At 32.5% G+C, this 141,514-nt stretch overlaps 16 protein-coding genes across 33 annotated transcripts in view; 9 read left to right on the top strand and 7 right to left on the bottom strand.

The window, feature by feature from the left end:
* The window catches only part of LOC8273042 (uncharacterized), a 2,565-nt gene extending 2,151 nt beyond the window's left edge, over positions 1-414 (top strand). The window contains 1 exon segment of the mRNA NM_001323736.1: positions 136-414. Coding sequence (NP_001310665.1) covers positions 136-414 — 279 coding nt within the window.
* A 1,531-nt stretch (positions 415-1,945) lies between these two features.
* LOC8273043 (ATPase 10, plasma membrane-type) lies at positions 1,946-9,176 on the bottom strand. Its single transcript, XM_048378550.1, has 22 exons — positions 9,035-9,176; positions 8,444-8,526; positions 8,228-8,347; positions 7,963-8,061; positions 7,688-7,825; positions 7,287-7,421; positions 6,866-7,045; positions 6,485-6,691; positions 6,249-6,368; positions 5,765-5,884; positions 5,557-5,679; positions 5,317-5,421; positions 4,983-5,127; positions 4,677-4,838; positions 4,248-4,486; positions 3,900-3,932; positions 3,708-3,789; positions 3,351-3,511; positions 3,074-3,247; positions 2,798-2,980; positions 2,531-2,703; positions 1,946-2,423 (listed from the first exon to the last, which is right to left on the bottom strand). The coding sequence occupies exons 2-22, from the start codon at positions 8,507-8,509 to the stop codon at positions 2,327-2,329; spliced, it is 2,862 nt and encodes a 953-aa protein (XP_048234507.1). The 5' UTR covers positions 8,510-8,526; positions 9,035-9,176; the 3' UTR covers positions 1,946-2,326.
* Positions 9,177-21,043: 11,867 nt separating this feature from the next.
* LOC125370831 (small polypeptide DEVIL 22) lies at positions 21,044-22,265 on the top strand. The gene has a single exon (XM_048377696.1). It carries the CDS (start codon positions 21,301-21,303, stop codon positions 21,481-21,483), a length of 183 nt encoding a protein of 60 aa, XP_048233653.1. The 5' UTR covers positions 21,044-21,300; the 3' UTR covers positions 21,484-22,265.
* Positions 22,266-23,684: 1,419 nt separating this feature from the next.
* On the bottom strand, positions 23,685-28,924 carry LOC8276344 (uncharacterized protein C630.12). Its single transcript, XM_002525540.4, has 13 exons — positions 28,593-28,924; positions 28,140-28,190; positions 27,877-28,055; positions 27,267-27,402; positions 26,593-26,689; positions 25,828-25,887; positions 25,639-25,739; positions 25,440-25,474; positions 25,271-25,328; positions 24,838-24,912; positions 24,611-24,768; positions 24,237-24,497; positions 23,685-23,989 (listed from the first exon to the last, which is right to left on the bottom strand). The coding sequence occupies exons 1-13, from the start codon at positions 28,734-28,736 to the stop codon at positions 23,752-23,754; spliced, it is 1,593 nt and encodes a 530-aa protein (XP_002525586.1). The 5' UTR covers positions 28,737-28,924; the 3' UTR covers positions 23,685-23,751.
* A 5,391-nt stretch (positions 28,925-34,315) lies between these two features.
* Positions 34,316-37,313, top strand: LOC8276341. 2 transcript variants are annotated; one of them, XM_048377764.1, is made up of 2 exons: positions 34,316-34,642; positions 35,459-37,313. In XM_048377764.1, the coding sequence occupies exons 1-2, from the start codon at positions 34,423-34,425 to the stop codon at positions 37,096-37,098; spliced, it is 1,860 nt and encodes a 619-aa protein (XP_048233721.1). In that variant the 5' UTR covers positions 34,316-34,422; the 3' UTR covers positions 37,099-37,313. The 2 variants fall into 2 exon arrangements, with proteins under 2 accessions (XP_048233721.1, XP_002525583.2); XM_002525537.4 differs by having other exon boundaries at positions 34,316-34,888.
* A 164-nt stretch (positions 37,314-37,477) lies between these two features.
* LOC8276340 (co-chaperone protein p23-1) lies at positions 37,478-39,360 on the top strand. Of its 2 annotated transcripts, XM_002525536.4 has the most exons (6): positions 37,478-37,636; positions 37,739-37,919; positions 38,012-38,165; positions 38,257-38,294; positions 38,845-38,899; positions 39,074-39,360. In XM_002525536.4, the coding sequence occupies exons 1-6, from the start codon at positions 37,632-37,634 to the stop codon at positions 39,088-39,090; spliced, it is 450 nt and encodes a 149-aa protein (XP_002525582.1). In that variant the 5' UTR covers positions 37,478-37,631; the 3' UTR covers positions 39,091-39,360. The 2 variants fall into 2 exon arrangements, with proteins under 2 accessions (XP_002525582.1, XP_048233722.1); XM_048377765.1 differs by lacking the exon at positions 38,845-38,899.
* A 232-nt stretch (positions 39,361-39,592) lies between these two features.
* Positions 39,593-44,099, bottom strand: LOC8276339 (histone-lysine N-methyltransferase, H3 lysine-9 specific SUVH1). Of its 2 annotated transcripts, none has more exons than XM_015723251.3 (3): positions 43,951-44,099; positions 41,538-43,780; positions 39,593-39,973 (listed from the first exon to the last, which is right to left on the bottom strand). In XM_015723251.3, the coding sequence occupies exon 2, from the start codon at positions 43,619-43,621 to the stop codon at positions 41,576-41,578; it is 2,046 nt and encodes a 681-aa protein (XP_015578737.1). In that variant the 5' UTR covers positions 43,622-43,780; positions 43,951-44,099; the 3' UTR covers positions 39,593-39,973; positions 41,538-41,575. The 2 variants fall into 2 exon arrangements, with proteins under 2 accessions (XP_015578737.1, XP_002525581.1); XM_002525535.4 differs by having other exon boundaries at positions 43,876-44,090.
* Positions 44,100-59,053: 14,954 nt separating this feature from the next.
* Positions 59,054-64,741, bottom strand: LOC8276338 (CO(2)-response secreted protease). The gene is made up of 11 exons (XM_002525534.4): positions 64,474-64,741; positions 64,199-64,308; positions 64,011-64,108; positions 62,714-62,866; positions 62,116-62,227; positions 61,308-61,848; positions 61,073-61,173; positions 60,691-60,933; positions 60,481-60,595; positions 59,981-60,194; positions 59,054-59,885 (listed from the first exon to the last, which is right to left on the bottom strand). Exons 1-11 carry the CDS (start codon positions 64,636-64,638, stop codon positions 59,335-59,337), a joined length of 2,403 nt encoding a protein of 800 aa, XP_002525580.2. The 5' UTR covers positions 64,639-64,741; the 3' UTR covers positions 59,054-59,334.
* A 1,862-nt stretch (positions 64,742-66,603) lies between these two features.
* On the bottom strand, positions 66,604-71,048 carry LOC8276337 (protein NCA1). Its single transcript, XM_002525533.4, has 8 exons — positions 70,881-71,048; positions 70,312-70,674; positions 69,934-70,165; positions 69,534-69,679; positions 69,199-69,286; positions 68,961-69,107; positions 67,302-67,451; positions 66,604-67,219 (listed from the first exon to the last, which is right to left on the bottom strand). The coding sequence occupies exons 2-8, from the start codon at positions 70,659-70,661 to the stop codon at positions 67,154-67,156; spliced, it is 1,179 nt and encodes a 392-aa protein (XP_002525579.1). The 5' UTR covers positions 70,662-70,674; positions 70,881-71,048; the 3' UTR covers positions 66,604-67,153.
* Positions 71,049-77,285: 6,237 nt separating this feature from the next.
* LOC8276336 (SAC3 family protein C) lies at positions 77,286-82,339 on the top strand. The gene is made up of 8 exons (XM_002525532.4): positions 77,286-78,370; positions 79,166-79,266; positions 79,936-80,157; positions 80,647-80,868; positions 80,970-81,055; positions 81,195-81,291; positions 81,614-81,706; positions 81,794-82,339. Exons 1-8 carry the CDS (start codon positions 78,028-78,030, stop codon positions 81,950-81,952), a joined length of 1,323 nt encoding a protein of 440 aa, XP_002525578.2. The 5' UTR covers positions 77,286-78,027; the 3' UTR covers positions 81,953-82,339.
* On the bottom strand, positions 82,302-85,098 carry LOC8276335. Of its 2 annotated transcripts, none has more exons than XM_015723269.3 (10): positions 84,892-85,098; positions 84,653-84,781; positions 84,504-84,542; positions 84,340-84,410; positions 84,007-84,102; positions 83,448-83,501; positions 83,317-83,382; positions 82,876-82,954; positions 82,690-82,797; positions 82,302-82,563 (listed from the first exon to the last, which is right to left on the bottom strand). In XM_015723269.3, the coding sequence occupies exons 1-9, from the start codon at positions 84,940-84,942 to the stop codon at positions 82,720-82,722; spliced, it is 663 nt and encodes a 220-aa protein (XP_015578755.2). In that variant the 5' UTR covers positions 84,943-85,098; the 3' UTR covers positions 82,302-82,563; positions 82,690-82,719. The 2 variants fall into 2 exon arrangements, with proteins under 2 accessions (XP_015578755.2, XP_015578756.2); XM_015723270.3 differs by having other exon boundaries at positions 84,362-84,410; positions 84,504-84,537; positions 84,892-85,049.
* A 7,978-nt stretch (positions 85,099-93,076) lies between these two features.
* Positions 93,077-97,893, top strand: LOC8276333 (inactive protein kinase SELMODRAFT_444075). Of its 3 annotated transcripts, XR_001535672.3 has the most exons (10): positions 93,077-94,060; positions 94,236-94,378; positions 94,955-95,052; positions 95,322-95,530; positions 95,623-96,366; positions 96,483-96,631; positions 96,734-96,955; positions 97,073-97,222; positions 97,362-97,695; positions 97,780-97,893. XR_001535672.3 is itself a non-coding variant. In XM_015723246.3 (9 exons), exons 1-9 carry the CDS (start codon positions 93,871-93,873, stop codon positions 97,635-97,637), a joined length of 2,148 nt encoding a protein of 715 aa, XP_015578732.1. In that variant the 5' UTR covers positions 93,077-93,870; the 3' UTR covers positions 97,638-97,893. The 3 variants fall into 3 exon arrangements, 2 of the variants coding, with proteins under 2 accessions (XP_015578732.1, XP_002525575.1); XM_015723246.3 differs by having other exon boundaries at positions 93,077-94,027; positions 97,362-97,893; XM_002525529.4 differs by having other exon boundaries at positions 97,362-97,893.
* Positions 97,894-98,088: 195 nt separating this feature from the next.
* On the bottom strand, positions 98,089-103,049 carry LOC8276332 (transcription factor MYB33). 4 transcript variants are annotated; one of them, XM_048378045.1, is made up of 5 exons: positions 102,853-103,049; positions 101,944-102,071; positions 100,643-101,030; positions 99,071-100,070; positions 98,089-98,714 (listed from the first exon to the last, which is right to left on the bottom strand). In XM_048378045.1, the coding sequence occupies exons 3-5, from the start codon at positions 101,003-101,005 to the stop codon at positions 98,407-98,409; spliced, it is 1,671 nt and encodes a 556-aa protein (XP_048234002.1). In that variant the 5' UTR covers positions 101,006-101,030; positions 101,944-102,071; positions 102,853-103,049; the 3' UTR covers positions 98,089-98,406. The 4 variants fall into 4 exon arrangements, with proteins under 4 accessions (XP_048234002.1, XP_015578733.1, XP_015578735.1 ...); XM_015723247.3 differs by having other exon boundaries at positions 100,643-101,072; positions 102,853-103,048; XM_015723249.3 differs by having other exon boundaries at positions 100,643-101,072; positions 102,907-103,037.
* A 6,901-nt stretch (positions 103,050-109,950) lies between these two features.
* LOC8276331 (exportin-7) lies at positions 109,951-125,508 on the top strand. 6 transcript variants are annotated; one of them, XM_048377866.1, is made up of 28 exons: positions 109,951-110,225; positions 110,431-110,839; positions 111,765-111,833; positions 112,406-112,523; positions 112,671-112,780; positions 112,902-112,997; positions 113,859-113,982; positions 114,495-114,562; positions 115,355-115,441; positions 115,627-115,779; positions 115,860-115,955; positions 116,111-116,170; positions 116,288-116,406; positions 116,520-116,607; positions 117,362-117,466; positions 117,581-117,682; positions 117,778-117,830; positions 117,949-118,012; positions 118,130-118,264; positions 118,572-118,690; positions 118,766-118,859; positions 119,373-119,592; positions 121,055-121,185; positions 121,803-121,949; positions 122,094-122,222; positions 123,346-123,444; positions 123,952-123,990; positions 124,862-125,508. In XM_048377866.1, exons 2-28 carry the CDS (start codon positions 110,438-110,440, stop codon positions 124,997-124,999), a joined length of 3,165 nt encoding a protein of 1,054 aa, XP_048233823.1. In that variant the 5' UTR covers positions 109,951-110,225; positions 110,431-110,437; the 3' UTR covers positions 125,000-125,508. The 6 variants fall into 6 exon arrangements, with proteins under 6 accessions (XP_048233823.1, XP_048233822.1, XP_025014289.1 ...); XM_048377865.1 differs by having other exon boundaries at positions 109,954-110,225; positions 117,578-117,682; XM_025158521.2 differs by having other exon boundaries at positions 109,962-110,225; positions 111,768-111,833; positions 117,578-117,682.
* Positions 125,509-127,376: 1,868 nt separating this feature from the next.
* Positions 127,377-130,926, top strand: LOC8276330 (pentatricopeptide repeat-containing protein At2g19280). 4 transcript variants are annotated; one of them, XM_015723268.3, is made up of 5 exons: positions 127,377-127,516; positions 127,686-127,729; positions 127,820-130,036; positions 130,155-130,296; positions 130,536-130,926. In XM_015723268.3, the coding sequence occupies exon 3, from the start codon at positions 127,826-127,828 to the stop codon at positions 129,887-129,889; it is 2,064 nt and encodes a 687-aa protein (XP_015578754.2). In that variant the 5' UTR covers positions 127,377-127,516; positions 127,686-127,729; positions 127,820-127,825; the 3' UTR covers positions 129,890-130,036; positions 130,155-130,296; positions 130,536-130,926. The 4 variants fall into 4 exon arrangements, with proteins under 4 accessions (XP_015578754.2, XP_048234257.1, XP_025014294.2 ...); XM_048378300.1 differs by having other exon boundaries at positions 130,138-130,296; XM_025158526.2 differs by having other exon boundaries at positions 127,377-127,581.
* A 6,945-nt stretch (positions 130,927-137,871) lies between these two features.
* LOC8276328 (transcription termination factor MTERF8, chloroplastic) lies at positions 137,872-140,138 on the top strand. The gene is made up of 2 exons (XM_015723273.3): positions 137,872-139,141; positions 139,682-140,138. Exon 1 carries the CDS (start codon positions 137,954-137,956, stop codon positions 139,121-139,123), a length of 1,170 nt encoding a protein of 389 aa, XP_015578759.2. The 5' UTR covers positions 137,872-137,953; the 3' UTR covers positions 139,124-139,141; positions 139,682-140,138.
* The last annotated feature ends 1,376 nt before the right edge of the window (positions 140,139-141,514 follow it).

Raw genomic sequence — 141,514 nt, 5'->3', positions numbered from 1 at the left:
GGATGAACTCTTAACTTTCTGATTTACAGAGCAAGCACTTGCATATTGGACCCAATTATTTTATTTTTTGAACTTTTCGCTTTATTTACATGAATTAATTTTTCTTTTTCTTTTCTGTTGTTTTTGCGTTTGAAGCTTATGGATGAGGAGCCGAACAGAAATTACTTTGGATTGAGACATATAATCCCAATGCGCCTGAATGCGATATGGGAGGTGTTGAGAAGTTTTATAATAAGCCATACACATGGAGCAGATTACCAGGAGAGTTGGTTCTGCACATTTTTCAGGGTCATGGGACTGGTGCTTCCTGGTGTTGCTGCTCATAGTCCTATTGATTATGTTAATTCAGTAAGGCTTGGAAGGGAAAGGGTAGCTCCATTGGCGTCATTGAAAAGCTTTGCTCGCAAATTATAAGATGTGGTTACAGTCCTTTTCTTCATCAAGAGGTCAAAAGATCGTTGGTTGGAAATATTTGCCACCAAGGGAAAATAACAATATAGTACTAGTATAACATTGTCTAGCAAAGTTATTTATCTTACAACTTTTCATATGTAAGCTTGTTGCATAGAATAAAACTAATCACATTACTTCTTCAACAAAAAACTTATTATCACCACAAGCCTATCCAACGCAGAAAAGAATATGAAAAAAAGAATTATCAATTTATGATTTATGATTGATTATTTCAATTAATTTGTTATATTATCTTACTTTCTTAGCCAAAAATATTGAAAATGAATAAATTCTTTTTTTTAGGTACATTATTTTATTACTTTGAAATATCAAATTAATTATTGATTGATATATTCGAACACTATGATTAAATTGTGATAAATGAGAATTTGAATAAATTAAGAATACTAAGGTAATTATTTTTGTTAAAAACTAGAAAAAATAGTGTTAGCTTAAAAACTCGACAAAAATATTTATTTCTATTGAGCTTAATAATTAATATTAAATTTAAGAACTAAATTGGACTTTCTTTTACTGATTAAATCTTTTGACTAGATTGATTAAATGAAGAATCTAATGGAGTGACTTAATTGTAATCACAGTAAAAAATTTAGTGACAATTGAATTCAGTTTTTAAATAAAGGTATCAAAATGTAAATATACTAAAATGATGTATTAAGATGGGCACAAAAACTCTGCCAAAGATTTGTTTAGGAGGAAAACAGACTTACCTATTAATATTTTAAAATTCAATTTATTTAAATAAATAGCTTAATGCTACCTTTATAATCTTTTAAATATTTTTTATTTAATTTAATAAAATATATTTCATTTATTTTAAAATATTTAAGCACTCGAGCATTATATACAAAATAATGCTACACAACTCATTTTTGTTTATTTCAATTTTTATGCAGCTGTAAAACATATAATATTTTTGTTAGATTGTCTCTTATTGTTCTAAAGCTTAGTAAAAATATTATATATTACATCATGTGGATAAGAATTGGAATAAATAATATGATAGATTGTTTAAAAATTAAACATCCTAACATAAAGTTAAATTGTCCATCAAATTACTTTAAAAATTAAACTATTAAAATGACCAATAATTAAAGTTGACATATCCAAACATACATTCAGCCATTTGGCTATAAATTGGAGGGCAATTGTCAGGAATCTTATGCAATTTGGATTTTGTTTTAACCGTACCCAGATAATAAATCAAGCTAATGCGCAGATATGAGTACCTCATCTTACCACAATGCAGCAAGACACCAGAAATTGCTGTACATAAAGCGTCTGCTGTAATAATTGAAATTTTTTTGTCTAAATTTGATATAATGTCTTTATATATATTCTAAATTTATAAATAATTGACGTATATTTATTTATTTTAAATGATATGACAAATTCTCATGGCAGAACAAGTAATGCTTTGGACTTCCGCTCCAAACCATCTATTCATTTAACTTTGCAAAAATCAAATAAGTGAAAAATTAACTATGTCAAGTAATTTTATTACATTGGAATTTACCAAATTCTTACACGAAAATCTTTGCAACTTAAAAAGAACAAGAATCTCCAAATCTCGAAACAAATAGTCCCCCTATCCGGATGAGGAAAAAAGAAAAGCCAATTGCATGCAATACAAACTATGAAACACCATGAGTTTATACTCTCTTGAGAGTAACTCCTTTGACTCTTGAAGCTCAAAAGAATTTAATCACCAATGCCATTCCAAAGGACTGTCGAATAACAAATTTTAATTCTTTTGGCAGATTAAACTTGTAATTTATCTTCGAAGATGCTGCTGCCAGGTTTTGCTTCCACTAGAAAATTGGAAGATACAATGTTTATTTATGTTGTGGGTTTAGACTGTATGAGCCCCTTGGATCACATTCAAGTCCAAATTCTTAAGCCTCACTACTGATTCAACATGTCCTCTCAAGGTATGAATCTCGCCAAGCCTGCAGAGTTGGAAGGTCTTTTGCTTAGCATGAATCCGAATTGTGAAAGAAAATCGAGTAAGGAGTTACTGGAAAGAAGCAAAGAATGAATAAAAGGGTCCAAATACCTGGCGATTTCAGCGCGCCGCCTGGCCTGTTCAGCAATCAAAGTAGATCTGGATCTCTTATTGTTGGGTACTTCCTGGTGGGCATCCTCCAAGCCTTGTAGACTTCTCTGAGAACGAACCCACTTAGCTTCCCTATCTTCCTTTCCATAATCTTTCTTTGAAGTGAAAGCAGTCTGTTCGAAAACAGGAGGAAATCATCGAAGTGTCATTTCAAGAAAAGACATTATAATGATTGAGTACTGTAACCCCAATTGCAACAGCACTAACCTTTCTGTCAAATACAAGACTCCATGGCTGTCCGCTCAAGGCGTAACGAACTGCAAACTTGATAAAATCCAGGGGTACGTAGAAGATTAAACTGTACAACCATATAACACCAGCCCATCCCCACCCAATGCCACTAAAATCAGCAAACCCAATATGTGCATAGACTGCAATTATGGTTGCCACCTGCACATGGAGAAGAAGAGAACATAAGGTCAAAAACAATTAATCTCTTAGATCAAAGGCTTAATTAGCCAATCTCAGATAAAAAAGGTTTACCAGTTGAGCCACCACAAATGCACACATCAAGAGAACTCCAGGCCTCTCCAAGAACGAAAAACTCTGACTACGCGTAACGAAAATGAGAGCCTGGCTGATGATGCTGACATGCAGATATACAGCAGCAGCAACTTCTTCTTTGTTATCTGCTATATTTCTCACTTGGAAGGTTCTCTGCATTCGTTTGGATGATTGTTGAAGTAAGAAAATCCGTTGCAGGAACACAATTAATTTATATTGCAACATTTAAAGAGAGATTATAGTCTAAATTTTATACCTCAAAGAAATTAGTGCTAGTCACAGCCCAGTAGAACAGGACAGTAATTAAGGCTAAATATGTCCCAATGACAACTCCAGTTGCAAAGATTTCAGGTAGCTTCCAACTGTCTGGCATTGGCGATGGCTTAACTCGATCTTGGGAAATAGTCATGATAGTCCCTAATTTTAGAAACAGAAAAAAAAAAATCATCCAATGATCTTCGGAAATAGTCATGACAACTGAATATCAATCAGAAGTATGGCGGCTTGTACAGTATAGCTGTTTTCATCCAATAGTCTCTCACTTAGTTTTGATATTTGATCACTGTTAACTGGAAAAGAATAGGGTAAGGCTTCCCTGGTTTGGAAATCTTACCATCGTTAAGAATTGCTATAATCAGAACCATGAAAGGTGGGAAGTCGAATTCCCATATTAAGGCTAAAAGCATAAATCCAAGCTGCATAGAAATTAAAACTGAATCAAAACAAAAGCAAAAAGTCCTACATGTAGCTTCTGTTTCGTGAAATTAAACGTAGCGGTTCAAGTTTACAAGCAAGCTCAGCTTACCACAATACGAATGGTAATGGAGACGGCATATATCTGCACATTGCATACAGTATTATCAGTAGCCAACCACCAAAGAAAGAAAAGCCGGTAAGCTAGTGAATATGGAGGAGTGAGATTTTTCTACAAATTTCAAGATGATAATTATGGCTTTTTTGTAAATCTGTCAAGGAGTTGTGACAGGACTTGCTGTCAGACTTGTTCAAATCATCAAATATGTTCTTTATGTCCTATTTTTGTATTTTGTTCTGTTCATTGTAAAACTTCCATAGTAGGAAAGAAACTCTGGAAGGTACTAATGTATTTAGAGGAATTCCAAAATTTATTTATTGGAAAAGGTTGATACTTAACCGTATAGTTCTTCATTCTTTGGAATATAGCTCTGCTAGTTAAGACAGCACTGACGATCACACTTAAGCCAGGCTCAGTTAAGACTATATCAGAAGCACTTCTTGCAGCATCCGTAGAATCTGCCACTGCTATACCAATATCTGCTTTCTTCAAGGCAGGAGCATCATTCACACCATCCCCAGTCATCCCGACCACATGCTGCCTTTCTTGTAGGATTCTAACAATTTCGTATTTATGTTCTGAAAGTTTCAGAATAGTAATAAGTAGAAGAGCCTAGAGAAGGTGAGATGTAAGCAAAGGCACAAAAATCTACCAGTATAAACATTCAGGACAAAAAATAAAAGCTACATTTGACATTCTGTCATAATCTAGTCTATCTGAACTTGCTTAAGAATCAAGATAGAGGTATTGAGCTCATAATTCAATTACCAGGAAATACGCCAGCAAAGCCATCTGCCTTCTCAATGAGCTCATCCACTGGAAGAGCTTCAGTTTCACTCTTTTCCCGGCCTAACAGCGATGAAGAAGGATACATGTTTGTTCCCATTCCCAGTCGCCTTCCTGTTTCCTTTGCAATTGCAAGCTGATCACCTACATTAGCACATTAACATTTTAGTCTTTTTTTTTTTTCCTTTTTAATTTCTGCCAAGATCACCCATAGTAGCATCAAGAACAATATTAACGACTATTAAATGTGTACAAGCTCTTCGTGTATAACCAGAAATCTTCAAGTACCTGTAATCATCTTAACATTAACCCCAAGGTTAAGTGCGCGGCGGATGGTCTCAGCACTATCATGTCTTGGAGGATCAAACAAGGGCAACAACCCACAAAATGTCCAAGGACCTCCAGGACTTTCCTTACTCTTTTCAGGTACTTCCTGCAAGGATTGTTATATGAAATGAATTACATCAGAAAGATGCCTTCAGTCCCTGAAAGAAAAACTTCTTGATTTTCTTTTTTTTTTTTTTTTTTCTTTCTAAAAATGAGATCTCAAATCATGGTCATGTTTTCTTCTCACCAGGCCCAACCAGTATGAACTAGGGAAAGAGAGGTGCAAGCATTATACCTGCATTGCAACTCCAAGTGACCGCAAGCCTCTTTCTGCGAACTTGTCAATGACAGCATGAACCCTTTGAGCAATCCGATCTTTCTCTTTGGATAGATTTAGTATCTGGTATAATGGAAAAAGGCAAGAGAAACTTAAATTTTGGTACTCCAATAATAAATTGGACACTTAGGCTATTGCTTATCAAATGTAGAATGGATTTCATTGTTCTATGTGAGGATTCTGAAGTTCAGTAAATACCTGTTCAGGAGCTCCTTTGGTGGCACGATACCAGTTATTGTTAGAATCAATGTATGTAATTGCAGTACGTTTGTCCACTGGATTGAAAGGCAGAAAATGCACTTCCTTAATGTTCGCGCGTGCCTGTAGACAAGAAGGTGAAATCATTCTTTCTTCTTTTAAATTTATATTTCTAACAAAGGAACAATGACTTGTCTATTGTCTTTACCTCTTTTGGATCAGCAAGCATGTTAACAATGGCTGCATCAATAGCATCCTGATTCTCAAGTCTGGATGCTCTTGCTGCAAGCAATACTATCATTTCTTTGTCCATTTCCTTGTTAAAAACCTGATTTGAGATGTAAGTTCAATCATTAAACTTATCTAACAAATGAGGCAACAAAAGTAGCAGCGTGATCTTAGGGTCTAGAAGATATCTAATGGTATCAGAATGTAGAAACCCAGATTTTTAACATGTAAAATCTGATGAAGAAAAAACTGAGTTTGGGAACTAATGTACTCTTATAATCTGTTTTAGAATAAGACAATCTGTTTGTGACTAAATGCTCTGTTCAGAAACAGGGTACTCTGCTCAAAAGCAGGGTATTCATGCATGTAGTGTTGCTAGAAATGGTAAAAATATTGCAAGGTATCATATGATAAGGACTAAGATAAAACTGTTTTAAATGGAAAACGAAATATTTATTTTTTACCTCGATGAGGTTTCGATCAACAGTGAGGCGATTCAAGGTGAGAGTTCCAGTTTTGTCACTGCAAAGAACGTCCATTCCTGCCATTTCTTCAATTGCAGTCATCCTCTTCGTGATAGCACCCTTATAAATTTAAAAATAAAGAAAGGAGGTTCAAATATGGTAGCATTCAAACACTAGAATTACAAGCTATGAAACAATCAGTATTTTAAATGAATTTTAGCAGTAAGATATGCAACCTGTTGAGAAAGACGATGAGAACCAATGGCGAGTGTAACAGACAACACTGTTGGCATAGCTATAGGTATTCCTCCAATCAAGAGAACAAGGAGATTGTTGATCCCATCTCTATATGAACGACGCTGAACTGGGTACATGATAATAATTTCAAGAACCATGCCTACTGCTATAGAACAAATGCAGAAGTTCCCAATGGCAGTAAGAACCTGTCACAACAAAAATTAATCAAAGAAGTTCTGAAAACTGCAAATACTAAAGATTGTCATTATGCAATATTTGCAGAATTGTTTTTGCGTGTGTTACAATGGATTTAAAGTCATAATAGAATAAGGAATTAGTCTTATTCTCTGACTAAATGATGAATAATTCCGCATAATTACCTTCTGGAAATGTCCGACAACTTCGGTGGAATCCACTAGATGTGCTGCTTTTCCAAAGAAGGTGTTTACTCCAGTTGCTATGACTACAGCTTCAATTTCACCATGCTTACATGTTGAACCAGAAAATACTTCGTCACCTGTCTTTTTGGTGACAGGAAGGGATTCTCCAGTAAGAGCTGACTGCACAGGAAATTCATTACATCATTTTTATGGTCTGAGGTTACCTTGAATTACAGTAATGAACACTAGTAAGTAAATCAATAATGATGATATCCTACATTGATTACGAGTCAAGAGGACTTAAAACTTTATAGGGTTCATTCAATATCACCTCCTTTTCTTTTAGGGGCTTTTTTCTTATAAAGTCACGACTAAGGCTTGGTCCATTGACAGAAAATACTAGGAAAAGAAAAGCACTTGCCTGATCAATTTTTAAGGGATCTCCTTCGAGCAGTCTAGCATCAGCAGGGATGATATCCCCAAGTTTAATGCTAACAATATCTCCCGGTACCAAAACAGCTGCTTCTTGCTCTTTCCATTGTCCATCTCTGAGGACCTGCACAAAGAGATTTTTTCAAGTCAGAATAGCATTCCCACCTAATTTTGCAAGTTAGCTATCAAATAGGCAGCACCATTCCACTTCAGATTTGAATCCAAGAAACCTACTACAGTAAGTAAGCTTCTGCATTACTCATTAATTTTTAGGCACAATATGATTCTTTGGAGTAGGTTTGAACAACAAATTTATCCAAAAAGGTTATTCATGAATAAGCATGATATGATTAATTATAGTAATTGAGTCCGTCAATCAAAAGTACGCACCTTTGTTTTTGGAGCCAAACGTGCCATAAGTGCAGCTGCAGCATTCCCAGCATTATTTTCCTCTATAAAACTAATTGTTGAATTAATTATCAGCAGAATAACAATCCCTACAAAATCCTGCCAATCTGGACCTTGCCCCTGAAATATTATTCCATAGGAAAAGAGATATGAAAGATGCATACAGAATTCTACTCCACGCAGAAGCAGGTAAAGAAAAAAGGAGAAATGTAATGGACATAGTAGAGTAATAATGGTAGTAAGATAAAGTGACTTACACCACCATTAGCAAGGGCAATTGCCATTATAGCTGCAGCTTCCATAACCCATGATAAGGGATTCCACATAAAACCGAGAAACTTCAAGAACTTGTTTTCCTGCATCAGAGAGACTCAAAAACATGCTTATATTTTACTCCTTCTCAAATCCTAGTACACATTAGGCAAAATGCTTCATTCATGTAACGCAATTTCATGTTCAAATTGATTCTTCTACTTGCTTCAGAAGCTAACAAATTGGATATTCTAAAGCTGTACTACTTACAGGCTTCTCTTCAAGTTTGTTCGGGCCAAAAATAGTCAACCGAACTTCAGCATCTTCCGATGAAAGTCCTTGTGGCGAAGTTTTCAGCTGTTGAAACACTTCCTCAAGTGGCAAACGTTCCTATTAAACAGAGTTTCCAAAAGCTCTTAGCGCTACAAAATGGAATGCTTTTTAAAAGGATAATCACATGTTTATCTGATGCTTTCTCAGACTTACCAAGTCAATCCCATCTCGGTTGAAGTTTTCGGGAGCCAGCAATGGTTTATCCAGCTCCTCAGCCATGATTCAAGCCTCAGAATCTGGACCAAAGAACAACAAAGTGTTCCTCATTATATGACAAGGAGTTTGGGTTGCTAGACAATATCACAAATGGTGATAAATTGTACATTAATATAATGAGATCCAAATTTATCTGCCAAATTTTATAATTAAATCTCATCTATATAATTGAGTTGGAATATCTCCAAACACTGTAAGCTCTACCTAACCATTTGGCCTGCCAAATCAAAATTTGGTTGTAGAGAGTCTTCTCTAAGTAGTAATTTGCCTCTACCGAAAATATAACGAACTGTTTCTTTCTTACTACCTATACTAGTCATATCCATATTATCAGCATCGGCATCATGCATGTATGAATCACTCCACTTAAACCTAGTACTAATTAATAAGCATGCTATCATAAACAAGTAATTAACCCAAAAAGATTAAAGACAGATCATTACAAGAAATCCTGCGTTTGGACGGATTTAGTGATGTAAGAAACAAGAATTAACGTGTAAACGTTCATTCATTTATTGATCGACTTACTTTCCTGAAGATAGATGAGAAAGAGAGGAACCCAGAAAAAGAAGAACACTTAATTAAGCTCCCAGTTTCATGTGAGTGCAGTGAAGTGATCAGGAGAGAAAATAAGCTGAGAAGAGAGTAGTGAACTTTAAAATGCTTTAAAAAAGAGTGGTATTAAATACATATGGTGATGATTAGATAGCTGACTGTTTGTTGGCAGTTGATGACAAGCAGCTACTAACCCTAATCTTACTTGTCTCAATCTTGGTACTGCCATTTCTTCTTCAGAAATCTAAAAGGACTAATTTTAAACACCTTTTTGTGTCTTTCCTTATTTTGTTTGAAAGATTAAAGATTTTCTCTACAACTCACCAACAAAACCAAACCACCATACACGCTAGCTAGCTAAGGAAGCAAGAAATGAAGACCGTTTGCTTATAACTACCTTTCTTTAACTGACCCTTTGTAACCTAACGGTCTTCATATGTTTCCCTCCAAAATGTCCAATTGTTTCTTTTTGTTACAAAATTAAAAAAGAAAAATGCCAAATATGGCCCAATTATCTACAACACTTATACTATACTATCCTGGGTTTTTGTATTTACGAGAGGTCTGATCATAGACTGCATGATAAAATATTTATTTTCTTATACCCCTTATAAAGATAAAACCTCACGTAATGTATAAAAGAGATGACTCAAACTTTTCAAAAAAAAAAAAATTACCGCTTAAGTTAAACTTATATAATACCATATTAGTTTAAAATAAATTTAATTAAGCTTATTGTAATTAATGGTTTTTTTTTTTTAATAATAGACGGATGCCTATCATACATCATGAATGGCTGCTGCCATGCTTGTTATTTTCCTTTTGGCAGTATGCCCCATCGGCCGATCTGGGCCTTACCTGATTCCATCATTACATTCTTTTCAGGTATTATAGGGTAAGAAATTTAAGAAAAAATATATACATTACTTGTCAACAACTTGTTATTTGAATGGTTGAATAATGATACCAAAAATAATAAACCCATCAAAGAGGAAACTATATAAAACTTGGTATAGTAGGGTGGTACGGCTAATTAATTTACTTTGTTTTTGGAGCTAAATTGTTAGGTGGAATTTGTGTGTATTGGAGCATAACTGAGTACTGGATGACCCTTTGATCAGTCATCAGAGTTTTTATAATTAATTCTATTAAAATGGTTCGTTGCACTAGTTAATTAAATGTGAGAAATGAATAATTAAGTCAAAAAGATGATTTGATTTGATGCTTTGATAATTGGGATCTGAATTTCTTAGGCGAAATGGGCTTCTTTTAAATATTGGAATATCAGGTTATTTGAAATACTTGAAAATTTGCAATGATAAATGTTTAACATATTACATAGCTTAATTTAAAAAAAGAAAAAAGAAAAACAAAGAACGTATTACAGGGCTTATTTGACAGTTACTTTAATTGATGAATGAATTTTTTGTATTATTTAAATTTTCTAATAAGAAAGACTTCTTTTTCATTGGTAATACCCACTTTTGAAATAGTCCTAACTCATCACTAAGATATGATATTGGTAAACATAATAAAAAAACTACAATATATATATTTATATTGGCTAAGCTACCAATATATTCTTTTTATTTCCATAATATAGTTGATTTCCAACTTATATATGGATTAAGAACATAAACTTTTTTAGTTATGTCATTAAGTTTTAGGACTATTTTTTAAAATACCCTTATTTGATTTTCTATAAAATCTATATTCTTAAAATATAAGGCATGTGATAAAATTTATGTAATTTAATGAAGGGTATTTTTTTCTACAGTTATTTACTAAACTAATAATTATAAAAAATGAATTATAATGTAAGACAAATCCAAAAAGGAACAAAAAAACTATCTTTTTAAAACAGAGGGAAACATTATTTGAAGATTGAATTGTATAATTATTTCATAATAAATATACACTCGGTTTATTGAATTTTAATTTCTCAATCTCTAAAATCCTTCACACTTGAGAAGGGTCATGAAATGATTGCAAAAAATGCAATGAACAATTGCAGAGAGGTAAATATTTAGGAAAAGGCAGGCTTAAGTGCTTAATTATTTCATTGAATATGTAATTAGAAAAGGAAAAGGTGGACCAACTGATGGTGCCTGTAGATGTGGTCGTGTGGGTTTTTTATTTTTAAAATATTTTTTTCTTTTAATTAAATTGCCACATTAAAAATGGATGATTATTGCTCTTTTAGATATAATTATTATGTGTATGCTTTGAAGTTGTGGTTTGGTATGTCTTTGACCGTTTGTTGTTAGATTAAATAAAATAAATAATTTTTATTGGGATGTTGTTAGTCAAGGTCTAGTTGTTTTCCATCTCTAATTTTCCTGTGATTTTTTCACAAAAAAGAAAATTCCCTTTTTGCAAACTCAATTAATATGCACGTGAAGTTGCACCTTTGCTCCCCTTTTCTATAAAAGAAAAAACATGAATCCACATTAAAGATTGAGATTCATTTCTCACTAAAATTTACAGCTCAAACTTTATATATATTTATATTTCTTAAAATTTCAAATCATTAATTTCATAACAACTAATATTAAGAATAATATAATGAATTTATCAGTTATGGATAAAACCGATATTGATAAAATTGAATAAAAAATGACTAACTAATTTTATATACTATTTAATTTTAAAATATTTTAATATATCTTTTACACTTTATATATTTATATATATATATATATATAAACTAATATTTTTATTTAATATTTTAACTATATTTCGCTATAAATTTATGATCAAAGTTATTAATGTCTTGTACAGTTAATATAAAAACATTATAATATAGGATAGTAATCATATAATAATTTATGTGAAATTAATAAATATCAAACAACTAAATTAAAAAGTTCAACTAATCAATTAACCAGTGTAAAAACAATTAAAATTATAAAATTACTCCAGGGTTTAATTAATCGGAGCATGAGCAGCCATAGCTAGTATTTTATTTGCTAAAAAAATTATGAAAAAAGAAAAAGAAAAAGAAATTCTCATTTATATATAAATTTATAATATTTTTTATTAATTTATTGATTAATAAATTATATTTTCAATTAAACACTAATTTTAATTCTAAAAAATAATATATTAATTATATTTTAATATTATATTAACTAATAAATTAGTTTGTTAGTTAGATAATAATTCTAATTTTATAAAATAATATTTTTAATTATTTTTTTAATTTTATATTTAATAATAAATTAATTTCTTAATTATATAATAAATTTTAATTTTAAAAAATAATAATATTAATCATATCGATGGTATTAGTTTATATAATACTAAAATTAATTAATAAATAATTTTTATATTATTAATATTAATAAAATTTTAATTTTCTAAAGAAATTAAAATAAACATTTAAAATTAATTAGTTTTTTATTATTTTTTAAAATTATATAAATTAATGTTAGATTTTAAAATTTATATGAAAAATAAATTTAAAGAATTTTCTTTATACGATTTTTAATTTATCAGCTTTTTTCCTATTAAAAACTGTTATTTTCTTTCAAAACTCACAGCTGGATATTTTTTTATGTTATTTCCAAAGTTACGGCTGGACATTCTTTTATTGAAAACAATTCTTTCCTTACAAAATCATTGCTTTTATAAAATAAAAAATAAATGGAATAAATCAGACACAAAATCAACTTTATTACAACATTTAAACTAAAACAAAAATTAAAAATTAAAAAAAAAAACATATTAATCTAACAAAAGCATCATTGTGATTGCTGAATAGAACAATAAAAAAATAGGTTCAAATTAAAATATATAGTCAATTTTGAACATTCAAATCAAGCTATAAATCATAATTTAGTAACTAGACAGGTATTTTTAAAGCTCATACAATATATCAGTAGTAAAGTTCAGCAAGATCTATCAAAATCAAGATAAATATTAAAAAATTTCAATTAAAGTTCTTTACTTTTGAAAATAAAAATTATATGCTTTCTATTATTCAAAAACATCAGAAGCAACTACTATATGTGTAAATATATTGAAGAAATACCATGCAATACTATTTTATTTTGACTTTTAATTAAATTCTAAAAAACGGATGCATCGGTGTTTTTTCAAAATTATATATTATTATAGGTATACGAACAATATCTTTCTATTATTTATTGGTATCTTTTGCATATTCACAATAATAGGCATAAAATATATCAAAAATATCTCTCTAAAATCATAAATGTATTAACAAATAATTTTGCACATATGAAATTTTAATATAAAAATTTTAAATATGTAGTAAAATATATTTTAAATATCTTCATTTGTATCTTTTACACAACTGAGTAATTATTTCATATATTATAACTTTAACTAAAACAATCATAAATACACAACTAATAGTATATTATCAATATCTTGTTGATATACCACAATAATCTTACTTAAATTTATTTTTTATTTTAGAAATAGAAGAAACACTAGTATTGCTCCAACACAATGGACAATGGAATGAAAATATGAACTTTATTAACTTTAAAATTTGTAGTATTCTAATTCCAAAGAATTCAAGCTTCTAAATTGATATATATTTTGTTAAAGCAAATGGTAAAAAAAGATAGGTGAATGAAGTGCATATTTAGTATAAAGTGAAAAATAAATATCCACCACTGAAGATATAAAATAATTCAAATCTACAATTCTATTTGGAGCAAAAAAAAGAAGAAGCAAATTTCACAAATAATCCACTTTACATTATAATTTTTGCATCAAGTTCAAGATCGACAAATATGAAACTCACAATTGTTCTAGAATATGTAGTACTGTCAACATCAGTAGTCAAACAAATTTCAACAAACGAAGGAGAAAACTTTAGAAAAAATCAGAGGTAAAATAAACAAACAAAAAAAACTCTTACGATTTAGTAGCATTTCTTATACATATATACTGCTATATCATATCTTTTAGATATACCGTAAGTATCGTTTAGATTTCTTATTACTCAAAATCAAAATAAAATTTAAATTAAAAAATAATATTTAATACAGTTACATAGTATATTGATAAATAGAATCTTTGTAGTATCTAAAAAGTAGCTTTTTAAAATCTTCATATTTGCAAGTAAAACTATCTAATGACCAAGTTTATGATGTGATAGATAATGGATCAAATATTGAAGTTGATATAGCAAAGCAAATATGTAAATGCAACAGATTCCAAATTGATGATATACCATGTCTTTATGCATCATCTATCATAAAGAAATATAATATGGATCCATATAGATATTATTTACATTATTACACTATGTTGACTGCATATGAAGAAAATATTTTTTTAATTAGAAATAGAAAACACATGGAATATACCAGAAGAAATAAAAATAAAGTTGTTCTACCACCAGAAAGGAGGATTAAATCTGGTAGACAAAAAAAAAGCACCATAGAAGACTCTGAAGTAAAACAATTGTGAAAAATGTAGTCAACTTGGATATGATAGAATTCAAGCATCAAAATTCTTTGATTCACTAATTCCACAGACTTCTTTGAACCTTCCATCATAATAGAAAGTAACAACATATCAATTATAAAGATCATTAATATTAAATCTCATACATATCAACCTCAAATGCAAAACACTCAGCAAAAGTAAAAATAAAAAGACCACAATATCTAGAAACAAAAAAACCAAATAATTAAAATTATAAAAATATAAACAAAAAGTTATGAGTAATCATTAAAAAAAAATTCTCATTTTGGCATGAAAATATTCCTCTTGCTTTGATAATATATAGTTTCAGTATATCACCAGTATATTTTAAGTATCATGTTCTAAAAAATAAAAACAAAATAAACTTCAATCATTTTAACAATATATTGATTTATGATATCTTTAAAGTACATAATTAATATCTTTTAATATGAAATATTAAAATCATAGAACAATTAAATACTTCAACTAAAAATTGATGAAAATAGAAAGCATATATAGAAAAATCAAACCTTATCTAATGATAACTGCATCTTATACATGAAAATAAAGGTACGATTCAAATAATTATATTATTATAACATATTGTTTTAGTATATAAATAGTATACTTGAAGTATTATATTGTAGAAAAATTAAAAATAAAATACAATTCAATCATATTAACAACATACATATATAAGATCTTTTTAGTATATGAATAGTATTTCTTTGATAGAAGACCTCAATTACAATATGGATGAACTATAAAGCATATATAAAGTAATTAAACTTTATACAATCATTAACTACATCTTATTCATTAAAATACATGTATGATTTAAACTTATATACTATTACAATATATACTTATAATATATCATAAACATACTTAAGTATCATATGTTATAGAAAAATAAAAAATAAAAAATGCTTTAATCATTTTAATCGTATACTGATATATAATATATAAATAGTATTTTTTTGATATACAACATCAAGCAAATACAGACTTCAATTATAACATAGATAAACTAAAAATCATACATAAAGAAATCAAATCTTATTTAATGACAACTTCAACTTATCCATGAAAATGCATATACGATTCAAATAAATATACTGTTATAACAAATATTATTAGTAAATGAACAGTGTACTTTATATTTCATGATATATAAGAATCAGAAATAAAATTTACTTCAAATATTTTAACAATATCTTCCAAGTATATTTAAAATAAACAAACAATTAGTACAAAAGAATACAAACCAAAAATTTTAAAAAAAAACCTAGAAAAAATATATAAAACCTTCTCATAAATATCTTTTCAATTCTTAAAAAAAAAAAATACCTTCAAAGCTTGAACTACAGGTTCCTCAATCGAGATTTTGCTATGTTATTTAGATTGAGCTTTAGTTGAATCAACATCAGGTTTTCTAATAATTACTTTCCTTTCTTTTAAATGTCTCGATGGAGAATCATCACTAATATTTTCTCTTTTTCTTAATGATTCAAGAGAATCTTTTGCAGCATGTGTTTTTTTTTAATTGATTTTTCTTACTTCTTCATCAACATCATTCTCTTTTTAGATTGAACTTCTATTACTTCACTAATAACTTTTTTTTATCCATCTCAATTTTAAGAAAAGCTAGGTTTAACCAAATTTCTCATAATCTGACTATTTGAATTTACAGCAAAACTGAATTTATAGAATTATTATCTATTAAAATCTCATCATAACTACTAATTTTAAGCAACAAATTGAAAAGATTCAAATTTCATTTTCAAAAACAGATAAAAAGGTAAGGTTGTAATTTAAAAGATAGATATATTAAAAGAAAAGAAGAATAGTAGAAAGGAAAAAAGAGAAACACGTGCAAAACAAGGTGTTTAAATCAACAAAAAAAAAAAAGAAAAGGTGTAAATGAAAGATAAAGATAAAATTATAGTATAAAAAAAATCTTTTACACCGTATGAATATAAAAGTAAGAAAACAAACGTAAAAAAGAAAAAAAAATTTAAGAAAAAAATAGTGGACCATGAAATTTCTTCATTAATAAATTAAGATTTATGATTTCCAACAAATTCAATCCTGGACCCATTTCGCTCTATAGAAATTGGGCTCTCTACGCTATATTGGGCCTCCAGCCCAAATTATAGGTCTGACTTCTAGATATTACACGCCAATAACATTATATGGGTCATAATTTTCTGTAAACTCTTTTCACATCAATAACTAGTTTTTTTATTATATTGAAAATATGAATTTTCTGTAACTTTTATATGGCTCACAGAGCCATAACAACTGTGCCACGTAGTAACGCACCAAAATAAAAATAAATAAATAAATCAACAAATAAGTATTATCCCTTAATTTCCTGGTTAGATCATAGCTGAATGTTAATAAAAAATAATAATTAAAAAAAGCCTATCCTTAGAACAAAAAGGAAAATTTTAAATATTATTGGTAAATAAAAGTGTACTTATCGTAGTACGAAACCTATTGTTTGGTATAATTAAGGTGCTGAGTTTGACAACTTCAAAGTCACTCCAATGGAGATATACATTGGACATAGATCATCTCTTTTCACAGCCTTCAAAAGTGAGCAATTCCCCCCTGGAGATGAAGGCCATGTTCAATGAAGGAACAATAGAAAGGCCATCCTTTTTTCTTTTTTTTCTTTTTTTTGTATTTTTTCTTTAATTTTAGTTTATTTTTTATGGGAGATAATTAACCATTAAAGATAAATTATAAGGTGCGTGTTTAATTTAAAAATTTTATGCAACTGATAATTATTTATTTGTTAATATTTAAAAATTAATGGATAATTGTTGATTTAATCCCATGAATTACTGATTTTTTCAGGTCTGTTTTAGAATTTTATTTATTTATTTAGACAATATTATTTTTTATTAAAAGCTAGTAACAATATCTTATTTTAAATTAACCTCATACAAGTGAGTTTTTTATAATTCGCAATAAATAATATTTTAATATTATACTTAGTAGTTAAATAATTATGATATTTATGATTATAGTGTCTAAAATCGAAAGATATATTTATTCTTAGAATTTAAATCTCAATCCCTATTTTTGAAATAATTTTTGTAAATACTTTTAATAATAAATATATTGAGTTAAATAAGAATAATTTTAGAATTATTAATGTTATAATCTATATTATTAAAATTAATATTATAAAATAAAAATATATTTAAATATGAGTAATATCATTATGAGCCATGTATTGATGTTCTAAACCAAATATAACTAATAAAATTTAATCTTAGGGTTGAATTTATCAGCTATTAATTATTAGCTATCGATTACTAGTTATCAGCTACTAATTATCAGTTCCAAACTAAATAGGGCTATAATATTAATATAAAATTAAATATCAATATACATTAACTACTTAATTTTAATTTACTTGAGAACAACCATATCTATGGAGATCAAAGTTGTCTGCATTGACCGCCTTATGGAACGTGATATTTGGGAAGTTAAAAAAAGATTTTGTCAATCTTCTTTCTAGTTATGGTTAAAATTTTTGGGTTTGCTCAAATTAACCATCCATCCGGGAAGCAGCCATCATTACTACCACCAAATGTAACTTTGCATTTGAGTAAATATTCATTCTCAGATGCTTATGCATATGAACATTGAGATCATTAAATCATAAATATTATATATATATAATTTATTGTGTTGTTTTTGGACTCCCTTTTGCTTCGAGATGAAGACTCAGCTGCATAATGTGTGAATAAAGCAATTCACATAATCTGCCCTAAACTACCATACTATGTATACAACACCAAAGGATCATATCCCTAAATATCGTATCATATAAATTGAATCTTCTATGTAAAGGCGAGAGGCAAAAGGCGAGAACATATACTTTTCATTGTATAAACGTGCATATTCTATATACACACAAGCTAGCTTCACCTTTTTTTTAAAATAATATTTAATTTGGCCACAGGCAGCATTAAATAAATCTTTTTACCTTTTTAGGCCATTTAAATTCAATATTTAGCTTTTTTTATTCATTTAGTTACTTTTTTTAATAAATCAAAAGTGTGAAATAGAAATGCTTATTACATAATAAAAAATAATTATTATTAGTTATAGTTTCTCCTTTACTAAATTCTAGACTCTATCTCCTCCTTTTCTTTCTACATGGAATCAGAAAAAGAAATCATGCAAGAAATTCCCAAAATTCTTTCATAAAATCCAAAAAGAAATTAAAAGTAAAAAAAATTAATTCTAATAAAACAGATTAAATCAGTAAAGCGAAATAAATTGGGTAGTGAAGAAAAGAAATACCAAAAGACGAAGATGGACTTTTCAGGAACAAACCTAAAACTATCAATGTGTGAAATTGTCGATCATGAATCCCTCGCAGTATAAAGCGTTCAAAGAATCTAAGAGGCATTCCTTCAATTGTCGATCAATTCTTGTCTATCTTCGCCTCCTTTCTTTTGTTCCGACTGGCAACGTCCATAATATTTTTGTTACAGGAGGCGAAGTTAACGGTGGCTTTGTTGCTAGAAGCAACATTGACTGTGACTTTGTTTCTAAAGGTGTCATTGACGGTGGCTTTGTTGCTACAGGCGACGTTAATGACGGTGGTTAAGTTAATGTGTATTGTTTATTTATTTATAATGAAAAATATTAATTCATATTTATACTAAATTTATCTTTATTTATTTTCTCGCTTTTTTCTTAGAAGGGCAACTCGCATCTGTAATTTTTGACAAAAAACAGAAAGTTTTGGATTTAAATCGCTAACAAAGATAAAAAAATATTTATTTATTTATTTATAGCCATAAATATTTATATAAAAGAAATTAATATGTATTCCGCTTGTAGAAAGGAATAAAAGAAAATACCAAGTTGATTAAAGAAAAATAAAAAGTGGATCCTGTTATCTAATCGGATGTGCTGAAGTGGGTCTTGTATGATATAGATACATGGCAGGATCTGATTAGAGATTGGAGATATAGAATTCTTCTATCTATGTACCATTTAATTACCAAGAAATATAAATATATTATTAAAATTTCTCTATAATTATATATTTAGGATTAAATAAAATTTATACTTACGAAGATATTATATTTTAGTAAAAATTTAGAAATTAAAATATTTTTTTAGACCTAATACTTAATATTGTAAATAAAATGATATACATTAAAAATAAAATATGTTAATATCTTGTCATAGTATATAAAAAAGATCGGTGATACGTAATAATACTACAATAAAATAAAAATAATATTATATATATTTTCTAAAATTATATATATAAATATTGCTATATATAAAAATATTTCTTTTAAATAAAATTTAAAAATTTATAATTTATTACTATAGAAAATTTATTTCTATTTATAATTATTTTCAGTCAAAATTATAATTTTTAATTATTATATAGAAATTATTTTTATATAAAATATCTATACAGAGTGATTTTATTGTATTCAAATAAAGGAGATATTGTAGAGTGAGATAGGATATATGAGATCCATGGTGCTGTGTTGTTATAACTTGAATGACAGCTGGCTTGGCTTCTTCCTTCTTGCTTCCTTTGACTTGCAATCTTGAGTTAACATTGTCCTCCTCTAATAATATTCCTTCATTATTGCTGTACGCATAACCCTGAAGTTTGCTCAAATATTTCATGAGTAATTATAAAGTGCCATTGTTAACCTTCTCCAAATACTGGACTTCAGCTTCGAATATATATATATATTTTTTTACTAGTTATTGGTTGAAATAATTATATTTACGGTTTTTTTTGGTATTTATTTTGATTCCTTTTCGTTATTCAATTTTAATTTTATTATAATATAAATTATTTCTATTACTAAAAAACTATTATATTATAATTTTCTTTTTACGATAAATCAATTTTTCGATAGCCAACATAACTCATATGATATAATGAAAATAAATTACATCAAAATCTTTAATGATTAGATTATAATCAAGTGTAAAATTAATGAACATTAATACAATCATTCTTTATAATTACAACACGAAAATAAATAATAGAAGAAACATTTTATAAGTGTGCACACGTGAGAGTGAACTAATGCTTGGAAGCTAGAAAGAAAGATGAGGGAGTTTAGTTTTTTTTGTTTTTTTTTTTTTTTCTGTTTTCTTCTGAATCATGGAAAGGAGAATCCAACCAAAACGACTTCCTACCTCAAAACTGAGGCCAGCTTGCCGGAAGCCTGTTCCCATAACCTAAATCCTTTGCCTTGTCTTCATTAAACATTTTTCCACTTTTCATGCCCACCTTTTGCCACTTCTCTAATCTATCACTCTCTCAAAATTAAAATTATTGAACACATCTCTCTTCCCACTAATAATACAATACAATACAATCCCCACATCCAAGACTTCAATTCTTTTTCTTAAAAGAAAAAATATAAAAAGAATTCAAGAAATTAAAGCCATCTCTTTCTTTGTCTTCTTTTAACCTTGGTAATAGTACTATACTAATAAATGTTTGCACGTAAGTACCAATATTGAAGAAATAAAAAAATAGTTTGCTGTAATTTTCCATGCAAATCCCTCAGTTTTTGAACCTGACCATGTTCACTTCCCTTACTTAATTCCTTCAAAACTCAGTTAACCCTTCTTGGTTTTTGAGCTTTGACATTGTATATATACTTCCACTTCCCCTGCAGCATCTCTCAAGCTCCATCGAGCTTTTTTTTCTGGTAAAGCCTAGTGTTTTTTTTTTTTTTTTATATACAGTATAATCTTCAACACCAAAAACTATGGCTAACGAGCTTAAGCTCCAAGAATTCAACAAGTACGGAACCAAGCCCTCTTCAAAGAGAAAGGGTCATGGCTTCACAACCAAGTGTGCTTCCTTGATTAAAGAGCAACGTGCTCGTGTCTACATCTTGCGTCGTTGCGCTACCATGCTCCTCTGCTGGTATATCCATGGCGATGACTAGTCGATCCAACTTGTTCATCGATCTGAAAAGGGTGTCTCAGTATATTTTGTTTCTCAAATTAATGCTCTCGTAATTTTTCTTCCCTTACACTTTGTTATATATGCTGATCCAGTAAGGTTTCATGGGCTAAGGCGTGGCTTATTCTGCTATATGTGTGCATCATCATTCTCTCCTGGAGTGCAATTCCAACCTTTTTTTAAACCCAATTGAGAGGAATCCATCAATTGGGTTTTTGGTAACACAGGAGAGTTTGTTGATGATGGTGATGGTGACATATTTGCAAAGCTACACTCTTGCTTTTTCACCAACTGGGCATCAAGTGTATATATATATATATATATCTATAGATATTGTGTGCAAGTACTAAGAAACATGGAGCTGTTATTGAAATAAACGTGGAAGGTTGATTCATTATCTCCATGCTCTTATTATTTGTTTATCAAAGGTTGTTTCCCTGTGAATTTAAGGGTTAATTTCAGTTGTATTCGGGTTTCTGATGTACCCTAGCCGGGTAGCTGCTGCTGGCCTGCTGCACTTTTTTTTTTTTTTTTTTCTCTCAAAAGAGAAAATCTTCTCCCCGTCTTAATTAGTCTTTTCGGAAATAACATGAATTTCATGTTATTTACCTGCAGGAAAAAAGAGAAAAATGAAGGGAGAACCTGTAAGCTTGTAATTTCTTACTTGTAAGTTGTAACCATGTAATTTCTTACTTGTAAGTTGTAACCATGTAATTGAGTTATTTATGTTATAATAATTTGATCTCTATTTATGAGATTGTTGTATATCTTTTTTTTTTATCAAATTTAATTGATATTTACTTTATTTGAAAATTTTAAAACCGGCAATTAATCAATATAAGATTCATATATAATTTATTTAAAATTAAAAAATATTTTAAATAATTTATCTTAAATGATTTAAATGGTCACTGTATTTTACACTTAGTTTCACTTTAGTCACAAACTTTTAATTTATTTTGTTTCTATTACTCAATTTTATTTTCATTTCAATTTAATCACTTCATAAATAAAAAATTGGCATTTGACAAAAACAATCAATAAAAAAAAGTAATTAAGATGTCAAATTCTTATTGGCAAAATAATTTAATTGTAAACAAAAATTAAAGTTAAATGATTAAATATAATAAATTAAAGTTTTGTGACTAAAATAAAATTAATTATAAAGTTTAATTACCATTTATATTATTATCTCATCTTAACTAATTTAAGGTTATTAGATTAATTGAGTGTGTCTTTGGATAACGCAGCAAAAAGAGAAACAAATTTCTTTTGAATTCGAACAATAGAACCTTAAAAATAGAATGTCCTGTAGTAGTGATATAATTCAATAGAAGTACTTACTAGTGCATGAATTGGTATGTCAAAGTGAATGACAATTGATGGAATGAAGAGAATTGTATGACTAAAATTGAATAGAATATTTGCCCAAGTATAAATGGAACTCACCAAGTTAATCACACATGCAAATGATGTAATGTTGTCTAGGATAGAACTCAGCAAGTTGTCCCACCTATGATACATATCCTGGCCCATGTTTTGGAGTTGAAGACAGACCCTTCTGTTTCATGACAAAACATAATGGCAAGTTGCAACTAAGCATGGCCAAGGAATGTGGCAACTTTTGATGAACATATGCAGCTTTCTAAGTTATGCCTGTAATGTCAAGGTGGGAACAGCTAAGGTCTTCATTCTCTCAATCTACATGCTAAGATTTTAGACATAACTTAGTTCTGTGTGATCCAAAACTAATGTTGTTGATGGATCTTCTCAAGATTAAGATTCTCGAGACATTTAATATTGGCATTTTTCTTATAGGTTAAGTATTTAAGATTTGCATTTTTCAGTATTCAGGTCAACATATCATTTTCTTTCCCCCTAAAATATCTGCATGTTTAATTATTTTAAATTCTGTAGAAGGTTCATCGAAATTGGTTGCCCTGTGGGGTTCCAGGTTATCCTACAATAATGGTAACCATCTACATCCACAAGAAAATTGCAGGGCTAAAAGGTTGATCAAAGAACAATACTTTCCAAGAATTATAATTGAGACGATAGGTTCCATCGACCATCTGTTATGAAACATTGTGTTTGTCAAGTCATCAACTTCTGTTCTCTTAGTTTTGTTTGTAAGATCAATCGAGGGCATAATTTAAGAAATCAAATGGTAAAAAAGGCCTGAACTTCAACATCAATGGAATTTTTTATTTTATTTGATATGCATTATTCAAGGAGCTGAAGGAAGTAAAAATCACTGATCAATCCAGTCTTTGAAGAGCAACATCATGTATATAGGTATATTTATAGCAGCAATGACTACAACCATCCGGAAAGTCCTCATTAGTCTTCGGATAATGATCTTTGTCTTTGATTTGCTTGTTCTATGTGCTAGTTTAATGTTTGGATCTGTATTTCCATCAATGTTCACAGATATCTCCATCTCCTGAGAAATGTTTTTTCTTGCTGTTGGTCGCATCACAGCATTACCCCTGCCCTCATGTAAAGGGAAAAAATTAAAACCAGAATAAAAAAAAATAAACTATCATGTAGAACATAGTAATATAACAATTTCCCATGTATAATCGGTAAATATTAACAAGGTTCAGTCAACTATTTGAAGTTTGTATAATGCATCATATAGGCAGTGGATGGGAAAAGGGCCCAAAGGACATATAGCAGTGGGCGAGTCACAAAATGCATACTAAAAATTGCGAGATGCAGAGATAAAAACATCACCTCCCAACTGAGGCTTTATCACCATGACATGAAGTAGGAGTATTTACTGGTTTCTTTACAAGATGCATTGTTCCTTCTGCATCCCACATCTCTTCGTACTCAAAATTCTCATCTTCATTTTTCTCTTTTGTACCTCCCTTAAACATACTGCTGTACAGTCTGATATATCCCATTAGACCACTCAAGTAACGCTCAAAACTTATGCCACTTGCTGGCCAGAAGAGAAGAGTAAGAAGGGTCAGAATGTAGAGGGAAATATACCTGACATTTTAAGCAAATAGACGCAGTAGCTTAGTAACATTATATACCCACCCTCCTCAAAAACTCGTAAGGCAATTACTATTGATACTCTACTCATCTAGTGCGATAATTACCATATGTAAATATGTGTTTGCATTGGAAGAAAGCAAAGTTGAGAAATTAACGCATCTTCTGCAGCGGATCGATTTGCTTGTGCAGAGTTACTAACAGATAGTAGCATGAAGGATGGATATAAGTTCCCCTGCTGCCAGCTTATGGTCCCTACAGAATGCTGCATATAATTATCAACTAAAGTCATTACCTCAGAAAACCTAGAAATGACAAAATTTCATGCCATTACCTCTTTTATGGGGATAGAATTTGACTCATGTGTCACTGTACACTGGTCATGATCGTGTCCTGATAATATTAGGGCCTGTAGAAGACAGCTGTATTATTGCCAGCAAAAGCATCTTCCAAATCCAAAGAATGTATCAAAGCACAATTTTACATGTGCATGTAGCTTTAGATAAATGAGCACTACTAGAGATTTGGTTTTCTTTTCTCCTATGCTTTTTTTTTTTGAACCTATCACATGCTTCAAAACGCTAAGCGGAGTCTTACAAAAGGTCCTCCTTTGAGGTTCTTTATGATTGTGACTGACTACTAACTGCATGAACTACTCTATGATTTGAAATCAAGTTCAAGTTCAGCTTTTACAAAAAAATAATCTGCAAACCACATAAGCAGATAAGCACTGCAAAGACAATTCAAGGGCATAAAAAGTGATTTACCGGCTTGAGCAATTCCAGCAATTTGTTTGAGGATTCTTCAGTTACAAAATTCTGGTACCTGCAGCAATCAACCATCCCGCGAACTGTTAAATGGCAGCCATCAATTGAATTCTACAATTTCATGCAACTTCCCTGTGACCATTTTATCAGAAAAGAACAAGAAGCTTACGTAATTTCTTGACTATGAGCAGAACGTGAAATCCGCTGCATATGAAGAGAAATGCGAGTGAGTTCATGCATGGACAGAACATAAGCATTCATATAAATTATCCCAGCCAGGATAATGAATTCAATTCACTTGGAAAAAGAAAAGTATCAACAGAGATTATGAACAAAGGGAGGATTCTGCTGAATTGACAACAAAATACCTGATTTATGATTGGGGAACTACGGTGAGAGCCACAATCGGTGTTGTCCCGCCGATACAAAGGAATATGGGTCAATAAAACCCTTGGAGCTAACTGAATGTCTACATAAATGTTTTAAAAAATTTATTAATTTATAAGTTGTAAGCATAAACTCATAGGTGGAAAAAAAGAAGAAGGAATATCATATACCCTTAGAGACATTTTTTACAAACTCCCAAGTCATGGAAGCTAAATTTCCTTGTGGGTCACCTGGAGATGGCAAAATCAAAATATGCTCAGACTTACTTTCCCTTAAAACTCCCAACAAATTCAAGTTTTATTTTGAATACTTACTAATTACTATGCTGTGCACAAAACCACACAATCAATGAAGCTTACAACAAATATTTGTGATAATGCAAACCATTTACTTTATATGATTTTATCTAATCCAGTGAGAGATCAAGAATCCTCATTTTTTTAAAGCACTGCCGAGTACCTTAAAGGATTGAAACATAGAATTGGCTAAAGTGTAAACCAAAGTATGCAACTACTCTCCACCATAGAAAACTAGGTAACATATATTACTCGGCATCAACCCAACTCCCAGCAAAGATAGCACTGATGCCACAGTCATACAGTGCTAAAACAGAGAGTACCTTCCTTGGAAACACAATCCATGCACATTGATTCTACATTGGTTAAGAGGCCTATTTTAGTTGAACGTTAAAAGTAAATCTAAACTTGTAGATACGTTAACTAGGAAGGCCTATGCAAACCAAAAATATGGATTATAATTATATGGCTTGAGAGGGGCAAAGAGCAACTAAAATTACCAGGAGCAGACAGGAAATATTACAAACTAGTGTTCAAAGTTCAGAAGCAAATTTAGCACAAGATGACATGTAACTGTTACATTTTCCACGTTTTTAAATTGGACTTGTGAGTGTGTACATCTAGTGTTAACTGCTTTACCATCAAGAGTTTGAGCGTCAACAGCAATAAACTCCACTTTTCCAACTGTAAATTGGAAGTTTCTAATCCCAAACCCTTCCACATATCGTCTAACAACCTGTATGAATGTAAAAGTACTGCTTATTAAACAAATACAATCTATGATGTATATATAATTAATTTGAAGAAGTATTCTACTAAATTTCAAGTATAGGGAACAAAATACAGACAAGAAAAAGCACTCAACCTACAAATCCCTTAAAACAAAAACTTTGAACTTATCGTGAAGATATTCAGCAGTAGATATTATGTATAAACAGCAAGTTTCAGTACCCAATTTCAAGGTTAAAACTTTTTCTAGTGCAATTCTTCATACATTTTGGAATTTCTGTGGTATATTTAATTTTCAAGTTTTCCCTGAACAGGTTCCGTCATTTCAAAAGGCAAATGTTCAGGGGGCCGGGGGAGGAGGGTGTGCTATGGCCCCTGCCCCCCACCAAACATTTTTTTTTTAAATTTTAATTTATCCTGATAGCTTCTCTGCAATTTTCAGTTTGGTCCTTTCAAAAATTTCGGCTTGGGCCCCTTGAATTTCATCCTGGCACTGTCACTGGCAATGTTCATCAACTAAGACAGTAAAAGAAATGGCTAATAAACAATATGCAGTTCCAAGAACGTGATAAATTTCAAAATACCTCTGGTTTATGAGAATTGAGGCTTGCATAGCCAATGTCATGGTTTCCAGGAATGGAGTAAACCTGAAAATCTGAATATCTTCCTTCTGAATTCATAGCAAAGATATGCCTATACCGTTGTAATGATTCCTGCCATCTTATCAGTCAAAGAATGTCAAGTGCATTCTGCAGCAGAAACTAAACAAAGACATGTAAAGAGAAGAATTGGCATAGAAAACATCAAGAGAAAGAAGCTAATAGCAGGTCATATAACGAGATGTGTTGCGAAATATATCTGAAAGATATGTTGAAATTCCAAATTGAGAGAAGCAATATAAAAACTAAGTATATAGGATAGAAATTTCTGATCAGTATGTGAAAAGACAAAATAGAGAGAAGCAAAACAAGAGGTGGATATCATATATTCGAGGTGCAAAATAGATATCCAATCTAGCAAAGCTAACAGGAAAGTTCTAATTCTTTGGTATTGTAATAGTCTGAGAATGGAAAAGCTTATGTATTGACATCATTTTAAGTGGCAAATATTATCTACAACAACAATGTGTACGCTTTTAGGCTACTTTAATTACATAGCAGCTAATTAAAGTTCCCACAAATTTCCAAGCCTTACTCTTGATCTGACAGATGAGGTCCACCATCAAAATAATCACCCAAAAACAAAATGACATCAGGTTTGAAAGGCAGGATGGACAAAAGGAATGCCCTGCGCATGTATAAGTCAGTATAAAATTGTGCAGTCTCCAAAGCAAATGATTTTGGAGGTAGATGATGCGAGGTTCTGTCCATAATCTGTCAAGAATAATAAATCTATATCAATGCATAAGATCCCAAATTCAGAAAAGAAAAATGGCGCAGTAGATAAGCAAAGCTTACCTGTGGGTCTGCTATGACAGCAACTTTTACATAATTTCCTACACCATTTATCTGAAACAGAATTTGGAAGTAATCTTTTAGTTTTCGCTAACATGTCCATCTCCATATTCACTTGTTTGCCCAAATCTATGCATTAACTAGACATGTAAGTGAATCTCTTACAGCTAATCAAGATGGCCAAGAGCATAGTGATCTATAGGTTTCAGGGGAAAAAGGATTAGGAATAGTTCTAAAATGGGGATTAGTAATATTGATGGTAAAGGATACCATAAAAATAGGATCTAGCTATATACTAATTATAGAATAAGCACATTCGGAAAAGGGGGGAAAAAGTCAATGCAGCCAAAAGAAAACACAAAGAATATAACTTTCCAGTTTAAGCTATCTCATCTAATTGATTACTAAGTAAATCTTTAAGCTTGATTTGGTAAATGAGAGTGGAAACTGAATTACCGTGGAATTGGAAGATAACGATTGAAGATGAGGCCAAGAGCAAGACCAAAGAGAGGGTACCCAAAAGGAAAACATTTCACCGTAAAGAAGCGTCGCCGCCCATATCCCACAAAGCGCCACCGTCAGCTTGTGATGCTGCTTCATTTCCTACAATCTCGTACTCTCTTCGTAGAAGACTAGTTAGTTGGTCTCAAGTTATTGTGTTTTATCAGTCAGGTGCTTGTTATAATACCATGTGGACTAGCTCATCCTACAAGAACTCTAACCTTACATGTCCTTATAAACGACATGAATAGAATCCTCTGCCGTTTGAAATGTCATTTGCCTCTCAACGACTTTCGCTTATTATAATACATTTGGACTAGCTCCATTGATTGTGAAAGTTTAAAATTTTAACCAGAGCAGAGATGAGACATTTAAGATATGCCCGATTGCAATAAAGGTTCAACATTCATCCCCATCTCATCGATATTTCAATGACCATTATCTGAATCATATTTATTTGCATTTTATGTGCGTATAGTACTCTTTTTCCTCTGCATGTTTAATAGTTTGTTGTAACGATGCCCATATTGCAAGCGGTCTTTTGTTTCTCTATCTTGCTTCTTATATGTTACCCGTTATCGGTTCCTTCCATATTTTGGGTTTTGAATCTCAATCCACATTATATATAATTAACTATTTATTTTAATTTGTTAATAATATTTTTTATTTTACTTTCTAATTAATTTTTTATTAATAAAGTAAAGAAAAAGAGAAAAAAATAAATAAAGAGAAAGAATATGATTTAAAAAAAATAAAAAAATAAGAGCGATATAATAAAATATATTTAAAAATTAGTTTTTATCTTTCTAAATTTAAGAAAAAAAAATGACTCAGTAAGTCATTTTAGAGAAAAGAAATGAATTAAAAATCTTTTAAAAGTATAATTTTTATATATATTCTTTATTGGGGATGTTCTTATCGAAGAAAACTTTCGGTATTGCTCGTTTCTTTAGGCTAAAAATTTAGAGATTTTCAGGTGGAATTATTGGACAAGAAAAGATTCAAACTGGAGGCAATTGTGTTGCTTGGGCTTAAATATGATGTTGAACACTTGAATTTCATCAAAGTGTATGAATCTTTACTAGCTTAATTTTAATAAATCTTTATAACAAAATAATTTTGGTTTTAAAGTCTACAATATTTGGCTTTTCAGCCAATGCAGAGGCAGGTTACCCTTTTATTTTAGTAATCCATAATCAGTAGAACTGCATATATTACCATACTATGTGTGACTTTTCAGCTAATGCAAATGCAGTTTACCATTTACTTTAAGCAACCCACAAGTGAGTAGGATTGGATTTTGAGTTAATTAAGTAAGATATGATAAAACATGATATCCTACCAACTTAGGTAACCTTTTGAATGGCAGTGTTCAAAATGAAACCTTGGATGGATTATATTTTTTTAATATCATTTTCCAGCAGATTAAAGGCACAAGGTATTAAGAGGTTGAGAAAAGCTCTTATGGATTCTTTTTAATAAATCCTTGACAAAAATGATAAGAAGGCAAGTTCCTTGTACTATTGATGTAGGTACTATCTTAATTGCTTGGTCTAATCTTATTAATAAATTTTTGTTAGTGTTTATCTATTTGTTTGAAACATTTCTTTTGTAATTAGCAAATTGAATGAGTTTATTCCTTGGTTCAGTACCATTCACGAGAAAGATGAAATCTCAAGGAGGTACCATATTAGAATTAGTTGAGTTTTTGGTGGAAGCTTTTACTTTTAATTTTGTCAAGTTGATTGGTTAATAGTTTTTAATAACTAATATGAGATTTTCATTGTTTTAGTAAAGCTTCAACATAATAACTAAATTGATGTGATTGTAGTTTTTCCTTCTGTACATCTTTAAAGCATATGATATATGATAAATTTTGATTTACAATATCAAAATGACATAAACGTTTGCTTAAAAATACCCATATCTGGTGCAAATATACACACACACACACCAAATGGCATTTTTACTAACTCTTGTTTTGCTTTCTGTGTGAATTTACGTTCTTTAGCCAATCAACAACTTCCTTGATGGTTGGCCTCTTGAATAGTTCGTGGTTAACATATCTGCATGCTATATCTAACACTTACACTATCTTATCATCAAAGCCCTTTCCTTTCAGGTAAGGATCAAAGACTTGGTCTTGCTTTCCCTCGCTTCTCATTTATCGGACCTAGGCAACTAGTTCTTTTGATATCTTTAGCTTGAACACCTCTACAGGTCTCTTCCTAGTTAGCAGCTAACGACCCAAAGCTGTACATGTCTCCTCTTAATGTGGCTACCGATGCTTGTTCATACTATGGAGGGATGTAACCCAGGATACCAACATGCTAACTCGTAATATGAGTTTGATAAGGAAGAATTAACCTAGCCAATCCAAAATATGTTACATGTGCCTTGAACTTTTCATTAAGAAGGATATTACTAGATTTAATATCCCGATGCACAATGTGTGGCTCACATATATAGTGCATATAAAGTAGACCACAATTAGCTCCCCTAGCAATCTTCAGTCGAGATGGCCAATCTAGTTTCGATGCTCCATCAACCTTCTCATGCAACCAATAATCTAGACTTCCATTCTCCATGTAAAAATATGTAACCAGTACAAAACCCTCATGCACGCAATAACCTTGCAATAAAACCAGATTTTCATGTTGGGCTATGGAAAGAGCCTCCACCTCTACTTTGAATTCTCTTCTCATGAGACCCATTTCTCCTGAAAGTTTTTTGACAGCCAACTTGATCCCATTTGCTAGTTTTGCTTTATAAACCAAACAAAAGCCGACAAGGCTTGCTTGGTTGAAATGGTCAATGGTTTTTAAGAGTTCAGTTATGATTAGATCCTTAATTTACTAGGCTGGTATCCTTATCAGCTTCAAGAGAAAATCTAGGATAACGATTGTTGGATATTGCATTCATTTCTACGTCATCAGAGTCTAGTGCTAGTATAGTAATTAAGTAAACCAGTCTTAAAATAAATACTAACTACCAATCCAACAAGTTTCACATTTGTGCTGTTATGAGTGTTTTTATAAGGTGCAGTAGGATGGATGGGTCCTGATGGATTTGAGAAAGAATGTTGTACAACAGAACCACACAACTTAAGATTTTCTGAAAATCTAGAAACATGAAAAGTATCAAACTGACCTCATGATGGTATGGGTCCTTGAAGATTATTGTTTGCAATGTAAAATGAAGACAAAAAATATAGACCTCTTAATGATGTTGGGATTTCTCCAAAAGCTGGTTTTCAGAGAGATGCAATATCTCCAAGTTGGTGAAGTTTAATATTTGATTTGGAAGAGAAGTTATTCTTTCTAAGATCCAATGCATGAAGAAGCTTCAGTTGGTTAATTTCTATTAGGATATCACTAGTGAGGTTATTGTTCCCGAGTATATAGTTGGTGCCAGGCTGGAGACCTGATTGTACTGCTGATAGGTAGCATTATTGGATTGAGCAAATACAGGCAATGGCAAATAAATTCGGTCAATTAGTTGATTAGCCCCTTGCGATGCTAGTGTGTGCAGTTGCCCAAGTTCCTTAGGTACTCTTGAAAGAAGATTATTGGACATGTCTATGTAAATAGGCTTTCTAAACCATCCAACCAACTAGGAATAGAGCCTGTTATTTGATTAATAGACAGATCCAAGGATAGAACTTGGAGATTTTAGAATCTGTTTAGTCTCTTATGTTCTGGTCATCTGGTATCTTTTTATTGAAGAAATTGACTGAAAGGATCAAAGTAGTGAGGTTCTTGTAACCCATCATAATTTGGTAGCCCTAGTAAGGTTGGTTAAGTTGTTGTAAGAAACTAGGAGGAAAGATAAAGATTCTAATTGTTGTATTTCAGGTAAAAGTTTCCTTCCAACCGGTTATAGGCGAGTCTAACAACAATTAACTTGCTACATGAATAAAGGGTTGCATGCAAATTACCTGTGAAGTTTTTGTTACCAAGATCGAGGATGCTAAGTTGAAAGAACTTGGAGAGATTAAATTTAGAGAGCTTCCCTTCCAAGAAGTTGACCTTTAAATTCAATGTAACAAGTTTGGTAATAGTTCATGAAAGATGGCGATATTGTCCCAATGAGATTATTGGTATGAAGCTATAGCTAGACCAAGTTGGAGATCTTGCTAATATCCCGAGGTGTTGTGCCAATTAATTGATTAGTATATATAGGAGATCAAGATTAAGGTTGATAATTTTATTATTAATGGTACTAGAAAGGTGATTGGGAGGGAAGGTGAGTTTTTCAAGCAAGACAATACTGTAAATATCTTCAGGTTTTGTCCCTAAAAAATTATAAGAACCTGTAAAGAAATCCTCAGGTTTTGCAAGAGGAGGAGACAAAATTTTGCTAATGCCTCAAAAAGTAACCAAAGACTCAACACGTTTCCATGAGCAGAAATCAGTAGAAGAAGACCGATTCAATGGAGGAGAAGATGTTAATTTGACAAAAAGATTAAGAGAGAATTATGATCATCTCGATTACAGACAGCTGGAACATGACAAGGATGCTCAACAGGAACACGATCAAGACAAGAACACTCAAGACCATGATTAAGGATTCTAATTTCAAAATATCAAACATTGATCTATAACCAAAAAAAAAAGAGAAAATAAATTGGAACCTGAAATCTCCGATCAAAGATTACAACAATAGAACTTTGAATTGAGGATATAAAAATTTTAAAAGTGATGAATAATGCAAAAATTCAATCTAAAAAAACAATAACAAAAATGATATAATAATACTAAATAAGAAATTAATAAAAGAAAGGCTAAATACATATTGGCACATTTGGAATTTGTTCAAATAATTAATTTTAATATCTTAACTTTTGATATAATCTCATACACATCTTAATTTGTATTTTTTATCTTTTCTTTCTTTCCTTTCTCTTATACAAAGACTCTCTCTATTGTATCAAAGCTATGGATAAAAAAAAAAAAAAAAAAGAAAAAATTAGATAGAATATGTAATAATTAATAAACTCTTATAATAAAATATAAAATCCAAAAATTGCTTTAAGATGCCACCAAAGAAAGAAAAGATATCTCTCAAAATATTATTTTCACATATATAAAAATAAATTTTTTTTATAATCTTATATCTAACAAAATTTTCAATAAATACTACTGCATTAATGGAAAAATTAAAATATTTGGTTCGATGACTTAATTATTTTAATAAATATTAGATTTTTATTGACAATCACACACCTTAATGTTAAACTTACCCTTTTCCAACAATAGTTAAGAACTCTAAAAGAAAATATTTACAATAATTTGAGAGTAGATAAATTAATATTTTCATTTGTTGGAGAATTGGTAGTATGCGTCTATTGTTTTTATTGAATAAAACAAAAATTATTTTTATAAAAGTATAATTTTTATTATGCAGCACACCTTTATTAAAAATTTGATGAATTGAAAATAAATTACTATGTTTTAATATTTTAATTAGTACTTAAGAAATTAAGCTAAACTCTTTAATGTTGAAAACAAAGGAAAAAAAAAAAGGTGAAGTATTCGGATAAAGAATTTCCGAAGTGCATGTATAAAAAAAATAATATTTTGATGAAGATATCCAATAAATTACATTAATTATTAAAGGAGAGAAAAGAACTATAATTTTTAGTTTATCAATTATTATTATAAATTATATTAGCGGGAAATAAAAAATAAAACTCGCGGGAAAATGCAACTGTATGATTTAGCATAGAGTAAAGGAACAATTTAAGAAGAATTGTGAGATAAAAAATATAACCCCAAAATCAACAATGGGATTAAGGTTACGAAGAGGAAACATTGTATGGGCAAGAGTACAATACCCACGAAAATGGTGGCCTGGTCTTGTTTTAAGCATCAAAGGCCACTGGGTTGCCGTTTCTTTCTTTAACGACATCGAGGACGGTCCTTGCTATTTTCTAGAAACAGAGGTTTGTTCTTTCCAAGAGAACTTTGAATCTCTAGTTAAGACAATACAAAACTGTAGTAAAGGTGAGAAATTGTTGGATTTTGCTTTGAAATTGATTTCAAGAAGGGTGTATTCGAGCTTGAAATGTTCTTGCCATTTCTTTACGCCTAGGAAAAATAGGGATGTTTTGAAGAAAGATTTGTTTGAGAGCAATCTGGTGTTGGGTTTTGTTCTTGATGTTGCGGTCTCACCATTTATCGGAGTTTCAGATTTGGTCTATGCAGTCACTCTGGCTGCCAAGATTAATGCTTTTCGGAGTTATGTTGTAGGTGAGTCAGAAGTTTGTTACTAAAATTTAAATACCCAAATGGGTAATTGCTTGTTTTACATCATTTCACATTGAGTTAAAGAATGTTATGCGATGGCGTTGATTATTATTTGAGTGATTTGGGTAAAAAAAAAATAATTCATCACCTTGGATGAGGTTTAGGGGAACTTTGGCTGATATTTTGATGCTTGTTCTTGGCTGTTTGAATAGAGTGGAGTCTAGGTTGGTATGGATGTGACATGGACCAGCCAGCTAATGATGGTGCAGTCTATGCATATGATGTTATGCTGCTTTCAACAATGTCAGTCTCATTGTGTGGATTGAGGTTTTATCTGTGTTGGATTTTTCGTTTTGTTTAGGGGGAAACTTCTTTTTTGTTTCAAGCAATTTGGTATCTTTTTTTTCCTTCAATAGCATGTGTTGCATATCTTCTTAATTTCAACTATTCTATCATGTGCTTGATGGATCACATCTTAGCATTGTCTTTCTGGGCAGTTCTGACCCTGTTTAAAGTAGCTTTATAAATGGTGGATTTATTGTTCATAAGTTTCTCCTTTTGGATGTCTTTCAGGTGCTTGCTCAGTAGCTCGAAATTCTGATGTTTCAGAGCTCGAATTTGCACCCTTAAATGAGGATCAACCTAACCGCCGGTCATGGATAGAAATTAAGGAGACCAAGACACAATCAGTGTATGAGATGCTGATAATCTTGCGTTGTCTTGCTTTAGATGCAAAATATCTGAGCAGAGAATGCTTGAACACAGTGAAACAGAATGTTTTGAAGTTCAGAAATCTGGCATACCAAAATAGCTTGATTCCTATTGTAAAGAAATGCTCTTACAGCAGTATTTCACATCCTCGGTGTGAAAAAACTCAGACAATGGTCAAAGTTGATAAAAACTATTGTAAGGATGTTTTCGCCTCCCTTGAACCTTATGTGGCAAGCTCTATTAAATTCCTGGGTTGGAAGAGGCAAGTTAACCATCCTGCTGACTCCGGTTCTTCCCTTGAACCTTATGTGGCAAGCTCTATTAAATTCCTGGGGTGGAAGAGGCAAGTTGACCATCCTGCTGACTCTGGTTCTTCCCTTGAACCTTATGTGGCAAGCTCTATTAAATTCCTGGGGTGGAAGAGGCAAATTGACTGTCCTGATGATTCTGGTTCTTCCCTTGAACCTTATGTGGCAAGCTCTATTAAATTCCTAGGGTGGAAGAGGCAAATTGACCATCCTGTTGATTCTGGTTCTTCCCTTGAACCTTATGTGGCAAGCTCTATTAAATTCCTGGGGTGGAAGAGACAAGCTGAACATCCTGTTGATTCTGGTTATTCTTTTAAGTTGTGCAAGACTATGCGTCTATTCTCAACCAATGGAGCTGATGTTTCTCTTGACAAAGGGAAAACTGCCAGTGATTTATGGATATCCGATGCTTTGATCTCAAAGCCTGTTTTCTCAGATCTTTCTTTGAAGTTCCGCAACACCACGCCCTTTGCCTTCTGCAATGGCACAGATGCTTATCTACATGTAAAAAGAACAGGCTATGAGGCAAATACATTTGATGCTTTTTCCTCAGTCTCTAAATTAGAGCTCGTTATGATCCATGATGCAAATGCAGGGACAAGAAATTACTTGCCATCTCCTGATACTGCAGATCAAGTTCAGATGGAGCCTAGTAGTGGTGATTATAAGACATCTGTTGATACCAATGGACAAGTGAGCATCAATGCAGCTTTCAGAGACGGTTCTATGGGTATTAAGAAGCTTCATTCATTTGTTACTTCCGATGCATCATTCAAACTAAAAGTAGTGCAGCAATCAGCGATCGGTGCCCTTTCCGATTATCAATATTTGCACATGAAGTTCCCCAGGGATTTTAGTCTTCCATCCCAGAAGGATTTCATAAGGAAATTTAGTAGATTTGGCAAAGTAGACTCTTTGAGAACCAAAATCTTTACGCGTTTGGGCTCTGCCCAGGTAGTTTTTTTACACCATCTTGATGCAGTTACTGCTTATCAGTACTTAAAGAGGAAGAAAAATTTATTTGGTGAAGCAAAAATTCTGTTCTGGCTGGACCCATATGAGAAAAAAAGAAGAGGATCGAAGTTTGTAGTCTCCTTGCCAAACCTGAAGTCATGCCTTAAAAAATCAGATAGGAAGCATGGACAAGAAGATAAGAAGCACACCAAGAAGGTCAGGTTCTTAATGGAAACTTAGAATAGAGCAGTGTACAGGTTAATAGTTTTTTCTTTGAAATGTTTATGTATCCCTAGCAAGAATTCTGCTTGAAGGGTGAGCTGGACTTGTACAGGGAGCCCAGTTTCTGTTGCTATTAGTTGCTCGTATGTGATAATAGGAAACTGTCTGTTATGTTTTTGACCGAAACGTTGTAGTACTCTAGAAATGAAATGGATTTGGAATCTCTCTCTCTCTCTAACTGGGATCCTGTTCAAGCTCGTTTCTTTGAGCCTGGCCTGTTTTGCCAAATAAAATATGTTTGTCTAAGTTGGGACGGGCTTGGTCAATTCTTCTCATTTCTAGGTCATAAAGTTTCTTTATAAAATAAACATTCGAAACATAGTAGATGGACAGAAAGCACATGACTTCTCTGGAATGTTCGAGCTCTTTTCTGCTGCCCATAAAAGCTATTACCATCTGATCTCCACATTTATCACGCAAAAGCTATTACCAAAATCTATTTTCCTTTTCTATCTTTAAGCTTTCGCTCTTATCTCTTTCTCCTTTCAGCAATGAGGTAAGCCTTCAAGCTTTTTCCCCTTCACTTTTCTTTCCATGAAGCAGTTGTTCTTATGATTATATTAAAAGTAGAAGAACAAAAAATGTGTTTCTTATGCAGCCGCCACCCAATTGTGAAGTGGGCACAGAGAAGTGACAAAGTGTTCATAACTGTTGAGTTGCCTGATGCTAAAGATGTAAAGCTTAAGCTTGAACCTGAAGGGAGATTCATCTTTTCTGCTACTAAAGATGATGTTCCTTATGAAGTTGACATTGAACTGTTTGATAAGGTTAATGTAAAGGTAATGATACTGACCTTTTAAAAGTGGAACAGAATTTAATAGGTATTTTTATAAGTAAAAAGAACCCACCAAAGATGAGATCTCTTGTGCAGGAGAGTAAGTACAATATTGGTGTGAGAAGTATTGTTTATGACATAAAGAAAGTAGAGAAGAAATGGTGGGGCAGGTTGATTAAGCAGGAAGGAAAGACTCCTGTCTTTCTCAAAGTTGACTGGGATAAGTGGGTTGACGAAGATGATGAGAATGGTACGTATTGGTGTCAATTATCTGTGATGTTGGTGTTATTGTTGTTTATTAGGTTCATTAACTGGGAGCTTTCAACTTGTGATTTTAACAGATAAAGGTCACTTTGATGTGGATGACATGGATTTCTCGGTGAGTCAAACTGTGAAATTTTATTCGACCATTGATCTCTTGTTGCTTGACATGAATTGCTCTTGGTTATTGGCAAAATCTTTTGACATATGTTGTGGATTTTCTTGTAGTGACCCTAACATGTTGTTAATCATCCTAAAAGTGTTTATCCACCCAAATACAATGCAATTCCTAGAATAGTATCTTATTCATTCTTTATAATAGGTTGAACATTTTATGGAGTAGAGCTGTCTTCTCTTTGGGTTGTTTGTTCTTGATCAATTACATCGGAATAGCTCTAGGATGGAAGCTAGAGAGATAAACGTCCGAAATGATAATTACTTTAGTGTATCACATTGCCAAGGATGGTGTTCAGCTTTAACTTTAGTTGCAGAAGTTCTCCAATTAAGCATGGCCAATAAAAAACAACAAAAACTGAGATATCATATGGAAGTTTCCAAATGGAAAAACAATTCCTGAAGCACTGAATTTCAAGTGGCCAGAAACTTTCCTGACCACATAATTATTGCATTGTTCTTATTGCTGATAAGAGATTGATAATAAACTGCAGAAGTTAGACATGGGTGGGGACGATTTTGAAATGGACGAGTTGAAGGATAAAGAAGGTTAGAATTTCTTCTGTGAAATAATTGTCTTGACAGATTCATTTACAAATTGCTGTTTTAGTCAGTGCAAAAATACTTTTACCTTCTGTCTGGAGTGGAACAATTTGTATGATGAAATGCATACATTGGTAATTCTTGAATTCCATGTTATGTCATGTGTCTTGGAACTTTCAGGAGAAGGCGAAAACTAGGCGAAAACTAAAAAAAGGAAGGGAAAGAAGCGGAACCGAGTACATCAGCTACTATGGAGGCTAAGGCTTGATTGTCTTGGAAAGTGACCATAACGAATTTCAACTTGTTATAATATGTGCCTACAAATTTTACAAAGTGTACGTTTCATGGATGGACCCCTAAAATGTCATGAAAAATTATGTACTTCTTTTCTTTTTCTTTTGAAAGAAAATAACCTTCTATCTGTTGGAAATTAAAGGAAGAGTCTGCGCTTCCCAGAACAAGTTGCTGAATTTACTCTTGTAAGAGTTCTCTATTAGACTGCTTTAACACTTAACATTTCCTGCCTATGTCAAATACCATGTTTTAACAGGTACTAAAAATGTATATAGGTAATAAATAAATGGCAGCAATAGGGGCACCATTCTTTATTAATGTAGAGAAGGAAGTTTTTGACATAAGAAGACACGTCATTGGAAAGGAAAGTCTAAAGAAGAAAAATAAATAACTGGTGAGAAGAAGTTACAAATTGGATCATGCAAACATTTTTATAGCCTGCGGAAAGACGCTGGCTTTGCTACTATATAGATATAGTACAAGATACTAAAGTTACAGGCACAAATACAAAACAGCAATACTAACCTGAATCTTTCATTGCATTGCCTTGCACTACAAGCCCTAATACACTTCTACTAGTCTATGGTCCTTCATAAAAAATTAGATGGCTAGGACCTACCTCTTTTGGAGGCCATAAGCTGAGTCTGCCCTGAGAAGTGGATTTGTCCTACCTGGCTAGGATCGGTGGGGAAAAGAAGGATGGTAAGAAAAGCTGTGCCCATAACTGACTAATAACCTCCGCATTGGTCAAGACGAGTATGCACAGTTGAAGTCGCTAAAATTTGGCTGCCACATTGAGAAACCAAATAAAGGATATTACTAAGAAGGTTTGAAATGCTTGACCATATACTACAACCGACCATAAAAATATGATATTATGAGATGTTCTCTAGTTGAAGCTTAACCACAACAGGAAATCAAGCAGTCGAATTTAATTACAATCAGAATATGAGAGTTCACCCATATCTTGCAAACCTTCAACAAAATAAAGTGAAATTTGCTGCCCCATGAGAGAGATCCAGCAGTATTGTTGCTGCAGCAATGGCTACCAAGCCCTTAAAATAAAATTTATTTCATATTGCAATCTTATTTATCAGCATGCAGACTTCAGCAGACCAGCTGTCCCTAAATGAGTCTAAATAAAAATAAAAAAGGCCACTGCAAAAGGACGCCTCACCCTGTAACCATAGATCATTCATTGATCTAATAAATGACACCATTACTAGTTTCAAAGACAATTTATATTTAATCAGAAGTTAGTCTATAATCAGCTCTGTGAATATCTTGATCAGCATAACAACTTATCAAGCTCCTAAGGCCAATTCGACACCCTATCCTTCTCCAAAAGTTCTCTTGGTTCTTCAACTATTATTTTTGAAGTCCACAGAAAACCAAGCATTCGGATAAGTTTAAGACAACCAAGCATAGCCACCCGAGATATAGATAAGTTTATGCTAAGAGCCTAAATAACAGTAAATTAGTTGAGACAAACTTCCCAGTCTGACGGACTATATAAACCTCTATCCTAAATAGTTAAAGCCAGTTGTACAAATAATTTTCTAAATATTGTCCACCAAGTGAAATCTCTGGGAGCTGTTCTGTCACTTCAGGCCCAACAGAACGCAATCACCTGCTGCATCTAGGGATCTATGTTAGATATAGTCAAACCACTTGCTGTGGCCGTCCGTCCCTCTCCTAATATTTTCCTAAAACGCAACATGTAAATCCAGAACTAACAAATTTCTCATGCAGCCCCTTTCTCTGTTTAGAAAAACTTATATTACCCTCTACTTACCCTCACTTTTCTGTTTCCACACATCTTGGTAAAAGTATTTTCACCCCATGATAGACCAGGAATGATTAAGGTCTACTTATCTACCTACAATTTCTTTAGGCTTAACATCAAACTTTGCTGGTGATAAGTAGATGTTTCTTCAAAAAAAAAAAAAAACCATCTTACTATAGAAACAACAGTATTCAAATTTCCTGTGCGGCTAATCACATTACTATAACACGAACCATTTCCCTCAGGCACATTCATTCCTAACATGTAATATAAATTGGGCATAAGTTCGAAATCTCTTAGATCCTTTACATATAATACCTCTTCCCAACAAATCACTGACACAATTTGAGCACGAAAAGCTGTCTCGCATGCATTTATAAATCATCAGCATGAGTGCACGTGTGTGCCTGTGTCTACGCGTGTGTTTTCAGTGTACACATAAACAGACATACAATTATCTGATTTAAGGAATATCAGGCATGATTATAAATACCCAAAGACAAAAAGAATATATTTCCATCGTGACAAAATTTCACATAAGCAAACATGGGGAAGATTCCTGACCTTTTCAGCCATGCCTATGCCTCCAGGCCTTTTCAACTTCAACCAAATGAACCCCGGCACTTTTGGGATCCACATAAGCATTTCTTTCTTCCATGCTGTACGTTATTATTACCCTCAGCCTCATCTGAGCGAGAAATCCCATAGTCATAAGTCAGCTCTGTCATTGGGGGTATGTGTCTCACTGCAAAAAATGCAATATGGACATAGGATTCACTGTTGTGTTCATATGCAACTGGCTGCCAGAAAACATTGGGATTACAGCTATGATTCATAAATCGGGCCACATTTCCAACATTTCTGGCACTTATGATTAGGGGAGAAGGGATGTTGCATTCTTCAGTAATGTCATTATCACCCTCCTCTACTAGTCCAGGTTCGCAATTCCATTTGAATGGCTCATAAACACGGGTTGTATCGAACACATACTCATCTTCGCCTTCCCCGTCCTGCTTTCCCTTTACTTTTTCTATAACTTCACCTGCATATTCACAAATAAAAGTACCACTACGGATGGGATCCCATGATCGCAGGCCCCAACCTCTGTCCTTTGTTTTAAACACTTCCAAGCGAACCTTTAAACCAGTCTGAGACACTCGGTTCTTGCAGTTCGGAATGCATGGACATGTAGGACCACATTCATGAACCAATGGCCTCCTGCTTACAAGAACCCCATTGGCCGTATAAGGGAAGTCACCTCCATTTTTCCTAATGCAAGAGCAGTCTAGATCACCTGGGGAACATGCATTGCGGCAGTTGCATCCATATGAAGGCTCAGTTAGTTTAAATGATTTAATATACTTGACAGTGGGGAAATATGTGAAGTATGCAGGTCCCTTCTCTTCATCAACATCATTCACGAGTGAAACAGGTAGAGTTTCAGCCCCTGAAGTGAGGTCCGGAAGAATTAGTCCAACTCTTGTAGAAATCCCTTCCTTCCACTGCTGAATTGATTTCCAAACTGAAAAAGCACCTGGCTGCCCAGGCACTCTAACCAACTTGTACTTAAAAATATTGCAACCAGATTTGCCCTTGTCCACCCATGACTCCTGAATTCTATAGAGCCCATCATACATATAGACTTTTGCTGCTTGACTAAGAGTGTCCTTCATTCCCCGAATGACTCTCACTTCATTAGCTCGGTGCAAGCTCCTCTCCAATGCAAGGTTACCCCTCTCAAGCTTCTGATCAGCCGCTTCTTTCTTATTGCTGTTCGCATTGCCACCCTGCCCACTATAAATTAACACATCCCTATCTTCTGCCTCATCATCGTACCCACCAGACGAAACAATGCTGACAGCCAGAGGATCTTCATCTATATCACCTCTTACAATCATGTAATCAATCCCAGCCATGGACTGAGAATGCAACCCAATCACACACATTTCCATTCGAAAAAAGAAAATATCTCCAATTTCCACCCCAGGTACTGCTCCAATTCTCTTCCTCATGTTTGACCTCACCCCTTTGCTCATTAAAACATTGCCTGCTTTCAAATCTGCACGCTTAATCAACCCAGTGGGTGCCTCCTTAGAATCTTCTAATTGGCTAAGCCTTCTCCTAAGTGCATCAAATCTCATCATTATATTAATAACCACTCCCCTATCACCGTCCTCTCTCTGAGAGGGAGTAATCCCCGCAACAAAATTGTTATCAACAACGGACAGAGTAAAATCCAAATCTTTCTTAGCCCTCTTTTGCGAAGAGGATGTTGAGTTCCTTGGCCGCCCGACAGGGCGCTTTGGCCTTCCATCAGAGGTACCTTCTTCATTCCCACCTCTAGAAACGCCCCCATTAGACTGGGGTGCCCTGAAAGAACGAAGGGGTGCTGGAGTGTGAGTCTCCTGGTTAAGGTCAGGAGGGGTGCTGGCTGTGGTAGTGGCGGCGAGTTGTGGTCCATTAAAAGGGTAAAATGGCGAAAACCCAGATGGGAAAGGACCATTAGGAGGTGCACAAATGAATGGTGGAGTCTGAGGACTATTTGGAAACACAGGCACCAAAGTACGCAGTGGTTTCACATCCAAAACTCTAGATTTGTCAAAAGTAGATGAAGGAGGTACAGAATTATTACCAGACCCTCCTTCCATTCCAATACTTACTCAAACCCAAAATAAACAAGCAACTAATTTATATAAACCAACTCTCCGATACCTGACGAGGAATCCACTTCAACTTTCCCCGATTCACCACTTCATTTCAAAATATTCTTACCTAAAAACCGGAAGATCATTTCTCCATCCTTTTTCCTGCAACAATAAAACAAACTTAAGGTTTGCATGTCTACAACAATCAAAAGAACAATAAGAACTAGGAAAAGGGTAGTAAAGATCTGCATCCTTACGTGCCAAAAGTACAAAATGATCAACAGATCAAACCGAAAACTTGAAGGCCAAAAACAGAGAACAGAAAGATTGACCTTTTCTTAACGAATTGAGTTACTGTTAGGGCTTTGCAAGAAGAGAAACTGAGAGATTGGAAATGTTTCCTTTGTTTCTTATTCTCTCTTTGAAGTAATATGGAGAAATGTTCAGTTCAACCCGCTAACCTGAACCGAATAGACCGAAACAAATCAAACCAATTATAGATTGGACAAATGGTCAATTTGGCCCCTGAAATTGTGTCAATGAGTCAAATGAACCAAAGTGTAATTATACCAACAAAAAGGGACCAAATAGATCTAATATTTAATTTTACTTCATCCGTATTGCAAATGATGTTAAATGAAAGCGAGTCTAGCATTTTAACATATACATATTAAAACAGGTATTTTTTTATTTATTTTAAATTTTTTAAATTCTTATAACTCTTTATCTCAAATAAAAAAATTTAAAATAATCAATCAATTATCTTATATTTTATAAAAAAGGTTAACCACCTCTTCTTTTTTATATTACTTTTCTTTATTTATTAATCTCTTTTTTTTCTTTCTCTTTTTTCAATAATCTCATTACAATACCACTCATTACGATATTATTAATACAACAATTTCCATCGTCACGTTGTCAATCGCCACATCACTTCAATAATACATTTGAGAATTTCAGATTTTTTTAAATTATTTAATTTTTTTGTTAATTTTTATTTCTTCTTGTTGTTAGGTAAATCTTAGAAAATAGAGAATTCTAAATTTGAATGAAATATATGAGCTATTGATTGGTTTTGTATTTGTCAGATTTTCAACGGATTTATTATTGCGTGTCTGCAAGAATGATTTATTTTTTTATTTTCTTTTCTTTTTCTATTGTTAAATAATGAGAAAGTGATATTAGTAAATAATAACACTATTTTAGTTTTTATTCTTTTTCTCATATCCAATACTATTCTAATTTCTTGATTTTATTTCTTTTAAGCAAAAATTTTAAAAAATAGTAAGGGTGTTTTGTCGATAATAATAAATGAATTTAATATAATGTATTTTCTATTCTAGTGATAACGGATGAGTTTGATGTAATAATAGGCGTGTTTTAATGATAATGGTAATGGTAGTAATAGTTGTGGGTGGGTTTAGTGGTGATGAAAAAAATGATTTATGGTAGAAACTATGTTTGTTGACTAGTGGTAATAGAGTGATGGTGTGGTACAAATGGTGGGAGAGGTGGCGAGACAAGCAAAATTGAATTTCTTAAAAGATATATGAAAATAATATATATATATATATATATATATATATATATATATATATATATATATATTAAGAATTTTAAATTTTAATTTATTTAATTAATTTAAGTATAGTGTGTTACACACACTCTTAACTAAAGAAAATCTGGGCTAATATGACCTTAAAATAAAAAGTTCAGGCATCTATTTGTTAAGAAAATAAAATTTAACTGATTTGATCCTGGCAAACTGACACTTTGTACATTATATATTAGATTGGATTGATAAAAAGTTAAATCGATAAGATACATATACGGTTTGACTTCAATTTTACTAAAAAAATAAAAATTAGTATTTTAATACCACTTTAAAATTAAATTGGATAAAACCGGATTTCAAACAACTTTTTAGTTTTAAAAACTATTTTTAGTAAAATACTTATTCAAAAAAATAATTTATCAATTATTGTTCAGGTTAAAATATTATATTCATCTTTTATCGTTTAGAAAATAGTTTTAAATAGTTTTTAATTTGAATTTAACAAAATTATATGTTAAAATTTTAAATTAACCGAATGAATTAATGAAATTGGCCAATCTAATAAAATCAGTTGACTAATTTCTTTTTAATAGTGTGTTGATTTTGAAATGTGAAATTATATAAAAGGAATAAAATATATAGATTAATTTGTATACTCTTAAACCGAGCCCAATCTAACCGAATAGAATCGTACCGAATACGGAATCAGACGTATTAATATCTAATAATTAGTAATAAAGGGAAGTTGGAAAAGAAAGGAGAGGTTGAGAAGCGTTGGTCTCAAAACTGGTGTATGTTCAGCTCTGTGTCCGATGCATCATTTGATGTGGCATCACTCAATTTTTATTTTCTTTTTTACTCAATTTCTTTTAGTTGTCTAATTTGTTAATATTTAACTCTTTCCTTTTATCTATTTATGTTTCTTTTCAAGAGAATTCTTTCCTTTTATTATTATTATTATTATTATTAAAATTACACTCGTATGTTTTTTTTTTAAATAATTACAAAATATCTCTTATTTTTATTTTTATATTTTTAATTTTCTTCTCTTTATATTTTTACACTTTTTTTTATGAGAAATCAATGTTAGACTTTTTAATCTTATTCACCAGTCATGAGCATGGTTAATGGCTGCAATATTCTAAATCTAGATTTTAAAGGGGCGGAAAAGCTAAAGCTTGCCTCTAATTGGCCGAAAAATTGTTGGCAAGCAGGCTATTCATGAACGGTAGTAAGAGGTGGTAACTCCTTCTCTTTACTATGTTGATACTGGGTCGTTTCCGGTGAGACTGATAGCGGAGGAGACCTCGTGATATCGCAGAGATCCTATGGCAAGAATTCCGCATTGAATGGCAAGAATTTTCGCGTTGAACAAAGGGAAAGTAATGAGGAAAGGTGAAGTTGAGCTTTCTTTCTCTACAGATAGGTACCCCTTCTTCTTCTTCTAGTTTTGAAGCAACAAATCACATTCTTAAATTAGTTTCTTTTGCTGTTAAAAGTTTATTTGGATTGTATAAGCGTGGATGCTCCTATAAATATACATGAAAGAGAGATTCAATTAAAATAATAGATTTGATGGAATTGTTTCGTGCAGTGTTCTCGACGTGTTGTTCTTGTGGTGATAGTGCGATGGTATTCTCGAATGGATATGGATGTGAGTTAACACTACCATCGTATATTTAGCATTTGATTCTATTCAATCTCTTTTACTTGTGAGTGTTAATATATATTAATTTTGTGTGAATTTATTTTTGTATGTATAAATTAAATCGAAGCACGACAAGGACATAGATTTTTATGATTATGATTTGAAAATACAACTTAAGTTATTTGCTTAGTATTTTCTAAGATTGGTTCTATATCTATTTTAGGGGTTAGAAACTACTTTGGGTTTATAATATTTTTTCTTGTGACTGCTGAAGAAATTGATGAACATAAAATATAATTCTCATTCCTTGAGAAAAGCTTGTACATGGCTATCTATATGTATATAAAGTGTTACACGGTATTTGCAATTATAAAAGGAAGTTGTCGTTGGTGTTTTGTAAATAAGGGAAGTTGGTAATATTAGGAAATAGACGTTTGTTGTTTGTTGACTGTGGATGGTGATGAGGCTTTGTAAGGAAAGGAGTTTTTGATGGAAAGAATTTTGATTTGATTTGGTCAAGGTAGACATTGAGGGTTGGTTTGGGTACCTCTGTCATGGGTGTCTCTGTTATGCTTAATACCCTTTCTCAAATTGGAGAGAACTGGTAGGTGGACACCAAGTTTGTTGCAAAAAAGAAGAAACGTGTGAGCGGGTAATGGTTTTGTGAAGACATCGGCAACTTAGTATGGAGAGGGAATGTAATGAGTAACCAAGGCTCCAATGGCGACTTTTTCACGTACAAAATGATAGTCAATTTCAATATGCTTGGTGCGAGAATGAAAAACTAGATTAATGGTCATGTATAGAGCACTCTTATTGTCATAAAAAAGTTGAGGAGCTTGTTTTAGAGGAGTGCCAATGTCACGTAAAAGGAATTGAATCCAAACTATTTCAGCAGTAGTGGAGGCTAAGGCTCTATATTCTGCTTCGGTGCTTGAGCGAGAGACTGTGGGTTGTTTCTTGGAGGACCAGGAGATGCAATTGGACCCAAGGAAAATGCAGTAGCCTGTGGTACTCCGTCGGATTGTTGGACACCCGGCCCAATCTACATCATAAAAATCATAAAGAGATAAATTATTATGTTTATGAAATGAAATGCCAAAGTCTAACGTCCCATTGAGATATCTAAGGATACGTTTAACAGCTCTCATATCTCCTACAGTTGGGTTGTGAAGAGATTGACACACCTTATTGACAGCTTGAACAATGTCAGTTCTAGTGTATGTGAGATATTGTAATGCGCCAACCAAGCTGCGATATTAGATGATATTAACGACATCCTTGTCACGAGGTGTGGATTGGGATTTGAGAGCCATGGGAGTTTTATAATGGGTGCTATTTTGAAGGTTGGCATGCTGAAGTAGTTCTCTGGCATATTGGCCCTGGGAGAGAGAGATGCCATGTTCAGTCTTTTGAACTGCAATGCCTAAGAAAAAATGCAATTCTCCAAGATCTTTAAGTGCAAACTCGGAGCTAAGTTGCTGGAGGAGGAGCTAAATGAAAGAGTCTTTGTTTCCTGTGAGCATAATGTCATCTACATAAATAAGCATTAGTACAGTTAAGTATTCAATGAGTAAAATAAAAAGAGAGGGGTCAGCTATACTGCAACTAAAATCAAGATGAAGAAGGTATTTGGATAGGCGATTGAACCAGGCTCGAGGGGCTTGCTTGAGACCATAGATAGACTTGTTTAATTTGCAAACAAAGTGAGGGTAGAGAGGATCTTTGAATCCTGGTGGTTGGTCCATGTAGACTGTCTCTTTGAGATGGCCATGGATAAACACATTTTTGACATCAAGCTGGCGTGATTTCCAGTTGGAAGTGGTGGCAATGCTAAGGACAACACGAATAGTGGTAGCTTTAACTACCGGGCTATAAGTTTCCTCATAGTCTAATCCTTCAATTTGTGAGTATCCTTGACAACTAGACGGGCCTTGTGGCGTTCGATCGTCCCATCTTTTTTAAATTTAATGCGAAAGATCCATTTAGACCCGATGATATTTGTATCAGGTGGTTTGGGTACGAGGGTCCAAGTGTTGTTGTCATGGAGAGCTTGAAATTCTTGGTTCATGGCTTCTTTCCAGTGAGATATTTGAAGGGTTATTTTGTATGTTTTAGGAACGTTGAAGTCACTGAGAGCCGGTTGGTGCGTCGGACAAAACCTTTGAGTGGCTTGGGCAAGAGCTGGATCAAGGTGAGGGTGTTGGCGAAGTTGGTTACGAGTGATCATATGATGACCGGTGGTAGAGATAGCAGAGGTAGGGGAGTGCCTTGAGCGGTCAGAGTCGGGCATGATGGGTGAGTTGAGGCGAGAGAGGAGGAAGGAGTGGTGCGTTGGCAGGTCTGGATTCTCAAAAGGGATGGGACAGGAACATGGGAGCCGATGGTTAGAGGCTGATTAGTGGAGGGAGAAAGCGAAGGTGAGGATGTGATATCAGGATGCGGGTGTGGGTGAGGAAGGGACTGTGCCGTGGTTGGGACAGGCGGGGAAGGATATACTGCAGGGCCATGGTTGTCGTTGGTTTCGGTGGCATCGGCAATGGGAGTCTGATGTGCGAGGCTAGTGTCGGGATGAGAGGGGTTGGTTTGGGTGCCTCTGTCATGGGTGTCTCTGTTATGCTTAATAACTACAATATGGTGGTGCTTTTGCAGTAATGGTGGCGTTGTGTTTGTAACAGTGATGGTGTTTTATTAGTGGTGGTTTGGTTGTATCCCTTTATCAGTGAAAATGACAATGATGTTTGTTATTTATGCGTAATTAAAAGAAAAAATACTTACTTTTCTATGACTACATTAGATCACAAATACAATTTATTAAAAAATTATGTTTAATATTCACAACTCAAATATCAAAGTTCTTAATTGTTGCAAACATTCAGAAAAAATATAATTATATGTATCAATGTGTGTAGCCGCAGTTATTATATTAAAATAACTTTCTATATTTGCTTTGTATTGGTAACTTCCTTAGCGGTTACCAACACAAAACAATTAATGATTATAATAATATTAATTATATTAATATGAATTTAAATTAAATTAAATGGTTTGGATCAACCCGTCGTGACTCAAATTCTAATCATGGTGGTGGTGATACTTGTGGGTATAATGATGGTATAATATAAGAATTGATAAGCTTTTCTTTTTTATGAAATTTTAGTATGTGAATGGTGGTTGTAAGGGTAAGTAAGGTTAGAATGGTCGATGGATCCAAATCCCGTCAGGAATCAATAACCATACCTAAAATACCATAACAAAATAACCAAATTTTATAACTGAATTAAACTGATCCGAATTTATTTTCTATTACGGTGTAATCGGTTCTTTAGTACCAGTACCGTATTATAATTATAACACCGGAACAACTGCCTTATAACTTGATCAGGACCAAATAGGTAGAACTGAATTTTTTACATATATTTATTAATAATTATTTATATTATATAAATAATACCTATTAAAAATAACTATAATATTATAAAATAGTTTATACTTTATAAAAAAAATTATTTTATATAATTCAAGCAAGTATTATCGAAATTAAAAAAAATACTACATATTATAAATAACTATAATATTATAATGTACTTTATACTCTATAAAAGAAATATAAGTTATATATTAATATATCATATACTATCTTTACCATACTAAATTTATAATTTTATAATTCTTACTTACCCCATATATATATGGCATACACCAACAGAATGAATAGAAAAACTCTCCTTTTGCAATTCGGGAAAATAATCACTTAAAATCTCAATTCAGATAGAAAATCAAAAGGAAAAAGGAAGAAATTCGCTCGCGTAGATAAGATCCTTTTTGGAACACACCGCTGCACCTCTCAATTTTCAATTCTGAAAGACAAAATCCCTAAGGCAAATTTCTAGACAGAAAATCAAAAGAAAGAAGGAAGAAATTTTCTCGCCTAGACGTCTTCCTCTTTAGCGCCACACACAATTGGCTCGCAAAAATCCAGAAGCAAGAATTGGCTTGCGTAGACGTCTTCCTCTTTAGCGCTCTTTCTTCCCATAACTATGTCGTCGTTGTTCAGTCCCGGATATTTTTCTTTTTGATGGGTAGATTGTTGGCTGCAACTGTGAAAAATATTTTATTTTAATGATTGCCATCTGCAAGATGTTTTTATGCTAGCAATAACATATATTTTAATGGTTTGTATTTGAACATTGAATAAATTGTTATACTTATAAGTGACTGAATTGCAAAACAGGTTGTTAAGAATGTGATTGCAATTTTAATTCAGATTTTTATGCTACTTTCTTTACGTTAGTAATCATATTTTTTCAAAATATAATTGATTAAATATGAGATTAAAATTGTATTTTTTAAAATTTTTTAGAACCAAAAATAGCACCGAACCGAACTATATTTAATCGTAAAAATTGGTATAATACGGTACGGATCCTTTTATGTTTTGTACAGTACTGGTATCTTCAATTTTAAAAGAATCGAGGTTGGGTATAGTACTGGTGATTTATAGATAATCGATCCGTACTCAACCCTAAAGATGGTGACACTGGAAATGACGAGAGGTTAAGATTGTGGATAATTAAATTCTGACTCATTTTATTATTTTAGAAATAAAGAATTATCTTTAAGTAATATTATAAACAATTATTTATAATATATATTTGTAAGATTGTAAAGTCAGTAGGTGGGTAGTCCATGTCAACGGGACTTAACAGACGTTAGACCTCCCTTAATCTAACTCTAAAAGAAAACATCAGGTGTCCATGTGATCCACGTGATATATAATTCTTAAGAAGACACACGAATGTATATTAAAATAATAACTAATTAAAATGTTTATGATTAACAGATTTGTTAACATTAAATAAATTTTAAAAAATGCTAAACTTTTAATAGTAAATCAGAAAAATTTAAAATATTACATATTTACTTTAAATATTTTTATTAATATTTAATTAGTATTTAATTGATGTAAAAGGAATATAATTTATATTTGATTGATTTTTTATTTATTTTTTAATATAGTATTTATTTGAATTTTGATTTTATTCATTAGTTTTATTTATTTTTTATTTACTTAATATTTTTTTATAATTAGTCATTTTTATTGATTTTTGATTGGTTTTACTTGATATTTACTTTTTTAAAATATTTTTAATATAATTAATGTTTAGTTAATGTTTAAGATATTTGACTTGAACATATCTTTGTAGATATGTTATTCTGAAAAGAGTATTTTTATAATTTTTTTGAAATAAAAATATAATTATTATTATATATAAAAATTATTTCTATAAAGAATCCTTATTAAAAAGGTTGCATTTGATTTATAGGGTGCATTTTTCTGTATTTAACATTTAAAACAGTTAGTCGTTTATCCGTGTGTTACATGATCGTTATCATTATTTCGATTATAAATTCAAATTGATAGATACAATTTAATAAAAATTTTAATATTTAATATTAATTTATAATATTTTAAAAAATAATAGCAAACTAACTATTTCTAAATATTTTAAAAATATTTATTAGTGCAGTAATATACAAATTATTTTAAAAATATTTGTTAATTAATTTTAATATTATATACTATCAATATAATTGATATTACTATTTTCTTAAGATAAAAATTATTATTTAATTAAAGACTTAATCATTATTGAATATAATATTAAAAAATAAAATTTGAAATTTTATCTTTTAAAATTAGAAGTATTATCTATTTAGAAAATTAATTTATTAGCTAAAAAAATATTAAAATATAATTAATATTCTATTTCTTAGAATAGAATTAGTATTATTATTTGATTAGAAAACTATTTATTACTTAATAAAATATTAAAGTATAATTAACATATTATTTTTAGGATTATAGTCAGTATTTAATTAGGAATGTAACTAATTAATTAATAAATTAATAAAAAAATTATAAAATTTACCCATAAACTTGAATCTCATATGTAAAAAATAAGTACATTGATGTGCATTATTTTATACATGTTTATATGCCCAATTAGTTATATTTTTGTGCATAGTTATCTTGATTTATGCCAGAATCACCTGTGTTTTGGTTCCTTTCATGTTTTATGTCAGTATTATGGACATTATCGAATTGGTGAAGGAAATAAATCGATTCTCTGAATAGGAATCCATCAAAATTGAGCAAGGACTAGCATTCCAAGGTTGAGGCCGACTACGGCGTGTTGAACCATCACATCGACGACTCGAGTGCCGGTTTAGCACACAGTTTGAACCACACGGCCTCGCGCTGGCTCGTGGTGGCTCGACCTAAACTAGAGAACGGCCAGAAAGAAGCCTTAAGTTGCGGGATGTGGAGGTCCAGCACGGCCTGGACTCCGCCTGTGCTGATGAGCACGGGCTTGACTACGGCCGTACTGCGAGATTTATATAGGCAAATGCGATTTATTGAGTTAGGATTCAATTTTTTGACTTGATTTTACACATACATGCATAAGCCATCTTTTTCCAGACTTCAATATTCGACTTTAGGAGAGTATTTCATCTACTGAAGGAAGGATTAAATTGGTTTTAACATCAAATTGAAGATCAAGAGGAGATTTGGAGGCATTCAAGAGGCAATTTAGGGTTCATCATTCGGAATTGAAATTTAGGATTTTTCATCCAACTTGAAGAAGAAGGGTGTACATGCTTTCAATTTTTACTTTTCTGAATTTGTTCTTTACTTTGTGTTGCTTATTAGTATGAGTAACTAAATTTGTTAAACCCATTGGGGTTCCTATGTCGTTGGATTATTTTTAATGTATTATTAATACTTGTCTCTTCTTGCTTTCATTATTAATGAGAAATCACATTTTTCATGAGACGTTGTGAGTTGTGGTGTTTAGATTGCTTTATGTAATTGAGAAATTTATTTAGTAATTGAAAATTTGAATAGCAAGAACCGGTTAATGATCATTTAGAGATAAGAATAATTAACTAGTCGGATTAAGAATTAACAAAGCTTAATAGAGGCGAGTTAAAACTTAATGCTAATAAATAATCGATTGTTAGGAAGAGATTTCTACTTTAGGTTCTTAGGTTTAGGAATTCGGTTATCTCGAGAGGGAAACCAAATTCAGTTAAGAATTCACCCACGGGTAATTGCAATTGGTAATCAGTATAATCTCTATCTTCACTAAAATCCAACTAGTTTAGGTCCCTTTGGGTTTGCTTTTTCCTTTAATTGTTTCACTAAATCCTTTCAGTCTGTCTGACACTTAGTTGACCATTTGCTTACATTTAATTATAGAATAACAACTTCATTGATTTTGTTAGGTTTAGATATCATAAAACGTTGTAGTAGTTCTAGGATCACCCTTACCCAAGAATACGACATTGATACTCACTGTTAGTGCTAGTCTGCATTGATAGGTTCACTGTCTTAGATTGTAGCTACACAAATAGGTTATCATACATCTATCAACACAAATAAGTATGCATGTCAAAATAAAAATTCTATGCATCAAAAATTAAACACACATGTCAAAAAAATATTAAATATATATATATATAATATTAATTATGAGATCTAAATTTTTTTTGACATGTATGCTTAATTTTTTATATATAAATTTTTATTTTGGTATGTGTAATTATTATTTGACACATAAAATTTAAGCTTATATGTAATTTTATAATTTTTTTATTGATTTATTGATTCATAAGTTACATTCCTAATTAAATGCTCACACTAATCCTTAGAAATTATACATTAATCATATTCTATTATGTTTGCTTGTGACTTGTGTCATTTTTTAAATATTATTGATGTTATGACTGTAACTTTGGAAAAATGCGACAATAGAACATTGCCCCCTGATGGATTGCATCAGAACCGCGTGCACACTAGTATAAATCGAAAACAAAAAATAGGAAAATATTTATGTGATATGCCTTGGTTGAGCATAGCTATATGACTTTAACTCACAATTCTGACAACTTTCTCAAGCACCTATTGGAATAAAAATATAACACAGTTAATTAATTAAAATAAATTAAAATTTACTTTTAAAATCATATATTGCTAAACACATATATTAATTTTATAAATTAATTAGTATTTTTAAATTTTTAAATTAATTAGCATATTTCAAGAATTGATGATGAAATAAGAATAATGAAATTGGAAAATATAAATAATTATATATAACAAATGCAAAGTCAAAATACTGTACAAAAAATAATAAAGTAAAGTATAAATAGAAAAGTCTCTAATCGAAGGCAGTGGAAGAGGAGGAGTCGCTATGGTCTTGAGCCGGAGGATCCGGGGTAGTAGTCGCAGATGCACCGGCTGGAGTAAGCACATGTGGTGGAACGAAGCCAACACCAAACATGCAAAATGTCGTGATCATCCACTGAGATCCGCAATGCTGCCGTACTTTAATCCGGCATCCGCCATATCTCATGTCATGCGCCTTCCGCGGAAATCGAGGCCCCATATATACTATATGTCATGTTCTCCCCGCTGACAACGCCGACATCTACGGCCATGACATGTCAACGGAGGATCGAAGAACTCGTCATTGGCCGAGGCCGATAGTTATATGTAGATTTGCACATGCGGCCTTTAACAAGATCTTAATAACAGCGGGAATCAATTGAAAAATAATATATTTAAGTAACTTAACCATATGGGACTTTCATATGATGTCGACCATCGGTCTTCATATCGTACGGCAATGTAGGCGCGAGGGCTCATGATCCAACTCTCTAGCTTAAACAAAAGAAGATAGTTAGATTAAAAATTATTATCTATTACAAATTTAATTAAAACTTGTAAATAAAGTACAAAATATTCATTCTTACCAGTGCTCTGGGTGGTTGATGGTCGACCTCGACCCAACAGTGTGACGAGTAGGGCCTTTATGAGGGCCGACAACCTTACTGAGATGGTCTTGCTATGGATCTCACAGGTTGCCTTTACCTCAGGCCTCTTTTAGTAGTCTGTCCAGTAGGCCCAGGAGATAGCTTCCCGCTCCTCTTCCAGTAGAATACCATGTCGCGGTATCTTTCAGTTGCCTACCTATCGCAAGCAGGTCAGAGCTTGTCCTTGTGCCTCAAGTCCTAGGTGAAAAATTTCTGCAAAATAAAAAAAATGTTAATATTAATTATTTGTAAATAAAGAAGTACTAAATAATTATAATATTTATACCTTTCACTCCGTGAAGTACGAGTCCTTCGTCGCCTTAGGCACGAATCGCTATGCGTACCCCTCATGCTTTATGGCGTTCTTGAAAATCTTTGTGGCCCTCACCGAGCAGAGATGAAAGGATACCAGCCTGTATACAGGAAATTTAATGTAGTTAGTTTAGAAAAGAATATTGAATATATTTACAGTAATTATCAATATCATAAAAATGATAAATTTGATTATATATCGTTCTCAATCTATATCCGGGGCTTCAAACTCCATGATGATGATCCGAAAAGTAAGGTCCCCTCAAGTGGCAGCATAGATGTAGTGGGAAATGGAACAGTAGTGAGTGATGAACCAGTGGTGGACAGTAAAATAATAGTAAAAGGTTAAGAATCTATGGGGGTAGTGGAGGATGGTAAAAGCAAACTGGATGTAGAGGTGGGTGTAGAAGAATGTGTCTAGAATGTATCCATGATAGGAGGTAAGGGTGGTGGTGTAGGTTGTTTGCGACGATCCTTACGAGGACGTTTGTCTGTCATCTAAATTACTTCATTTTCCAATATTGCAAACATTTTTATTTTATTTTAAACAACATAAGAAGCTTAAAAAAATATATGAAGCACTCGATGTAAAAATAGCATAAAATAAATAAAATTCATAATACATATGAGTTAATTATAGAAAAATAACTTATATGGCTAAGTATTACTATTATCTAACTCTTTATTCCGATTTTCTGTTTCCGAATCAAGTTCCAAGTCATCATCACTACTGCCAGTTTCAACTTAAAGTTCTATTAACCCACCATCCACATCATTTAAGGATATCAAATCTTCATCTAATTGTACTAGCGCATATACGTTCAACTGATCCTCCTCAAATGATGGTGTTAGAGCTGATGATGCAGTCTCTAGAACATCCACATCAGATCTTATTTTTATTTTGCAAATGGTCCATTAGTCGTTCTTGTCCTGACGCAAGCTCGGACGTGCATCATACGTTCAATTGTTTAACATTATTAGCACATTCGTAAAAAATTTGGCAACATCTCCCCTCAGTTCTCCGAGTGCACAAAATAGAATATGAGTTATCGCATATTCCAATATGCACACGAAGAACAAAAAGGTATACTGTGGATTAATCTACATATGAAAAAGATAACGCCAAATAGTCTTTTTATGGGTAACACATTTCCAAACTATCCACATTAGACAATTTAGTGACCTCTTACTCTCCAGTGAGAAAGACACCGAACAACATTCTATGATTTTCAATTTGTAGAAATATTCTTTTATCCCTACTACTATTAGATTTTTTTAAGAATTTAAATCTAATTTTAAAACTTTTTAAATATTTTAATCACTTTTGTTCTGATAATATTTTATCTCAAAAAATAATAAAATTACTAAGTTATTAATTATAGTTTTATACAAAACTTTTATTTTTATTTTTAGGGATGTTATTTTCCCTCTAAAATTCTACTAAAATTTCAGCAGAGTCTTCTCTATAATATGGATATACCCCCACTAAAATATATCCTTTAACTTCATCATTTCTATTTTACTTCTCCCTTATGTATTTTTCTTAAATTAAATGAATTTTTCAATAAATTTCAACCAAACACAACACCCTTAAAGAGAAAAAGAGAAACTAATACATACTTAGCCTCTTGTACTTTAATAGCATTGCCCTTTTTTAGGAACATTTTACATATTTTACGGGAAAGTATGCGTAAATTTTTCTTTTACAGTGACTTTTCTTTTTATGATCTTTTTTCAAATTCTATTTTAAATTTTTTTCAAAAAGATTATTTCTATAGTTTTTTTGGAACTGCATTGTAGTATCATTGTGATATTTTATTGATATATTTTTAATATATTTTTATTACTGTTAAATATATTTTAAAATTTTATTTTAATTATATCTTCATATATTTTAAACTTCAATTGATATATTTATGGTATATCATAGTATATTCTTTGAAACACACAGTTTCATTTCATCGAAATAACAATAATTGCTATAAAAAAACATGTAATATCATTAAATTCATGAATATCAAATATAAAGATATAAAATAAAAACGATAAATATCCATCATTTGGATGATTTCATAGTAATATAAGTTAAAATCATATCCTATTGATATTTTATAGGTATACTCTTAGAATCTTTTTTTGAATGAAATGCTAAAAAATAAATTCATAATAATATAAGTTAAAACAAAAAGAAAATTATTTGATATCTTTTAGGTATTTTTTAGTTTTTTTTTTTTGACGAAATTATGAAAAAAATAAAATGATCTAAAATAAAAACTGAATTCATAATAATATAAAGTAAAAATAATATCCTTTCTTATAGTATATTTTGAGTATCTTTTTTATTTATATTTTTATTATTTTTTTTATGAAATTTTAAAAGATATAAAATAAAAGATAAAATCATAATAATATAAAATTTTTAAAAATATTTTTTGAGTACCTTATAAATATATTTTTGAAATATTTTTTTCTAATAAAATTCTGAAAAAAAGAATCGTATAAAAATTTCTTTTTGACTGCAAATATTTGTTTTTTAAAGAAGTAGTGGAGCATCAAAATTTATTTATTTGAGAACGTTGTTGCACTTTGATCCGTAAATAAATTACTCCTTTTTGTAAACAAGTGGGAGGCCAAAGGCCTAAAACAAACTCTTCTAGACAGGTTCGCGCAAAGGACACTCCAATCATGTCCTGAATAATAAGACCAACATGATCACGAGGACAGGAGAAGACAGCCCATGACACCTAAAACTGTAAACATGACCGAGATTGGCTAGATGATCTACACATTTCTTTGCCTCACGGTAGACATGGCTGGTCGTCACAATCCAATCCAGATTCAGCAGTCGTAGTAAGAAAAATGCTGTGGGTAAATCTGCTGTGAGCAAATCAAATAAAATCAATAAATAAAAATGAAAAAAGAGAATTTTACCATAAAATTTTTGAAGGTAAATTTTTTGCGGAATTCATGAATAAGAAATAAATTTGCAGAGGAAAGGAGGGACGAAAAGAAGGAAGAATGCAAAGTAAACATGAAAATAAACAGCAAAAAACGTGTTTATTCCTGTTAGTTACACTGTAACAGAAAGAATATAACAAAGAATCAGTTCTGTTTAGCCCTGGACTCTTACTGTATTCATTACAGTGATGAAATTCAGTTCTGTAGGTTCAAGAAAAGGAAGGAACAGAAAAAGAAAAGAAAAGAAAAAACTACAAAGAACAGGAAACTCTATCCTTCCAAAAATTATGACTCCGAATTCTATAAAAATAGTCCTTCTTTTCACAATCTTTGTTCATCCATTTTCACTTCTTCTTCTTCTTACTATTCAACATATACTGCAAACGTCAGACGAACAGAATGTGTACCATCAACCCAAGTCACAGACCCATAATTGTAGCCCTTTGTTGCCATCTTGCCATTGAAGGATATCTTGAAAGACTTTCTTGATACTCCTTCTTTGAAAATAAGTTTCTTTGGTGTAACCTTTACTTCTAGTCCTTGAGGGGCTTGGAGTGTAGTAACATATGTGCTATTTGGGGAACCAACATTAGTAACAATTCTTTTAACGGTCCTGGCAGGTTGGTGTCTATCGAGTTTGCTGATGGAGACTGACGGATAATTGATGTTGGAGATTAGTTTGTCAAAGCTGACTCTTGGACAGTTGAAGTTTGTGTTAGACATTGATCTTATGTTTTTCTCTGAGTACCCATAGTAACAAAGGAATTGAAGATAGTCTTCAGTTGTTGTTTCGAAGACAAGCCCTGGATCAAGAGCACTAAGTGGGTTTATTTCTCCAACCCCCATTTCATGCGGATTCGAATATGAACTTGAACTATTTGTCAAGGGTTTCCCCATATTGTTATAAATATTTGCTGCAGAAAGAAAGACAAATAGTCAATCGCCTATTCGAGTGCACTGAATAATAATTCGCTGAGAAACAGAAGTGTTTCAGCTCTTAAAAATATACCTGTTGTCATAAGTGCGGATCTTATCCTGGAAGAACTCCATCCTTGATGAACGGACTTAATGAATGCAGCAGCTCCTGTAACATGAGGACAAGCCATTGATGTGCCAGATCTTATTGCATATCCTGCTGGCTTCTTTCCAACCGGAACACTTCCTGACTCATTTTTGGGAGTTATGGCAGCTAAAATGGCCACTCCTGGAGCCATTATATCTGGCTGAATAGCTAAATTGCGTTAATAATTATCTGTATAGATTTATCTTGTCAACAGAATGCACTGCCACATAATATAAAGGCCCAGTTTGGCACAACTGTGCATATGGTTCAAAAAGCCAAGACGCAACTATTGAGAAAAGGTATACTATTAGTTTTTGCAATAAGTTGCCATTTTTTGTCTCTACTTTTGTGCATAGTTGTCGAAAGATAAATGCCAAACTTGGTCATAGTCCATATGGAGCCCATTGATATATTATGAATTTGAATGTGTATGTGCAGAAAATAACCTTCAGGATGTTTTCTGTAAGCTGTGCAGGTCCCCTGGAAGAGAAATATGCAACTACGGGTGCTGGTCTGTAGCGTGGAACGTCAACAGCTGGAAGGATTGTTGCAGTTGGCTTTCTGTAAAGATACAGGAAATCAATGATCATGACAGAGAGATTAGTGGAAATCTTTTTCTGTAGATTGTAGAAAATCTGATAGTAATTCCTGATTACTTCGTAGAATTTATGTATTTAAGGAGCTGAGTTCCTGCAATATTGCCAACTTCTGCGAATGGGAAAACACCTGAATCAAAGGGTACACCTTCTTCAACCTCATTGATCAAAATCAACCCTTTGGCTCTGGCATCTTCCACAACTAATTTCTTGATTCGCCTTGGAATACTTGGATCATTGTCTATGCAGACCACAATCTTCCCAGCAACTTTCGCCCTGTCTAATGATCCTGGGTAGCAATTCCTGCATTAAAAGGATTTTACTAAATGAAGAGTGAGAGCATTCTATAAGCATAGTCTATTTTCTTGTTATTGATTATCATAATTTTACAATTATGCAGATACGGGAAACATGCTCAATTATGCATAGAAAGATCAATAACCTTGCTTCTGATACAGGAGTAAAATTAGCAGCAGCATTTCCACCAAATGCAAGAGGATAAGTCCTTGACCGTTTGAGGTTTGAGAAATTAATGGCGGATCCCTAAAATAAAAATTAAAATGGATAAAAGATATAGGAATAAAAAAGAAAATTATCGCGTTATCTGTTATGAGACAAATATTCGATCATAGGACTATTAAATAGTTAATTCACTAGTCAATAAATGAATATCTTACTCTAAAAGTCTTCCCATTTCCAAGAATCATAGTAGATTGGAAATCTCTATCAATATTAGAAGCTGCAACAGTAAAAATCCAAGGAGCTGAATTGACAATAGTATAAGGGTCAGGTCCATCATTTCCAGCAGAACATATTATCATAACACCCATTTGTTGTGCATGAAATGCACCAATTGCAATAGGGTCATTCAGGTAATCTGATTGAAAAATTGAACTCAACCCTATAGAAATGGAGATTACATCAACTCCATCTTTAATTGCATCATCAATTGCCTGCAAGATTGTGGAGCCAGCACAACCATCTGTTGTACAAGCTTTGTAGATTGCTAACCTAGATGAAGGTGAGCCACCCCTGGCTGTCCCTCTTGCTAGGCCATAGTAACTTACATTAGCTACTTCAGCACCACCTGCTATAGATGCAGTGTGGGTGCCATGGCCAATGTCGTCCCTTGGAGAGCCATTTGGTTTGGCCACATGGGTCTTGTTATTCTTGTATGTTCTCAGAATAGTGTCATAGTATCTTGCTCCTATCAGCTTCCTGCAAATTTTTATATCAAGAGAATAAGGAATATCACAACATGGAATTTGCTATGTGGCCACTGTATGCTAAAATTCCAAACAGTAAGTAACCCAATAATAAGTCTTTAGTACTTGAAATGGACAGTCACATGCAGCCACTTTAATGAATATTTTAATACAATTACATGTATAAGAATATTGTATTATTTTGTTTTTGGATGTTTATAAAAGAAAAATGAAAAGGAAGAGAAAAGAAAAAAAAAAAAAAAAAGCAGACATGTTGTACCTGTTACAATTGGATTTCTTGAAGTCATGCCCTTCCATGCAAACTCCTTTCCATCTTGAAGGGATTTCTCCAAGTCCTTTGTCACTGAAACTTGGAGACTCAGGCCATATTCCTAGAGGAAAAGAAAAGGTATACTAGTTTTAAAAAAGAGAATTGCAATCACGAGCATACATTTACATATAAATAAAAATTTTGATAAAAATTTGAAAATAAACAAAATTGAGAAAGACCCAAAAAACATGTAAATATGAAAAAGATGAAGGAGCTAATGCACATGGATTTTCTCAAGGTGGCCTACACTTTCATGTGGCTCTTTTTGTTGCCATGTAGCCTTCCAACAAAAGTTGTGGGTGTTGGGGCCATTGAGTTAGTTAGTATGTGAAATCTTTTCTACTGACTGTTGCTATCCAGACAGCAATTAATTCAAAAACTCTTTTTCCAAATTGATCTTTCATAGTCTCACTCACGTCTTTTCTGGCTATAGCTAATGTCCAATGATTTTCCTTATGAAATAACAAGTTGCAAAAAGAAAATATTTTGTAATGGAATTAAGATGGGAATTTATTAAAAAAGAAAAAGAAAAAGAAGAAGTAATTACCTGTGTCAATCACCCCAATAATTACATCACTTGATAAATGAGAATACTTCTGGCTAGATTGCATCCCTGAATTTGCCTCCAAGAAATCCCAAGAACGTGTTGTATGGAGTTTAAGAGTTGGATCTTTGAAGACTGACACAACTCTTTCATGGCCTGTTTTCCAGAATTGCATTAAAATCTTAATAAAAAATCCAAAGCATACATCAATTAGGCACCACAATATTATCATCCACACATGGTCTGCCCATGATTATACAGTAACCATAACATATCATATTTGCCTATCTTTTCTGGCCTGCTATAAGTTAATAATCTACCCAATAATTGCAATTGTGTTCCCTTATTTTCTTTTAGATCATGCTATTCATTTTAATGAAACTGTGAGAAGATATATTAATTTCCTTTTTTTTTTTTACTAAATTTTTAGAACCCAGCATAATCAATCATAAATCATGCTGAGTAATGAAAGTTTTTCAGTGCTACGAAAGCCAACATGTTATAGGTGTTTAATACTCATGTCTGCTCATGATTTGGACATGTAAATTAAGTATATATCTTCTTTTATATATTATGACTGGTTAACTGGCCTCACCACAGCTGACAGCGACTCTATCTCTACCACAGGACATTTCTTTTCAATATTTCTCTTCTAGTATTTATTCAACTAACTCTGTCCATCTTACAGGAAATGAGAGATTCTTTCTTTCTAATAAACAACCGGAAAGTGTAGAAATTGGATTCTCTATTTCCTTTCATTTGGGTCGATAAATTTTTGACTTATTTATGCGTATGTTCTTATAATTTAGACATTGAAACAATATATAACGAAATGTTTTTTGAAAAATTAAAACCAAGTATTTGAACCCGTGAAGAATTCAATATTTTTAATTTTTATTATTTATATAAATCAATTAGTCTAATCGGTTAAATTCAATCAAATTCACTTCAGTCAAATTTTTAATTTTAAAAACTAAACTGGATTGGACTAGCTAATCACGGATTCTTGATTGAACCAATTGAATCCGGCAATCACGTACGGTTTTTAGAACAACTTCTTTCATAGTCACCTGCAGAATATATGACCTTACTTTGTTTCATGTAATCAAATAAATAAAATAATAACATGTCGCATGCTGCCTAAGATATTGTTGATTAAATTAAGAAAATTTAAAGTTAAAGGGTGTATGTATATATTCTCCCTGTTGAAATTCTTGAAGCCAAGGTGTCATTTTCTGCTTTAGTATTATTGAAACAGAAAAGAATATACTGCAGTAAAAAGGAAAAAGAAAAGAACTACCAGACAATTCAGAAGCTTCAATCTCTGTGAGCATGGCAGAGAATCCAGTGAAAGCATGACTGTAATGATGGACTAATGATATTCTCTCACTCTCATGACTGCCAAAAATCACATCAAAGGCATATATTATTTGTCAATATTCAACAACAAACCTATAAATAAAACAATGACGATGATGAAATATAGACCTTGGTATAATGGAGGATAACAACTGCAAATGAGCTGACTCCACAGACTGATCAGTGTTCTCTCCACCGACGTTCCCATTTCCTGAACTTCCCATGTAAACAATGTATTGCTGCCAAGATTCAAGAAAACATAACTATCATTATATATACATTCTCGAAAGAAAGAAAGGGAAGAAAACAAGGATTCTAATATTTTCTTTAGTGGATATGATTATGGATATACGTGTATACCCTTCTTGTTTAGGTAAAAAGCATGCAGTAATTTGATTGATTACCTGAGGAGTTTGAGATGAGGAGTAAGTGGAAGTTATAAGAAGGGAAGGTAATAAAGAAAGGAAAAGGAGAAGTTGCAGAGGATGAAGAGAGGCCATGGAAGATGAGAAATATTGGATGACAAGAAAGATGGAAGTGTGGATTGAGTGGCTTATGAAGCCACCCATTTGTAGGCTAAATAAGAGGGGTGAGAACTTTTTTAACTTGACAAATTAAACTTGTATTGCCACAAGTAAAAGCATCTTGGAATGTTCATTTCTGGTTTTTTTCTTATTCAACCTCAAAAGTTCAATAAACTCTCTGGTAGAATCACTCAGGTTAAATATCATTACCTTATTATACTTGGAGTAAATCTTACTCTTATTTGCTTTTATGTATGACCCACACCAACACATTATTTTATTAGTACCTAAAATTGTAGGCTGTTTAATTTTACTCTAAATAACTGGCAGATTATGGACTATTTAACCATATAAAATGTTATATCCTTGGCCTTTATGCTTTTTCCTCTCTTTCATTATACAGTACAGGAATGTAGTGTGATCGGTAAATGCATGGATCGTATTAATTTTCTAAATCTGATTAGTCAAGACCCAATATCATTTCTTAACACATACAATAGAGATTGTTTTAAGGAAAAAAGAGACACAATGCTTCGTTGTTTCTTGGAATACAATATGCGTTTTTGTGACCTTGAATTAGCACAATGAACTTCCAATTTACTACCAGGATAGCTTCTTTACTTTGTTTGCACATGTTTATTGATCATGTTTTTCTTTTCTTTTTGGAAAAAAGATAATAACTCTTCTTTTATTTAGATTTTAGTAGTCTTGAAGTAGACCAAGAACTGTTGATTCACGGTTCTGTGGCTCTTGAAACCAATCGAATCAGCTTTACAGTTCTAGCTACAGCAGGTTTCAACCAGTGGAAAAAACTAAAACTTGTCTATTTGTTCTTTTTTGGCTTAAAATGGAAATAAGAACTCTTCATGAACCGAACCGACGATTCCTGTTCTAACCGCAGAACTAACTCTCTGATTTAAGATTGATCCGAACTAAATTTCAATTATCTTAATCGGTCTAATTCTAAATTCAAACTATCGTATCCATGACTATTCAGAAATATAAAACAATAAAAACTCCCATAAATAATGGACAAGAAGACTTGAGCTTGGGAAATCTCTAAATCTCACAAGTGAGAATACCAATTAAGTTATTACATACAATTTTTTTTCAATGCTGAGGGATGTATCTCAAGACTAATACTTATAGTTGACTATCTTTTATTTATTGGATAAGGGTTCAATATCTAATGAATAGAATGTCTTGATAACTTGGAGAAGACAACAGAATATTTCGTCTCTAGAACTCATCGTAACAAAAACGACAACAAAAAAGGCACACCACACAACAGCTCTACAAACTGAGATGGAAGCGACCAAGAAACCTTTCTGTACATATCGAGCATGAGTATAATGAGAAAAGTGAGTTATTTATAATCATAAACTTATCATGCAAGTAATCATTTTCTCTTTTGCTAAAGAGGAGGAATAATACTCTATATATGATGCTTCATTGCCCATGTGCATACTTTGTTTCTTCATTTCCTTTAGTCTCCTTATTTTCTTCTTCTTCAAGGTTTTTTTTTCCTTTTAACTAATTTATTAGTATGTTCTGATATTATTCTTCGTTTCCTTTATTCTCCTTCCTTTTTCCTTTATCTTCTTCTTCTTTTTCATGGTTTATTATTTGACATGTAAAGAGTTCCAGTTATATGAACCCCCAGAAAGCTTTAAGGGATATAGTATATTGTTCCTTGTGAAACAAGACAGCTGGTTCTTCTGACTTCAACACTCGTTCCTTATCCTTCTTTTTCACCCACTAACAAAGAAGTGCAAGCATTATACTATATTTTTAGCAAAACATGAAAATCACGATGCATGGAGATAATTAAGGATGCAGATGGAAGAAAGAAATAAACAGCCCAAGGCCTGAACCATGGCATCACCATCAACTTTTCTGCTCTTTCTACCAGATTGTTATCAACGCAATATATTAACTATCCAATATGCTTTTCAACTTAGTGGCGTTCCACTTGGAGCTTTAAAAAAGAAACCGGTAAAAGAAAAGAAATTGAGAGGAAATTTGCATCATATCCATAATATGTAAATTTTCACATAATACGTAGCTTTTTCACATCACATAGCCAATAACAATTTTAAGTTCAGTAGGGACACACTGTTCGCTTTCTAGATAGCTAATTGAAAGCATTTCCCAGAACCGGTCCTTATTCATAGAGGGACAACTCGAGGAAAGGGAAAACTGCATAGCAGGGAAGCACCATAGCAGCAACTTCAGGCGGTGACCACAAGAACCAGAGACATAGAACCAAGTGCTTGAACAACTTACACTAGATGAAAGTGAACTGAAATCTCATACAGGCTTTGCTCGAATAATGCTAAGCCAGATGTAGATACTATCTGGATGACGCAAGGCAAGAGCTCCCCACCTGTGGTGCCCCAAGTCCTTCCTGAGGCATTCTTTGAAAGCTTTTGTTCTTCTAGGAATCACCCATTACTAAAACTGACCTTATTTCACATGAAGATAATTTTGAATATATACAGATAAAAAGGGCTATTTTATTTAGCTTGATTCTTTTTCTCTACAGAAGAAGAGTCAAACTTTAGGCACTTTGATCGGACTGTTTCTCTGCAAGCTGATTGTTAAGAAATTCGAGCACTGAAAGGCGCTGCAATTCAAAACACATGTTATCTAGGTCACTAACAGGATCTAAATAGTTGCAATGGATCGAGCAAAAAGGAATCTTTTACCCTTTGGTCTAGAGCAGCTTCTTCAGGTTTTAACGTCAAAGATTCCAACAGTTTTATGGCTTCCTGAAATCTACTGACTGCTGCATCTTCATTTCCAAGACTCCTATCTGCATCAGCAACTTTTGCTAGCGAAACAGCCACATCTAGACTCTGCAATCAAATGCAATGAATGTCAGGAAATGTGGAACTTTCTGACCAAAGTGAACATAAACCTTCAAATGTTTCAAAAATGCGTTATTGGAGAGAGAATGTGGTCCAAAGTGGAAGAATTAAGCAACATTTGAATTTTGAAATGCAACATGAGCACTTCAGCAGGGAAAGATATAGCTTTTATTTCCCTAATAAATTCCACTAGAGGCTTTATACACACATGGTATCTCTGTTCGTCTATTTAACTCAGCTAATGATTTTCCTCTATTCTAATTTTCATCAAAGGCAAGGATATCATTCAAGAATCATAGCACATAATGACTCACTATTTTGTTCTTCTGACCAGTTATTTTCCTCTTCTGACCATCCCTATAATACATCATCACAATCTCATGTGGCATAAAACAAGATACAGATAGAAACGTTCAAGGATCAGATGCAAAAAAGTCTAGAACAAGAAGCAAGAAAGAGAGCAACAAAGGGGAGAACATCGCCATGCTTGGAAGAGTTTAGTTTAGGTGGCTATTAAATTTAGTAATTACGATGTTAAGAAACCGAAGTATGGGAGATGAATTTTAATCAGATTTTCTTTCGTTAAATTTAATTATGAACACTATTTTGACTATTTTCTTTAGAGGCATTGAAGAGATTTCAGGCATCAGCCAAAAAGGGTAAAGTAGACCCTTAATTGGTGAGTTCATGAGGAATGTTAATAAGTTCCCCTTTTCACTAGAAGGAAGCTCCACCAAACATTTGGACCAGATCAAGAATACACGCTCATGCATGTAACTTAATATGGAAATGGTTGTAAATCTAAGGACTGAGCAACCAAATAGAAAATAACAAGAGGTCCTACAGCCTATACACCATTTTCTTCTGGAGACTGAACCCAGACCAGAAGAAAATGACAACTATTAGAAGGAGCAGGGACTTCAGAAATCACTGTGAGACCAAAAATAGGGCACCAGCTAACAACAACAACAAGAAACAATAATAATCAAAACGCAAAATGCCCTTGGATTTTTCAGTTTTATTTTATTGAATGCCTTAGTTTTTATTTTGTTTCATTGAGTCCTCATACTTTTATTTTTGCTTTGATTTAGGATCCAATAGTCCTTAATGAAAACAGTAATAGAAGTACAATGGCTCAATACAATAAACAAAAATTTTATGCAATATGTGTAAGAAGTCCTTAATCCAAGAAAAATAAAAGGACATGGGCTCAATAGAACAAAATAAAAATTCAGAGGCTCAATAGAATAAGATTGAAAAGTTCAAGGGCTTAATAATGGGTTTTGCCTAATTAAAACAGAACTAGCAAGACAGATCTTTCATATATATTATCATGTTGGTATCATGCATGGTGACATGGCCACCATGTTATGTCCCAAAGGCATAGGTCCAATTCATAATTTGTATCATAATAAAAAAGATATAAAAAGTCATGATAGTGAGGCATTAATAAGTAACAAGTGACATGAGAATGACCAAAAATAACCATTTTCTGACCTGGGAAGAAACATGAGGGTGATGTTCGATGGCATCGCGACGCACATTGAGAGAACGAGAATAATAAGATTTAGCAGCTTCCAGATCTCCATCATAATATTTAAGATCTCCAATTTTATTAAGAGAAACAGACAGTGTATGCATGACCTGTAAAGTAGTTACCAAAATAATTAGGCTTGGATTGGCACCTCAAAAGCACACATAGAATAACATGCAAGAAGGTTTGCAGAGTTGCAACCTCCTGATCATCTGTAGGGAATTTTGAGAGAAACTCCACACTCTCTTCAAAATATGCAACTGCAGAGCCAGCATCTCCCATTGCTCGACTGCAACAAAAATGGCAAATCAAATTCTGCTCAATGTAAAGGCCTCAGGATTCAAAATCTGCTACTTCAGGAATATTGAAGGCATCAATGAAGCCTGAAACTGAAAGTATGTTTTAACATACTCAGAAAAATATGGGTTATCCACAGAAGTTGAAAGGCAATAGAGAACATGCTACTAATAATGTAAATTTAAATCAAGTTGATTATGAATGCCAGCTATAATCATAAAGGTGAAGTGCTGACGGACCAGCAGTCACCAAGCATTCCAAGAACTGCCCCAAGCTGTGAACATAACTCTGGAGTGTTGCCTGCTGCTTCTATCTGACCTCGGATATCTTCTGCACAGAGACTGAGTCTTGATTTGGCACTTTCAAAATTCTTGGCACGGAATGCCTACACATGGAAAGATAAGCAATTAATTAGTCATCCCTAAGCCAAAAGCCAAGAAAGAAACTAAACAAATAAATTAGAAAAAAGTTTACCAGTACATACAACATAAAATCTGATAATAATCATTACAGCAAAATGCCATTTTAACATAAAAGAACTTTGAGCTTTTTACTCCAAAAGATAACATTAGAAACTTAAAATGGCATTTTGCATATGGAAATAAGAAAAGCTCATTTATGGCAAGATAACAATCTCACCCTCATAGCATGTTGCACCAAAAAAGCACCTCTCTCCAAAGACACATCCTCATATATAACTTTCGTATTTTCGCCTACTTCTTCCTCTTCATGTTTATTGATATGAGACCTCTTAATTCTAGCATGACCCTCAATAAACCGATCAACAGTAGCCTGAAGATTCATCTCAGCTTCAAACTTCTCAATATCAGCTCCGCACAATGGACAGTCCCTAAAGGGCGAAACACAGGCCCTACATCAATATCAGCAGAATAACTGTTAGAAAAAATCCAAGTAGAAAGAGAAAAAAGAAAAAGACAAAGAACTCCCACATTAAAAAATAAAAAATAAAAAAAATAAAAAAATAAAAAAAACCAACATCACAAAGCTTAAGCTTACTTGCAAAAGATATGATTACAGGGAACACATTTAGTAGTGTCAAAGAGAAGTGCTTGGCATATAATACAACTAAGAGGGCCAATTTTAAAAGACCGAGAATCATATCCTAATGGACACTTTGCAGGAATTGTAGCAGCAGATTTTGGAGAAGCATTAGCATCAGCATTAACAGAGTCATATCCAAAAGGGCATTTTGGAGAATTGCTATTAACAGAATCACCACCACCACAAGATTCTTTCTTTGCCTTCAATTCAAGTTCTTGACCATGTTTGCTTTGATTCTCACTTGTTTTTTTTGCTGGTGAATCATCTGGTCTTGAAGCTTTGACAAATGGACACACTGGTGTCATATTGCTTAGTAATCTGAATCAAATATCAATAAATTTTCAAGAAAAGAGCTTAATTTACAGATCTAAGGCATCAAATTTCTTAAATCAAAGCCTCATCAATTAAGTCGTGGATAAAATAATGAAACTTAAGCAATAATTGTTGATGATTTGAGTAAAGACTACAACTTTAAAGCTAATTGAATCATTTGTGCCTCGAATTAAAGAAAATTAAGATTGTACCTGTGCAAAGAAACAGAACCCTAATTATTTGAGTTTCTTCTTCTTCTGGTTCTAAATTGCTCTCTTTTTATTTTCGTTTGTGATTCGGATAAAAAATGAGAAATCCGAAGGATCGGGAATCGGAAATTAGGAGCGGCAAGCGTAAGATCCCTTTATTTTATCCTCTTATTATATTTATTTTTCCTATTTCAATTTGCCACATCTGCTAGATTTTTATTTATTTTCTCTATTTATTTTCTAATTTTTTAATTTTTTTAATATGTATGAAAAAACACTCGCATAAGTACATTTATTTATATATTATACATTTATTATTATCAATTTATTTATAAAAAATAATATAAAATAAAATTAATGATGTGTTAAAATTTCAATACTTTAAAATTTGTTAATTATATTTTAAAAGTACAAAAATACAAATATATTAATTAATTTACTAAAAATAATATTATAACAATAATTAACATGTTCTTTTTAAAATCTAAAGTTATTATATATTTAGTAAATTAATTTACTTAATAGAATATTAAAAAATATAATTTTCTTAAGATTAAAATTATTATTTAACAAAAAATATTAGTATTAATTACATAATAAACAATAGAGTTATATATTATGATTTAAAAATAAATATATTTTTAATCTTTTATTAGAAAATTAATTAATTAATTAATATAATATTTTAAATATAATTAAATATTTTTTCTAAAATTATAAGCATTCTTTAATTGAAAAACTTATTAACTTATTAATTAATATAAAAAATTATAAAATTATACATCAAATTAAATCTTATATATCAAATATTTAAATAAAAGTGTTGTTAGGTGATTAAAATTATTCTCCGAGTACAAACTGACTTATTCGTTCTAAGAACATTTTTTTATTTTGAAAAGCATAATTTTTATAATAAAGAATAGTTTAAAGAATATAAAAGTAAAATATTTTTATATAAAATAGTAAACTAACTATTTTTAGATATTTAATTTTTTAAAAATTCTAAAATTTTATTAATGCGATAATATAAAAATTATCTATTACTTAATTTTAATATTATGTAAATTAATATATCAATTTAATTGATATTATTATTTTCTAAAATTATTATATAATTAAAAAATTAATTTTATTGAATAAATATCAAAAATATTATCTTTAGAATTAGAATTATTATTTAATTACAAAACTAATTTATTAGTTAATATAATATTAAAATATAATTAATATGTTATTTTTTAGGATAAAATTAGTTTCATTATATGATTAGAAAACTATTTATTAGTTAATATAAAATTAAAATATAATTAATATGCTATTTCTTAGGATTATAGCGAGTGTTTAGTTAGAAATATAACTTATAAATCAATGCATTAAAAGAAAAAATTATAAAATTTACACATAAATTTGAATTCCATATATCAAAAGTAAGCGCACATGTCAAAATAAAAAATTTATGTGTTAAAAATTAAATATACATATCAAAAAAATTTAAATATTTTATTACAAAGCATAAAATATTTCTTCATTTATTCTGATGTATATAACATTCTTATATAAGAACTTTCATAAATAACACGCTTTTGACAAAAAACAAAAATCACAGCAGAGAGTACATAATCAACCTCAAAAAAATTAATGTCCATGAAAATCGCTTGATACATAGAACTGATGCTCTCACGAAATAATGATTGTTAATTTAATTTTTGTTGAGATTCAACCGAACATTGACTATTATTATTTAATGGAAGAATTTTAGAAGCCTGTTTGAGAAGAATAGTGAGAACTAATTTACTGTCTTTGGTCGTGTTCATGTGTTATTGGTTATAGGTTTCTAGTTTATAAAAATAAACTTTTCTTATTTGATGAACCTCCATTGAAGCTTATCCACTGCATTAAATGTCATTTACCAAAAGTACATAAAAAAAAAAAAACTTCTTGCAATATCTGGTCTTCATGCACCCATTGTGATGAATGTTTTTGCATTATAGTTGAAGAAGCTTATCCACAAATCTATTTTTCATCATATTAGATTATGTGTATCTTTATGTAACTGATTTATTTGCTATCCTTAGCTGTATGTTTGTTAAATAGATTAGGCAGAGATTTTCTGTTATTATTTTGAACTGTACAAAGAGCTTTCTAATTGAATCAATGAAGGAGAGAGTTTTCATTTCAAACTTTTCATGGTATCAGAGCTTTGATCAAAACTCGATTATCTAAAAAAATATGGAAGGTGAGGGAAAGAAACAAGTGTCACCATACACCTTGTCTACAAATGAAAATCTTAGAAATATAAGCACCCAGATGCAATTGAGAGAAGACAACTATGATGAATGGGCTGGAGCAATTCGAACTGCTCTGCGAGCCAAGAAGGAATTTGGCTTTATCGATGGAACCATGAAAGAACCCGAAGAGGGTTCAAATGAATTAGAAGATTAGTGGACTGTGAATTCCATGCTTGTGTCATGGATATTGAATACAGTCAAACCAACGATGCGATCTACTTTGACACACATGAAAATTGCAAAAGATCTCTAGGAAGACATTAAGGATTATTTTTCAGTAACTAATGTCATACGAGTGCAGCAGTTGAAAGCAGAACTGGCTAATTGCAAACAACAAGGAATTTCACTCATGAATTACTAAGTAAAATTGAAGCAACTGTGGGAAGAATTGGCAAATTATGATATGATTTCTGCGTGCACGTGTGGGGGCTGTAAGTGCAATATTGCAGCTGAGTTGACTAAGAAACGAGAAGAAGAAAAACTTCACATACAGAACAGTTCGATCAAATATTTTAAGCACTTCTCCATTGTTTGGTGTGAGTAAGGCATATTCTTTGATGTATCAAGAGGAGAGAGTTTAAAATATTTCAAGAGGCAAAGAGATAAAGGGAGAGGCTGTCAGCTTTATGGCTCAACCAGCATTGGAACAAAAGATAAAAATATTATTTGTAAACACTACAACCGAGAAGGACATGATGTTGAGGACTGTTTTCAATTGATTGGGTATCCTGATTGGTGGGGTGATTGACCTAAAATATCTGGTCGAGGTAGAGGAAGACAAAATGGATGAAGAGGACGTGGAAAGGCTTTAGGTAGAGGACGTGGTAGAGCACGAATCAATGCTACTCAGGTAATTGGGCAGTATGATAAGGAAACGAAGGATCATGCAACTCTTAGAAATTTGACAAGTGAACAGTGGGCAGCAGTTCTGAGTTTGTTGAACACATACAAATCAGGAAGTGATGAGAAGATGACTGGTAAGAGAAATTCTAATTGGTAATTGACTCCGGGGCTACCCAACATATGCCAGGAAACTCAGGATGTTTAACTAATTTGAACAAGATCTCAGGTTGCCCAATTGGCTTACGTAATGGAAATCAAGTATTGGCATTGCAAGAAGGATCGATTTGCATGGGAAAGTGCATAAAATTAGAAAACATTCTTCATAAGATTAAATTGCAATCTGATTTCTGTGTCATAATTGCTTGATGTATTAAATTGTAATGTGTTGTTCACTAATAAGCTTTGTTTAATACAGGATCGAACTTCGAGGATGGTGATTGGAGCGGATGAATGATGCAGGGGGCTTTACTGCCTTAAGAAGGAGTCACCAGTTCAAGTATTCAAGGCTATAAAATTAAAGTTACATGATCTTTGGCATAGAAGGATAGGACATCCGTCTTTAAAAGTGGTAGGATTAGTTCCTAGAATTAGAAATCAACTAGGTACAAATAAAACTTGTGATGCTTGCTTCAAAGCTAAACAAACTAGAGAAGTGTTTTATTCTAGTAAAAATAAAGCTAATGAAATTTTTGTATTTGTTCATTGTGATTTGTGGGGACCTTATAGAGTCTCTAGTTCATGTATTGCATCCTATTTTCTTACAATTGTTGATGATTTTTCAAGATGTGTGTGGATATACTTGATGATAGATAAAACTGAGGTAAGCCGAATTTTGCAAAGTTATGTTGCTATGGTTAAAAGGAAATTTGATAAGAATGTTAAAATAGTCAGAAGTGATCGTGGAATTGAATTTGTAGGTATGACAAGCTATTTTTCAGAAAATGGGATACTTCGTCAAACTTCGTGCGTAGGAACTCCACAATAGAATGGGCGAGTGGGAAGGAAGCACCGTCACGTTCTTAATATGGCAAGAGCTTTGAGATTTCAAGCTAATCTGCCTATTGGTTTTTGGCGTGAATGTGTATTAACTACTGGATATCTAATCAATCGAACTCCTTCTCAACTATTAGAAGGGAAAACACCTTATGATGTTCTGTATGGTAAGTCTCTTGATTATAACTACATTCGTACATTCAGATGCTTGTGCTATGCGAAGAATTTGAATAAAGAAAAAGATAAATTTGCTAGTAGAAGTCACCGATGTATTTTTGTGGGATATCTTTTTGGTCAGAAAGGTTGGCGATTATATGATTTAGATATGCAAAAATACTGTGTCTAGAGATGTCGTATTTTGTGAAGATGAGTTTTCATATGCAGTTGATAATACATAAGTCAACAAGCATGTTTCCAATTCTAAGCAATTCCAAGTGAATGAATGCTTTGAAGAGGAAGTTGAAGGTGAGAAAGGAGAAAATGAAACTGGCCAAATTGATCATGATAAAGAATGAAACGAGCACTTGCGACATATTTAAAGATGATAATGCTGAAGTGAGGGAGGGAAATACAAAGTTAGTGCCCAGGTCAGAAAATATAGAAGTGGTAGAAGGATTGACAGAACTTGGGCATGGTCTTCGCTCAAAACAAGTGTCTACATGGCTGAAAGAGTATGTGACATATGCTGCTCAAAGCGTTAGCCTCTCTGCAAGTTTATCCAAACCAGCTCCATTCTCAGGTATGTCCTATGACTTAGCTAAATATGTGAATTACACAAGTTTCTCACCAGAACATCAAGTCTTCTTGGCAGCCATAACAACGAATATAGAGCCCAAGTTTTACCATCAAGTAGTAAAGGATGTTTGGTGGAGAGAAGCTATGAAGAAGGAGATTGATGCACTAAAGAATAATGGAACATGGACTCTCGTCGATCTGCCATAAGGGAAGAAGGTAATAAGAAGCAAATGAGTTATACAAAACTAAGTATAACTCGAATGAAACAGTTGAGCGATACAAGGCACGTCTAGTGATTCTTAGAAACAATTAAATGGAAGGAATATACTACAATAAGACATTTGCACCAGTGGCAAAAATGGTAATAGTGCGCACATTTCTGTCTATGGCAGTGGCTAAAGAATGGGAACTTCATCAAATGGATGTTCATAATGCATTTCTTCATGGAGACTTGGCTGAAGAAGTTTACATGAAGATGCCACCTGGATTTCACACTTAACAGCTCGAAAAAGTGTGCCGTTTGAGGAAGTCTCTTTACGAATTGCGACAAGCTCCTTGTTGTTGGTTTGCAAAATTGGTTGATGCATTGAAACAGTATGGGTTCATTCAGTCACATTCTGATTATTCATTATTTACTTTGATTCAAGGTGAAATACATTTAGCTGTCCTAGTGTATGTTGATGATCTTATAATTGCTGGCAATAAATCACACTTAATTGCCAAATTTAAATCATACTTGAGTCAATGCTTTCATATGAAGGATTTGGGTGTTTTGAGATATTTCTTAGGAGTTGAAGTGGCAAAAGTGATGAAGGAATTTTTTTATGCCAGCGAAAATATACGTTGGACATAATCAATAAAGCTGGATAGTTGGGTGCTAAGCCATCGAATTTTCCTATGGAATAGAATCAACATCTTCCATTAGCCAAATGTGAATTGATAGAAGATCCTGAAAAATTTCGGCGGTTAGTGGGACATTTGATTTATCTAAGTCTAACTCAACCTGAGTTGTCATATAGTATTCATATTTGGCACAATTTATGCAACAACCAAGGAAAGAACATTGGAAAGCAGCTTTACGTATAGTTAGATACTTGAAAGGCAGTCCGGGACAAGGAATTCTTCTGAAAGCTAATTGTAGTCTTGAGCAACAGCCTATTGTGACTAAGATTGGGGAGGTTGTCCATTAACTCGGTGATCATTCACTGAGTATCTTATATTTCTTAGAGGCTCTCCATTTTTCTGGAAAACCAAGAAACAACATACTGTTTCTAGATCGTTTTCAGAAGCCGAGTATCGTTCAATGGCTGCAACTGTTTGTGAACTCAAATGTCTATTCAAGTGTTTTGTAACAGTCAAGCAGCCATGCATTTGCTACTAATCCTTTTTTCATGAGCGCCCTAAAAATATAGAAGTTGATTGTCATTTTATGTATGATGAGATACGAAATAGTGTGATTGCCATAGATTATATTCAAAGCAGCGAGTAACTGGCGGACATATTTACTAAGGCATTAGGCAAAGAGAGGTTCGAATTTCTTCTTCACAAGTTTGGTGTTTGTAATCCTCACGCTCCAACTTGAGATAGGATACTGGATGATGTATATCTTTATGCAACTGATTTGTTTGTTATCCTTAGCTGTATATTGGTTAGCTGTGATTTATTTTTAGCTCTATGTTTGTTAAATAGATTAGGCAGAAATTTCCTGTTATTATTTTGAACTGTATAAACAGCTCTCTAATTTAATTAACGAAGGACAAAGTCTTCATCTCAAATTTTTCATATCAAGTACCCAAATTTGGGTTGAAGTTTTTTTGCATTGAAGGACTGCAGGCCGCTTTTCAATCAATTTGATGAAATTTTGGGATTTCAAGAGATTAATCATAGATCGTGTTCTCTGTTGCTTATTTTCATGAAGACGTAACTTCCAAGAGACTGAAATTACAGATTCCAAAGGAAACCCACACGAGTTGATGAAGACGAAGTGGTGGGAAAATAAAGCTCCTAGTTTTTGGAATTGCAATCGCAGGAATTTAAAAGCAGTGAGAGAGGAACGGTTTTTTTGGTTAGGTTTCTGCGAGTAGAAGAATGGGCCTACTTTCATGTAAACCCACATTAACTACTAACCCACTAAAAAAACCATCTTTAACCGGTTAACCCACTTTCTTGTTTTAAATAATAAAATAAGATATAAAAGTAATAATCTTCACTAATTTTGATTCCCATTAGAAGGTTGAGTATCAAATTAGTTTGATACTTCAAAAAATTAGAAAAAAAAAAAAGAGAAGGCCATGGATCATAGGAGACAGCGTAATCGTCATCAACGTCAGAACCATTCATTCTCCAATTCATCATCGTCGTCTTCTTCTTCTTCATCTTCGATTGAATCAAAGCGCTCCACATCAAATAATATCAGAAGCAACGAAGTTTCAAGCTCTAACTCTAATAATATAAGCAACAATTATATGCCTAAGAACACAAGTAATTCCCGTTATGTGCCACCCAGTAGAAGACCAAGCATTACTACTAGCACTACCCAGAATGAAAAAGTTAAAATTGGTGGAGAAGAAGAAGTAACTACAAAAGATTATAGCTTTCCAGTTTTAGTTGGAACTTGTCCTTTTATGTGCCCAGGTAAGTTATTCGTTAATCAACTTTTCTTTTCTTTGGTTTATTTTGAAGCTATAATAAATTAGTTGGTTTTTATGGATAAAATAGTCCAAGAAATTTACTGGTGCTCCTCTGAGTTAGACAACAACTGAAAATCACTGTACTCTTAGGATCTTCTATGTTTAGTTTAGTGTAGTTTGGTTGTTTTGTTCACATCTTTGTCTTGGAAGAAGCAAACTTTTGACTTTGTTCCTAACTGCTGAAGAGTGTATTTGTCTATGGTGAAATGTTGGGAGATTGGTACTAAAATAAATTGTATTATGATTTAACATTGAGGTTTGTCTATGGTGAGTGACTAATCTGGAAATCATGGGATGCAGGACACGTTCTCTTCCTAATGTCTATTAGGTTATCTATTGTTTCTCCTTTATATTGTTCCTATCTGTGCAAAGAATCATGCTGCCATTTATCTGAATTGGAAAGATTGAGACTTTAATAGAGCTTCCAGTCTGTCCATACACCTTTTATTCACTCTCATTATTCTAGCTTACATCCCTTGGATACTAGAAAAACTATAAAGACTTTATCCTGTCCATTACCATAAATTAGATGCGCAGGTTGTGGACAAATGAACTTCCATCTGTCATTAGAGGCAACAACCTGCCAGATGAACCTTTTTTTTACTTCTTAGCTTCCTTGTGTTTTTTTAAATGAATTAGAACATATGTGTGAAGATACATTTGTTGTTTTGATAATTAACTTTTAGCTGGTTGTAGTTGTTAACTTCTTTTACCTTTTTGTCCATTTTTGTGCTGATAGAGAGTGAAAGGACCCAACGAGAGCGACTGCGAGACTTGGCTGTGTTTGAGAGGCTACATGGAAATCCAGGGAAAACATCTCCAAGCTTAGCTGTCAAAAAGGTACTCTCACCTCTTATGTCTTTCCACCTCTTTGTTAGTCTGTTGGAGTGGGTGGTAGTAACCATGTACCTCACAAAAAACCTTTCGTGTATTTGAGCTGCAAATGGAGGGTTGTGTGCTCAAGCTTGTTGAAATAATTTCAGAATGTTGCTGCCATTATATCAGTTACCAACAAAAAGACATTCTCGTTTGGCAATCTAATTATCTGCCTCTTTTCTCCCTTTTATCATTACTATAAGAAGACTTTGCAGTACTTGATGCATCTTATGACAATGTTAGCAAGTATACTTGATTCTTGATAGTTGATTTAAATGCACCCTGTCTGAAAATTCTCAATAGTTTATTAGTTTCTGGGATATTCGTCTTTCAGATGCAACTGCAAGTAACAAGTCCCATAGGTTATTAGTTTCTGAGACTGGTCATCTTTCAGATGCAAGTAACAGTTACCCTTGCCATTTCCTTTTTTGGTTTTATCTCAAGCTCGTCAATGCCATAGCTTCACTTGTTTGCTCTTGTGCTGGGGTGCTTCAATTTCTATAGTTAATATGCTTTTGTTATAGGCAAAAGCAGGCCTCAAGGCCCCAGAACTAGATATTTTTGAAAAAAAGAAATCATTTATATTCGAGTTTCAAAATAAAAGTACAACTCACCTTTATCTTCTCTTATTAGTTTTGCAGAACAATATCAACCGCACATGTGCAAGCATCTGATGTGCGGCCACTCCCTGTATTGGAAGACACTTTGAGCTACCTTTTGAACTTGGCAGACTCTACAGACCATCCTTTTGAAGTAGTTCATGATTTCCTCTTTGACAGGACAAGGTCCATAAGACAAGATCTTAGTATGCAGAATATAGTCAATGACAAAGCAATCTATATGTATGAGAAAATGGTAACATTTTGTTGGCTTAAACTTTTTCCATTATCTTCTTTCTAGAAAGGTTCATCCACTCAATTGATAGTTTGGATCAAGTAATTCTTTTTAGTAAATATTACTTTCCCTTCTGCAGAAAGATATACACATGATATTTCCAGTCTTCAACTTGTTCATCATGAAATAGATTCATTATTCTCATAATTATTAAGACAGTTATTTTTGTTTGCATGATACGAGCACGATATGTGATAATTGTACCCGAGGATGGATAATGGGTATTTTCGGATTGTTTGAACAAAACATCAATCTAGGTTTAAATTAAATTCGGATTTGAATTTTGATTCAATTGAGGAGTAAGCCTATTTTTCTGGTTCTAATATCAGTAGTAATAGCTTTTTCTATGGAATTCCATACAAAAGTAACCTTTATTTCTTCTGTTTTCTTTATTTCCCTGCTTAAGGTTCTCACATGAATATGATACTTTAACTTGTTTTTGGTGCACAGGTTAAATTTCATGTTGAATCTCACCATAGGCTTCAACATGGTGGTAGCGGTGAACATATTTCTTCCGTGCATTACCTCAACATGGAGCAGCTGATAAAGGCTCTGACATCTCTTTATAAACTATATGATGCAAATCGAAATCCCAATTGTATATATGAAAATGAGTCGGAGTTCCGCTCACTTTACGTTCTTCTTCATCTTGATTCCAGAAACCAACCAATGGTTTGAACTCTACTTCATTAGTGTGGTTAACTATAGTCTTCTTTCATGAACACATCCTTGTAAGGTGCTAAGTAGTTTCAATGTAACTTTATGATGTTCAGGGGGAGTCGCTTTCTTTGTGGTTTAGTCGCCTGCCTCACCCAATTATCCAGTCAAAAGAAATGTGTTTTTCCCGGAGCGTATTGCGGTATATGCTTAAACTTTCAGACCATTAGGTGTTTTCAGCTGTTATCTCATCTAAACTAGGCTTCTACTTTTCTTTTCCGTTTCCTTTAACTTGTTTTAATGACTCCTCAAATTTGTATGTCTGAACCCTTTTTCCGCAGAGCTTTTCGCATGGGCAATTACAAGCGGTTTTTTTATACTGTGGCTGCTGAAGCATCCCATCTGCAATACTGTATTATTGAACGTTACTTTAATGAGGTAATGAAAAATGTTTGTCCAACTTGAGCTTTTGCCTTGTAGTAATGCTGACCTTGGTTAAAAATCGATTACAGTCTGGCCAGCCTTGACATCTTATCCCTATTCGTCTTTTCATGATACATCTACTGTTATTGGTCCTTGCTGTCGTTTTGTTGCGTTTCACTTTGCCTTTGGCTTATTTGTTTAACAAATTTTATTACATACATAGCAGAGTTAGTGCCAATATTTGGTGCTTATTCTCCAGAATGCATGTGGAAGCATATTAAGGCTGCTTGATGTAGCCCTTCTAATTATTTCTGTTGAACAATTTTTTGTCATGAAGATCCGAGCGCAGTCTCTATCGTGTATAAATAATGCTGGCTACAAACTTCATCCATATCCCTTGGCACACCTATCAAATCTCTTAATAATGAAGGTATGCTTTTCATTATTTGGAACTCACTGCATTACTAGTTGGTGACTAATTTCGTAATTGATTTATGAAATCTGCATGTGCTTTTAGGAATCAAATCTGGAACTCTTTTGCAATGCTTGTGGTCTTAAGACCTACACTGATGAAATGGGAAATAAGTTGCTACCTACCAAGCAAACAACCTTCTGTATCCCCAAGGGAGGATTTCAAAGCTTTAACTTTACAGATTTGGAGCAGTTTGACAGATGACTAATCAAGTCCATTGCAAGAAGAGAACATTTGGAAAAGAATTATTCTTTCAGGGAAGCTTTGTAATGCACAAGCCAGGCTTATTCTCAGAGTGCTAACATGCTTCATGCCATGTTTTAGAGTGCCTTAACCCTAGCTCAGTTGTACAAAGAGCCATTCACTATTTGTCTAGCCAATTTGTGAATCATAGGCCTAAGGATTGAACTAAAGTTGGTTTCCCCATGAAGGGCACTGATCGGGCAAGGACGACCTGAATACTTGCTCTTGTACACCTCTAGGCACAGTTTGTTTGGCATTTATTGATCCTCTGGAGAGGAATATCTGTTGTATTTTATGTGCAAACTTGTCATTATCAATATTTCAACTTCTTATATTCCATATGTCAAATTTCGGATATTCTTTGAAAATTTTGCAAGTTAATTATTGATCTTACAAGTTTGCAAATAAGCAATGACCTGATACAGAAAATATGAGTTGAACGCATTCTTTCACAGTTCATGTTGAACTTATCTTCCAATGTTTGCTGGGGTTAAAAGTAAAAGCCACAGCAGCCTTTTCCACTCCGCATCTCCTCTGTACATGGGTGCAGGGGTGTCAGGAACTCGTGCTATCTGTTAAAACCAAATATCAAATATGTCATTACTAATTAGTATAACGGCAATTCACAAAAGATTTACATTGGCTACTAATTGTGGATGAAGTGAACATGAAAGAAATCAAGAAGATGAGAACAATACCCAGCTAAAATAGACAAAAATTAAAATGTTTTACGCCCAAAGCAATGTCACAACCAAAAACAAGATGAAGGCAAGTCCAAGACAGAATCCAACAATGGCCATGAAAGCCTGGCAACAAATGAACAAAATTAAATAAAGTTAAGTAATTTAAATAAAAACATTTTAAGTAATCCAAATGTAATATACCTTCCCCTGAGACTCAAACTTAAATTTGAGCGTAAACCATGACAATCCTCTGTCTACAAAAGGAGCAAGAGCAACGGCCCTGAATAAAGAACAAATGCTTCAAAATATTTATTTCAATAATTATAAAGAGAAAACAATACAAAATATAGTCACTAGATATGAGTTAAAGTTATGCAATTCTAAATATAAATAGCCATGAATTTCAATGAAAAAAAGGATAAATGTAAAAAATCAAGATGATGCATATTAGAAAATCAGTATTCAGAAGAACAAAAACATAATGCCAGCCAGCTATATATAATCATAACTCCTCAGCATTTGCTGTTCAGATGCTCAATTTTCATTCAAACCCATTAAGTAATCAACAAAAAGAAAATGTCATTAAAGCACATCCTCACATTTAGACTGGAAAAATAGGACAATTGAGTTTGAGCATCTCACCCTCCAGCTCTTATAAGCTTAGTAACTTGACTCCCAGCCCACACCATGGCCATTACTTTGAGAAATCTATAAATGTTTACAGTGTTAGCAGCATTTCTACTCTCATAAGCACTTAGAAGATGAGAGGTTACCGTTCAACAGCAGCAAAGTAACCCATTTTACCAGGAGCCGGAGCAACATAAAACCTAGCAAGCAAGTGAAAAATTGTTTAACAGCCATAGGATCTTAACCGAGTAATATGCTAGAAAACAATGAAAACCCAGGCATAAGACTTTCTTTAAAGCACGATCCCTCACATTTGCATGTGAAAGAAAAAAGGAAAAAAATGATCTTATCTTGAACTATTTTACAACAGAAACCTTCACCACCAAACTCGGCACAATCTACTGACTATTTACTCATGATGATAGGTTGAAGCAGAAGAGACTTATCATAGACTCAACTATCTACTCAATCCTAGACTTAACACCTCTTTCTCTCTCTCTCTCTCCGGGTCGGTATGTTGTGTGGGGTGATGGAGATTCAGCCATTTTACTTTCTGTTATTATTGCATCTTTGTAGAGCGCTCAAAAGCATAAACGCACCAAATAGAATCTACACCTCCCAGAAATTTTTGTAGTGTTTGTTATTGTAGAAATTAAAAGAAACATGAAATCAAGATTAAAGGATTTGGAGAGTGATTTCACATACCACACCAAGAGAAAGGTTGTGAGATAGTATGCAGTATTCAACAGCCCATATGACAATATTCCAGAAACTCCATATCTTTTTAGTTTCTTCAACATCCTAGAAAATCAAAACAATAAGTCTATGACAAATAGACCAACGCAATATACACAGCAGCTTAAAAGACCAGAGAATATATGTGCATTTTAGCATTCATTTTTATCACTAATGTGGAATCAAATCACTCGGACAATAATTAACCAGTTCAAACTTGATCAATAATTAATTATCAGCTTCATACAGACTTGTCATCATCATGGCATTTTTGAAAGAAAAAAACAAGTAGTAATAATTCACAGTGAAGGCAAGCAGTAAGTACGCGCCGGACGTGAATGATGCTTGACCGGCGTCATATTTTTCTCTTGAACCTGCAAAATTGAAAACATGACAGCGGTAAACTTATATAACTGCAAATTTGACACTAAAAATAAATCATAAAAAAAAGTTAAACATTGTTATACCTTCAAGGTTAGAATCAACGTTATCTGGATAAGCCTGGCCTTGATACAAAAATAGAAATTACAGTTTTAATCTAAAAACTCTACTTGTAATCATAAAAAAAAATTAAAATTTAATTTGCAATGAATAAGATTAGAATGTGTTTACTCACATTGCTTTCTCCGTTAGTTGAGCAGAGTCGTCGTGTATGGTTCTGATTCAGCGACGAATTCTGACATTTTTGCAAGTAATAATGCCTTGGAAATCGAGAAATGAAAGTGCAACGGAGCTTGTTGAAACCCTAGATAAATTTTACAATTAAAAAAACCAACAAAAAAAAAAAAAAACTATAGTGAATGAAATCAAATTGAGTTTGAATTTGAGAAAAAAAGATTTAAAGTAAATAAGTACGTGGTGCTGCAACAATGGCGTAGAGTAGGTGAACTTCAAAGAGAAAGACATCGGCGATGAGAAATGAGGTCGATTAAATTACGCGGGAGTCTGTTATTGAAAGTATTAATTTTTTCTTTTAATTCTCCAAATAATAATAACATTTTACATTATTATTTTTTTCAAAAGAATAAAAAGATAATAATAACATTTTACATTTTTTTTTTTAATTCATTAGAAGGATCAATAAAAAGAAAACCAGCGAAACGAATCCACTTGAGAAAGTAATCAAATCGAATTAAAATATTGTTAATCACATTGATTGGTTCGGCTTCAATTTTTATTTTTAATTAATCTCATTTTCGATAATCAATTGAGTTTATTTTCATATTTTTATAATTTATACATATATTTTTAGATTTTTCACCAATTAATCAACCAAATATTATTGATTCTTTTTTCCTTTTTTCAGTTTTTTTTCTCAAACTAACCAATAATTTAAATTTTTTATTTGATTTTTCAATTTAAACAATTTATAAACCCAACCTCATTACTCAATTTTTGTGTGAAAATATAATGTTTTTTTGTATGTTCTTATTAAATTATAAATAATTATTTTTTATTTTAATTTATTTTAAAATGTATATATTTTAATAATATTTTTCATTTTATTTTTTTAGTTTATTTTTTATTAATAAAATGAAAGAAAATATGACTTTAAATTTTTAAAGTGAAAAATTGAAGAATTATTGCTGGACAAATCTCAGTTTAATGAGATGAGAGAAGAAGCTTTTATTAAGATGAATATTGACGTTTCTTGTTTAGTACTGCAAGTGCACTAACCGTTCCTATAGTAAGGGTAAGTTCACTACAAAGTCAATCTCTCAATGAACTATGATGTCACTTATTATAAAGACTAATTATCAATATAAAACAATAAAAAAATTTAAATACTCTAAATCAGTAGATTGAGAGAATAATGCTCATAAAATAAAATAATTAAATAATAAATAAATATACAATATAAATGCAAATGCTTATGATTTAAAACTATATGCTAAAGATAGTATTTAGTCTAGTCATTTACTTAATAATCTCCTTGTTTTATTTTAAGCCTAGATCTAGAGAATGAGATGATGATGTGCATTTTCTCTAAATCACTCAAGCTAATGATGCAACCTAGGTTTCTTATACTAACATAGATTAAAATAAAGATGATATTTCTTAAACTTTTAATCTAAAAATTTCCATAACAAATATTACTAGGCAACCAATAATAATAGATGAAATTAATACATATATAAAGGTAAAGAAATCATTCATTAAATAAATAAATAACAAGATTCATACAAAAGTAAAAAGACTAAAGTAAACACTTACGAAAACTAGCATAATATATTTAACTCAATAATCAATTGTGTTAAATAGAAAAACATAAAATAATAAAGTAAAAACTCACTCTAGATCTAAAATTTTTTTCGAGCAGGAAGACGATTGGTACTCACTCTCTACTTCTTGAAAAACTTCTTAGATCTTAAAAAGAGTAATGAAAACTAAACTAAATATTTATGGAGAATTATGGAGAAAATAATGATGAGCAAGTGTAGAGAACACATATGAGAAAACTTTCATTCCTCCAAAATTAGGTTTTGCAAATATATATATAAAGAAAAGTCATCATTTATATAAATCTCCCTAGAGATAAATATACTAATATAAGTCTATATAATAGATAAGACTTTTAGTATCTTTATCTCCGCCAAATATTTTTTCATAAATAACTCTTAATATAAATCTTAATAATTATACAAAATGACTAAAATGTCCCTTGGACTTTGCAATTAGCAATCTATATGTCTTAAACTTGGGCCTTGATACGAACATATTAAATTAAGCTTCTTTTTACGTATTTAGCTTTATATTTTTCTCTTTTGGCTAATACCACATGAAAATAAATAATTAAGCTCAAGTGAGGGTAAGAACACATATTTTTACTATAGTATATATAAAAATATATCATTTAAGCTCTAAAATACTCTTAAATATTTATATTTAATTTATATCGATGAAATATATAGTCTTTTACAAGTGTAGCCTAAAAGAGAAAGAAAAGGTATCGGGATCAAGGGACAAGAAAAGCTAAATACTAAAAGACAAGACAATACAACTAATACAAGAATATGTCTAGACGAAAGGGACAGTAATGACTGGATCACAGGGAACGACATATAATTGCGTCGTTATTGCTTGTGATTCTAACATCCCCCTGCAAACTTGGTGGATCAACCATTCGAAGTTTGTCTCGTAAGAACTGAAAACGAGTGTGTGACAGAGATTTGGTGAGGCAGTCTGCAATCTTGTCACTTGATGGCACAAACCTGACATCCAATTGTTTGGCCAAAACTCTATCTTGAATGAAATGCACATCAACTTTAATATGTTTCGTCCTGGCATGAAACACAGGATTTGCAGCCAAGGCACTTGCACTAAGATTATCACACCATGCTATAGGAACACATAAGAGAGGAAAGTAAATTTCCTTAAGTAAAGATTCCAACAAAATTAACTCATAAGTTATCGCTGTTAGGGCTCTATACTCAGACTCAACACTTGATCTTGAAACTACACTTTGTTTCTTAGAGGACCAGGACAAAAAGGTGTCACTCAGATATATACAGTAACCTACAGTTGACCTCCTGTCATCAACACAGTAGGCGTAGTCTGCATCTGTAAATCCTTGTAGAGTTAAGCTTGCGCACAACTTGATGTGAATTCTTAGAGTTCTTGTTCCTTTAAGATACCTCAAAACTCTTTTCACTCCTTTCTAATGAACATTAGTTGGATGTTGCATAAACTGACTCAACCTGTTCACAATAAAGGATATATCGGGTCTTGTGTTTGTCAAATATTGCAAGGCCCCAATAACCTTTCTGTACTCAATTGGATTTTGCAATGGAGTTCCCTCTGCTAGACTCAGTTTCTTTACTGTGATTGCTAGTGTTGAGCAGGGTTTAGTATTCTCCATTTCTGTTCTTTTTAGTAGCTCTATATATACCTTCTTTGAGTTAAATGCATCCTAGTTTGATCTCTTTTGACTTCTATTCTTAGAAAGTGGTTGCCGATCACCCATGTCCTTAAGAGCTAATAGACTATTTAATCTCTTGACGAAGATCATGATTGACTTAGAATTGCTTCCAGTGATTATAATGTCATCTACATAGATCAAAAGCATTATAACTTGAGTCTTGTCTTTATACGGATTAGAGAAGTGTCACATCTTAGCATTTTTAAATCCCCAACTAGACAGAGTGTTCTTCAGTCTGTTGTACCAGGCATTGGGTGCCTGCTTTAGACCATATAGGGCCTTATTCAGTTTACACACAAAGTCTGGTCTTGATTTATCTTTGAACCATCTAATTGTGCCATGTAAACGGTTTCCTCAAGCTTTCCATTCTGAAAAGCATAATTTATATCTAATTGCTTTACATACCAGCCCTTTGAGACAACTATAATCAGTATCACTCCAATAGTTGATGCCTTCACCACAGGACTGAAAGTTTCTGAGAAGTCTATCCTAGGAGTTTAGGTAAAGCCCTTTGCAACCAGCCTGGCTTTACACCTCTGATAACTACCACCAGCATTGTATTTCACTTTAAAGACCTACTTGTTTTCTCTAAGGCTGAGATTGGGTGAATTGGGGACTAAGGTCCAAGTTTTGTTTCTTTCCAAGGCTTTAAGTTCCTCCCTTATAGCCTTTAGCCACTGCTCAGAATTTAAGGCTTCTTGAATGGAGCTTGGTTCTTATGGTGTACAGGATTTGAATACATAAAACGTTTTGTATTTTGAAGGGTATTTTAAAGGTTTATGGATTCTAGCTTTGGCTCTGGTGATCATATGGTGTCTTGGAGGTTCAGGAGAGGGAGTTGGTATGAAATAAGGTACAATGGATTCCGTTTGATCTAGTGGACTTGTTGATTCAGAATGTTGGTATTGGTCATGAGTTGAATGATTGTGTTTAGGGTTGGACTTACTTAAGTAGTTTGCAGAAGAGAGTTGTTTATCATTAGCTTGTTGGTGCATAGATGGAGACTTGGCTGGAGATAATGCTTCTTCAGAAGAAACCTGCAAAGGACTCTTAGAGCTTGATCCTGTAGATTTGTGAGTAAGAGAGGGAAGTTGGTTTACAGTTTCAGTGTTTTTGAGATTTGGGAACTAGTGATGATAGGTAATGACAGTTGGTAATTTTGATTGTTTTGAGTTTAGAAACCCATGTTGAAAGGAAACTCTTTTTCATTAAAGACTACATGTAGAGATAGATAGATTCTTCCAGTAGCACTAAGCCATTTGTATCCCTTGTGAGATTCACTGTAACTAAGGAACACATACTTTGATTTGTGAAGTTGGAACTTTTGTGTTTGATATGGTCTCAAGCATGGAAAGTATGCACATCCGAAGGTTGTTAGGGTATTATATTCTGGTTGTTTGCTAGACAATTTACAAAGAGGTTTTTTTCCTTAAAGAGTTGGTGTAGGAAGTCTGTTGATCAAGAACATAGAGTTTTGAAAGGCTTCACACCAGAACTTTAATGGCATGTGGGCTTGTGCTAGGAGAGTAAGGCCAGTCTCAACAATATGTCTATGTTTCCTTTCTGCCCTGCCATTCTTTGCTGATGAGCTTTGACAATATTGTTAATCAATTCCATAATGAGTACTCTTTTCCCCACTCTAGCTCCGCCGAATAGTCTTATTTATCCCATTGCTCTTATTACAGTGGTTGACAGTGGCTTATGTACACAATCTCATTGTGTGAGGACAAGAAAATCTAATTGCTACCCCTTATTCTTTTACAAGGTTGGTGAATGCTTGGTACTCTCCACCCATATTAGACTGAATAGTTTTTATTTTTCTCTCAAGTTGATTTTCAACCAGGCTTTTAAATTCAATAAGGACCTTGAGGGCATTTGACTTGTTTCTCAAGGGATAGATCCAGGTGTACCTACTGTAATAATCTATAAAGTGTATGTAGTACCTGAATCCTAAGGTAGATTGAACTGGGAAAGGTTCCCATATATCAGTATGAATAAGGTCTAAAGGTTTCAAGGAATGAGACACAGAATTTTTGAATGGTAACAGATGAGACTTCCCAAATTGACAGGCATCACAAAATGATACTTTTGCATTAATAATGCAATGTTGATTATATGATTGTAAGATTTGATTCAATACTCTATCTAAAGGATGGCCAACCTTCTGTGCCAATCCTCCTTTTGAAAACTTAACATTGATTCCTCGATTCTACTAGTTGAACAGCTTTAGTCTGGTTTGTGAGAGGTCCTGATGTTTGAGAGAGATTGGTTGAGGGTCTGGTGGTGTCAGTTTCAAGCTGATAGAATCCATCTTTAGGTTTTCCTTGTAGAAGGATTACTCATGTTGCCTTGTCCTTCACAGTGCACCCACAAGAATCAAATTAAACAACAACATCATTAGCATTTATAAGCTGAGAGACACTGAGTAAATTCTTTTTAATAGCGAGTACATGAAGAATGTCTTTGAGCAATAAGCATTTATCAGTTTTGGTGTATAAATGTGCATTTCCAATGAGAGCAATCTTCAATTTATTTCCATTACCAACAGTTAAGAATTGTTTACCCATGTATTCAGTTACTGTTTCCATTTGAGATACATCATCAGTGACGTGGCAGTTTGCGCCACTGTCAGCATACCACCCAGGGTCACTCACAGTCTCAGGAGCTGCAAGGTAAGCAGTGTTGTTGTTGTTGTAGTTGTTGGTGTTATTATTATTTCTGTTCTGAGTTTGAGGATCATTATATGACTCATCATATATGTTAGAGCATTTGACAGTTGTATGTCCTATTCTACCACAGACCTAACATATAGGTCTGACATTACCTCCTCTCGCACCTCTGGCTCTTGACCTTCCTCCTCTGCCAAAATAGCCACTCCTCCTTCCTTGGTTTTTATTTTGCGTTGTAGCAGTTTGTTAGTACTGTGGACGACCTTGATTTCTTTGAGCATTGCCATGATATGAGCCCTAACTCTTACTAAAGCATCCTTGACAACTGGCATTTTTGTTACCAACATAGTTTGCAGAAACCTGCCCCAGATTAATTAATGCTATTCCTGCATTCATCTGCTCAATCCTCTTCTCGTAGCTCAACAGGATTGCTTGGAGCTCAAGCTAGCTGACATCTTCTTTTTCATTTACCTGACAAACCACAGGATTGTAATCATGTGAATTCAGTCCAATAAGGACTTAAGTAACTAAATCATCCATAGGAATTGGCTTTCCAGCAAGAGCCATATTGTCAGCTAGCTTCTTAGCTGTTTTGAGATATTCAGACATCTTCATGCCCTCTTTCTGGAGTTTTTGGAATTCCCTCTTGTAATAAACTATTTTAAATTTAGTTTCACACCGAACAGTGCTTTGAGAGCATCCCACAGATATGTTGATGTCTCATTTCCAATAACTATAGCTGCAAGTTCAGGTTCTATTGAGTTATAGAGCCACCCCTATTGTATTTGGTCCTGTACTATCCATTCTTCATATTTTGGATTCTCAGTAAGTTCCAGGTCACCATCACCAAGCTTTGATATTACAAACTCCAAAGAACACTTCTTTGATCCAGTAATGAATCGTTCAAGCCTGTTGCCTCTTATCACAGGGAGGACTAAGTTCTTCAAGAGAAAGTAGTTTTCCTGATTCAGTTTGATTGAACAGTATGAGCCGAGAGGATTTCCTCCTGAGAGACCATTTGGTCTTGAGTTGCTGGAGAGACTCGTGGTAGAGCTCTTGAGCTCTGCAGCTTTTGACATTCCAGATTTTCCTTCTTCTTTCTTTGGTACCTTGTCATCATATGACCTTTTCTGTGTTTGAGGAGTTTTGGTTGATTCAGCCTCATCGTGTGAAGACCCAGCCATTGCAGTAGCTCTGATACCAAGTGAAGAATTGAAGAGTTAATGCTGGACAAATCTCAGCTTAATGAGCTGAGAGAGGAAGCTTTCATTATGATGAATATATAGTCTTTATAAGTGTGCCTAAAAGAGAAAGAAAAGATATTGGTACACATGTCATTACATCAACTAAAGATATCTACCTAGGATCAAGGGACAAGAATAGCTAAAGACTAAAGGACAAAACAATACAGCTAATACAAGAATATGTCTAGACAAAAGGGATAACAATGACTGGATCACAGGAAATGACATATAGCTGTGTCATTTTTGCTTTTAGTTCTAACACTTGAGTCATTTTAGAAAATGATAATGAACTAGAAAATCTTTTGAAAACTTAATTTTTATATTGCTTCATACAACAAAGAATAAAGCATTACTTAAAAAATTGTTGGGATGCTGACTAGATGACAAATTTGAGTATCACAAATTGAAAAACTCTTCGACATATAAAGTAAGAATACCAACTAAATTACTTATTGATAAATACATTTTTATGTTATTATACTAAATATACATTTATCTTTGATTGACGGACGATTAAGACGTATTTTTATAATTCAATGTCAAACATAGAACATACAAGATTCTCACGACAAGGATGAATACATTTTATATCTTTGGAGTAAGACAAATTAGGGCATCTGATCAAGTAATATATTGCATAGTAATTATTGATCAAAATCCTGAATATTAAAACATGTTCATATTCGATGACTCTATGCATAAATAGTTAACTTGTCTTGGATACTTATGAAAATATTTTTACCGTCATTCATTTAAAAAAGGAAAAAGAAAAAAAGGCTGGCTGTACTGGATCCCTGTAGTGAAACTCTAACGTTAAGTTCATCAAACAGAATAGAGGGTCTTTTTGCTGCAAAAAGAAAGTCAAATCCATACCTTTCATATTTGGAGATATTTGATAGCCATTTATATGAGGTTGTTTAATGGAACTTTCAAGTTTTTATCAAAAATAGACCGTAGATAAAGAACTTTGCATCAACTCTTGTGACATTGAAAATGGTGAAAATCTTAGTTCAAGTGCATATTGTTGACAGAAAAATGTACAGAATGAATGTTAAAAATAAGACCCAGAATACACTATGGACAAAAGGAATCGTTTTCGGCCACCTGCGCAAGATAGTACACGTACAAGGGACAGCAGATAGATTCTTACAAAATACAACTACAAAACCAGCTTCACATAAGCTGTATTTTCAATGTCAAGTTGGACGGAAGGCAAGGTCACTGTCAACCTTGATAATGAAACAAACAATTAATACATCAATTGCTTACAATGAGAGATTTCCTCAAGAAAAGAAAACTTCGGGAATATCGGTCACAATCATAATATCCTCCTGTCTTACTCTACAGATGTATAGGCAACAACTATTATGTGCTAAGGAGAGCATAGGGATGATCATACTATAAGGAAGGCTTAAGTAATACCACATACGTACCTTGGATATCCGAATATGCGCTCAGGCTAACTCTGGAGATGCTAGCTTGGATTCACCACCCACCCTTTTCCTATAGAATCTCCATCTTATTTCCTGTTTGATAAGCAGCATTAATCCAGAAAACATATTCTTGAAAATTCTTTTTGCAAAGTTCATCCTGCAGTGTTTCCAATTTATTCTCTGCAGTTTCCCTGTATCAGCTCCTTCGTCAGGATTTTATTCGTGGAAATCTAATCAAGTCTTAAGCAATCAAATAGTTCTGATATTATTTTCTCTTCTCAGTTAGATCACATCTGGCTCTCACTGTACATATTATTAACCTTCTATTAGGCATGTTCTTGATCTTTAGCTCTTAAGTCGCCAAATAAAATGTGCTTAAAACTGCATAGGATATGTAACATTCAAGTTTAATAGAAGCAACACAGAACATTTATCACGGTACTAACCCATCGGAAAACTGAACCTGTTTATTTTGTTTTCTATTTCTTTTTAATGTTTATAACTTCTGTTTGAGAGCAAGATCATCCTGACTAGGTATAGCAAGAGATTTCCAACAAGCGGTAAAAATAATGTCTTTACAAGATCATCCTCAAAGAGTAGTGGTGATCCAAGATGCTTCAAAGGATGTTAGTCCGAGTGCAATCAGATGGCTACTTGATAACTTTCCATTTAAGCCTGGAGATGTTCTTATACTCTTTGGAGTTCTTCACCAGGTTAATAACCCTAGTACGTTATCTTTCATGGGAGCTGGGAAGCTGAGTAAGAATTTATGTTTGTTTATTTTCATTTATGGAAAGAAGGAAAGAAATAATATCAACATGCTCAAATCATGTAACAGGTAAAGCATAAATTCCAACCTTGTAACATACAATTCATAGTACTAATTACTTCACTTTCTCCTCCTTTGGTTCTTGTATTTCTTTTTATTTCTTAGTGGGGTACAAAGTGAAGGTGGACTCGAGTTCAATGGTCGCCATGAACCCAAAATTTATTGCAGAAGAAGTTGCTAGGAAGACAGATGAATACTCTACCAATGTAGAGATTAAGAGAATTGCTAAGCACTGTGAAGAGGAACAGGTCAGGCTAATGAAATCATGGCTAGACTGGCATTTATTTAATTTTCTTCTAAATCATAATACAAATTAGCTGGAAAGTTAGAAGATCACAAAGTTTAGTCTAAAAGTGCACTGTCTTAAGAGAAAAACAGAATAACTTAATATTCAGACTAGAGATGAATTATTTAGGAGAACCAACTTGATCCTGATGATAAATCTGACTCACACTCTACCAGCTTTTCTTTTAATTGACTTTGCAGTAGATATCATCCGTTTGGTGATGCTAAATCTCACATTCAATAGCCTCATAAGGCTGAGAACACATTTTGAGGGCATTTTCCTCCCCGAAGAACCTTTAACTAGCAACTAAGGCTGTTGCAAGATCAAGGCCTTCAACTCTGTACAACTCTGTTGTTTATTTTATCCAAGAGACATTTTCTTTTGAATTGGTTAATAAGTAAAGAGGTGCATTTGTAGCTGCTATAGATCATTTCACTAGACTTATTATTGGTACTCAGACAATCCAAGGAAGCTTCCAACACTTAACCTCTATCTGTCACATGGCTGATGGGAGTATTTTGTGCTTGAAATATGTCAGATCGAGTTCAATATAGAGGTGCGAGCAGGAGCTGCTCCAAAAGTTGTTGCTATAAAAGCTGCGAAATACTTAAAGGCTACATGGATTGTACTTGACAGGTCTGCAAATTCTCAACCTGTTATTCCTGAACTAGTGTTGTACTTTAATGAGATTTTGCTGCTGTGTGCCTGCAAGTTGCTTCAAATGCATACAATACGTAACAAATGTATTGAACTACAAAGAAAAAAAAAAAAAAGCACGGTTGTATTCTTGCAGATGTTTATGTTTTCTAAGACTATAGCATGCAAAATTAAGTTTGAATGTCTACGCAAAGCAGAAATGAAAGAAAAGGAAAAGGACCTGTTGTAATGTACTAGATATGCTGCAGGCATTTGAAGAGAGACAAGAAGTATTTCATCGAGAAGCTCCAGTGTGGAATATCAAGGATGAAGCGCGACAACACTGTTGAAGTATTGAGAGGACCAAAAGCGAGAGTGACAACAATATCACCCCCAGAAAGAACCATTCAGACCAAAAGTCAAGTAAAATATGATGAAATGATACCAGGAAGCCCCACAAAAAGTGGTTCTTCTCAGAGTAAGTATATCATAGCCTTAACACTATCTTACAGACTAATACTTACGTCCATATATTACCAGATTCTTAACAGAAAGCCGTTGTTTCTTCAGATCGCAGAACATCTAGCAGTTTAGGCAAAGAAGTACAAGTTGATTACAGCGACAAGATCCCCCACCAGAGCAGTAGCAAGTCAACGTCACTTTCTAAACCTTCATCAAGTGATCAGATCATGACAGCTTCTTCTTCAACTTCAAATCTTGGGTATCATGAAGCATCAGGTTCTAGTTTAACTGACGCAAGGCACTCTCCGTTCAATTATCAAGATGAAGACTACACAAACACAGAACGAGAAACTGCTGGAGAGCAATCCCCATTTTCAAATGCAGAGGGGCATCAAGGCAGTCAAAAAGAGGTCAATGCAGAAAGCCCAAATGAACAACTCAAACAGCATAGGAACAATGAGGGTTGGATGGGAGGTGGTCCAACCGATGAGATGTTCAATAATTCCGTTTGCTCAATTTGTAAGAACAGGCGACCAAGGATTGGATGGAAGAGAGACTTCACTTATGCCGAACTCCATGCTGCAACTGAGGGATTTTCCCCCAAGAACTTCCTATCTGAAGGTGGTTTTGGTTCCGTTTATAGAGGAGAACTAGGTGGGCTGAAGATTGCCGTAAAGCAACACAAAAGTGCAAGCTTCCAAGGAGAGAAAGAATTCAAGTCTGAAGTTAATGTCCTCAGCAGAGCTAGAAACGAGAATTTGGTGATGCTCTTAGGATCATGTTCTGAAGGAAGCCAGAGGCTGCTTGTTTATGAATATGTTTGCAACGGTTCACTGGACCAACATCTGTCCAGTAAGCATGCAATATCCCAGAAACTAATCCAGCATATCGTTTAAGATAATTTGGAAACACTTATATATTAACCATAAAAGCCTAATCGAGGAATACCGTTTTCTAAATTGATGCAGAACACACCCGCAGACCTCTCAGTTGGGAAAAGAGGATGAAAATAGCTTTAGGAGCTGCAAAAGGCTTACAGTATCTGCATGAAAATAGCATTATCCACAGAGATATGAGGCCAAACAACATCCTCATAACCCATGATCATGAAGCACTAGTAAGAATTCAGAGACAATTACACTTCTAATCTCATGTTTTATGTTCTCATACTGCAGCTGTTTAACATATTTAATAAATTTTCTACTGCAAAACTTATCAGCTTGGAGATTTTGGACTTGCAAGAGCTCAACATGATGACTCGGATCACTCCTGGGAGACGAGAGTTGTTGGAACTTTGGGGTACTTGGCACCAGAATATGCAGAATGTGGGAAAGTGTCGACTAAAACAGATGTTTATTCTTTTGGGATTGTGCTATTGCAGCTGATCACTGGACTCAAGACTACAGACAAGATACTTGGAGGGAAAAGTCTTGTGGGATGGGTGATAACCTTAACATCAGACATCTATTACCTGCAATTCCTTCATCTTTAATCTTCTACTAGTTGCCATCGTACATTTCAAGGTACTTTTATTTGATTTCATTCTTTCTTCTTGCAGGCAAGGCCACTATTAAAAGAAAAGAACTACCCAGATCTAATCGACCCTGGGATCTTGGATTCCCATGATGTTCATCAACTCTTCTGGATGGTTCGCGTGGCAGAAAAATGTCTCAGCAAGGATCCTCACAAGAGATTAACCATGGATAAGGTAAATCTTATGCATCACACTGTACTTTATCAATGTTTCCAAGAGAAGTTCAGAAGCACTTAGCTATTCTGCTAAATCAATTCGGCAAACTTATACACAGGTCTAAGGTAACAGGTTTTGGTGTTTAATAACATTGCAGGTGGTTTATGCCTTAAATCACATAATGGCAAGCGACAAGGCATGTGGAATTAAAGATTATTCCCCAGCACAATCAAATTCAGCAAGTAGCACTCCAGGGTCTTACGATTCAAGAGATGATTCAACTTTTACAATAGGAACTACATCAATAAGTAGCATTAGTCACATAAGTGAAAAGCTACCACCATCACCCCCGATAGGATTTTCTACATCGCCGCTGCAACTAGCCAGTAGCCATTTCTATCGGAAGATCACCATACCTAGGACTACTGTATAATCAATATCAGACAATGAAAGGCAGATGAACTTCACAGGATAGCATTCGGTCCTTTACGGTGAGATTTTCATTTAAATATGATGTCCAATTCTATTAGTTTCTTGTGATGATTAATGCAGGTTAATAATCCAGTTCTTTTTAGTCCTCAACCAGCTGTTTCTTTTCTGGTGGGATTTCATGAACATCTGCAAGTTGTACGCTCTATAATTGTGTTTCCAAGAAACTAGTTTCAATAATACATTGCTTTAAATGGAAATTCTAGCAGAAGAGGAGTATATAAAGTGAATGGTTCAAATTGATAATTTAGAAATAGTGAATTGGTTTAAAATGAATGCTAAATTGGATCAAGAATGCTCCTTTCATATTCATAACTAAGCAAAATCAACCAAAAAAATAAAACGATATCTAAGCTCAAGAACTAGGGAAATTACAGGGAAATGTAGACATGTCATCCAAAAACAAATTTAATACATCAAAAATATGAGTTGAAGTGCTTAGTTATTCTACAAATTTGACAAGCCATAATGCATTTGTATACCTCATTAAGTTCCATATTGGCATACATGCATTTTCCTGTTTCACAAATTGAGAAACCAAAAACCACAACCCACAAATAAAACAACTTTCACCCAGACATATTATACCATGAACCTTTTTGTGGTCCAGCAGGTACCAGGCACAGACCTGAGTACCCAAACTGAAGAAATGATCAACATAAATCAAGCAACAACAGTATCAGAAGTTCAGAAATTTTGATAGCTAGCAGGTTTCAAGGGAGTTCAGACATTTGACAGACAGCAGGCATGTTATTCCATGCACAAGAACCAAGTCCCCATACTTGATTTGATGTAGAAGCTCCAGCAGACATTTGCTTATAATCACTGCTCAAATCATCACCAAGAAGCGTTGCTATGTTATCCGTCATAATGACTTGGTCCTTAATGTAACCAGAACCCTGACCAAGCCAATCAGAAGCAAGTAAAGCATCAGGGCGAGTAATATCCACCCGAGTAGTGGTTTCTTTATCTCTTTCTGGACTCCATGGTTGACTAACTAGTTCTGTTTTCACAATGCAACCTGCAGAATATCCAAATTTAAGTGGAAATACTGTAACCAAAGCAAGTGCAGATTATGAGTGCAAGGTGAAAAAAGAAATTAATTGAGACTAATATGAAAATAACCCAGTAGGAAAGTAATATTATATTTATAGAATAAGAAACATATAAGAGAAAAACACAAACCAGCTGCATTCCATTAGAATAACTTTCCAATTTTGCAAACATTGGGAAACCATTCACAAAAATATAACGACTCTAGTTTAAGACATAAGTTTGATTGTGTTGAAAGACAACAAAGTACATCCTTCAAAATACTCAATACACATGGATTGGGACTATAATCCTTTAAAAAATGCAAGAGTTTATGATGCTTACCAGTGAAAGTATCAGTAGGTGGTGGTTCATCCAAAGAACTTCCACTGGCACTTATAGGAGTGCACTCACTGAAAAGAGAAGTCGCAGTGTGACCCAATGGGGAAAGGGGATCACCATAATCTTCCCATTCTGTCTCACAAATATTAATGGCAGAACATTCAGCAAGTTCACCAGGAGTAACAGTTGATGAATTTGAACTCTTCTCCGATGAATGATTCTTAGCACTGCTTAAAGCTTTAGCCTCATAAAGTAAAGCATCCAAGAGGCCACTATTACGTGGAGAAGATTCAATTATAGCTGTTGGTGGAGACTGGATGAAATTGTCAAGAGTCTCAAGTAAAGGTGGTGGGGATGTACCCCAGCTACCTAAATCAGTTTCTGGATATTGGAGTGAAGGGAGCTCCAACTTCACAGGCCCAGAGGTGAGCTTGGAAGTAGAGAAATCGCCATTTGCAAGGGTATGGCTGCCCTGATTTTCACCAAAGGACTGAGGGTTCTTGGTGGGATCAGGATCAAATGGAAAAGATAACCCAAAAGATTGGGCAACTTTATCACAAGATTCATCCTGAAATTGGTCAAACAAAGGGAATTCGCTTTTTATATTGCCACTGTAACCAGGTATAAAAGTTGTTGATTCTCGAAGACGCTTCTGACGATGTGCTGATGGAGACATGAAGCTACCATATTGAGAAGAACTCAGACCCTTTATCAGCATGCTGCTTGTAGTAATATCAGCAAGTTCAGGGACATATGGTGAGATGCCTTGGCTTGCTTTTAAACTGTCAAATATGACATCAGGTATCTCATAGCCATTGTTGCGCAAGAGATCACCGTGAACCTTATCCCCGGTATTGATTCCGCCAATGGTTAGGCCTTGATGGCTCTCCTGCAGTGCTTGGAAAGAGACTTCTGGAGGATATAGAGGTAAACCAGCCCGTTGGCGCCTCTTAATTCTGGTGTTCCAGTAATTCTTTATCTCATTGTCTGTACGACCAGGCAACTGGTAGAAGTAAAAGGGACCAAAATTATTATTGGCAGACCTGATTCGAAATTCAGGGAAAACCAGACTTCGAAATGTTGAGGCATTTTAGGACTTCAAATTGAATGTAAATTATAGAGGGTAAAATTACCAAATCTTTTGTGGTTGGTAATGTTATTTATACACATGTTAGAGGGCCAAGGAATTGAACAAGCATTACAATATAAGTGAAAAGACAAATATGATGGCTTTCTGGGTTTGGCAATTGAGTTATATAAATTTGAAAGAAGCAGTGATAAACTCAAACATTGAAACACAAATGCATGAGATAATTCACAGCTAAAACTTGTACACTAACACATTCTCAAAAAGAAAAAGGTACCCTGATATTTAAGGCATGCCAGATCACAATTTTTTCATATATGTGACTACAAATGTAAAGTACAGTTAGTTAATACCATTTTCAGTTAATTAATTTTCAGTTCGAGCTGTTTCAAGTTTACGCTTCCAATTGATATTAACATGCAACACAATTCAAAGAAAAAGCAAATATTGATATACCATATATCAAATAAGATCGATTATAGACTTACATGTGCAGCCATGCGTGCCCATTTGTTTCCCATCTTGGCATGGAGCTCAATGATTAACTGTTCTTCTTCTTGAGTAAATGCCCCTTTTTTCAAATTAGGCCTCAGGTGATTGGCCCATCGCAATCTGCAGCTTTTGCCACAGCGAGAAAGTCCTGAGTGCTTCTGAACGGCATTCCAGTTCCCCTCCCCATGTTTCTTCACATATTCTATCAAAATTGCATCTTCAGCAGATGTCCATGGCCCTTTCTTCAGCATAGCTCCTCCATTTGCGCTTCCTCCGCAGTTACCTCCCTCAGCCAATGGTGAATCAATCCGATCCTTAGAGAACAGCCCATCATCACTCTCATTTGTCGTGTGACTCATCTCCTTGTAATCACACGGCCAATTCCTATTAAACAGCTCAGAACCATTCAATCAGCAGGGCAAGAACCTGAACCAAAAAGAGGATGAGAAAAATAAATCAACACACAAATAAATGAAAAGGCATTGCGGCTTGCTCTCCACTTTTTGATACTTGCACTCCACCTCCCACGCGTTCATTTTTTTTTTCCAATAAAATTACTTTATAGAATATGACAAACTACAAGTGGGTCAAAAATCAATAATGGCTTCACGCAAATATACAATCTCAAAGCAGACAAAGCCTGAAGAAACAAAATTAAGCTATAAAAAGAAAGAAATATATATATATATATATATATACCTTAAAAGGAATAACACATGTAAAGGAGAGACGGTAATAGAAACAACTTAAGCACAGAACCAAAGCTCAGTATACACAGTATTCAAGAGTTGAATGATAATAAGCTCCCAAATGTAAGAAAAAGCATGGATTTTATAAACTTAAAAAAGGGAAGCAGGTCATAATATTCCCCGTGTACAAGTAAATGCTTCTTACCCAATCCAGAACACATAAATTGAAATAAAAAAACATCTAGAACACGCTCATTTCTAAGACCATGAAAAGTGAACATGCTCATTACGCACAATTTAATTGGTTTACACACAAAAAGCACATAAGAGGAAATCCTGGCATCATTTATTGCAGTATATTGCATTTAATTATTATACTTATTGAATTGGCAAAATAAATTACACCATGCTATATATAGCAGAATACAGTATTGAAAAACAATGGATATGCTATCAAATTCAAGACTACCAATAACACCAAAAGAAAAATTAAAACTTGTGCTTCACTTAACCAAAATTTAGCAAAAAGTTTAATAAAGAGAAAGTAATAATAAAGTACTGAACAAAAAATAGAAAAACAACAAAATCTACCGAACAGAGTTAAGTACCTGAATCAGACCAAGATGCCAAAATCCCAAAGCCAAAATCTTTGAGTTACCAAACTTGGAATCCTTGAAAAGTTCAGATATAGTTCCTGAATGAGCTAACAGCTGAGAAAAGGGTAAAAACAGAATACCTGGAAAAAGAAAAGAAGGAAAACCCAAAGCTCAATTCATTGATTAACACCCAGATGAAAAATCTACACTGCATCTAAACTAGAATCAGCTAAAAATTGCTATAATGAAAATTCCATAATACATGACATCAAAATTTTTTCTTTTTTTCAAATGAAAAATACAATAGTGAAGCAGCTAAATTGTAGCTCTAAAGTTCCATTCGCAGATCCAAATAAACAGAAACCCTAGCTAATCAAAACAATAAAATTACATAAATAAGAAGCTGAAAATCAGAGAAACGAAGGTCGTAACCGTAATTTGTGAAAAAGCAGAAATAAGATCTGAGCATAGAATGAGCAAAACATTGATCCAAAAATTTCAAGCCCACACACCAAACAATACACTAAGTGCTCAAAGAAAGAAAGAAAGATTTTTACACAAGTGAAAAAAAATGAAAATGGAAAATGGAAGCTAATAAATGAAGCCAATGAATATTCAAAAAAAAAAAAAAGAAGAAGAAGAAGAAGAAGAAGAAGAGGAAGAAACTTTTTTAGAGAAAGAGAAAGTAATTAAGCTAAAGAAAGAAATGGCAAAAGAAGAGTGAAATTAGGAGAGAAAAATCAGGAGAAAGCACCACCTTAAAAAAAATAATAAATTAATCTTTTCAATTCAGCTTTATTAAGCTTACACAAGCGAATAAGCAAATGCACAGAGCTTCAATTTTTAGCTTCTTTCAAAAATTTAAACACAACCCATTTGTAGAAATAATGTAAAGTTAAAAACCCATTACTTTTTACTTACTTTTGCTAGAAATAGAGAGAAAAGATAACTTGACTTGATCAATAAAAACTCCACCTTTAGCCACAACTATGTCTTTCTTTTTCTTTCTAAAAACAGTAGCTGTCTCTGGGTTGTCTCTGTATTAATCACTAAAACATATCGATCTTGAACTTTTCAATGCCCAGTCTCTTTCTCTCTCTCTCTCTACATATATATATACATATACACATATATAGCAGAGAAAGAGAAGAAAGAAGCCATGATTGGTAAATGAGGAAGGCGAAGATGGTGGAGGTGGTGATAGGACCCACTTGCACATGAGAAAGGTGTACTTTAGCATTAGGTAATTGGAGCGTGAGTGACACGTGTAGTTGGGTGAGAGTGGGATTTTGATTTTTCCTTTCTTTCCTTTTTTTTTTTTTTTTGTTGGAAATGGAGGCAGACCATTGCATGGATGGTCCGATAGTGATATTGATTGCTAGTAAATTTTATTTGTATTAATGTTTGCTATATTAAGAAGCTCATGTGATATAGAGAATGAATGATATTGATATCTGATAGGTATTGGTTTTTTATCTGGTGTACTAAGGTCTATCTTCTTAATTATGTGGAAACGGCTAAGCCATTAGTCAATGCGACTTTCTTTTTTTTTCCCACACTGAATTATGTACAATCAGATCCATTTCTAAAATATCAAATTTATTAGTTCTCTTAGCTTGCGACTGTTTTCTTTATCAAAAAATATTCGTTTAAAAAATTAAACTCTAAATAATATAATAAATAGTATATAGAAGGATAATCAAATTTATTAATAAAATTCTTTTTAGTGAATATTTTTATAGGATAAACTTATTACAGTAATTACTATTAAAACATAATACTAACAAATAGTTGTTATTTCCTAATGAAGATAAATTATGTTATTTTTAAGCTAATAAATTATTATCTAAAAATAATTGCTTATCATTTAAAGGTAACATCAAATTTAATTGATATACAATTTTTTGATGATAAAATATTATAAAATTAGAAATTAGTCTTTTTTGTTTAAAACTAAGTTTATAATCAATTAATGACAAAAATTTAACATAACTTAACTTAAATTATATTTAAATTTTTATATATTTTTTAATTAATTAATATGCATATAGTTATATTTTTCTTAATAGGGGTTCAACTAATTTTTTTTAAAAACTCTTTTCTTTATTGAAGTTTCATATTTTAATTACAGAGGATTATTTAGATTGGCGGTGTTTTTTTATTTTATATTAATAAATATTAATAAATAAATATTAATATATATTTTATGAGTTTTATGATATCATTATGAAAGTATTAAATTTTTTTTTATAGAAATAGTAAAAAAATAAAGTTTTAATTTAGTATTTAAATAATTAGTATCGTTAAAATGATATTTTTAAAGTTAATAAATGATCTAGTGCCATCAAGCAGAGTACTTTTTCATATTATTACAATCTACTATCTTGCCAATATAATTAATAATTGTTAAAAATAAATTATTTATATATATATTTTATAATATTGAGTATTTATTTTATTTTTTATATCAAAATATATTATTAATTTTTATTATAGAAATATTTCTTTAACGAAAATACAGGATTCAACTAAATTGTTTCTGACGTTGAATAAAATATTATTCAATTGGCTTTTCTTTTTTCCTTTTTCTTTTTTTTAAAAAAAAAAAAGAAAAGAAAAAGGAATTTACAGGAACTTTAAATTAAAATGATAAATGAAATGGGAAGAAAGAGACTATAATTGCATGTGGGCTCAAGCCATTATTAAGGTGTACGTAGTTCGGGCCCACCATATCCTACGATGTCCCGCATTATAAAAAGTCTTTTCTCTCTCCCTTTTTCCAAATATCTTTCCCATGTCAGTCTCTCTTGTATGCAAAAAGCCTCAATTCTAGCTGATGATGGGCCTTCATTCCATATCAACCCGCGTACCAATTGCATCATCAAACTTACTCTATTATTCAAAAAATAAAAATACGCCTAAATTATAATTATAAATAAGAAGTTCTCGTTTTTTATCTTTTAAATTTATGATTTTTATAATAATGGATATAAAAAAAAAACTATTTCATATTATATTTAACTTCTGCCAATCAGATCCGGAATAAATTGAGAAATAAAAATTGAAAGAAAGTAGGCAAAATGTGATTTTATTTATTTTGGTTTCTACTTTCCAATTTTCTATCCATTCTCTTCTTGCCGAAAGCTCATACGGATGATTCAATGAGGTCATTCATTCAATTCAAGACCCGCAGTCATATTTATTATCTCTTCTAAGGAAGATATGGATACTTTCTTCTTCTTTCCTTTTTTCTTCTTTTTTCACTCCGTCGTCTTGTCTTTTTATCACCTTTGTAGCCTTTAGTGTGCGATCAAATTTTACTCATAATTTATCCTTTTATTATTTGACTGTTTTTTTTTAGGCATATATTATTTGACTGTTAAAAACAACACTTTTTTTTGCAGTATCAAACGTATACGCTGCTCGCGTTCATACCACAAACTCCCAAAGGCAGCAACGTGTCCATTGCAGTCATTTTCAGCACCAGGCAGGTATGGCCCTCCAGTAGCGTTTGAGAATGCTCTTCTTATGCCCTTTTTTAATTAGAAGAAAAGGTAATAATTTTGAATTTAAATGTCATGGGGCTTTACAATAAAAGATGTAGTAGGTGATCCTCTCTTAGACTATTTTTGGCGGAGTAAAAATTTCACATCATTAAAATATAAAAAATACCAATAATTTTATAAAAATGAAAGTCCAACTAATTAAATTGCTAGTTCTAATTAGGAATGATCTCAATGCTTTCCGTCTAAATCGAATAGTTATACCGAAAAATACTAAAATCAAAATAACTACATATTTTAAACTAATCGCATCTTTCACATTTAAAATTGGACTTATATCTTAGTGCTATATAAAGTTTGTAAGTTTTTATTTTAATGCTAGCCATTTATAAAATATTGTTATGCTAGCAGTAGCAGATATTTAAATAATTTATATTTGAACATTAAATTATTATATTTGCAAGTATTAAATTGAAAAAATTGGTTCAGTTCGATATAATGTTATTTATATTTGGTACGGTACTGGTATCTTAAATTTTAAGAAAAATGAGGTTTGGTACCGATGAATTATGAATAATTGAATTGAACTAATTCGTACTCAGTCATAATTTTAATTATTTTGGTATTGATCGGACTCAAACTTAATTTTAATTATTTTGATATTGATCGGACTCAAGCTTCTATTAGTTGATAACTACGCTCTTTCATTCATTATCAACTTAATTAATCAATTCAAGTTGATAATATTTAATGCCATTAAATTGACACACTCTATTAGAGGCGAATAATGGTCGATTTTGTTTGAATTTTTTAACATAAAATAAAAAATAAATTTAAATTTTATTCTTTAAAATTGAATCGAAATATTATGAATTCCCCAGTCGAACCAAATTGAAGATCAACTTGGACTTTTTGAAATATATATTTTCAATAATTTAGACAATAATTATTTATATATAAATAAATATATTTTTCTGTAGATAAATAAATAAATAATAGTTTAGATATAAATATTTTGGTTAGTTCAATTATACTCAAAATTTTTGGACAAGAATCAATATGAATTTAGATATTATTTATTTGCACTTATTAAAATAAATTAAACCAAAATAAATCGATCAATGGTTTCAATTCGGTTTTGCTCACTCCTTGTGTCGATTACTTTTCAATGCACACCTAATGTATCAAATTGATTTTCATAAAATTATTGTGCTTTAATCAAATGACTAGACATTTAATGTCGGAGGTTAAAATCTCGAGTTCGATACCTTCCATTCTTAAAATGTAGTAGTTTATTTTCTACTTTATACAAATAATTATTCCCCACCTTATATTGTTAAAAGAAATTAATTCTTACTTTACATTTAGTTAAAATTCATAAAATTTATAAAATTTATTACAAATCTAATGTTTATGTGTTTTAAATGAAATAAAAACTTGTTTAAAATTCTACATAATCGAATTTGTATAAAATGGATTATAGTTAAATTCAATCATAACAAAATAAATATAAAATTTTGAAATGAATTTTATATTAGTAGTAAGTTAATTTATTTTACAATATTAATATATTTTTTTTCAATTTTATATTTATATTTATATTTTATTAAATTTATATACGTTTTAAAAAAGAATATAAATTTTTTAATAAATTTTAATTAAATATAACAATATACAGTATAAATGAAATGGGAATTATAAATAATTGAGATCCATCTTGGAACTATTTGTTTAGCTACCTTACCACTTAGAAGGCAAAAGAAATTAATTCTTTGATACTCGAATTGTCAGCTTTTGTGTTTATGAAGACCTTTCACAAATTTTCTTCCTTTTGAATAATAGTATTCAAGCTTTGCAAGTTCACGCATTGCATTGAATTGAATTGAATTGATCCACATTGATTTAATCTAGATGGGAGCAAGAAAAAGAAAAAAAATAAATTACTTTTCAAGTTTTCAACGAACCCATTTTCTATCCACACACATTCTCGTTAACCAAACAGAAATTGGCCGGGAAAATAGAAAAAGTATAAATGGACGGCTACTTATGTTATGTCATCATTATCCAATTCTGTCCAGCTAACATAGTTTGTGCGTCAGCGCATGCAAGGAGAATAATTATTACGTGAAAACACAGAACCACAACAATAATTTTGGAAAAAGAAGATAGTTTCTGAAAAATCAATTATTTTCCCAATAAAATAAAAAAGATTAAAAAAGGAGGGAAGCTTTCTGTATTTATCCATGCCACACATAACGTTAAAGCCATAAATTATTATTTGGGTATTACGTATATGTAAGCTTCTTTCGTGGGAAAAGTTTCACTACTTTATATTTTTTTTTCAAATATATTTAATTAATTGTAATTATTCTTTTCTTTTTAATTTCACCTTTCAATTACGTAAGAAAACATTTATCTACTTCAAAACGATATTTCTTTTCCGAATATTTATTACTATTAATTATTAAATAATAATATAATATTTAAAATAAATATTTAAAGTAATTTATTATACATAATTTATAGTAGCCTATTGCCTCCGCTAAAATATGTATATCTTTAAATATTATTTTAAAGTTTTTATTTTTTAAAAATTTTTATTGTATATTTTATTAATTTTTATCGACTATTTAGAGTGGATATACTTTTTAAATTAAAAACACAAAGTATAAGTCTTTTATATATAAATTTTTTAATATTATCAGATGTTAGAGTGCTTATTAAAGAAAAAAAATAGTTAATAAGAGATTTGAATTAAATCGTTAAGAAATAAAAATTAATAAATGATTAAATCAAATTTTAAAAATTGAATCTGATATGTTTTAAAATTTTAAATTAAATTTAAATAGTAAATTAGATGAAATAATTTTGAAATTAGTTGGTAAATTAGTTTTTTAATTTTTCTAAATATGTTTAGATTAATCTATACCTTTTATATCTTTTTATTATATTTATTTTAGAAACTCATATTTTTAGTGAAAACTAATAAGAATAATTATTCTTTAGATAAACGACTTCATGGAATCATTTTTCCATTCAAAAATATATTCCACTTATTTTTCACGTTGCTTAAATAATACTATAATTCATAGAAAATGACTTGAAACTATCAATAAAATATAGAAATTTATGTAACATGGAAATCAATTTCTTCCACTTCAAAAATTCAAAACAAGGGGCGAAAAATATACCAAAACAATAACATAAGAGCGCAAAATTCCAATCGTGTCATACAATACGTGTCACCGTAGGAAAAGATTTCCTCAAGTAAGTCAATCGGACGGCTAAGATATAACCTCAAAACATGCACTCAGAAATTCAGGACCACACCGAAAAAATCACCGACTCGTGGAAAACAATAAAGTAGATTGGGTTAATTACTATGAAGTCCCCGAGGTTAGATTATAGTTACAAATACATTCTCTTTATTTGACAATTAATTAATTCGGCCTTTAAATTTTATATCCATTTGTTACGGAGATCCTTCGTTACTTCTTTTCGTTTTTATGATAGTCAAATTTTAAACCACCGAATTTATAAAATAATAAATGTAGTAAAGTTAAATTTATTAAATTAGAGTATAAGTTTTTATCATAATAAAACTTTTAAATTCAACAACTTTTAATTTTAGTTTATTAAAAGAATTTAATTTATATGTAGTTTTTATTTTCAGCATAATTTAGTTGTAGTGTTTAAGCATATTAATTTTTTTTGTAAAACTTTTAATTTCTTACAAAATTTAATTCATATATTTTAATTTTCTAATTATAATTAACTCGTAGTGTCTAAGTATATTAATATCTAAATAATTATCTTAAGACTGATTTTTATCTTTTAAATAAATAAAATATGACACATAAAAGTAAGAAATTTTAAATTATATTGTAAAGATTATTATTGAATTTTAAATATTTATCAAAACTAGAAAATAAAATAATATAAATATTATTTGAAGATGTTAAAATCTTACTATTAATGATATGATATTTATAAATTAGATGATATTCTTTTCATTACAATTAGAAAAACTAGAAAAACTGCTATAATTTAATTAAAAGTTAATTTAAATTTAGTATAATAAGTAATATTAAATTTAAGGATGAAATTTATTAACTCAATTCTTCGATCAATTGATTAATATAAAAAATGAATGGACAATTTTTTTAATTAATTGACATAAAATACATGTAGAGTAATTAAAAATGACGTTCTATTTTCAAAAACATTTTAGTAATTCATTGAAGTATATTTTATCCTTAATTCCTAAATCTAAATGTATTTTGCTATGTGTTTAAATTTTAATTTATATAATAATTTTTTTATATTTTTAGTTTTAGTGGCACAAAACTTATTTATTCTTATATAATATATAATGCCATAAGTTGACACATATTTGATATTCTTACTAGCTTAAAAATTTTAATAATATAATAAAGATTATGTTTTGGTAAAGTTTCTATTGGCATTAAGTTGAAAAGGATACTAGGATACTAGTGTTATTGAATTTCAAATGTAAATGTTGATGTGATAAATATTATACTTTAAGGACTTTAGTGAAAAATATGCTTAAGAATGTGACTGAAAATGAGATTTACCCAAAAACAACAAAAACATTTTGCTGCCCGTTGTAGACTCCTCCCTTCCACTCTGCTAAAAATAATAATCGAAAGGAAAAAAAAAAAAAAGCTTTTAAAAAATAGAAAACGCAATCGCATAATCTCTTCGATGTCCTCTATTTCATCATCTTGATTAATCATCATCAGTGTTTTAGATCTCAGATCCAAAGAAAAGGTATCAATCGCTTCTCTCTGTGTCGTTATGTCTTTTAATCCAACTTCAATTTCATTTTTCTTTGATTTATGCGGTTTTTTTTAGAATCGCATGCTACATTACGGTTGTTTTGTATCTGATGATTTGTTTCGATGTTAATTAACTCTTCAAAAACCCTAACTCTTTGTTTTGGCGATGCTTATGATTATTCTTGTTTATTCTTTAGGGTTTCAATGGAGAGCTTAGCGCAACTAGAAGCATTATGCGAGAGATTATACAATTCACAAGACTCGGCAGAGCGAGCACATGCGGAGAATACATTGAAATGTTTCTCGATGAATACTGATTATATTTCACAATGTCAATACATTCTTGATAATGCATTGACTCCTTATGCTTTAATGCTCGCTAGTTCTAGTCTTCTTAAGCAAGTTACTGAGCATAGTTTATCCACACAGCTTCGTCTTGATATTCAGAATTATCTCATTAATTATCTTGCAACTCGAGGACCTGAATTGCAACCTTTTGTTATTGCTTCTTTGATACAACTTCTGTGTCGTGTTACGAAATTCGGTTGGTTTGATGATGATAGGTTTAGAGATGTTGTTAAGGAGTCTACAAATTTCTTGGGTCAGGTAATAGATTTTACTCTCTAATTTAATATTTGTCGAGATGTATATTTTATCCGTCTTTGCTTTTCAATTGATTTTTAAAGCATTTAGAGTGTATCAGAAGTCTACGAATGCAATAATTTAATTCAATTGAATTCTATTTAGTCAATTCTCATGTTTGGAAATCTTTTAGTTGCTAATATTTCAATTCTTTTGGCTTAAAAACATTATGCATTTTGGAAGGAATAAAATCATACCAAAAATGACATGCTCTTGCATTGCGTATGATTTATTGCATACAAAATATTGCTCTACTTTGACAACTATGGTTACAGTGCTGTATTTGCCCTTCATGTGGATTCTTTTGTTGCGTGCCATGTGTAAAAAAAAAAAGATTTATTTGGGATTAATTTCTATAAACGTAGTTGGCCAACTATCCCTGATGTTACTCTTTGATTTTTAGTTTCTTTCTGGATTTTGATGTCTAGTTCTCATGTTGTTGGTGTTAAATAATATCTTAGCTTTTGCCTCTATGCCTGTTACTAATAATTTCTTGACCTCTAAATTGGTGCACTATTAAGCCTTAATCTTAACTATTTTAACCTTTAGCCAGCTTATCTTCAATTGTTGTAGAATATTTTAAAACTAATAACATTTTGTTTTTCACAGTACAATACATGTGATTAGAAATAGCATGTCCCTCGTAATTATGCAATTTCCATAGTTTAAAATTTCAAATACCTCGTCAACTTCTTGGATATTAGTTTGGAAGCTTGTTGACTCGAGACAAGAAATAAATATGGTTAGGTTGAAGGCCGATATTTCTAAGCTTGCTATGCATTAGGTATTAATCATTGATTCTGCTATTTGGTGGTGCTTGATTCTTTCACATACATGTTTATTATAATTATATTTTGTTCTTTATTTTTCTCTTTTGTTTCTGATTAAGCAGGCAACATCAAATCATTATGCCATTGGTTTGAAGATACTGAATCAACTTGTATCTGAGATGAATCAGGTTGGTTATAATATTTGTAAACATTATGGTGATTAGTAGCGGGTCTACTTCAGAAAATGAAATATAAGTATAGAAGATACCAAAAGTATATGCAGGATAGGAAGTTTATGATCCGAAGTATTTAGTTTGTAAGATTTGTAGTACAAATGCCCATAAAAATGGAATAATTTATTTAGACCAGCTAGTCAGCTACTATAGAAGGGGCCTCAAATGGAAGTATCGAAAGAAAAGCATAGTAATTCTGACGTGCCTTGGCATGCATTAACACTCTGGACTAGTTTATTAGAATTTTATGAAATGGTAATCCTGATAGCCTTTAAGAATTTGCTGTGACCATTCGAGTTGTACACACTACTGCAGCTAGTTCTGAAATGGTAATCCTGGTGATCTTTTTGAATTTACCTTCACCATCAGAATTGTACATGTGCAATTAATTTTTAAATTGGATTTCAGGCTCTTTTATTGTTCTTTTATGAGATTTCTGTTAGTATTGCAGCTGCTACTGCTGCTATTATACTAATGATCTGCTTACTGACATCTGATTGTGTGTCTTTTGATGTATAAATTGTCAGCCTAATACAGGTTTGCCTGCAACAAATCATCGAAGGGTAGCCTGCAGCTTTAGGGATCAGTCACTTTTCCAAATATTCCAAATATCTCTAACCTCATTGCATCAATTGAAAAATGATGGTAATGAGTTAGCATCCCATGTCGTCTTCCTCTTCCCTTCATGCCCTCAACCTGATCACCTGTCGCATTTACTGTACTGTTCTCCTTGACTGCTTTCCATTTCCTGGTTATTGAATATTCTGATATGTTGTACTTTGTGGGGTACAGTTTCAAGTCGATTGCAAGAGTTAGCTCTTTCGCTGTCCCTCAAATGCTTGTCTTTTGATTTTGTTGGGACATCAATTGATGAAAGTTCAGAAGAGTTTGGTACTGTTCAGGTACTTTTACATGCTGTACTAATGTATGGATATGCTTTCAATTTTTAATTATTTAGATGGTTAAGAAATGTTTGCCTTTTAGATTGTGAGACTCTAAGTTAATATTATAACCCTTCTACAGATTCCATCATCTTGGAGGCCAGTTTTAGAGGATCCATCAACATTACAAATATTTTTTGATTACTATGCTATTACAACAGCTCCTCTTTCAAAGGAGGTCAGTCCCAGTATCTGTCTATTTATAGTTCTCTTACAGATATCCCTAGATTTTGAAATGGTGTTCGTTTGTAGTGTTCACATTTTAAAAGTATCCCTTTTTTTGGCTTAAATAATGAACTGGCACTAGTTTTTATTTATTTATTTCCTCCTTCCTATTTTAGGTTCTATTCTTCAATTTATGTTTTAAATGAGCATATGTCAAATTCTTCTTTAACTATTTATTCCAAATTACTTTAATCTATATTTTTTATTTTTATTGTAACAAAATGAACTTTAATTACTATTGCAATTATGACCAGCTTACAATGTTATCTATCAATGAAGCGATAGCCATTACTTATGTTCAAGCATATGTGTGATCATAGCACCTACTCATTTTTATCCATTAATTGTATTCAAAGAAATGGTCTAACTATCCCTTGGTGAGATTGAGTTATTAGTTGAAACGTAAATAAGTGACATCAATTGTCTAACAAACATATTGTGAATTTGAGAATCAATTTCCTAGTAATTGTGGGAATGCTTTTGTGTTTTGCCTAGGTTATCTCTGGCTATAATTGTAAGGATAGCTAAAATTTACGGATTGTTTTGTTAAAAGTAAAAGTTTTGGTAAAGAGTGAAGAAGTGATTAATTCTGAATTAATTTGCAAAGCTGGCCAACTATTTATTGCTAATTGTTATTTTGTACACATAAATGTGTGGTGGATGTTTGTTATACCCCACATGTTTGTTGGTTTTCTTTTGGTGGAAGTTAGAAGACACATCAGATTTCTGCTAAACTATCTTTTCTGCATTCTTTGGGTTTATTTGTCATTTACCATTTTGGTTCTCATTTATTAAGATTCTTATTTATTTCTAGGCATTGGAGTGCTTGGTCCGTCTTGCATCTGTGCGGCGTTCTTTATTTACAAATGATACTACCCGTTCTAAGTTTTTGGCGCATTTAATGACAGGAACCAAAGAAATTCTACAAACAGGACAAGGTGCTGTTGACTTGACCTTTCGTTCATATTTCTTCTTGTTTAACCTGCGAGTCTGATGTTATTGCATATCAGCTAAACTATGATACAATTATGTGTGTGGTTTGGTTTATAGTCCTCATTTTTCCATATTCAATTATTTTTTGTCCTAGTACTGTTTATATCTAAATACTTAGTGAATTTCTGCGTTTCCAACACTAGATTACAAATCAACTGAGCTTGGACCTATTTAATCTTTAGACTGGAGTTAATGATTAAGAAACATAAATTTTACTTCTATAATTTAACAACGAGTCTTAAAGTTTTAGTTAAGCTTGTTCTCTCTATTCTTCTTGTATGCATAAACTAATATGTCAAGTTTGAAGTTTGATACTGACTTGATGTTGAGCGCAGTGCTTGGTTGTTTGCATAATGCTCTGGGCTCTGTCTATTGGAGCTGCTCAAAACTGCTGGCTATGTGTGCCTGCCAATTCTTTTGGCTTTTATTTACTGATTTTGTATGGACTGAAAAACAGGTCTTGCTGATCATGATAATTACCATGAGTACTGTCGTCTCCTTGGACGTTTCAGAGTGAACTATCAGGTAATTTGTTGTATAAAATTTGACCAGGTACTATTATATGCATCTCTTCTGAAATTTTTAGGCTTTTGATTTTCAAATTATAGCTTTTGTACGTGTACATGCTGGCGTATGTCCACGTGTGTGTTTGCACTTGTCTGCCACATGTTGCATAAGGCTCTGTAGATTTGATATCCAAGAATATGTATAATCTTGCATTCTTAATCAGTTAACTGCTTCAAGATTTATAAGACTTACAAAATACATTACGGCTTATTTATGATATTTGCATGCTTGATAAGTTTGATCAGTTTCTGATTAGCAGAAGTAGTTTAGTACTTCTGGTGATTCATGTTAGCAGCTGTTGAAAGTAATAGGGTTGGTACATGTAATCACTAATATGTAAAATTTTAACATACACATGAATTGTTGTCTAGAAGTTGATAATATATAGAATTTAACATACACGTGATTTGTTGTCTAGAAGTTGATTCTTGGGTATGGTCTTTCATTAGGAATGAAACTATATGTTTGATGATCCCTTTTCTCCATCTTCCCTGAATTAATTATAAAGAAAACCTTCTCGGGTGTCTGTTGCAGCCCTTTAGTATCAAAGTATTGTCCTTACTTTTAAATTGCATTGCTGCAATACTGTTGGTGGCATTTGGTTCTTGTAATTGGTCTTTATGCCAAGCAAACCTGAAGTTGTTGTTGTCATTTCAAGTTGTGGATATCGAGAGTGTGTATTCTTTGATTGCTTTCATATAATTCCATAAGCGTGATTCTGTATATCCACAATGTGTGAAATTGTTGCAGCTGTCCGAGCTTGTGAATGTTGAAGGCTATGGTGACTGGATACAGTTGGTAGCAGAGTTCACTTTAACGTCTTTGCAGTCTTGGCAGGTTGAGTAGCATTAGTTACTTCATTTTCTTTTTCCCAAAAGTCTGATGATAATTATATAGCCTTGTTGATGTATAATATATGTAAATTTATCTATAGATCATCTGACAAATTTATACTCCGGAGAAAATGCATTCTGGGTAAGAATGCTTTCTGTTCAAATGCTAATTTTGTCTATTTTTACCAGTGGGCCAGCAGCAGTGTATATTACCTTTTAGGACTATGGTCCAAATTAGTGACATCAGTACCATATTTGAAGGGTGATGCACCGAGTATGCTTGATGAATTTGTGCCTAAAATTACCGAAGGCTTTATTACCTCAAGGTTTAACTCTGTGCAGGTAAGTTTGTTATTGAGGACTGCTTATTAGTTTTCCTAGTTCCAGTAAAAATTGCTCTGTTTATCTTCTGTGTTCTCTAGGCTGGGTTTCCAGATGATCTTTCGGACAATCCCTTAGACAATGTTGAACTTCTCCAAGATCAACTAGACTGCTTCCCTTATCTATGTAGATTCCAGGTTCAGTTACCAAATAGCATACTTTGGATTCCTTAATTTTACCGTCATGTTTACTGATTTGTATGCAGATGAAGTTCCTATTATTACCAAGTGCATGATTTTTAAAGGTATTAGTTTTTTCGGATTTATGATTCTTTTCCCCGCTTTTTTGGCAGTATGAGAGCAGTGGTTTTTACATAATTAACATCATGGAGCCTATTCTGCAAGCTTACACGGTATTATAGCTTGGGATGGATTTGTTTTTTTTTTTTCTTCTCTTCTTCTCTTTTTACTGTTAAAGCACTTGTAGACTAGTGCATGATAAATTGGATCCTTCTAATTGGCTTATATAGGAAAGAGCAAGAGTGCAGACAACTGATGGCAATGAACTTGCTGTCATTGAGGCAAAGCTTGCTTGGATTGTTCATATTATTGCTGCTATTCTGAAAATCAAACAATCTACTGGCTGTAGGTAAATTTTCTTCTCAATTTTTGCTTATTCTGTTAAGAGTGGATTATTAATTACTGAGTGGATTATTAATTACTTTGGCAATTAAATATGTTTTTTACATTTATCTAATGCAGTGCGGAGTCACAAGAAATGCTTGATGCAGAACTTTCAGCTCGCGTGTTGCAATTAATCAATGTCATGGATAGTGGGCTACATAGCCAGGTATTGGAGCCAGAATAACCTCTTCCTGTAACATGTTTGGATGAATTTGTTTGTTACCAAATCTCAACAGCAGCTTCTGTTGCTTGATTTCTTATTGGGACTTGTATAATTTTCAACCAAATTTGAGGAAGCTTGTTTGAGCTTTTGTTTTTGATAAGTGGAAGCTTTTGATTAAGATTGTTGTTTATATTTGGGTCTGGCTAAGGTGGATTGGGGTCTCTTTTGGTAGATATAATCAGTCGAGCTTTAATTATTGATCTCTTTTTTGTACCTAAAAGAAGCTAATTATGTCATGTATGTATGGAGAACTTTGGCCTGCTTGTTTAACAGTTCTTGAAAATATTGCTGAAACAGAAGTGACTCTGGAGGTTGTTTTGTGGATTTGACATATCAGTTTTGCATTTTATATGTGTATAGTTGATGCACATGGCTTTATGAGAGACCTTCAGTGTAAACCTTTTTACGTCTCTAAATTGAGAGGCTTACTAGTGCTCTTATAGCCCTGGCAACTTTTCCTCTCCCTCCAACCCCAAGCGTCGAAAATACTTACACTCCTCTATTGTGAAGTAAAAAATGACTTCTCTTATTGGACTTAAATGATGGTAGTTATAGGATGTGCTTTTTCTTGACTTTAACATCCCCCCTCTCCTTTCATGTCCTATGCTGAAGCATTTTTGGCTTTGTTATATATAAATTGATTCAACAACTTTGGGGAGGGTTTTTATTGTGATTTTCACATATTGACATGTAATAGAGATATGGTCAACTGAGTAAGCAAAGACTCGATCGTGCAATTCTCACCTTCTTCCAGCATTTCCGGAAATCTTACGTAGGTGATCAGGCTGTGCACTCATCCAAGGTAATGAAGTTTCTCAAGCTTTGACTTATACTTCATTTATGTTAATATCCTCCAGTCTATATATGCTTTGCTTGCGTTAATGTCCTCAAATCTTTCTTTTTTCTATTACAGCAGTTATATGCTCGATTATCTGAGCTTCTTGGATTACATGATCATTTGGTACTACTGAATGTGATTGTTGGGAAGATTGCTACGAATCTAAAGTGCTACACGGAGGTGATTTTCTAATTTATTATTTGGTACTTGTTTTGTTTTGTTGTCTGTTATGATTATGGCTGCTAATTCTATATCTTCATTTCTGCTTATTCCAGAGTGAGGAGGTTATTGATCACACTTTAAATTTGTTCTTGGAATTGGCATCTGGGTTAGTTATACTGTTTCAGTATTTAGCTAAGACGAGTCGAGCTATTTGTTCTCTTGTTTTATATGGATGTTTGTCTGATCATGACTCATATTTTGAATTTTATTTATCTTTGTAACAGTTATATGACTGGAAAGCTTCTACTGAAGCTGGACGCTATCAAATTTATAGTCGCTAACCATACTGTAATTTTGGCTCTTGTGTATTTCTTATTTGTTTCCTCGTTCTGCTTTAATTCAGTTTTTATAGTTTGTGTCGGTCAATAACTTAACATGATTTTCTTTTTTCTTTTGAAAATTCAGAGGGAGCACTTCCCCTTCTTAGAAGAATATAGATGCTCTCGTAGCAGAACAATTTTTTATTACACCATTGGCTGGTTAATATTCATGGAGGACAGCCCTGTGAAATTCAAGTCTTCAATGGAACCACTTCTTCAAGTACTCACTTTTTCTCTTCCTTGCTCTATATACATGTCTGTTTGCGTTCACACGCATATGTCCCTGCTTTTCAAAACCTAATCTTTTTAGGAGTTGGTTCTGCTGTTTCTCCCAGTTTTGAGCCACTCTATGATGCTCAAGTTTGGTACTGTTTTTTCGTGCACTTGAAAATATGCAGGTTTTAGGTGACATTTTCTTGACCAGCTCATGTACTTGCGTTGTTATCATCTGTTGCATTTCGTAGTTATGATGGTTTATTTTGCATTTTGAGTTTCCTATCATTGAGATATTGTTAATGGTGACATAGGTATTCATCAGTTTGGAATCAACACCAGATGCAATGTTTCGGAGTGATGCGGTTAAGTTTGCTCTAATTGGGTTGATGAGGGATCTTAGAGGAATTGCAATGGCTACAAACAGGCATGTGTATGTTTGATGTCTGAGATCTGTTCATTTATCTTGGAGGCTAGATTTTTAAATCCTGTTATTATTATTTTTCAGTCGCAGAACTTACGGGCTTTTGTTTGATTGGCTATATCCTGCTCATTTGCCACTTCTCCTGAAAGGGATTTCACATTGGGCAGATACACCTGAGGTATGTAGACAGTCAATTTGTGTATACTATGTCTGTGTTCCAAGTGACAAAACAGTTCTAGGCCATGTTATACAACTATGCACTTGCTGGTTGCTGACTTTAAATTCTGCTTTTAAGGGTGACTATTTAGATGGTTCTTGAGTAGTAAGTTAAATTTACAGGCTCTAACATTTGAGTTCTACTGAAGTACTCATCTTCTAGGAAAAATGTAATTTTTTTGAATGACCTCATATTGTAACCTGAAACATACGTGTCCTCTTTTCTAATTGCGATTTCTGCTTTAATTCCACCAAAAATGTTATTTTATTTGCTTTATTATTAATTATTAATATTTTTAGGCTGGTAAAATACTTTGTTGTTCTTGCACTGAACTCCTTTTTTGGGAAATGATGATGATGCTGGAGCTATGTGTATTTAGGTTTTGTTAAATCATGTCATTCAACAATGAGCATTGCTGTTTTATTCTCTTATCTTTCTTGTAAATCGTCAACTTATTTTTGGCTCAACTTGTAGGTTACTACTCCACTATTGAAATTCATGGCTGAATTTGTGTTAAACAAGGCCCAGCGCTTAACTTTTGATTCATCTTCTCCAAATGGCATTCTTCTTTTCCGGGAGGTCAGCAAACTGATTGTAGCCTATGGCACCAGGATTTTAACTCTTCCAAATGCTGCTGATATATATGCCTACAAATACAAGGGAATATGGATCTGTTTAACTATTCTCTCTAGAGGTTAGAGTTGGACTGTCAATCTCCTTTTACTCTTGTGTACTGCATTGTAATTGGTAAAAGCTGTGTGACCTTTTCTAGCTTGCTTTCTAGTTTGAGATTTTTTTGTTTGTTTTGTGCATAACTGAAATCTAAAGCAAACATTATCTGTTTGAGAAGTTTTTGAGGTCCACTTGATTGATAAAAAATATGCATAGCAGAAGCAAAAAAATGTTAAATGTATTTCTTTTCCCCGCTTCTGAGGGTAGCAAATATTTTTGCCTTAATGCACTGCTTATGTCTTGAAATTCATAGGATGGATATCTGTATTCTACTTTTACCTTGTTTCTATAACTTGCTTTTGTTATGATGTTTCTACCGAGCATTCTTTTGTATGAAAAGTTGCATTTTATTTCATCTAAGAAGTGAAGCTTTTTATTACTGTCAAACAATACCCGATGATTCCATGAGATTCTTTGGCTTTGGAATTTGGAGAATGTAGTGGGATAAATTTTAATGATTTCTTCCCTTTTACTTGCTGGTGTGTATTCTCCATTCATATGATGCACCAACTCCTTCTGGGGGTTCCTTCTTCTTTTTTCCTTGTGATGCTTTTGATAATAAAACATAAGGAGCTTAAGAAAAATAATGCAACTTGAGAGAATAGGCTCATCTAGAAACCTAATGGAGACCTTTTGATGGTTTGTAGGTGGACCTTTTGATGGTTTGTAGGTGGACATCCAAGAGAGATTCCTTTGGAAGGGGGAGATATCATAGTAGATATCATTTCTTATAATGGGGCACGATTACTCTTGCTTAAAGTGGGTTGGGATTCAATGAAGCCTTTCTTGGGAAGTGGTTATGGAGATAAGTGAAAATCACTCTCTTTAGTCATTTAGATAAGTGAAAATCACTCTATAATCTATATGGTCAATCATCAAAGTCAGGTTGGAACATAGTGATGGGATTTCATTGTCTAGAAATCCTCATGGTGTGGGGTGATGGAAGCGTACTTATCTTCTTTGCTTTCATTGCTTTTGAAGTGGGATTTCTTTAGTTTTCATGGTTCTTAGCATGGAGATTTTCTTGTAAGAAACCAATCCCTACGTCTTTTCATTTGTTTCGTTCAGGGATGCTTTGACTAGCAATATCTTTAATATGAGTGATAATCATTCCAAGTTTTGAAGGAATCTCCATGATTGGGGGATGGAGATGGTCTTAGTTTGAAGAAAGAAGTTTGTGAATCCAATGAGCATTTTATGTGAATGTTGACCGAGGAAGGTGATTGTTACTGTATTGTTTCAAATTCTACTTTTTAGTTTTGTTACTAAATTTGTGTTTTTGTTATCTGAATTGGAGTTACCGGTGTGCATTATATTGTGTAAATTTCTTAATCTAATTGGCTGTGAATTATTGATCAGCAGATTTTTGAAAAAATGCATCATATAATCTGAAATTTTAAAGCTTTGCTATACATTGTTGGCAGCTCTTGCTGGAAATTATGTCAATTTTGGTGTGTTTGAACTCTATGGAGATAGAGCTCTTGCTGATGCACTTGATATTGCTCTAAAGTTGACCCTGTCAATTCCTCTGGCTGACATATTGGCATTTCGGAAGGTACAGTTGACTTCTTGACTGCGGATTGTAATACTTCATGGATAATACCTTTAGATCTTCTCTCCCCCCATGATTCCCTATTTCAAAGTTTTTAATATTTTTTAGATCATTTTGTGCCTGTAGATGGTAGACTATCTTTAATGGTTTAGTCTAGGGTTGATTACCATAAAAATTAAAATTGAAAAACCCAAGGTCTGGCCCTATACTCACTAGCCTCTTTTCCGATATATAGGGTTAATCGGATAAATCAGACTTCAGATTTTCTTTTTTCCCACTTTAAGTGACTGTCTTTACATGACTTTTACAATGGAGGACATTGCTCTGCAATCTTCAGGTTATCGTCCCAAACCAAGGCTTTGACGAAGGGCCATCTTAAATTTGCTTGTATTTGCAGTTGGCTTATGACTACCAACTTCAGTATATAGTGGACTTTTTCTTTGTCAAATGAGTACTCTTACATCGTACACTTTGTGGAGTTTCTTTCATTTGAATGATCTCTTTCCACTGTGTTGCTTACAATTACGTGCTTGGATCTTTCAGTTTACTTGTCGTATTATCATTATTGTCCTATTTTGGAATTATGAAAAGTTACACTTTATTTTTTTTCCTTTTGGCAGTTGACAAGGGCTTACTTCGCATTCTTGGAGGTTCTGTTCAGCAGCCATATTATTTTTATCTTGAATCTGGAAACGAACACATTCATGCATATAGTTGGATCTCTAGAATCTGGTCTTAAAGGTCTGGATACAAATATCTCATCACAGGTATGTAATGCACTATTGGAAGTCATAATTCTTAACTAGCTACATCTATCATTTTCACATTAGAGGTATTTTGAACATCCTGGAGTATAACTTGCTGTCTTTACCTCTGAATGCATGTTTCATATATGTTCTTTGTTATAACAGTGTGCGTCCGCTGTTGATAATTTGGCTGCTTTCTATTTCAACAATATTACAATGGGGGAGGCACCCACATTACCTGCTGCAGTTAAGCTTGCTCGACATATTGCAGACTGCCCCAATTTATTTCCAGAAGTAAGCTAGTGCAATTCTTTATCATATTACATAGTATTGGTGAAACTATATTGAACTTGATAGGCATAAGGTTATTGAGTGGTTTATGACTGATTCTGTTAGTTGGAGTATTGAGGATGTGAAAGAAAAAGAAAGAAAAGGTGGCAAGTAAGATTGACAGGGAAAGAGAGGGTCTTTCCCCATTATCATGGCTATCTGCTATTAGTATGAAGCTGGAAAACCGAGATGCAAATGTTTGGTTTCTATTGTTTGACATTAATTAAATTTTCTTTATAGCATGGAATTTTCTGTGCTGTTTATCTGAACCTTCCATTAAATATTAAAGCCAAAGAAGTTGAACAAGCTGTCATACAAATGAATTTGTAGTTTCTCTCATGTTTAAACTTGCATACGCCTTAAATCAATGTTGACTGATTTCTCTATCTCAATACTGCTAAAAATGTTTGGAATATTATTTAAATGCCTCTGGTTTGAGATTGAGCATTGTGGTTTCTACTTTCTGGCGTGGGACTTGTGTAATGGTGGAGAACTTTTAGCCAATCTGTGATATGAATTCAGGAAAATGTCTTTAGTTGATATGAATCAGGAAAATGTCTTTAGTTGATTTGTTCTTAATGTGCTGCTTCAAACCATGGAAAGATGTAGTCTTAAATTGAATATATTTTGCTTTTGTTCTTTCAAACTGTAACTCCTGTTATGCTTATGTTAATTGTGCCTCTATAGCAGGCCTTCGTTTTGAATAAGCATTGTTATCTCTTAGGTTTTATTGCCTAAATTGGTGAAGATGGGGATAGGTATCTTGTAGACATTGGAGGATAATGAACCTTTGGTGTTGGAAATCTTGCTCTCACCATCAACTTTTAAGTAGAGTAGAGCTTTCTCTTGGTTATCTTTATTCTGGTCCATCTGTCTGTGATTCTATTTTTCCACATGCAGTCTACTGCATATAGTTTTCATTTTGCTCTTGATTCTATCCGATTACAAAAAATTTTCGGAGGCGTTTTCTTTTCTATCAGAATTTAGAAATTTAAGTTTTCTAATTGAATTTAGTTGAATTTGTAGTGAAGAATTTTGATTGGTTATTGTTTGCTTATGTGCTAAACTCTTTTCTTTAAATTTACAGATATTGAAGACCCTGTTCGAGATTGTTCTATTTGAGGATTGTGGTAACCAGTGGAGTCTCAGTAGACCTATGTTGAGCTTAATTCTTATTAGCGAGCAGGTACAGCTGAATCTGAAAGCGCCATATACAGATTTGCATGTTCAAAACAACATAAGTTACACCAGCTTATAGTCTGCATCCTCAATGGGATGATCAGTCAGCCTTCCTTTATTGTCATGGAGAATGGGCATGATCTGCTTAGTTTACTATGATTTCTTTGACCACCCCACCTGTCATCCATATCTTTTTACATGTTCCTATTCTGTTGTAGTCTTTTCTGTTACTAGAATATTGTTCAAATTGTGGCATTGTTGAAGCACATATATAGGTTCCCTTCTTTCCTTCTCAACACTTGCCCAAATAATGTTTTAGTCCAATACTGGCCTTATAATTGGCATGGCCATATCACTGTTGATTGTAGGAATTGTTTAGGTCTCTATTTTAGCCTGATTTATATAATTTCATGCTACTTCTGTGCGAATTGTTATCTTTCTAGTCTCTTCAAGTTTGGTCTTCACTTTGAATTCCCACTATATGTTTGATCAAGAAACTGTCATTTTCTTGCAGATTTTCTCTGATTTGAAGGCTCAAATTTTGGTTTCACAGGTAAATATTTTTCTCTTGCTTTTTACTACAATTTCTGATCCGTAAACAGAAAATCAGCTTAGATTTGTTTCATCTGATCGGTAAACTTGTACTTCTTGTCTATGCGCCCAGTCATCATTGCTGCTTTTGTAGAGGATCATTATTTCTAGACTTAGATGTATTTTGCGGTTTGGCTTTGTTTTAATTTTGATTTGCTAAAGCTTTATGCTTTTTACACCTTGACTGTTAGGGGTGAAGTATATAATAACAAATTTCCTAGTTATCACTTGGGCTCTTCAGTGCACATTTTTCACAACAATCTTGAATTAGTATACAAGAGTTTGGCAGTGTACCTGAGTTGAGGTGGAGTTGGGAATAATCTATAGTTTTCCTGTCATTTGCGGTCATAACATTTGTTATCGTTCAATTTCAAGTAAAAAATCTCCTGAATTGGCAGAACTAGAGCACATATACATTAGTATTTGTTAGTAGTTTTCTGAGATGCGTATTAGACTATACAAATGGTATTTTTATTAGAAAGGGACTAGCACCTGCAAAAGCGCTAATTCCTAGCTTAGTTAGTTGCATTGGTTGAAACAATGGCATGGTATTCTCTGACTATGGCTGCTTGCATATGTGGACCTTGATGGTGCATTTTGTTATGTTAGGATGTGTATTGGTTGATTGGTGATTCAAAACGAGCTGCTTTTTCTAAATTTTAAGGGTTATGTATTTAGGAGCAGATAGAGTGTTTATTTTTATTACTGGATGACCTTGTATTATTAGTTCTTAATTTTTTTCTGCGCGTGCAGACACATTTGCATGCTTCTGTCTGTGTTTTGCTGTTTGCAGTATATCATCCTTCTGCTGACACTTTTACATCATGTTGCAGCCGGTGGATCAACATCAGCGACTTTCCCTTTGTTTTGACAAGCTGATGGCAGATGTTACTAGAAGTTTGGATTCAAAGAACAGGGACAGGTTCACTCAGAATCTGACTGTTTTCAGGCATGAATTTCGTGTCAAGTAATACTGCTTTTTCTACTTGGTCTTGGGGACTGCTTTATCTCCAGATTATGTTTGTCTGAAGATTCACAACATACATAACTCTTTGCACGGGAAGGGGAGCATCTTTTAGATGCTATATCTGTATTAGAAGCAGATTTCTAAAGAAAGCTAAAAAAGGAAAAAAAAAAAAGAAGGTTTGCAATGGAGGCAGGTGTTGTATGAAATTTTTGTGGTGTACAGATTTCTCTTTTTGTTTCTCTAAATGTTTTATTCCATAGGAAGAGACTAGAAATGTTAGGTGGTATACTATGGCTAGGGGATTACAGAAAAGGGCTTTTCAGGAGTGACTGGTGAGTTTGATAGTTCCGTGTTTAGAGTATCAATTCTTTTTAGAACAAAGATGTAAATCATTCATGAGGTTTGTGTTTTAGTGTTGGGTCAGAAGCAGATTTTTTGTACATTAACTTCAACATATTCTTTGTATATGTTGATAATAGAAAGAAAAAAAGAATGAAAAATTTTAGTCTATCATTCTTGTTCTCCTTCCTGTAGCTTGAAATTGTGTTCAGTGTTCTCCGAGATTGGAGGAAGCTAGCTATAATTCTTCTGTTGTACTCGTATTTGTGTATTTCTGGCGCCATGCTATCTTCTGACTCGGTTTTGGAGCTGGTGAGGCCGTAAGAGCATATTGATTCCTGATGCTGGAATAGGTTTGAATTGGTGATTCCTGATTCTTTTTGGGTTCTCAGGATCTCACTTTCTGTTTTGCTTGATATGGTTGTGCTGGAAAGTTTCTGTGTATCCTTGAAACATGTCTACTTCTTGTTTTTCATGTGAACGGCAAAGGGATATAATAAGGCTTTTGATATTTGACGAAATGCGCGAGGTAGTTTCTCCATTTCCTGTAAATGGGGAATCCATGAGGAACAGCTTTTTATCTTATCTTTCTCCTCTGTTTTTATTGCATCATAGTCCTTAAATGGTATCTATAGACGTGCTAAAGTTGCATCTTTTTGTTATTATATTTTAACAATTCGTTTTATTTATCAGCAATAACTATTCAGCCATGTAATTATTGATTGATGTAGTTCTCAGATTGTATGGATTGCTTCTTCTCGGATGTTGATCTATTAGTTCAGCTTTTATTTGGAAAAGCTTCTGTGAATTTTGTTAGAAAACAGATACGACAATGAGAAAATATTTTTGATATTACTAGATAAGCAAATAATGAAAATATTATTTTAACTTATGTGTGTGTGTGTTATAGTTCTTGAAAAAAAAATTATAAATAGAGAGCACCACCAAAGTGAAAACTTGTTTGTTTTATTTTAGGGCCTGTAATTTTTTTTTCATTTTATTACAGTATAAATATATGATCCTGATTAAATTATACAATATCGTTAAGAAGTTCTGGCTTGATTTTATAACTGTTACGGTACCACTTATTAATGATGTTCTGTAATTAGTTTTTATTTGTTAACGATTATATTTGTAAGGTATCAAAATGATAAAAAATAAATGACGGATCTCAAAGTAAAAATATGTTAAATTATCTTGTAATTTGCTAGAGTTTTCCTGAAGTTCTTTTTTGCATTAATTGTGGACGGAAAAGAAAGAAAACTAAAATGATGAGAGGAAAAAAGAAAGAGGAAAGGAAAAGAGAAAAAGAATGGTAATTCAACATCTATGTTTTATTGCAGTTTAAGAGATGATAGAAATACAATTTCTCTTCTGCTTTTCTGCCAAGGGAAAAATTTTAAAAAATTAATATTTTTTTAATTTTTTCAGATAAAAGAATAAATAAGGATAATTTCTTACAAGAATAGGTACTTCAGCAATGAAATTTCTAATTTGCGAGGATTTGATTATTTTGATAAATTATTATTTTTGTGTTGTTCCTATATAATAATATAGGGCTAGAAATGAAAACTCTTCTGATGTTATTGTTCCAGCAGGGTAAATTAAATGACTAAATATAAATTTATGTTTTCATATACAACCAATACGATTATATAAATATCACAACAATAATAATTGACCGAAATTAAAATAATTAAATGCTTATAATGGAATACTTACTTGATAACAATTATCAACAAATATCCTTTTTCTTACTTAAAAGAATTACATATAAAAAATTATTAAAATTTAAAACTACGTGATATTTTTATATTTATTTTATTTTAATATTACTTATGTAACTTTAATATGAAGAGTTGTATTAATTAACTTTTTTATATATTTTCTTATTCTCTTTCTGAATTAAAAAAAATCATAGCTTCGATGTTAAATTCCCAACTGTTTTTAATCATTAATTGACTTTATATTATGAGAAAGCTGTACATACAAACTCTTTTTTTTTTTTTTTTCTAAATGTAATTTTAAATATATTAATGAAACCATTTTTCCCCTAGTGCGAGAGAGATGTTAGAAATTTTAGAAAGGTTCCAAAGTCCAGAGCTCCAAGTGTAAAACTGGTTGCCAATTCAGCTAGTCCCTAATCGGTGACCATAAACCCTACTTCACAGTTCTAAAACTAGTAACTACTCTCCCTATCTCTCTCTCACAGTTAGTTTCAAGCTTTGCGCTGTTTCAGAAACCTCTCTGTATTGTTCTCTGTTTCCACTTTCCGTATTTACTGTTCCCTCCTATTTATTTATTTTCTTTTCTTGTAATAAATTAACGTGAGTTTTATCTTCATTTTTCAGGTGAAAGATTTAATTGATATGCTTATGTAGAATTGAATTACAAGGTAATACATGCTCCGCCTGAACGTTTTCTTTTTTCTTTTCCTCATATAAGGGCTTTTTCGCAACTTTTGTTTTGTTAATTTAATTGATAGTTGTTAATGAAGGGTTCAATCTCAAGAAGCAATATAACATCAAAGCTGAAGCTTGCAAGAAACAAGAAACCATCATCCAGATTTTTCTCATCATCTACATTATCTCTTCGTGAGAAGGAAGAGGATAAGGATATCATTTATTCTAAATTTGGTCTTTTGTCAGAACCCAAGTCGAAAAGAATTGATTTTTTGATTCCTGAATATCAGAATCCAGAGGCAAAATGTGTCTGGAGCTTGGGTTGTAGTACTAGGTTTATTACTGATTTGAGTCAGGTTAGTGTTCTTGGTGTTCTCAATGATCTTTTTGGGGAGAGTTTTAATGCTGCATTTGCTCTTTACTTCTTTAGGTTGTCTCAGTGTTGCTCTGGGTTGGAGCATACAATTCGATCACTATGTAGATTGATACATATTTTGGTTTATGGAAAGAGGAATTATAGAGTGATGGACTTGATTCTATTTCTTGTGAGAAATATTGGTGGAGCAGTTGGTGAGGAGGAATTGTGTGATTTACTTTTCAAATTGGTATATGATACTGGGTTCGGAACTAAGGATTTGGAAACTGTATACAGTATGCTTGTTGACTGTTATGTTACTGAGAGCAAAGTGAGTTTGGCTCTTAACTTGATACATGAAATTAAGTTACTTAACATCTTTCCTTCAATGGGGGTTTGTAATTCACTGCTGAAGGCATTATTGAGATCGCATCAGTTGGACTTGGCATGGGATATATTAGAAGGAATGCAGAGCTTCGGGATGCATTTGAATGCATCTATCCTTAGCTTATTCATTGAAAGCTATTGTGCTGAAGGTAATATACAAAGTGGTTGGAAAATTCTTATGGAAATGAAGAACTATGGCATTAAGGCTGATGTAATTGCATACACAATTGTGATTGATGCACTTTGTAAAATTTCTTGTGTGAAAGTGGCTACTTCTTTGTTGTTTAAAATGATCCACTGTGGAATTTCGGTGGATTCAGTCTCAGTTTCTTCAGTTATTGATGGTTATTGTAAGAAGGGAAGATCAGATAAAGCAATAAATCTTCTAAATTTCTTCAACGTTAGACCTAATATTTTTGTGTATAGCAGCTTTATGACAAAGTTATGCAAAGATGGTAACATGCTTGAAGCCTCAAAAACTTTTCAGGAAATGTCCGAGTTTGGCCTGTATCCAGATTGTTTTTGTTATACTATTATAATCGGGGGTTACTGTAAAGTAGGAGACATAAATAAAGCTTTTCAATATCTAGGGGAAATGTTGAAGTTTGGGATCACACCATCTGTGACTACATATACATTACTTATCAATGCCTGTTGTAAGTCCGGAGACATGGCAATGGCAGAGTATTTATTGCAAAGGATGATGCTTGAGGGCTTGATACCTGATGTTGTTACATTCAACTGTCTAATTGATGGCTTTGGAAAGAAGGGGTATTTGCAAAAGGCCTTTGAGCTTTTGGATATTATGAGATCTGCTGGCATGTCTCCTGATACTGTGACCTATAATGCTCTCATTCACAGTCTTATTGCAAGAGGATATCCGAATGAGGCAAAAGATATATTACATGAGCTTATTAGGAGGGGTTTGTCGCCAGATGTGATGACTTTCACTGATGTCATAGATGGATTTTCAAAGAAGGGGAACTTTGAGGAAGCATTTCTAGTATGGTCCTACATGAGTGAGCGCCATGTGAAACCTGATGTTGTGACGTGCAGTGCTTTACTTAATGGATATTGTAGGGCGCGCCGTATGGATGAAGCTAATGCTCTATTTCTTAAGATGCTTGATGCTGGACTCAAACCAGATTTGGTATTATATAACAATCTCATACATGGATTTTGTAGTGCTGGCAATATGAATGCTGCATGCAACTTGGTAGCTATGATGATTGATGATGGTTTTCTCCCCAATATTACTACCCATCGGGCATTTGCACTTGGGTTTGAGAAGAAGTGGGTGAAAAATCCTGAGCTACATGCATCTTTGAAACTGAAACAGATTCTGCTGACACATAGTACTTGTCTTGATGTCGATGAGCATCTAGCAATGATGCAGCAACCTCTCAGCTAAGATGTTGCGATTTCTGTATAGAGTTCAACTTCGAAGCTGCCTATGTGTTGAAACTTCAGCACCTCTTGAGATATGGTTTGCAGGGTGATGCTAATCAGAGCTATTATACAACAACCTTTCAACTGAGGTGCTGCTTGCTATCCTGGGGTGAGTTGAGATATAAGAAATATGCTGCATTCCTTTTGATTTTTCTTTCAGCTTGTGATGTGAAGTGTTTTCTTTTGATGTGCTATTAATTATAAATCCAGCTTGATGGCTTTCTCAGGTAGGAGTCTAAGTCAGTTTCACCATCAGAACATGGAGCCTATAGCCACCAGTTTGCTAAAACAGAGAACTTATAATGTGGAAATTTTCTCGTCAATTAGTAGTTGTGGATGAATTTTAACTATGGCAAGCCGTATTCTTGGGTAGCTTGTTCCCCCCTTTCTCTCTCTCTTTTTTTTTTTCCTCTTTTTTTCTTTTTTGATGAACTTCCCTCCTTTCCCTAGAGCTTCTGCTTAATTGATGCCTTGCTCACAGCAAACAAACACACACAAAGAGATACTTTAAATGACTTAGATGTTCTTTGGTTCCTATTGATCACATCCCTTTTGCTAATGCACTAGATTTAACCAACTTCTCCTCTCCAAATGATTTGTTTTGGCAGGTGGTGCAGTTTCGTCCATGTTTCACATTGTCATGTCATCCATGGCTAAAAGATCAAAATTATCCAAGTCTGGTGGATGAGGTGCATATTAATTATACTTGTTGAGAGAGATTATTGCATTCATTTCTTTTTCTGCTGCTGCTTCTCCCTTTTGGAGTGGGGTTGACTGTTGAGGGCGCAAGTAAGCAGGAGATTGAGCAGCAAGGATGCTGGTGATACTTGGATGGGAGAGATTCCCTTCTACTTTAGAAGATTGTGGTGGGATAGGAACTATCTAGGCTTGTGCTTGTTAATATTGCCACAGCTCTGGATTATAGTATGTATATTATTTGTATAATTATTTTGTTAATAACCAAATTAGCTTGTAATCTTTTATCAATTATTTTTTTCCCTTCGTGACTCGTTGATTATTATGAACTAAGCTTAAGGTTATCTTTTTATATTAGTTTCTTATAATATTCTTTTGCATAAGCTCATTCCTTTCAGTATAAAAAAGAAAGTACGAAAAAATCTCCAAATCGAGTAGAAAAAGGAAAAACTCAAATATGATCAGTCCTTATTTAAGTAGGTTTTAATAATTGATTTTATTATATAATAAAACCTAACGAGTTAAATAGTTCTTGATTAACTTGTATAATATCTCTTTTTTATTTTACTCTTCCTATTCTGAAAAGGTTTCCTTCTTCTAGCTAGCTTGGTTAAACCCTACATTACATGTATATAAAGGCACGTAAAGAAAGCGTTCTCCATCTTAATCTAACTAGAAAACAAGACCCTTTTCTCTTCTCTTTTTCCTCCGTCAATCATCAGCATGGAAAGTTCATTATTCACAAGACCACCCTATTCGGATGTTAAATTCTGTATCAAACTTGACAAGGATATCCTCCCTTCATGCAGATGTTTACAACTTATTCCACCAAGAACGTTCTACATTCTTTACCGTCTTCGACAAGAAATTAAATTCTGCCACCCATCATCATCATCATCCTCATCAGAAGAAGAAGAAGAAGAAGATGAAGAAAATTGTGTCTACAAGAACGGACTGTTACACAAACTTGATCCTTGGGAAAACTCTTACCTAACCCCAACAGACGACTTAGACCATGTCAAGTGCTTCTTGTCTCTCTTACTTTCTGATATACCCTTTTGTACATTTGATGACGAGTTTTTAGATAAGCCTATCCGTTCACTGTCTTCATCGTCTTGCCAAACATCCCCAGATAGGGTGGTGCCGGTTGTCGTGCAGGTGAAGGTTGAAACTCATGTTGCCTGCTGGGAATCTGATGTCCCGAGTATATTGAGTGATGTCCTATCATCAAGAAAACAACCGAAACAGATTGAAACCTCAGTTCTTCAGCTTTATACAATGATAAGGAGGTCGGAGGTTTCAACTCCCGACCGTCAATGTGTTATCTGCTTTGAAGAATTGGGTGCCGGTTCAAGAGCTACAGCATTGCCTTGCTCCCATATTTTTCATACACAATGCATTTTGACATGGCTAGATAATAATCTGTCTTGTCCTTTGTGCCGCTCGCCATTGACAGATTTAACCGGTGATAATAGCTTATAGTTGAACGTGGAATAAATTGATTAGACGCATTGTTTTTGTTAGACATTTGATTTTATGTTCTGACATGTTTTTTGCAGATACATATTAAATGCATGGTACTCTAGGGTTTTAAGTGTCTGTCTCAATTGTCATGACTGTAAATTATAAAGTTCTTACAGAATTAATGCACAGAAAAATTTTACAGTTTTCTTCAATTTTCAACTTCTCTCCTCCTCCTCTGCGGCTGTAGTTATTCCTTGTTTGTTGGTAGTGTTGTTGAGGAGGAGGACCAGATTGTTATTGTCATTACCATTGATGCTGTTGAAATGAGGAGTGTATGATTTTGGTTTCTTGGGAATAATCAAGATCTATCTCAGATCCATTATTTTCCTTTATTTACATTTGCTTTCATTTTCTCATATACATTATCCTGTTTTAATATATAATTAATTACAAACTATTATTATATTTTACAAACATCTATAACCTAATTAATATATATATAATAAAGATCAAACAAATAAAATAGTTTAACCACAACTTGATATATAAAACTACTAAAAATGACATTTATCACTTTTTTATTGATATTAATTAATAAAAAATAATTCTTTTCTCTTTTAATCTATAATTGTAATATTTTCTAAAATTTTAATTTTTACGTGTATTTTTTTGTTTTTATTTTAATTTATGAATTTATTTTATTCTATTTTCATATAACATTTCTTGCTATATTATAAAATTTTACTTTTAATTTGATTATTTATTTAATATATTTATTTTTTTATTTAAGTTCATTAATGAATTTTGTATTTTTTCTTTTATAGTTTAATTACTTTTTTTTGTTGCTTTTATTCATTTTAATCTAAAATTTATATTTATTTATGCCTTTATTTTTTTTTCTTTTCAGTGATTTATTTATTTATTAATTGTAGAAAGAAGTCTATATAATAATTTTTATCCAAAAATGGCTTTAAAGAAAAAAATGAGAACCTTTATTTTAATAAAAATATATTGAAGCCATTTGAATTTTTCTTACTTTGCATTAACTTCAATTAATAATGAATAATCAATTCTATTTGTTTACGCATATTTTATATTATCATAAAAATAGAATTTAAGTATAATTTTTTTTTTATTTTAATATTTTATAAATTCTTATATTATCTATATTAGTTTTTAATATATTTAAATTAAGAATTTATAAATTAGATAAATGAAACCAGTATGGTCAAAATTGACTGAAATTGGCTTATAATCTGAAGCGAGTCAAGATCAATTTCTCATCAACTAGAGCTAGAATTATTAGTTCTAATTCTAACTCATAAAATAATTTATTTTAATTAATCTTTTATATTCTAAAATTTAGTTGGATCAAGTTGAAATCGAAATAAACTAGCTCTATTGTTACGACATCTATTTTTATATATGCTATGATAGTTATTTTATTTATATTTGATAAATAAATTAATATCAATAGGGAATATATAATATATGTTCTATTAATTATTTAGTTTATATTAAAACTATAATAACTTAAATGAAAGTAATATAATTATTATACAGTATAATTAATTTAGCCATAAGATATGAATATAATACTGATTCATAAATAAGATATATATAATTTTTATTAAATTCTGCGCAAAACACATGTATTAAACTAGTATTATATATATATATATATATATATATATATATTACAACATTTTATAAAACCACATTACATACGTTATATAATAATTTATTATGATATTAAATACTAATAAAATAAAATGATATAATTAAGTATTTATTAAAATAAAATGATGATTAAATATAATAAAAAAACACTAGTAATTATATAATGCCACTAATTTACTATATATTTATTATTATTTTATTATTTTTTATGATCATTCAATTTTAAATTATTAAAATAAATTGATAATATTAAATACTATTTAAGATAAAATAGTAGTTATTTTCTTATAATATAATATATTAATTATTAAATAAAATATTTTAAACTAAAAGTTTAAATTATAAAATATCAATAGCACAAGTAAATCGCTAGTATATATGTAAAATATTTAATAAATTGCTTGTACTTTTAAGAAATAACACCTGGGAGCTTGTTCTTCCATCTCCCAACTGTAATCTTATCGGTAATAAGTGGGTTTTCAAAGTGAAGTTTCATGCTGATGGCTCGATTCAAAGGCATAAAGCCAGACTTGTTGCAAAAGGATTTCATCAAAATTCAGGAGTTGATTACTTTGAGACCTTTAATCCAGTGGTAAAGGCTCCTATAGTTGGGATCATTTTAGCTTTGGCAGTGCATTTTGGTTGAGATATTGTGTTACAAGAGACTGTGTATATGCATTAGCCTGAAGGATTTATTGATCCTAAGTTTCCCAATCACGTTTGTAAACTTAAGAAAGCCTTATATAGCCTTAAACAGGCGCCTAGAGTGTGGAATGACAAAGTGCATATGGCTTTAATTCGTTAGGTTTTTGTTCCTTCCAAATTTGACACGTCATTGTTCATATATAAATATGGTGATAAACTTCTTTATCTCCTCGTTTCTGGTTACTGGAAATAGTTCTGAATTGCCAAAATAAGTTATTCGCGACCTGCACACCATGTTTGCTTTGAAGGAATTAGGCAGCCTTCATTATTTCTTGGGGATTGAAGCTTATAGGGATTCTTCTGGTTTGTATCTTTCACAAACTAAGTATATCACTGATCTGTTGAAGAAACTTCATATGGATGGTGCTAAGCCATGTATTACTCCTGCTGCTCCTGGGCGTATGTTATCTCGGTTTGATGGTGAACCATTGTCTAATCCAAGTGAGTATTGTAGCACTATTGGTGCGCTACAATATTTGACTTTAACCCGCCCTGATATTGCTTATATAGTCAGCAAACTCAGTCAATTTATTCAGCAACCAATTTGATGTGCATTGTCAAGCTGCAAAACGGATTCTTCGATACTTAAAAGGCATTATTACACGAGGCATATCATTTACTCCTAGCACGTCTCTGCAACTCACTGCATTCTCTGATGCGGACTGGTCAAACAGCCTTGATGATCGTCGATTTACTGGTGCTTACTGTGTTTTCTTAGGCTCTTGTTTGGTATCTAAAGAAAATCTCCAAAAAGAAGATCTCTAGAAAATCTCTAAAGATCTTCCAATAAAAGATTTTTCGAAAAACTCCAAAAGATCTTGTAAGAAAAAATCTCCTGAAAATCTCCAAGAGAAGATCTAAGAAAAATCTTCAAGAGACCTTTACAAATCAAGAAAAAATTTTAAGAGATCTTTTATAATCAAAGAGATTGCATTGAAGATCAATGAGATTGACTGTAAGGGTAAAGAATTGCATGAAGAGCTACGAGATCGCCCAAAGAACTATGAGATCACTTGAAGTGGTATGAGATCATCCAAAGAGCTTTAAGATCGCTCGAGAAGCTATAAAATCTCCTAAAGAATTATGAGATAGCTCGAAAAGCTATTAGATCTCCTAGAGATCTATGATATCGCTTGAAAAGCAATGAGATCCCCCACATATCATAATCCATGATCTCCACCAATTATTAGGGTCAAGCACCGTACTCTTTACTTCTTAAAAAATAGGAGGTCATATCTCCACCATTTAAGATATTCATCACTAGTTTTTCTATACAGATCTCTCCAGTTTAGATCTTCTATACAGATCTGCACATCATAGATCTCCCGCATAGATCTCCACAATATAAATCTCTAATTAATAAAGAATTCACTTAATTAATTTCTTAAAAAATCATACTAATTAGATATAGAAAATACTCCCTTATTTTGTCTAGTATTAAAATTTTATTTAAATCATCCCAATTAAATCAAATAAAAATTAAATTAAATTAATTTAAATAAAAACTCTTTATTAATTATTGCTAATATTATTATTATGATTAAAAGAAAAATTTCGGGTATTACATAAAAGTCTTAATTTGCAATATAAATATTCAGTCACCTTCACTCTAATCAGTTATTATTATCATGATATATGTTTTTGATAACTTGAGTTTAGAGTTTAACAACTCTTAATTTTATTATTTGACCGTCAAAGGTAGTTTAAAAAGTTCTTAATTCGATGAGATCAATTTGCCAGTCAAATAAGGAGTTGTTAAACTATAAACTTACATTTTCAGACAAGACAACATGATGATAATAGATGATCAGAAAGAAAGCTATTAGAACTTTGCAAATTAAGAATTTAACAATGAGCTATCTTTTTTCATTTTTATAATCACGAAATTTTTTTAAATAGATTTAGTTTGTATAGTGACATGTAACTTTATTTATTAATTATTATATTTTCATTGGTTGAATTTTAATTATGAGTTGTTAATGATAATAAATAAATAAAATAAAGTTCAATTTGGCCCCTAAACTTATAGTAGAAGGCCAGATAAACCCTTTTGACCTTTTTTGGCCAATTTAGTACCTAACTTGCTATTTTTGGTTCAATTAACTCCAAATTTTGGCATACACACCAATTAAATGAATTAAAAAGTAATATATAAATAATATAATAATTATTTTATCTTTTCTAAGAACTCTTTTATTTTATTTTATTTTTTATATATTATTTATTTTGTTATATAATTAGTTTCAAAATCTTGAGATCTGAAGCTCAATGTTTGCTTTTTTGCTTTCAAAAAATAAATAATAAAAAACTTGATGCTTGCCTCTCTGCAAGTTTATTATATCTATATATTTTTTTTGTCCGTCATTTAGTAGATCATTATCTATATAGATCCCATCAATAGTTGAAGTGGAGAGCTTTTCTGCAGCACCGTTTCCGTCAGCATGAAACTTTAGCTTCTTACATTAAGGCCTTTGACAATGGAAATTAACTCATCAGCCCAAATCTTTAAACAATAGTCTTTACTTCTTCAGGTACGGTATAATTACATAGGGATATACCTGCAAACATGCCATTATCGGTGGTTTAGCATTAAGCTTGTGATATTCACCTTGAATGTGTTGAAATGCAGCTTTGCAAAACTAAAACCGTAATCCTCAGCTTCTCCTGAAATTTTCAATACACAATAAGAAAAAATTTCTATTTTGAAACTAAAAAATTATTTAATTTTGACATATAATGGATTGGACTGTACCACAAAAGCACACTCTAACGTTCAAGTAGCCTTTTTCTTCGATTTGAATGAGTTATGAACAAAACAATGTTTGTTTGAATTTCTACACAATAGGTTTGCTTTCTTTCTTTATATATATAACAATTTTTTTGCCAGCAATTTATTTTACATATGATGAAAATAATATAGTTGATAAAGATGAAGTTTAAAAAAGAAAAAGAAAAGCACTTTTTGATCTTGATGACTGAAGAGAGAAAATATTTTTTTTTAGTTCAATTTTTAAGAAAAGGCATTCACTCTCCTTAGCAAGGCTGTGACTTCCATGCACTACCTATTGGGTTAAAGTGGACCAAAAATAATAAGTTTTGTGCTAAATTGGTCTAAAAAATTCAAAAGGATTAATTTGACATTCTGTAATAAATTTAGAAGCTAAATTGAACTTTATTTTTAAATAAATTAACCACTAAAATATAATAATTAATAAATAAATTTATGTATTATTATATAATTTTTAACCTACAACTAATATATAAACCGAATTTATCCAAAAATTATAAAACATATTATGCCAAAAAAAAATATAAAACAGTTATGTTCTTTAGTGAAGTAACTAGATGATTATCCTTTTAATTATAATGGGTTAGGGTTACTAGTTGACGTGGCTTAATATGTAACTAGGCCCATTTTTCTACTCAGAAACCCTAATAAGAACCCTCCTCTCTCTATCTCTCCAAAATCTCTAGCATTTCAATGCAAAAAAAATATCTGAGCATTACTGTCCTATATCACAAAATGGCTAATAATCAAATAAGAAACCTGTTATCTCATATACAAAAACGTTTCTTTATATCATCTGTAACTTTGTCTTCCACACCATTGTCCGCCACTTCTTCTTCATCATTTACAGTTCATTACCTATTGAAGTCATGTGGGCTTCCTTTAGAATCTGCAATTTCAGTCTCTGAGAAGTTACAGCTTGATGCTAAGAACCAACAGAGGACACAATCTGTAGTCGATCTCTTGAAATCTCACAATTTCAGTGATACCCAGTTGGTCAAATTGATTGAAAAGCGGCCTGCAGTTCTTCAATGCAAAGCTCAAGAAAATATTCAACCCAAATTTGAGTACTTGATAAAACAAGGGTTTAAAGGTAAGCTTCTTCCTGAGCTTATTTTGTCAAATCCTGTAATTTTAAGAAGAGCTTTAGATTCTCATATTAAACCTTCTTTTGAGTTCTTGAAATCAGTTCTTGATAGTAATGACAAAATTGTAGCTGCTATCAGACGTTCTTCATGGTTGTTGACATTTGATTTGAAAGGTACCATGCAACCAAATGTTGAATTTTTACTAAAAGAGGGAGTGCCTGCTTATGGTATTGAAAAAATGATTTTACTGCAGCCTAGAGCTATAATGCAAAAACATGATAGGATGGTTTATGCAGTTAATGCTGTTAAGAATCTAGGTCTTGAACCGAAATCTCGAATGTTTATACATGCCGTCAGAGTGATTATATCGATGAGTGAGTTGACTTGGAAGAAGAAATTTGAGATGATGAAGAGCATGGGGTGGAATGAGGAGGAGATTTTATCAGCTTTTAAGCGAGATCCACTTTGTTTGGCTTGTTCAGAAGAAAAAATCAAGAATGCAATGGATTTCTACTTGAATACTATGAAGTTGAAACCGCATGTTATTATTGCTTATCCCAAGTTTCTTATGTATGCAATTGATACAAGGCTTCGTCCAAGGTATAATGTTTTGAAAGTTTTGGAGTCAAAGAAGCTGATTGAAGGGGACAAGAAGATCGAGTGGTTGCTGACAATAAATGAGAAGACTTTCCTGCAGCAATATGTTATTAAGTATGTGGATAAAGTCCCAGGTATAACGGAAATGTACCTTGGTACCAGAAAATTAAAGAGATAGGTATTTGGTAGCGAAGAAGTAAGTGTACATTTGCATTATTAAATATGTTAGCAATTATATTGCTTTTACCTTTGTGAATAAGAGCTAGTTTTGGATATTGCTGCTTTCAATTTATTTTGGCGCAATCTGTTGTTTTAAATGTGTCAGTCTCATGTCATATCCTTTTCTTATTTTGGTTTTAGAGGGTCATCTCTCGATATTTTTCCATTAATATTTTGCTCTGGATTAATTCCCTTAGTTATTTGTCTCTTATCCCATCTTCTGATTCCTGCTTTTAGTCACTTCCCAATATTTGAACTTCAACATGACATGAGAACTTATCCATATGCACTTCTCCAACACGGTGTATAGATTTGAAGAACTTCCTAACCTTCACCTGTTTGTCTAAACCCTGGACCTCTCTAAAAATATGATGAACAATTGAACATGAAATCCCCAGTATGAAATCGACATTATTTGACAGATAAAAGCATGGGAATAGGAGATGTATCACATAACATTTTAGATTAGGCTGCTATGGTTGGTAAACAACATGATGGATTATGTTGCCATCTGCAGGTCTGAAGCTTTCACATGTCTTTAACCTGGCTGCTTTTCAGTTTTATAGAGCTTTGGAAAAGAGAATTCTTGTGGGGTTGTGAAAATGGGATACATTTAATTACATTTCTCTGTACATCTTTGCAACTTCCAAGAAGTATGAAAAGGGTGGCTTCAAATTGAATAAAAGGGTGTACAATTGGATATCAAGAAGCATGCACAAGCAAATAGGGGCACGCCCCAGCAAATAGAGATGGAAGTGGAAGGAGAATGAATTAGTTTGTTTTGTATTAACATCTTTAGCTGTATGCAAATGCGTGCAAAAGCATGAACAAACTAAATAATAAAAAAGATAGTGAGTCCCCAGATGTATGCATATGCATTTGCAATCAGCAATTGAGACGAGTGATATATCATCAAGTTATCTACTCTATGAATTGGCGCTCTTTGCACAAATGAGTAGCAGTTTTTAGCATTATGAGTGGTGGTTATTAATTGTGGTATGCATTTTCTTACAGTTCATTTTCTCGTATAGTTATGTATTGGATGATACGAATATATTAATGGATCTCTGCTTATCAGTAGCTTCCTCATTCTCGAGGAGTCATGCTGGCTACCCAAAGGAGTAGGTGTGCCCTCTTTTACTATACCAGCTAGGAGGTGGCTAATTTGCATACTTACTGGCGCTCTATCTTTTGACTGCTAATCTCAAGGGTTGTATTTTCTTTTTTAATGTTTCTTTTTGTGGTTTGGATAGTGCTTCTGCTAAAGTTTTCTCAGGTTGCCTCTGAAGTTAGTGCTTTTCTTTCTCGTTATCCTCTCCCTGGCTCCCCTCTTCATAACCTAATTGACTTGATGGGTCGATTGGTCGGCTTTTGATTTGTTCTTGACTTGATGAATGAGAGGGCTGGGCTGTGATGAAGGGGCAAACACTTTGAAGAGAATTTAGGTGCCATTATTTCATTTGAATGATGCTCGCCCTGTTTCTAACATGAATTTGGGCACATAAGAGCAAAAGAGGTGTCTTCTCCTGTCTTAAGATTGAGAGTCAAACCTTCCTACGAAAAGTTGAATTTTGGGACTGAAAGAACAATGACCAAAACTTGGAAGGTTTGTCCATTGTCTAGTGGATAGGGCAGAGGTCTTCTAAACCCCTGGACTCAATATTTTCCCATGCAGTTGCTCAATTATGGAGAGCATGATCCTGGGTGTATGAGCAATGTTTGCTGTTAAAGAACAGTACTAATATATAGGTATAGTTGTATGGCAATTTAACTAAATTAGTTATGGTTCAGTGGCAATGTTTCCACTGCAAAGCGGCAGTGTGACTGTTTTTCAATCGTTCTCTTTGTCCCGATCAAATTGGAGTATTGTGTCTGAACCAAAAACGGAAATTCATTTTCCATGTTTTATTCTTACTACGATTTTCAATTCATCCAACTTGAGATTTAGGTATGCATTTAATCACAAATTTTCTTTTTTGAGTTACAAATAAGAGGATGAAGTTTCTAGAGTTATAGGAGACTTGAATTTGAGAATTGGACATAGCACCTAAATATAATTTCTTTTTGAGTTACAAATTAAAATGAGAGGAGGCATCTTATTAAATTACAAACGAGTTGCAAATAAGAAGAGAAGAGGACTTGAATTTGAAAATTAGGCATGCACCTAACCTCGGCTAAGCATAAACCATTAGTCCGCAAATCAGGTCTTGGTCATCAAACTTTTTTAATTTAAAAACATTAAAATCACCACAAGAATTTGAAATTGAAAAGGCAAATGCACAAAAAGCAAATACCTAAATTCATATTATTGATTTAAACAAAGAGATGCCCGAAAATGGATATAAGCAAA

The sequence above is a fragment of the Ricinus communis genome, chromosome 8 (genome assembly GCF_019578655.1).
Source record: "Ricinus communis isolate WT05 ecotype wild-type chromosome 8, ASM1957865v1, whole genome shotgun sequence".
Lineage (NCBI taxonomy): Eukaryota > Viridiplantae > Streptophyta > Magnoliopsida > Malpighiales > Euphorbiaceae > Ricinus > Ricinus communis.
Note: the sequence above shows the minus strand (reverse complement) of the source record. Positions and strands in the feature narration are given on the sequence as shown.

Coding starts and splice junctions, on each gene's coding strand:
- LOC8273043 (XM_048378550.1), bottom strand. CDS start 8,509: ATGGCTGAGGAGCTGGATAAACCATTGCTGGCTCCCGAAAACTTCAAC. Junction 7,046..7,286: donor ATCCCTTAAAAATTGATCAG/GCAAGTGCTTTT, acceptor TTTCCTGTGCAG/TCAGCTCTTACTGGAGAATC. Junction 4,839..4,982: donor TAATGTTAAGATGATTACAG/GTACTTGAAGAT, acceptor GTGCTAATGTAG/GTGATCAGCTTGCAATTGCA.
- LOC125370831 (XM_048377696.1), top strand. CDS start 21,301: ATGGCTAACGAGCTTAAGCTCCAAGAATTCAACAAGTACGGAACCAAG.
- LOC8276344 (XM_002525540.4), bottom strand. CDS start 28,736: ATGAAGCAGCATCACAAGCTGACGGTGGCGCTTTGTGGGATATGGGCG. Junction 24,913..25,270: donor TGCTGGAATTGCTCAAGCCG/GTAAATCACTTT, acceptor TGTCTTCTACAG/GCCCTAATATTATCAGGACA. Junction 24,498..24,610: donor CAAACACATATTTACATATG/GTAATTATCGCA, acceptor TTAAAATGTCAG/GTATATTTCCCTCTACATTC.
- LOC8276341 (XM_002525537.4), top strand. CDS start 34,423: ATGGGATTAAGGTTACGAAGAGGAAACATTGTATGGGCAAGAGTACAA. Junction 34,889..35,458: donor TTTTCGGAGTTATGTTGTAG/GTGAGTCAGAAG, acceptor GATGTCTTTCAG/GTGCTTGCTCAGTAGCTCGA.
- LOC8276340 (XM_048377765.1), top strand. Junction 37,920..38,011: donor TTGATAAGGTTAATGTAAAG/GTAATGATACTG, acceptor TCTCTTGTGCAG/GAGAGTAAGTACAATATTGG. Junction 38,166..38,256: donor TGACGAAGATGATGAGAATG/GTACGTATTGGT, acceptor TGATTTTAACAG/ATAAAGGTCACTTTGATGTG.
- LOC8276339 (XM_015723251.3), bottom strand. CDS start 43,621: ATGGAAGGAGGGTCTGGTAATAATTCTGTACCTCCTTCATCTACTTTT.
- LOC8276338 (XM_002525534.4), bottom strand. CDS start 64,638: ATGGGTGGCTTCATAAGCCACTCAATCCACACTTCCATCTTTCTTGTC. Junction 64,309..64,473: donor CCTCATCTCAAACTCCTCAG/GTAATCAATCAA, acceptor GAATCTTGGCAG/CAATACATTGTTTACATGGG. Junction 60,195..60,480: donor TTACAGAAAACATCCTGAAG/GTTATTTTCTGC, acceptor TTAGCTATTCAG/CCAGATATAATGGCTCCAGG.
- LOC8276337 (XM_002525533.4), bottom strand. CDS start 70,661: ATGACACCAGTGTGTCCATTTGTCAAAGCTTCAAGACCAGATGATTCA. Junction 70,166..70,311: donor TGTAATCATATCTTTTGCAA/GTAAGCTTAAGC, acceptor ATATTGATGTAG/GGCCTGTGTTTCGCCCTTTA. Junction 69,108..69,198: donor TCCCTACAGATGATCAGGAG/GTTGCAACTCTG, acceptor ACTACTTTACAG/GTCATGCATACACTGTCTGT.
- LOC8276336 (XM_002525532.4), top strand. CDS start 78,028: ATGGATCATAGGAGACAGCGTAATCGTCATCAACGTCAGAACCATTCA. Junction 78,371..79,165: donor TTGTCCTTTTATGTGCCCAG/GTAAGTTATTCG, acceptor TTGTGCTGATAG/AGAGTGAAAGGACCCAACGA. Junction 81,056..81,194: donor TTTTCCCGGAGCGTATTGCG/GTATATGCTTAA, acceptor CTTTTTCCGCAG/AGCTTTTCGCATGGGCAATT.
- LOC8276335 (XM_015723269.3), bottom strand. CDS start 84,942: ATGTCTTTCTCTTTGAAGTTCACCTACTCTACGCCATTGTTGCAGCAC. Junction 84,543..84,652: donor CAACTAACGGAGAAAGCAAT/GTGAGTAAACAC, acceptor TTTTGTATCAAG/GCCAGGCTTATCCAGATAAC. Junction 84,103..84,339: donor ACTTACTGCTTGCCTTCACT/GTGAATTATTAC, acceptor TTGATTTTCTAG/GATGTTGAAGAAACTAAAAA.
- LOC8276333 (XM_002525529.4), top strand. CDS start 93,871: ATGTCTTTACAAGATCATCCTCAAAGAGTAGTGGTGATCCAAGATGCT. Junction 94,061..94,235: donor CATGGGAGCTGGGAAGCTGA/GTAAGAATTTAT, acceptor TTTATTTCTTAG/TGGGGTACAAAGTGAAGGTG. Junction 96,956..97,072: donor GGAAAAGTCTTGTGGGATGG/GTGATAACCTTA, acceptor TTCTTCTTGCAG/GCAAGGCCACTATTAAAAGA.
- LOC8276332 (XM_048378045.1), bottom strand. CDS start 101,005: ATGAGTCACACGACAAATGAGAGTGATGATGGGCTGTTCTCTAAGGAT. Junction 100,071..100,642: donor GGGCACGCATGGCTGCACAT/GTAAGTCTATAA, acceptor TACTTCTACCAG/TTGCCTGGTCGTACAGACAA. Junction 98,715..99,070: donor ACCTACTGATACTTTCACTG/GTAAGCATCATA, acceptor GATATTCTGCAG/GTTGCATTGTGAAAACAGAA.
- LOC8276331 (XM_048377865.1), top strand. CDS start 110,438: ATGGAGAGCTTAGCGCAACTAGAAGCATTATGCGAGAGATTATACAAT. Junction 122,223..123,345: donor GCCCCAATTTATTTCCAGAA/GTAAGCTAGTGC, acceptor TTAAATTTACAG/ATATTGAAGACCCTGTTCGA. Junction 123,991..124,861: donor CTCAAATTTTGGTTTCACAG/GTAAATATTTTT, acceptor ATCATGTTGCAG/CCGGTGGATCAACATCAGCG.
- LOC8276330 (XM_048378301.1), top strand. CDS start 127,826: ATGAAGGGTTCAATCTCAAGAAGCAATATAACATCAAAGCTGAAGCTT.
- LOC8276328 (XM_015723273.3), top strand. CDS start 137,954: ATGCAAAAAAAATATCTGAGCATTACTGTCCTATATCACAAAATGGCT.